This window comes from Chenopodium album, chromosome 24 (genome assembly GCF_948465745.1).
Source record: "Chenopodium album chromosome 24, dcCheAlbu1.1, whole genome shotgun sequence".
In the NCBI taxonomy this organism is placed as follows: Eukaryota; Viridiplantae; Streptophyta; class Magnoliopsida; order Caryophyllales; family Amaranthaceae; genus Chenopodium; species Chenopodium album.
The window spans coordinates 27,539,688-27,683,866 of NC_137857.1; the positions used below are offsets into that span (position 1 = coordinate 27,539,688).

General features: G+C 34.6%; 10 protein-coding genes and 1 pseudogene across 12 annotated transcripts; 6 read left to right on the plus strand and 5 right to left on the minus strand.

Moving 5' to 3' along the window:
* The first annotated feature begins 17,946 nt into the window (after nucleotides 1-17,946).
* On the plus strand, nucleotides 17,947-27,821 carry LOC145611525 (putative arabinosyltransferase ARAD1). Its single transcript, XM_081666866.1, has 8 exons — nucleotides 17,947-18,403; nucleotides 19,715-19,861; nucleotides 19,997-20,061; nucleotides 20,992-21,061; nucleotides 25,386-25,601; nucleotides 26,775-26,918; nucleotides 27,001-27,136; nucleotides 27,223-27,821. Exons 1-8 carry the CDS (start codon nucleotides 18,047-18,049, stop codon nucleotides 27,450-27,452), a joined length of 1,365 nt encoding a protein of 454 aa, XP_081522992.1. The 5' UTR covers nucleotides 17,947-18,046; the 3' UTR covers nucleotides 27,453-27,821.
* Nucleotides 27,822-28,595: 774 nt separating this feature from the next.
* LOC145611468 (vacuolar protein-sorting-associated protein 37 homolog 1-like) lies at nucleotides 28,596-35,618 on the minus strand. Its single transcript, XM_081666800.1, has 7 exons — nucleotides 35,355-35,618; nucleotides 34,110-34,334; nucleotides 31,071-31,158; nucleotides 30,475-30,514; nucleotides 30,342-30,388; nucleotides 30,116-30,236; nucleotides 28,596-28,994 (listed from the first exon to the last, which is right to left on the minus strand). The coding sequence occupies exons 1-7, from the start codon at nucleotides 35,366-35,368 to the stop codon at nucleotides 28,831-28,833; spliced, it is 699 nt and encodes a 232-aa protein (XP_081522926.1). The 5' UTR covers nucleotides 35,369-35,618; the 3' UTR covers nucleotides 28,596-28,830.
* A 7,857-nt stretch (nucleotides 35,619-43,475) lies between these two features.
* LOC145611427 (small ribosomal subunit protein uS4y) lies at nucleotides 43,476-45,555 on the plus strand. Its single transcript, XM_081666758.1, has 3 exons — nucleotides 43,476-43,633; nucleotides 44,236-44,617; nucleotides 45,146-45,555. Exons 1-3 carry the CDS (start codon nucleotides 43,606-43,608, stop codon nucleotides 45,327-45,329), a joined length of 594 nt encoding a protein of 197 aa, XP_081522884.1. The 5' UTR covers nucleotides 43,476-43,605; the 3' UTR covers nucleotides 45,330-45,555.
* Nucleotides 45,556-51,248: 5,693 nt separating this feature from the next.
* Nucleotides 51,249-55,306, minus strand: LOC145611773 (uncharacterized protein At2g34460, chloroplastic-like). Its single transcript, XM_081667143.1, has 5 exons — nucleotides 55,093-55,306; nucleotides 54,331-54,528; nucleotides 52,743-52,862; nucleotides 51,899-52,171; nucleotides 51,249-51,808 (listed from the first exon to the last, which is right to left on the minus strand). Exons 1-5 carry the CDS (start codon nucleotides 55,216-55,218, stop codon nucleotides 51,644-51,646), a joined length of 882 nt encoding a protein of 293 aa, XP_081523269.1. The 5' UTR covers nucleotides 55,219-55,306; the 3' UTR covers nucleotides 51,249-51,643.
* Nucleotides 55,307-56,546: 1,240 nt separating this feature from the next.
* LOC145611596 (DNA replication licensing factor MCM3 homolog 2-like) lies at nucleotides 56,547-63,951 on the minus strand. Its single transcript, XM_081666935.1, has 17 exons — nucleotides 63,795-63,951; nucleotides 63,572-63,687; nucleotides 63,103-63,311; nucleotides 62,125-62,255; nucleotides 61,800-62,038; nucleotides 61,459-61,695; nucleotides 61,170-61,324; nucleotides 60,883-61,091; nucleotides 60,625-60,790; nucleotides 60,349-60,548; nucleotides 60,161-60,220; nucleotides 59,985-60,077; nucleotides 58,662-58,873; nucleotides 57,534-57,605; nucleotides 57,287-57,428; nucleotides 57,056-57,164; nucleotides 56,547-56,872 (listed from the first exon to the last, which is right to left on the minus strand). Exons 1-16 carry the CDS (start codon nucleotides 63,858-63,860, stop codon nucleotides 57,105-57,107), a joined length of 2,367 nt encoding a protein of 788 aa, XP_081523061.1. The 5' UTR covers nucleotides 63,861-63,951; the 3' UTR covers nucleotides 56,547-56,872; nucleotides 57,056-57,104.
* A 9,485-nt stretch (nucleotides 63,952-73,436) lies between these two features.
* On the minus strand, nucleotides 73,437-79,799 carry LOC145610304 (3-oxoacyl-[acyl-carrier-protein] synthase I, chloroplastic-like). 3 transcript variants are annotated; one of them, XM_081665631.1, is made up of 8 exons: nucleotides 79,149-79,799; nucleotides 77,425-77,856; nucleotides 75,855-76,028; nucleotides 75,305-75,418; nucleotides 75,066-75,167; nucleotides 74,613-74,679; nucleotides 73,923-74,029; nucleotides 73,437-73,785 (listed from the first exon to the last, which is right to left on the minus strand). In XM_081665631.1, exons 1-7 carry the CDS (start codon nucleotides 79,623-79,625, stop codon nucleotides 73,962-73,964), a joined length of 1,434 nt encoding a protein of 477 aa, XP_081521757.1. In that variant the 5' UTR covers nucleotides 79,626-79,799; the 3' UTR covers nucleotides 73,437-73,785; nucleotides 73,923-73,961. The 3 variants fall into 3 exon arrangements, with proteins under 3 accessions (XP_081521757.1, XP_081521756.1, XP_081521755.1); XM_081665630.1 differs by having other exon boundaries at nucleotides 73,437-73,789; XM_081665629.1 differs by having other exon boundaries at nucleotides 73,437-74,029.
* Nucleotides 79,800-96,207: 16,408 nt separating this feature from the next.
* On the plus strand, nucleotides 96,208-101,584 carry LOC145612321 (uncharacterized). Its single transcript, XM_081667688.1, has 6 exons — nucleotides 96,208-96,336; nucleotides 96,446-96,622; nucleotides 99,159-99,216; nucleotides 99,317-99,361; nucleotides 100,938-101,018; nucleotides 101,197-101,584. The coding sequence occupies exons 1-6, from the start codon at nucleotides 96,269-96,271 to the stop codon at nucleotides 101,251-101,253; spliced, it is 486 nt and encodes a 161-aa protein (XP_081523814.1). The 5' UTR covers nucleotides 96,208-96,268; the 3' UTR covers nucleotides 101,254-101,584.
* A 937-nt stretch (nucleotides 101,585-102,521) lies between these two features.
* LOC145611553 (uncharacterized protein ycf23-like) lies at nucleotides 102,522-105,020 on the minus strand. Its single transcript, XM_081666896.1, has 9 exons — nucleotides 104,721-105,020; nucleotides 104,413-104,478; nucleotides 104,232-104,306; nucleotides 103,963-104,025; nucleotides 103,798-103,857; nucleotides 103,586-103,675; nucleotides 103,366-103,473; nucleotides 103,140-103,262; nucleotides 102,522-103,012 (listed from the first exon to the last, which is right to left on the minus strand). The coding sequence occupies exons 1-9, from the start codon at nucleotides 104,928-104,930 to the stop codon at nucleotides 102,878-102,880; spliced, it is 930 nt and encodes a 309-aa protein (XP_081523022.1). The 5' UTR covers nucleotides 104,931-105,020; the 3' UTR covers nucleotides 102,522-102,877.
* Nucleotides 105,021-111,492: 6,472 nt separating this feature from the next.
* LOC145610732 (cation/H(+) antiporter 15 pseudogene) lies at nucleotides 111,493-113,418 on the plus strand (annotated as a pseudogene).
* A 20,249-nt stretch (nucleotides 113,419-133,667) lies between these two features.
* On the plus strand, nucleotides 133,668-136,677 carry LOC145610733 (uncharacterized). The gene is made up of 6 exons (XM_081666034.1): nucleotides 133,668-133,920; nucleotides 134,023-135,125; nucleotides 135,216-135,420; nucleotides 135,520-135,794; nucleotides 135,984-136,456; nucleotides 136,518-136,677. Exons 1-6 carry the CDS (start codon nucleotides 133,668-133,670, stop codon nucleotides 136,675-136,677), a joined length of 2,469 nt encoding a protein of 822 aa, XP_081522160.1.
* Nucleotides 136,678-137,712: 1,035 nt separating this feature from the next.
* LOC145610734 (secreted RxLR effector protein 161-like) lies at nucleotides 137,713-138,432 on the plus strand. The gene is made up of 2 exons (XM_081666035.1): nucleotides 137,713-137,932; nucleotides 137,981-138,432. The coding sequence occupies exons 1-2, from the start codon at nucleotides 137,713-137,715 to the stop codon at nucleotides 138,430-138,432; spliced, it is 672 nt and encodes a 223-aa protein (XP_081522161.1).
* Nucleotides 138,433-144,179: the final 5,747 nt, after the last annotated feature.

Consider the following 144,179-nt stretch of genomic DNA (forward strand, 5'->3'; position numbering starts at 1 on the left):
GATGATGTGTACATTAGTGGAAGGATCTTGTGATAATTTATGGTCGTTTTCAAACTAGCTTACGTACAATATGTTCTCTTCAATTGAATTATTATATGTTGCTATGATTTCATTTGAAGTAAGTCTGATCTGATATGATATTTATGTATCTCTATCTAGCTAACTTCACCTAAGAAGTGATAAAATAGAAAAGTATATTATATATATAGGACCAAGTAGTTGTGTTGGCCTGGACCGGGTCGGTTTTTGGTTTAAAATGCTAATATTGGACTTTCCAAAGCATGCAATTCTAATTTTTGAAACTTCAAGACTAATATTTCTACTTATCCTAGGATAACTTTAAGGCTAGGCCATGCTAGTCATGACTCATGATTAAGTCGATCTATCTTATATGGAAGAATTTGACTATATGTTACTCTAATTTATTTGAAAATCATTATCGCATGCATGAGACTGCATCAGATACATATAAATTTGTATTTTCAAAAGGAAAATTTCACATTTGCTATCAGGGAAAGCACCCTACTTCACATTTATTACCCCTTTAATTTTTTATTTTATATTACTCCCACCCAAAACCCAACATTGTAGATATTGCTACCACTTAACGGAATCCGTTAGGATTCCTTTAAATGGAACAGATTCCGTTAAGTGGGACCCATTATTTCATTAAATAATAATTTAATTTATTAAAAAAAATAAAAATAAAAAATTTTGATAAAACTTTCTAGCCACCTCCCCCTCCCTGTCAGCCATCACCCCCCTCCATGTGTCGGCTTTCGTCCTTCGTGCCGAAGCCAAAACGGTCCCCCAACGCCGGCAAACTCCACCACCACCATTTCCCGAAGTCCACGCTGCTAGAAACCAGCCTGAAGGTGTGAATTCGAAACCCTAAAACCCATTTAGGGTGATTTCGAGGAGTAAGTTTAAGGTATTGGTTCTGGTTTTTGGGTGGGGGAAGGGGAGGGGAGATCGATTCAGGTTAGGGAAAGGGGAAATCGATCGTTTTCGGTTGGGGGAAAGGGGTCGATTTGGGGGAAAGGGAAACGGAAAGGGAGACGCCGATTATGGGGGAAGGGGATGAGGGATCGAGACGGGCATTGAGGGAAAGGAAAATTGGTTGTTTTCGGCTCGATTCAGGTTGGGGAAAGGGTAAACCGGTCGTTTCCGGCTTGATTCACGTTGGGGTGGTGTCGGGGCTGGTGTTTAAGGGTTGGGGGTGGTTATTTTGGGTGGGGGAAGGGATGGGAAAGCGAGGAGGGAGGGGTGGCAGTGAGGGTGGCAGTGGCAGTGAGGGGCAGCGAGGAGGGAGGGGTGACAGTGAGGGGCAACAAGGAGGAGGGTCGATCCCGGTGGGGGTGGGGGCAGCGAGGAGGGGATAAGGGAAGGTGGTGGGCTGTCACCGGCGGCAGCAAGGGGTAGGGAGGTTGCTGGGTTTTAAAAAAAATCATGGTGGGTCGAAGGTGGCAAACGGGGAGGCAGTGAGGGTATCCGAGGAGGGAGGGGTGGCAGTGAGGGTGGTTGATCTCACTAAGGAAATTGTAACCGAAAGTGTTAAGTGGTAAAATTAAAATTGTGTGATTTTGTGTGGTAGTAATATAAATTAAACAATTAAAGGAGTAGTAAATGTGAAGTTAGGTGGTTTTGCTGGTAGCAAATGTGAAATTTTCCTTTTAAAAAACATTGTCAAATCAAAAAGATGATCTAGCAGTCACCTTACAAATGTAGGCGGAAAAAAGGAATTCCGCCTCAAGAACCTTTCGTGATATTTGACTATATGACCTCTCATTCACAACGCTGAACTATTATGGTTAAGACCAAAGACTACTTGGTTCTATATGATGTTGTTATAGGCCAAACCAAACTTTGGACAAAGTAGTATGTATATCTCATGCATTAAGATACTACAATAATTGCTAAAATTATACTTCATTATTGTTTAAGTTTTGAAGGAAGCATATCCTTTTAAACTTAGTCACATCATCAAAAAAAAATTTAAATTTTAAGGAAAATAAATTAAAACTCTAAACGGCATCATAAATGCAATCTTCAGTTATGGAGGGGACTAGTGGAGAACCACTATATGAAATTTCGTAAGACCAAAGTAATGGGCTCACAAAATGTGCATTTTCTCTATAATCCATTGTATTGAAGATTGAAGAATAAATTACATGTCAAATGGTTTGACCAATCTTTCTACATTTACCTTTTTATGCTTAACTTTTAGGGATACATGTAGCCATGTAGGGCTATAAGAAACCATGACTTGGTGAGGAATAGGGCCATATATAACAAATCATGCTTTGTGGAGTTGGTGAGGAATCACCTTATGATTTTGAGGTCATAAGTTCGAATCCCACCAACTACATTTATTTGGCCGGTAGTAGCTAGGGGGATTTCCTTACTTTCCCCCTCTACTTTCAAGCGTTAACTAGTGAGAGAGATGATTGAATAGAGTCTTCCATCTTACCTTTATTAAAATAGGGATAAACAAGCCAAAACGAGCATATATGTAGTTGTATACCTTATTCATGTTCATATTCATATTTACTTAATTTAGTCGAGTCTGAGCTTTCACTCAATCTCAAAAATCTATTCAAGTTTTGCACTTTTAAGTTTAACATTTGAAAAAATATAATTAAAAGAAATAATAATAATTAAATCCTAATTATGAAGTCTAGCACGCATTTTATTTGACAAGAAATTTAAAATTATCAATTTTCATAATTGTGAATCAATAAACAATGTCACTTATTAAATGAGGGTTGTGCTTTTCTTATTAAAAAGACTTGTTTGTTAATATAAATATACGAGTGGTTCATGTTCAAGCTCATTCATCACCATTGAATAAGTTTCAAACTTTCAAATTTTGTTTAAGCTATGCTCTTTTGTATATTAAATAAAGGAAAATTTGACAATTATCACCTTCTGTTATGTTCATTTTAGCAATTACCACCTTCTAATTTTTTTTTTGAAAATTACCAGCTTCTATTTTCAAAAACATCAAAAGTTACCACCTTCTTGCCCCTCCACTACCACGTGACGTCATTTTGGGCTCATTCTTTCCCTTTCCTCCCTATTTTCCTCACATTTCTCATTCCTAACTCGATTCTCATCCCCCCCCCCCTTCACTTCTTTTCCCCCAAACAATCAAAAACACTTCAATTCACTCCTCCAAATCAAAATTGACGAACAATTATTGGTGGTTTGGGGGAAAAAAGTGAAAGGGGAGATGAGAATCCAAATAGGAATGAGAACTGTGAGGGAAATAGGGAGGAAAGAGAAAGAATGGGCCCAAAATGACGTCACGTGGTAGTTGGGGGGCAATAAGGTGGTAACTTTTGATGTTTTTTAAAATAGAAGGTGGTAATTTTCAAAAAAAAAAAATAGAATGTGGTAATTGCTAAAATGGACATAACATAAGGTGATAATTGTCAAAATTTCCTTAAATAAACAAATATAAACAAGTGGCTTGTTTACATACATAAGTTTATTTAAACCTAAAATAGCTACATGTTAAAAATAATAGTATTTAAAAATAAAATAATCTTCTCAAAAAAGGAAGGAAAGTAACGATCGACTATTCTTAATTCTATCCTAATCAAACTACTAGCTAGCTTGACAAGAAGTTTATATGATCCTCATTAATTCTAGGTGGCCCTATTATATTATATGCAGGCTAAGATGTAACATAAATTTATTTAATTACAATAATTACAAAATTATTAGATATGGATCGGATCGGACAACAGGAATTAATACGGAGGTTTTAAAATTAGTTCTTAATAATGCAATAATTTACAATATATGATATGAAAGGATTGTGTGATTTGCACAAATTAGTTGAAATTGCAATTCCTTTGACTAAATTTGCATTATTATCATATATATAAAATAGAAAAAACCAGACCAAAAACATACAATATTAAAAATAAAAAAAAAAATAAAAAAAAAAAAAAAACGCCTGAATTAGCCCAATTATATGATTATCAACAATAATGACACAATTGGCAAGGCAAAGACAACTACTGCATTTCTGTAATGAGACCATATAAGTTCACTTGAATTATCAGCTGTTCATCTTCAATGGCATATGAATCGTGTCACAAGTCACACGTTTAGAGACATGTCTATTACACACACATGCACACGCGCATGCTATATGGAAAATCACGAGTCTATCATATGTAGATACATTTAAATGTATGATAATGTATGATATAGATTATGTGAATGCTAGTTAAAGACTCCTTTTTCGGGTTTGCGCTCTCTTCTTTTGAGATTTACATGCAGTTTGTGCTCTATCTATCTTTATAACTTTCTAAGAAATATGTTGAATACCGGAAAAAGTTAAATGGAGCAATCTTTATGAGAAAGTGTGATAAAAAAAAAGAATGTAAATATCTAAAGATAAAGAGAGTGAGATATTAAAAAATTATAATTATAAAGGCATAGAGCACGTATATTATATTAAAAATATATTAAATATCTCTATAATATATTAATTAAGCACCATCCAACTCACATCACTAAGTATTGAAAGCGAGCTACACCTTTCATTATTGAAGGCATCTATAGTACGTATATGACTATATCCAAGTTGATTTATGCACCCTACGTTTACATAATCCACACTCAATATCTCGTGAAACTTTAAGGGTGTTAGGTTTGATAAGATAATTTCAACGTCTAAGCTTTATGTAATTGTAATACAAAACACTTTGTTCGTCTTTAATTTAGGTAAATAGCTCTATCCAAGAGTCTTGGTTGGTGAAATTTGATGTGTTACAATTAACTCGATATTTTGCCATGTGTCTTTTCCTATTGTATGATCCCTAATTAGGATCTTTTTTTTGGTTATAATTAGCCAATAACAAGTGATTATTCACATGTTACATAACCCAAAGTGTTGGTGAAAATTCAATGTAATGTTTTATATTGAGATCCTATCATAGGACTTCTACCGATTAGTGAAGCAAATTCTTGCATACATGTTAGTGCATCGGCAGAAGAAGACGTTTTATTGGATCAAAATCTCACACTAGTCAAGTCGAGAGAGAGAAGAGAGGAGAGAGAGAGTTGGTCAGTGGGGGTACTAAATAGAACTAGGTACATATATACGGCGTCACTAAAATAATATTCTATTTGTTCCTTAAAAATTGTCCTATTTGAAACACTGCACATAATTGTATCTTAAACTACGTATTAATCCTATCTATTATCCCATCCAAAAAAAAAAAAAAAATCTTTATATTTTTTCTACCATTTGAACAGAGTTCAAGAAGACTCTTATAATTAATAGTGAGTGGACATTTATACCCTTATCAATATTTGTTTACTTATTTGCCCTCATTAATAAAAACTACTTTTGTAAATTTTATTAATTCATATAAATAGTGTGCATATATTTATACCCTATGAATGTTGCCTACGCATGCGATGCGCGCGTGGGAGCTAGCTCTTGCAGAGAAGTTGCATTTGTAGGACTTTAGATACTTTAAGCGGAATTTCATGAATCATATTCATAAGTATCTAATAACCAAGACCATTGCATAACACATAAAGAACATATAATTGTACCTTTGAAGCGTGATTCCACGTGCGATCGAGCGAGAACAATGGGAGATACAGAATTCCAAGTGTGATTCCTCTACTTAGTCTACGGGCACAGATTAAACCTCCACTAATGCTAGTTAGTTGTGGCTGAACCCTTCAATCAACCTTCTATATATGGAGAAGAGAGACGTGAACTAACCACGAACCACCACGACGAACACCACAAGCCACCACGAGGGGGCCCCGGCCGTACGGACGTGAGGGGAGTGGGGAGAGTCGTGAGTGAGGAGAGAGAAAAGAGAGTTTAGGGTTTTTGGGAAAAATGGTTGCCTTGTTTCACAATTTACTGATTGTTAATTATTACTTATTTCAATCCAAAGCATAGACTTTATTTATAGATCACATCCCTAAATAAAAGTCCATGTCAAGCCTAAAATCCTAATCCTAATCCTAATCCTAATCAAACTACTCTAGCCCAACACTCTATATGGTATGTCATGATCTCATGAGGCCCATTAATGGGCCTCTTACTTGTTTAATTCAATACCCTTGTTCTGTGACCTTATAGGATCTATTCTATTGGGTTTTGAACTATTTGACTAGCCCAAAGTTCATTCATTGATCATATCTAGCAACAAACAATGACGACCCAAAAGAGCGAACTTATTATCTCCATAATAGTGATCCTTGATATATCTAGTTACTGCACTTATCGAAGACATAATTCCTTCAGTATTGACATGTGATTACACCATTGGTTTGGGTGGTAGTTTTAATATGCACTATTTGGTTTATGTGTCTATATGATGACTTTGTAGAAGGAATTGAAAGCCACCAAAATCTTTTATGACGATTATTTTTAAAACCCTCTAATTAATTTGCATCCCTTCATATCTTAAGGGGTAATTGTTAGTTTAGAACGAACTCTTTGATTTGCATGTTTTAATAGTACTTTGTGTAATAGTTCTAGCATGGTTTTCTTCAGATGAATTTTTTGTGAGTTTAGGTTAAACGGAGTAATAATATGTTGCAACTAAAAACTTTATAATGTAAGTTCTTTAATGTTCTTATCTATATCAAATACTAAAGCAATAACCAGTAAGTTATATTTTTCCTCTTTAATTCCTTCATTTTCTCTCTCATTATTGATACCAGTTTTGTTTGTTTGTTTTATTTTTTTTCTAACATTAATTTCCCTTGATTTTAGGCCAGATTTTAAAGTTTTTTATATATATTTCTTGATAACATCTGCTCAAATATCACTATTTAATATGAATCTCATTCACAATGTGCCATCAAACAATGTACTACCTCCGTTTCGTTTATATGCAACTTTGGTATATTAATTATTTGTGAGATATACAAAATTCAAAAGTTGCATATAATACGAATCAGAGGTAGTACATTTCAAAAGCTAATAATCCTTAACAATAACAATAGTTGCAGTAAAAGGACGAAATTGTAGATAAGAAGAGCAACCACGAAGGAGTAAAAACTAACCATCTTTTGTACATACTTCTTTTTTCTTTTAGAAACTAATAATAATAACATATAAAGTATAAAGCATAAGAGACTTTTTATTCAAAAAGAAAAAGCATTACAATTTTTTTGTTAAGGAAAAAAACTTTGAATTAATTAATGATATGTTTCATGAAAAAAAAAACATTAAATATATTAATGAGGGTAAACATATTGATGACGGTTAAAATGTAAATACACATATTCCATAAAATCTCTTATCTTACATCTGCAACAACATTAATATGTTGTCTCATGGTAGCCTGCTCCAGTCCCCTTTTTGTATATATCTTTGTACATGTTTTACAGTATAGTTGGTAGCACACTATTAAAAAAAAAAGAGTTATCTTATATTTTTTTATAAGGTAGAGATATAATTAATATTAATTGTAAGTATGTAATCACTAAATTATAGCATAATATCTGTTGGGGTTTGGTGAGTCCGACTCACCGCGGAAGAAAACCCGAGCCAAGACCACACTCGCAATAATTAAAACCATAAAGCATAATTAACTTAAACAAGATTAATAAAGAGATTATATCTTTAACGCGTGCTTCGCCCATCAAGAGGGGCTCTTACTTCGAAAGCTCAAGTCTTGCTCACACGAAGACCTCCAACGAAGTCTACCCACAACTCGAGCACCGACAACGGTCTATTGCCTTGGAGTTAGCAAGGCCCGACCTAAACCCGAGTAATTAATGTGTTCAAAGGTATTCACAATGGTGATGCCTTTTTCAACACTTACTCAAGTGCTTCTCCTAATACCCCAACTTGGGTATTTATAGGGAAAAACAAGAGTGAGAAAAGCTCTCCCATCACTGTGGGACAATTTAATTTTTCCATTTTATTTTAAATCTAAAATAAAATTAATAATCAAGCTACTAATAAATCAACAAGTGGCAAACTCACATGAGAGGGTAGGTGAGGACCATTTGGAGAAGGGGGGACCAAACTTGCTCCCCATCACTGCCTCTCCCAAAACCGGCAAACACATTCACCAACCCCCAATAAGTCCGCGCCATGTGGCAGCCCTACCCTTGGGCACCAAGGCACCCAAGGTGGGCTGTAAGCGCTGCTGCCCCATGCCTCAGCCCAGCAGGCCTCGCACCAAGAGTGCAGGTTGCTGCTAGCTCCCTCGGCCAGCAGGCCTTGCACTTGCGTGCGGGCTGCTGCTGCTAGCATGCCGCGCACCATGTGCGGGCTGCTAGCCGCAGCATGCTAGCACGCCACGCACTAGGTGCGGGTTTCTAGCCGCAGCTTGCTAGCAAGCCCCGTACTTGGTGTGGGCTTCTAGCTTAGCCATGCCCCTAGCACTCGGCTTTCCGATGCTAGGGGTATTATGTTGATTTATTAGTATTTTCTCATCTCGTCTTTTATTATTTTCGACTCGACTTTCGACGCTCGGTTTCGGCGCTCCAAGCTCGAATTTCCGACGTCTAAATATTAGTTACTCGGGCGACTCATTAATTACTGCCGAATTAATTCGTCGCTTTAGTTGGTTAGTTGCTTGGGTGTGACCTGAAGGGTTCAGTCAAGATTAAGCTGTAATATTAATTATACATTAATAATACTGATCGGAAGCGGCCTCCACCCAGGCATTCCGATCACTTGACCTCACTGAATAATTAGCTTTCTAATAATTCCGAACCCTCTATCGGAATAATACACTTGTTCGAAGGACACCATTCCTTTCAATATCAAGCAGAAAGAACTCCTCAATCATGGCTAATTATGACACGGATGCCGCTCTAATAAAATTATAAAGATATACTCGGTATATATATATTTGAAATATAAATTTTTAAGTAAATAGGATATACAATAAAATATTGTACCTCCATGGTAAAATTACCCTTAGATGAGCAAAAGTTACCCTAATATGAATAAAAGTTACCCTAAAATAAATAAAAGTTATGAAATATTTATACTTTATTGATAAAAGTTACTCAAAAAATTGTAAAAGTGACCTTAAATTTGATAAAAGTGACCCCCAATATATTGTAAATTACTATACACCTAATGTATACAAAAGTAACTCTATTTGAAAACTAAAAATCTAAATGAACACAACTAGAACTCAAGTGACAAAAAGATTTATGGAGTATCTTCTAACCATATAAAGTTACAAAGTTTTTAGTTTTGATATTCCATTGGCAATTTTTTGGCATTGGAATCTCTAAAAATACCAAAGTGAACAATTTTTGAGGAATGTAGTGAGCATCTAATACATTCTAATTAGGTATACCATTATACGGTTCAAGGAGTTTGCTTCCCTTTTTTTTCAAATAGAAAATTCCCCCTATATGTGAATTTTTTGGCTTGTGGTAGCACTTGTCCTTGCGTTTCCGTTTGTTCATACTAAGGTAATTTGATAATTACTCCTTATAATAAGACGATTAAGAGATATCATTCTAGCTTTAACGGTTCTAATAATAAGTAATGATTGATTGATTTGATATAGCACCATCCTTTACTCAAGGAACTCTTTTAATTCGAAAAATGATTATTAAGCGTTTAGGATATTTTAGAAAATAATACCGTTAAAATCACACAAATTTGATTATAACATCACAAGTTTTAAACTAACTCCACCAAAAAACATAAAAAATTAATTTCACCACCACTTAACTTTGCTAAATAATAATCCGTTAGTAGGCCCCACATTGTACATGTGTCAATTATTTATTAAAAAATAAAAATAAAAAACTCTAAAATCTTAACCCAGCCACCACCGGCGTTAGAGATGGAAATGGATCGGGTTCGGGGCGAGAGGATCATCACCCACCTCCATCCACTCCACTCGATTCATCCACCTACCACCCGCCAAAACATCCACCTGTATTCATCCATCCATCATCCACGAGTAAAACGGATGGTTCGGGTGATAATCGGTTGTACAATATGAGCATTTAAAATTAAAAAAAATAATTTGAGAAAAAGGGGGGAAATTGATGAAAATGGCGAGTAGTGCCAAAAATTTGCCATTTATCAATCCAAAGGAGCTTTGTTAATTATATTTTATTATTTAGGACATTAGCTTAGGAATTACAATATTCAATATACATGTATGTATGTATGTATGTATGTATGTATGTATGTATGTATGTATTTTGAAATAATTGATGGTGGGTCAGGTTAACGGATCGGGTGATGGGTGAAAATTGGCCACCCAACACTGATTCGTTACCCGCATCGTTAATCTGGAACCCGCCTATCATCCGTTTAAACCAAGTTTTTCACCCATCCAATAAGGTGGGTGGACGGGTGAGGGTGAGCGGGTGGTCCACTGGATAATTTCATCTCTGACCGGCGCCGATCCCACCGGGTCACCCCAACCTAGCCCCCACCGCCATCACCCAGTCCCAACCGACCACCCTCGACCGTCGAAACCAGCCCAATCGACCACCCTCAACCGTCGAAACCAGCCCAACCATACCCCAACTTCAACCCCAATTTGGTTTCTAGGTACGAGTTTGGGTTCAGGTGAGGTTGAGAGGAGTAGAGCGGTTTGTGGGTTTGGGTTGGGGGATTCAACATTTTGGCAACGGTGGTGGGGGTGATGTTGTTTCGTCTGGTTTGGGTTGGAGTTATGATGGTTCGGCGACGGTATGCGCTGGGTTTCGACTGGTTTAGGTTGGGGTTATAGTGATTCGACAACGGTTTTGATTTATCGACGATTTCGGCGGTTCAGGGGCTGGGTATGGGTAATGGGGGTGGGAACCGGGGCCGGTGGTAGGGGTGGCAGCTAGGTTAGCATTATATGGTTTTTCGAAATAGGCGACGAAATCAACCACGAAATTGCCGTGAGAGAAGAAAAGTTGATAGAGGCCGATTTTTAGTGCGGTTGTGGCGGTTTGGTGCGCGAGAGAAGAGAGGTTGATGGAGGGCGTTTGGGTGGCTAAAATTGGAGAGTGAAGGAGCAGGGGAGAAGATATGTTGATGGAGGGCGTCGGGGAAGTAATGACACCAAGGCAGGGGTGGTTGCCGCGCTCCGGGGGAAATGGGTTGGCTGGCAGTGGGCATTGGCAGATCTATGAAAGGGCCTGGGTGGCACCGATGCCCCCAAATTTGTATTTTTTTTTATATTTTTATTTAAGTAAATGTGTAAAGTTATAGGTTAAATACAATTTTAGTGCAAAAAATAACATCAAATTAGCTTTGTCATAGTGGTAATGCATTGAGTTTGGACTAAAAGTCTTAGGTTCAAGCCCTTATACAAGCATTTATTTATTTATTTATTTTATTAAGTGCCCCTCCACACTAAATATTCTATATCTGCCACTGGCCGTGGATAGCTATGGCTGTCGTGGGGCGGTTTTGTTTTGTTTGTTTGTTTTTTTTTTTTTTAATTTTTATTTTTTTTAAACCAATCCGGTTGCGACGTGTGTACAAGTAATCCCAAATCAGCAAGGTTACCTCTTCAACCAGTTTCAAGTCACTTGGGGGTGATAAAAAATTAATAGGGTACAAAGTTGAGAGTGATAGAGAATAAACTAAAGTTGGAATTAATATCAATCATCAATCAATAACATAATACTAAAACAGACACCAGGAATGACACGTGTCAATTCCTTTTTTTCTCTTCACCATTTTTCGCTAAATCTTTTTTGGGAAGTTTGTTTAATATAACTATCATAATATTATTTCAAATATTTTATACATATCTTTTATTACTCCGTTTTCCATAAATATTACTTTGTATGACAAATTTTTAATACATCATAATTTTTTTCATTCAATTGATTAAGAAAATTCTGACTTTTGCTACCTGTGAAACACATGCATTTCACTTTTGCAACCTGAGAAATTTTTTATTTTATTTTACTAACTATCAAATGCCTTTTTAAAAAATTATGCTACCACTTAACGTTTTTAGTTAATAATTCCGTTAGTGAGATCCAACCACTCTCATAACCACCTTCCGGTCACCACTCCCTTCTTAGTCACCCTAACTGCCTACCCGTCAGCCACAAAAAAAAAAACAAAAAAAAAACAAAATATTTTTTTTAAAAAAAAAAAAATCAGCCACCAAGCCCAGCCCCTCCCATAGTCCCGTTAGCCACCCAATCCCCTCCCCCTACCAGCAGCCCAGCAGTTAGGGATGGCAATTTAATCCGAGTTCGATTCGAATCTGATCCGATCCGAAGGAAAAAGTCCGATCCAAATCCGTTTAAAATTAGTCCGAATCCGAATCCGATAAAATAGATCTGAATCCGAATAGGAGGCGGATCGGACTTGGACCCTACGCAAAGTCCGATGGAGTCCAATCCGAGTCCGAATCCGAGAGTATGAGCATATGCTTTAAAACTCGGGACAATAATTGTTTGCTTGTTTTGTAGCAAAAATTTTGTTATGTAAGTTCATAATTTAAATATTTTATGTTTATACTTACTTGGTATGACAATACAAACAATAATAGGTATATGACAATACAAAAAAAAATAATAAAAAAAATATTCGGATCATTTCGGAGGTCCGTATAAACGGAGCGGATTCGGATCCGAAAATTACGAGTCGGATCGGATTCGGACTCGGATTCGGATCCGAGTCCAGGGTCCGTTTACTAAAAGGATCGGATTTGGATTTAGCTACATCCGACCCGAATCCGATCCGTTGCCATTCCTACCAGCAGCCGACCCCGGCGAACCTATCCTCCATAATATTATGTGTCTTCCCTGCTTATATTACTCCGTAATATTCATCATATTATGTGTTTTCCCCGCTTAGAGCATCAGCAATGGCAAGGATGCATCTCCTTTTAGCCATCCTTTTTTCTACTTTTATTAATCCTCTCCAATGCTGAAGTTTGTAACAAGATTCTCTCTTGGGAAGTACATTAGTATTTCCTTTCTGTGGAAAGGAAATGTTTCCTCGGCCTGTGTGCAAAAGAAAACAACAAAAAAATAAAAAAAAGGGGGGGGGGGGGGGGGGGAAAGTAGCCGTTGGTGGAAAATTGCCAAACCAACATTATTATCCAACGGTTAAATGCAACCAAGAACAAGTTGAAGTGTAACACTTGTCACGACAAGAGTGGTCATGTATTTTTGTGACTTAAATATTTATAACGGTTATAACTTGTTAACGGTAACTTATTTTAGAAAACCGAAAACACCAACGGTCATAAAATTTTTTTCTGTATAAAATGAGTATAATTTTCCCACATTTTCACACACTTTCACTTTTGGCATTTTTCCCCATTGTCGAAAACATCTAATATCACTCAAATAAATTTTTTTCCACAAATTTCACTTCCAATTTCAAATACCCTTCATATGGATCGTAATTATTAAAATTACGGGAATAATATGAATTTTCCAAATAATCCAAACTTTCAATACAATCAAAATAATCCTCCTTTTGACCCAAATTTATTGAGTAATCCGAATTTTCAAGCTGCTTTGCAATGGTTTAATAGTCAACGAAGACCAATAATAAATATCAATAATATTCCACAATGTCAACCTCATTTCCCTTTTCCTCAAAGTAGCTCGTCATCTCAACAATCTCTTGGTAATATGGCGGGTTTTCCCATTTCTGAACATTTCACTCAGAACATGGATCAATCACTGGGAGGTTTTGGTGGTAGCAATGCAACTCCAATAGAGGAGAGTGGTGATGAACATGTGGAACAATTAGTGGGGGCGCAACATCTAGAAGACATTAACGATGTTGATGTGGAAATTGTTTCTGAACAAAATGTCAACACCACCGGGCAAAGGAAAGCCCAATCATTGAGCATAGCTGAAGACAAAGCACTTGTATCGGCCTACATAAACGCGAGGGGGTGACGTAGTGAGAGGAACCAAGACAAAGAGAAGTGGGTTATAAGTTGACATCTATAACCGAGACGAACGTTCTAGAATGGAAAACCCCGATGAAATAAGGGTAAGAAACATTAAATCTATGCAAAATCGCTAGGATCATATAAATTCACATTGTAGTAAATGGGTAGATGCATATGGGTATCATTATCAAACCAAGGGTAGTGGTGAGTCCGAGCAAAATTTGGAGAAATTTGCTCACAAAGATTACTACGCAACTAACAACAAGATGTTTTGTTTATTGCACTGTTTTGAGGAGTTGAGAAAATATCCGAAATGGGATCCATCTTTGGCCAAAGATCAATCGACTATGTTACCCGGTGGCCAACAAACGTCAACCGAAAGTGGGGGTAGCGGTAAAAGATCACAACCTGATTCACCATCCGAGTTTGGAGGAAAAGGTAAAAGACCAGCTGGCATAAAACAAACAAAGATGAAAGGTAAAGCATCTACTACTTCAACTTCAAGTATAAATCTTGAAACGTTAAACACAAATTTTAACGAAGTTGGTGATAAGTTGAATGATTTGGGTGGACGACTTCTGGATCAGTTGAAGGAAATAAATGAAATTAAAAAAGCACAAGTTGAAGAAAAGAAAAGGCAAAAGAACGAGGCCATGAAGTTTAGAATGTTAGAAAGATTAATGCAGAAGCCCGTTCTTGATGAAGTTGAATTAGAAATGTATAAGAAACTTAGAGATGAATTCAGTAGTAGATTTTCGATTTGATTTAATTTACCTGATTGTACCGAGTAATCATGATTTGTTATTACGTTTAAGAGTTGTATGTTTTATTATTATTGTAACTTTGCAGAATTATTGTCAATGTACCTTTTTATTATGAATGTAATTTCTATGTATTAATATGAACTTTATGTTTACTAAATTGTGTTCAAGTCTGTTAATGTTACTTTATATTATTGTGATAATGTATAAGATTGCTACCCATGACATCCTTTGTTTTATGACCACATATCATTATCTGAAATATAATCTTCTGACTAACCTTATCGTTTTTTGTCTAGATAATGTATAAGATTGCTACCCATGACATTTCATCTAACCAAAATCTTATCTTCTGACATCCTTTGTTTTATGACCACATATCATCATCTAAAATCTAACTTCTGACTAACCTTATCGTTTTTTGTCTAGATAATGTATAAGATTGCTACCCATGACATTTCATCTAACCAAAATCTTATCTTCTGACATCCTTTGTTTTATGACCACATATCATCATCTGAAATCTAACTTCTGACTAACCTTATCGTTTTTTGTCTAGATAATGTATAAGATTGCTACCCATGACATTTCATCTAACCAAAATCTTATCTTCTGACATCCTTTGTTTTATGACCACATATCCTTGGGAGAAATCTTATCATCTGACTAACCTTATCCTATTTTTATTTATAAATTCATAATATTACTCCCAATAACATTACAACTCTCAATATCAACCTTATTTTCCCATTGGCATTTGTTAAAAAAAAAAAAAACCCCAAAACCTTCTATTTCAAATATTGTTTGGTAATAAACATAATATGAATTTCGATTCAAACTCTTCAAGTTCTTCTTCTTCGTCTTCAAGTTCAACTGATGATATCTATGATCAAATGGTCATGAATTTATCAACAAGAGTCATCGATTACAAGTAATGCAAAATGCAGTACTTGTAGCTGTAAACAATTCAGTACAACAAAATGAACATAAACGTCAAAGAAAACGAAGAATAACTGTGCCGAGAAATCGTGAAGCAGCTCACGACAATTTAGTTTCAGATTATTTTAGTAACCAACCAGTATACGATGAAACCACATTTCGAAGGAGGTTTCGTACGCGAAGACCCCTTTTCCTTCGCATTATCAACACATTAAGTGCAACTAACCGTTACTTCCAACAACACCCAGATGCTACCATGCGTCTTGGTACTTCACCCCTTCAGAAATGCACAGCAGCCATACGTATGTTAGCTTATGGTTGTTCTGGTGATCAAGTAGATGAGTATCTGAAGCTCGGTGAAAGCACTGCTAGAGAATGTCTTGCACAATTTGTCGACGGAGTAATTGCTCAATTTGCAACTGAGTACCTTCGCAAGCCAACATTGGAATATATCCAACGTCTCCTTAGAGAAGGGGAGGATAGAGGTTTTCCTGGCATGTTGGGCAGCATTGACTGCATGCATTGGGTCTGGAAAATTTGTCCTGTTGGATGGAAAGGAATGTATCAAGGAGAATCTAAAACGGCGACTGTTATTTTAGAAGCGATTGCTTCCAGAGATTTATGGATTTGGCACGCCTTCTTTGGGACGCCTGGATCCTGCAACGACATTAATGTACTTCAGCGTTCTCCGGTGTTTGATGATATAATAAATAATCGTGCTCCACAAGTTTTGTTCACTGTTAACGGAAATAATTACAACAACGGATATTATCTCACAGATGGGATTTATCCAAAATGGGCGACATTCATAGACGCTATTGCAGTCCCACGAACCTTAAAGGATAAATTGTTCACTACACGTCAAGAGAGTACTAGAAAGGATGTTGAGCGTGCATTTGGTGTGTTACAAGCTCGGTTTGCAATAATTAGGAAGCCTGCTTTGGCGTGGGGTGTAGAGTTGATGTTGAAAATCATGATGACTTGCATTATTATCCACAACATGATAGTTGAAGACGAGCGTGATACATATTTAAACTATAAAGATCCACTTGAATTCGCTCAAGAACAGCCTGAAAATATGCCAGGGTCGTCCTCAACCAGAAATGCAACAACATTTACCGGAACTCCTGGGCAGTATGATCCTGATAATTTTAGTAGATTGATAGCTTCAAGAGGGGAGATTCGCGATAGACAAGTTCATGAGGCATTAAAGAACGACTTAGTTGAGCATTTATGGGCAAGGTCAAGGAGTTCGGTTGAAAATTAGCATTTTAATAATTTTAAATTATGTGTGTTATTTTCGTTGCTTATTTTCATCCGTGTATTTCATATTTTTAATTTATGTCTTTTAATTCATGTATTTCGTATTTTACTAATCTTTTATATTAATGTGATAATGTATTAGTTGACGTATTTTTGTTCGATTAATAATAATAATAATAATAATAATAATAATAATAATAATAATAATAAACATATTTTACAAACTAAAATAATAATTAAGTGTGTAAATAGGAGAGAGAATATATGGTGGGGTATATGTAAATAGGAGAGAGTATATGGGAAAGGATACTCATTGATGTTGGAAATATTTAAGAAAGAGGATAAGTAAAAGGATAGAGATAGTGGGAAGTGATGTGAAAGAAAGAGAGTGTGATGTGTCAAGTGGAGGAAAGGAGAGAGAAATTGGGAAAGGATATAAGCATCCTTGCCATAAAACTTTTGTATACACCCGGTTTACACTAATATTACTGTACATCGAGCAGTATAAGGGTAACTTTTACCTAATTTTAGGGTAACTTTTTGCCTTTTTTGGGGTAACTTTAAACATAATACAATTTTTATATATATAGACAATAAGAAAAGTTTTATAATGGTAATTTAATTACATTCAATCACTAATAATTGACTTTTAGTCATTTAAAATGTGATTCTTTATTAATAATTTTTATTTGTATTGGATTACTTTTATGCATACTAGGGTAACTTTTATTTATTTCAGCGGTAACTTTTGATCAAATTAGTCTATCTTTATAGTGGATGTACAATAATTATTGTACACCCGATTTTTTTAAAAGTTTGTGTTGCTGATGCTCTTATATCCACTTTTGATTTTTCATTTTTTTTTATATATATTATCCTACCCCACTTTATTCCTAAATTAATAATCTTCTATTATTTCTCCTACAACTTCGTTTTCAAAGAAGTGGAGCAATTAATTAAATACGAAGGGAGTACCCATATTAAATTCCACACATTTCTTAAATACCAATTGCAAAATCGGATACAAATCACTAGTACCAATTCATGTCGGATTCTCGAATCGGGTCATACTCATAAGTCATAATTAACTTTCACACCTCTCTACTTAGGATTGGAATGGTGTACCACCTCGGCAAGATCTAATGAAGCACACTCTCACTTGGGGTGTTAACCAACTTTCACAGTGAAACTGAAACCCCTCTCAAAAAACAAAATTTCAATGAGATGGGAAGCTTAACAAGCAGCAAATCAAGGCCATTTCATCAACCAACACCCTGCACTCGCACCCACCAGATTGGTGCTTTAGCCCTTGTTGCAACCACCTTCTTCCTCACTCGTCTCTTCGATCAATCCTTCAACCCTGAGCTCCAATCCCCTGCTTCGCACCCCACCAAACCCACTTCCATCAACTTCAATCCTAACCGTCCATTCTCTTGGCCTGAAGTAGGATATGGGTCCCACCTTAATCTCAAGATCTATGTCTATGATGAGAATGAGATTGATGGGTTGAAGCTTTTGATGTATGGTCGTGATAGGAATATTTCTCCTGATGCGTGTGTTAAAGGCCAATGGGGCACTCAGGTTATTCTTCCCTTTTTTTTTTTTTTTTTGAAATAAAATTAATTAAATATTATTGTTGAATTTATGTTATTGCAAATGTATTAGTGGAATTGTTGATTTGAATTTTTGGTGTTTAAAATGGTGGGTAATTGTTGGTTTTGTGATTGGGTGTATATAGCGGTAATGGGAACGAATTTAAGTGTAATTTGACAAGAAATGTGGCATTGTTCCAATGCAATCTCACCCCGAAACTTGTGTTATGCTATTGGAAATGTTCATTGTCACCCAATGCCAAACCCAAGTGGTAATAGATGGAAATGAAAATTTGCGAAGAAGAAAGATTAATTGGGGGTGAAGTTATATTGTAATTGGAATGAATATTGATGCTAATGTATGCTCATTAGCACTATTTATTACCACTTACCAAACGAGAATTGTGTCGCGATGAAGATCATTCGAGTTGTATTAGTTTTTGGGAAAGTGTGGGGACTGTGGAAGTGAGTTATAATTTAATCAATGTAGAAAAATATGTTGGAAAAAATGTTTTCCTTGTAGAATTTTGCATAGTATATTGCCATTTTGAGTTTATTCCCTCAATTCAAAAAGGACGTTGAGTAAAAGATTGTGATTGATTTAGAATCTGAGGTTAGAAAATGTGTAGTTCTAACTCTTTGAACTGGCATGAACCGAAAAAACCTAAGAATGCATGCTCCTTTTTTGCCTTGAATGATGGTGATTATTATATGTCAGAAACTATATACCACTTGGAAACTACAGACAGTGCTATGTATTGTCACCAATGCAGAGATTAGGAGAAAAGTCTGTTTAATTTGAGTCATGTAAGCCTGTAAGGCTTGCAATAGCTCATTCGTTTCTGACTACATGATAATGTTAAAGATGTATCGAATACATCTCTAGTTCCTAGGATTTAATTAAGCGTTTAGTTTTTTTGTACAGGGATGTTCATGTAATTTAGATGAAATTTCGAGTATTTGAGTGTTGCATTCTATTTGAGTATCAATTGTAAGACACTTGTACAGTTGTACAAGATGATGGATGAAGAGTCAGACTAAAATAGCTCGTTAATGGTTTACAAGGGTTATTTTTATAGTATATGCTCCATAGTTTAATGTACAAAAGTCGATGTCACTTCTATAGATCCATCATCTCTCTTTACACAAAAACTGCTGCCTTGCTGCCCCGTATATGTTCCATAAATTGGCCAATGTCCAAACCTGTTCCAGCTTACCTTGCCATCTCCTGTTATAATATTGGCTTGTTATTTCCCATTATGTGATTCTGCTTGTCCTTATTTCTGCCTTCAAAATGTAGGTCAAAATACATAAGTTGTTTTTGAAGTCTAAATTCCGGACCATGAATAAAGAAGATGCAGATCTTTTTTTTGTTCCAGCTTATGCAAAATGTGTTCGGATGATGGGAGGTCTAAATGACAAGGAGATTAACAATACATATGTCAAGGCAAGAACCATTTTTTCCTGCCTCTTCACAGTGTTGCTTTCATTTTCTAATCTGTGTGTAAATACTGTTTTCTTATCTTTTTTAAAAAAATTATTCCTGATTGTATTTTCATTTAAGTTTGCAATTTGCTTATAGGTACTAAGTGAGATGCCATACTTCAGACTCTCTGGTGGCCGTAACCACATATTTGTCTTCCCAAGGTATGCTGTTGTTATTTAAAGGAATTTGTGTACTGAAAGGTGGTTTGTTTTGAAGACGGAAAGATTAAATACTTAACTATTTAATTATTTATGCATTTACATGCATACTCAAGTATGTATGGTCAATGTTAGAAACATTGTCATGTGGAACCCAGATAATATATTGATATTCTTTTAATTGACTTGACTTGCATTACACTAATGCATCTATATCATGAGCTTTTTATTTAGCCTCTCTGCAGTCTCTCTCCTAAGACCTAGCTCTTTTTTTTTTTTTTTTTTTTTTTTTTTTTTTTTTTTTTTTTTTTTTTTGACCTCAGGCTTTGTTGTTGCTCTTTTTGGATTCCAGTTAGAAACATTGTCATCTTCTAGAAACATGCTACAAAGCCTACAAGGTAGCCTGGTACATTGTCAAAAATGTGTGTGATTGGTAATATGCAGGAGGCTAATGACCTTGATTTTTACTTGTGTTAATTTTCATGGTATTTGAAGCTTCTGCTTCTCTTTTGTTTTGTAGAGTTGTAATTTGCTGTATCCATGAATGGCTAGACCCTTCCCTATGAGTGTAATAATATCTAGAGATAGTAGTGTGCTATAATGGCATTTGTTGCTTTGTTGGTTGACTCGGTCCATCTATCTACGTTGCTGTTTGAATAAGCTAATGACATAGCTTAATCTGGACCTGCATCCAAACAAGGTGTCCGAGCTTATTATCTAAGTATAGGAATGATATCATGTCTGTATATGGTGTTACTAGATGACGTGCAATGTTCACGAAGTTATTCATATCTGTGTTGCATCTTGTCATGTTGCAATGTTCACGAATTATTTGTTGCTTAATATACGATTTATGTATGTTGTGCTAGTAGAATTTTTCCCCTATTGCTAGTTTTACATTCTTTGTTTTAATTATACCTTTCCCATGTGCAGTGGTGCTGGTGCTCATTTGTTCAAGTCGTGGGCTACGTTTTTGAATCGCTCAATCATTCTTACTCCTGAGGTATCTTCATAAGTTTGGCCTGTAATTGATGTCTCGTAATTTTGGTTTGAAACTTATGTTGTGTATTGGAGTCTGGTTTCAAACTAATTAGTAAATCAAAGGCTGTTTTTTTTATAAAAAAAAAAGATCTATATAAGACTTGTTTTCTGTTCATTTTGGGAATGGAATGTGTACAGCCTGCACATTGCTCAGCTTTTCTTAAAGCACATTTAACGGTGAGAAAAATAAAAGTGTGAATCCTTTTTTTAAAAAATGTGCCCCTTTCCTTTTTTGCCCACCCTACCCTAGGCAGGAATCTACTTTCAAGAGGCATCAGAGGAATGATCTTAATGTTAATTTTGATGTTGAACTGAATTGTCTTAAGCTTTAAACCTTAAAGTCAGATGCATCTTAAGTACCAAAGAATATATATTATAACCAAATACTCATGCATCCAGATCAAAGTGCAAGGGAACCGAAATCTATGATGACCCCAGTTTTGAATATCAAGAAGTATTGGAGCTAGAAAACATATCAATCAATCAATCAAAGCCTTAATCCCATGAAGGGGTCGGCTACATGAACTAAATATGATTATTCCGTGTAATCATTGACAAAGTCCTCCTCCTCCATCCCTTACGATCCAATGCCTCATCCACATGCAATCCATATACTTCATATCCTTCCTAACTCCTTCTAACCAAGTCATTTTCGGTCTCCCTCTCCTTCATTTAACCCCTCCATGATCCCAATCTTCCACTCTTCGTACCAATGCACTCTCGGGCCTCCGTCTTACATGCCCAAACCAACGCAGACAATTTTCCCTTAATTTGTCCGCTGTGCCTGCCACACCTACCTTCTTGTGACCAAGTAAGAATGCAGATCCTTTAATTTGGAGACATCGAATAAGAATGCCAAAGCTAGATACATTACTAGTTTGTGTCTTTGTGATTCATTTACCTTCCAATGCAATAATGCTTGTTATTATAAACAATGTGTCATTGCTGGAAAAATCATGTTTACAATTGTATCTGCGCCCTCTTATTAAAGCAAATCAAATATAAAAAATATAGGATGTAAGAAAACAAAGATCTGTGGAGGAAATAAATTGTAGGTCCATCCCTATACCTCTAATTTCCAGGAAAAAGTACGTAGATATGCTATGCACACATATAGTGGCTATTTCTACTCAGTCATTTTCCTCATTCATTACGGACCTTCGTATTATCTGCATCTAGATTCTAGAACAACTTTGTGTATCTCTTTTTCTCCCTAGGAAGCATAGTGGATATGTCAAGTCCATCATTTACTGATCACCAAGAATTTTGTCTGATTTTAGTCCAGAACTCTTATTCCTTTTCTGTCAGGGGCCTCAGGGCTTGCATATAATCTACCAATGCCAACAATTTATCACAGAGAACCACCATAATAATTCATAGCAAAATGATGGTTATGAAACTAACCTCTATAAGAAGCCTAACAAACTGTTCCTCTATTGCCATTCTTATTCATACTTCATAGTCCTTGTAGCCTTTTTCCCTGAACTTTTAGTGTTTCCTGCAAGCAGCCAAGAAATGGAATTTTGTTCCCATTTGCTGGGGTTATCAATATTCGGATGCAGAGTAAAACTGTTAAGAGGACATTCTATATTGCTTACTTGACTCGCTCACATTTTCTTATCTTGCCTTTCTTCAATATATAGCGTTACTACTTACTAGCCTAATAACCTGAACTAGTGGAGGGTTAGTCTTTATTGAATTATTTAGGGGGTGTTTGGAATAGACTGGATGGAGTTAGAATCATTATAATGTTTGGTTGGGTATTTTTAAAAGTGGAATCTCATACCTTTGGCTTTCCAATTGCACCCCAATCCACTAGAATTCTGTGATAGATAATTAAAGCAGACACCCAAACAATGCAAACTTGCTAGGGAATTGATTAATTGCTTAATCAAACTTGATTTTCCGATATTAAAAGAAAGTGTATAATGGCATTTATGTTGTTTATGTGTATATATCCCTAATATTCTGGAAAATTATGACTCCTAACCTAATCAAACTCAAATAACAATAGTTCTAATGTAGTGATAGTGTTATGGTCACATATTATCTAAAGAAGTGTGGAAAAATCAGGGCCGGCTAAGGGCCTGTGCAACCAGACCCTTAGCACAGGGCCCCGAATCGTTAAGGGCCCATTTATACATGGAGCCCAACCCTAAGTGAAAAAAAAAAAAATTTGCCGCGGCTCAATCAAGCGTGAATTAATTTTCATCAGCCATTCTTCTTCCCGTTTTAATTACACCCACAAATCAAGCAAATTACCTCGTAAAATGTTTTTAGTTTGCTTAAAAAATCTAAAACCTTCCTTCTTTAGCCATTAATTTTCTTGTTTTACCCCAAATTCTTCATTTTTCCAAATAAACTTCTTGCCTTCCTCTATCAATCACAATAGTTGTGAGGAGGATTTTCTCAATACCTGAATTACTTCCCATGGAGGAATTAATTACTTCGTTTTCCACCAAATAAAACCCTTAATTTTCATATAACAAAGGCTAATGTGTATAGAATTTCAAATTTTCTAGGAGTTATTTAGCTATCATTGCCAATATGTGTGATTTTTAAAGTTGGAAACTAAGAAAATTATTGTAATGGCTTAATGGGTACTCCCATGAGTCGGTGAGTTGCGGCTATTGGAGTTGCGGTAAACTTTTATCAAGTTGTTTCCATCCTCTTTTCACTTTCAATTATTATCCTAATTGTTAAATATTAGTTTTTTGGGTGCATTGTTTGTTTAATTATTAAATATTAATGTAGTTTTATTTTTAATTATGGCTGCCAAATGATTATCCAGAGAAGGTGCAATATGTAGAATTGTTGATGAATTTGCTACAAAAATGGCTAGAATTTTTTTTTTTAATTTTGAAATTGTATTGGGATATCAGGATATGTACTGTTTAAAATGTTGTACTCCGTCAAAAAAAATGGTGTAATATGATTATTGAAATTATACCTAATAAATAAATTTTAATCCCCTCAAAAAAAAAAAAAAAAAAATTTAATGGGGCCTAATTTCTAAGTTTAGAACAGGGCCCCTAATATGGTTAAGACGGCCCTGGGAAAAATCTAGGCCAAAATAAATTTTAATCCTAAAGAGAATAGCTTGTACACAGCTTATTAATCAGGGTGAAAAAAAAAAAAAAAAACCCTTCATGTAAGAAAATCCTAAGCAACCCTTCATCTACTCTCTTTGAAACAATCCTGTCATCGTTCTCTAACCAAATCCTGAGCAAAAGAGGAATAAAATTACACTTATGCTAGTTGAACAAAGCTGAATGCTTGAAGCTTGCAGTAAGAGATAACCAATCAAAATGATGAGTTCCCATGCAGAGAACGTACTCAGCAGGCTCCATATAGCAACCTATCTGTATCTTAGAGTCTTTCCTCCTTTTACTTCACAACACATAGTACCACCCAGGATACAGTTGCAAATCCAGCAAAATGGCGCTAGATAGTTGCTGACTTGCTGCAAACAAAAGAGTTAACACAAATCAGAAACTGTAAGCAACCCAAAATGAAGTCTAGATGAGCCATGAAACTGCTCTTTGAACCTCATAAAACTTTTGCAAGAAGCTTAATGCAAATAAGGTTCTTGACTATGTTACTTTGAGTCTACAAATTGTGTTCTGTACCTGTTTTGCCTTGTTGGACAATCGACACTCCAACATGGGTATAGAATCCTTACTGACACTTTAATGCACACCCAGACACTTCAAGTATCTTAAACCACATAATTGTAGGAGAAAATGTTTAAATAGAAGGAAAAGAATAATATTAATGATATGTGCTCACAAACAGTTTAACAAGAATTGCGAGTCAATGCCTAAAATATGTGTATACTTCTTGTGTTCTAAATTAGTTGAACGTTTCTTTTATCACGTAATATATAAATATCTCTAATTTTCAATAAATAAAAACTATAAACAGTTGATATTTTGAAAATACACATTGAGAGGAATCTAACATCCTACCTGACTAATAATTTTTCTATCTATAAATCACAAAAGCTGTTCAAAATAGAGATTGCAAGTAGAGTCAAAAGTCTAAAAACTAATATGAAATCGGGGAAGTATGTATTTGTACATTAAAGTTCATGTGAAACAACCTTCTGAAAACAAAGATGTTCCATTTATGCCATATCCCTGTGTCTTATATACATGCCACACATGCAGATATGTACCAGCATCCGACAACCATACACATGTCTAAGTAACATAGGTTATCGATTTGCAAGTTTGCAACTGCACCATGTTATGTAAACATTTTTTTTTTTCATGATGGCTATCCAGGGTGATCGTACTGATAAACGAGATACAAGTGCCTTTAGCACATGGAAGGATATAATCATCCCTGGGAATGTTGATGATGGGATGACAAATGGAGCTTCTATAGTCCAGCCTTTGCCACTGTCAAAGAGAAAGTTCTTGGCGAACTTCTTAGGTAGGGCACAAGGGAAGACTGGCCGTCTTCAATTAATTGAGCTCGCAAAGAAGTTTCCTGATAAGGTATGTCTGTTTTGGCAGTTTGTGTTTATTTCTTGTGATGCGTGCTGTTTGTTTGCACCTGATACTTTATTCTTCTTGATAACCTTGGTGAAATCTTATACTTTCTATGCTCTTTGATTATTGCAACAATTGAGTTTCCATACTACTCACTCACTAGTCAATACCCTTTGACCTTACATTGTAATTTTTACATATACAATAGTCATGTAAAGTAACTACTACGTATATGTATTAATGTATACTTGCAAAAGATCATAATTTTAAGATAATTTTTACTTATAGATAATTGAATTTATTACTGGTTAAAGTTGTGTATTGGGATGCGTGAAACTCCAATTGTTTCGATAAATATGTATTGGGATATATTATTATCAGAATATGTGTATTTTGAAAAAGCTGTTGGCTTGCCTGTCTATAAAGTAAAAGTTACTGTTACATGATTAGAATGACATGCAGAAACATACTTTTATTGATATAAAGTCTCTTAGGTATTGAAAGATGGACATTGCATGATCTGCCCTTTTTTCTGTTCTCTAAATGAATTTTCTATTATGAGTCTCTTTTCTCCCTTGGCTTTAGTATTACTTGAAATTGGTTTTAAGGTTTCATTATTACTTGGTATTACTTTTAAGGTTTCAATATAACTTGGTATTGCTTTAACTTTCTATCTGTGAAAGAAGCTCTTTTGAACTTCTTTTCTAGGATTGTGTCTATTACTTCAATTGGGATTTGAGAGAATGATGTATAAATGTAGATTAAGATCCAAAGCTTTCTGCTTGGCTGATGTATAACATTTTATACTTATCTACACTAGGATTTGAATGTTGTATTTGCATCATTCAATTGAAACAATGGATTTGTTAAGACGAACAATACAAGTCAGTCCTATGGTAGCTATTTAAAATGTTCAAGCATTTTTCTGATTCCTACATGTGGTTCAGCAAGTTTTCTGTGATCAAAGATGCCCTTCCAATATGCACTAATCACTTATTATTCATTGACCATAGGAGTGACATTATTAATTGTAATCTGTACTTGCCTGACAGTTTATTCGCTTTAGTGCATTATTGATGATGGAACTTCATTGTTCAATTTTTACTGGTATATATCTTATTTGTGTAGGGTTCTAATATATTATAGCTACAAATTTATTTATATTTATTATATGTACAGTTGGAATCTCCAGAGTTGAAGCTGAGTGGGCCTAACAAACTAGGAAGGAAAGAGTACTTTGAACATCTCCGCAATGCAAAGTTTTGCCTAGCTCCCCGTGGAGAATCCTCATGGACCCTTCGCTTCTACGAGTCTTTTTTTGTGGTTTCTCTCTGCCCCTCTCCCTCTTTTTATGTTCCCACACTATGGATTTATGGAAACAATCTTGAATGATTTTGTTGAACAGGAGTGTGTGCCGGTGGTGCTGTCTGATCAAGTAGAGTTACCTTTCCAGAATGTCGTGGACTACACCCAAATATCAATCAAGTGGCCATCAACTCAAATAGGCCCTCAACTCCTGGAATATTTGGAATCAATTCCAGGTTAGAATTTGTTAGTCTGTTTAATTTTCCACTTGAGGTTTCCTTTACTGCAACATCCTTTGAACCTTGAAATCATACTGATGCAGATAAGGAGATTGAGAATATGATCTTTCGTGGTAGACAGGTGAGATGTTTATGGGCTTATGCTCCAGAATCACAGCCATGCTCTGCTATTAATGGTATTCTTTGGGAACTTCAACGAAAGGTCAGACAGTTTCACCAGTCAGCCGAAACATTCTGGTTGCACAACAGAACCATTGTAAATAGAGATTTTATACCATTTTCCCATTGGAAACCGCCCATGCTTTTGCCTTAACCTTACTGAATAGTGGAAAATTATAGGGTTCCATATTACTTTTTGCAGAATGAAAAGGATGCTGCTACGTATGTAATCTGATGTAATTTGTAGAATATGTAATGAAGGTGATATTGGTTAATATCTGAGTAGTGCTTGAAGTTTCGATGTGCAGACCGCAGAGGTGTGAGAAGTTACCATGCCTTAGGTTATACAGTTATAGCTATTCAATATGCTGCTGAGTATAGATTCTAATGTAAGTTTTAAAGGGTCACTGATAGTATTCTTGAATCTTGAGAAGAATGATTATAATAATTTACAGTATCACTGTAAAGTGTAAGCGTCGGAGTTACCATCACAAACATATATAGTATCATCACAATACTTGGTACTATTTGACACTATGAATGCCTCACAAGAGTTAACTTTCCTCGTCCTCTAGCTTATACATCTCTTCCACAATTATTTCTCCCTCAAAATAATACTATCTCCATTAATTTGTATTTGACATTTACACTTCTCACAAATGTGTTGAATGGGTGTAAGAAAAGTGATTAAAATAAGTGTAAAAATGTGGGTAGATATATAAGAATTTTTTTTTTTTTTTTTAAATGTAGTGGTTGAAAAGAATTAAGGTAGTAATTGGGATACACCAAAAAAATAAATAAAATAAAATAAAATAAAAAAAGAGTGAAGTGAACGTTTAAATAACTTTTTTTTTTTTAAGGGAGTATAAAGAATTTTAAGAAACAAACTAATGGAAAAAATGTTGAGAGCATTTAAGAACAAAAATGCCACAATTTCATCATTACATTGTTTTTTCAAAATCGACGGAAGAGGCAAAGTTCATGCATAATTTCAATCATTAATGTGTTCCAATACCATTTTTACCGACAAGTGTTAAAAGACTCTAGTTAGAGGCCAAGAATACTTCTAATTAAAAGGCCTTCCATTTCTGTAAACACAGAATTACAGGCCACTGCAAATGTCAAATTTGAGCCAAAGCCAGAACCAGTTAGATTTGAATAACTAGTTAGCACTCTAAGGCGCTTAGCTGTATTAATGCCTGTCAAATTGAATGCAAGTAGCGAAAATACTTTTCAAAGTTTAAAATGAAAAATGGCAAAATCCTAGCTCAAGGTAAAAGAAACAGACACTTGGAAGTAGAATAAAGAAAAAGATATTTTTTTTCCAAATCTAATGAAGCAGTGTCACTAACTATGTACTTCAGTTAACAGTATGCAAATTACCACTTACACTCTCCTCCCTGCTCAATTCAAGTAATACTTTTGAATATAACAAATATCCAAATTACAATCCATCAAAGCACTGATACCTGCTAACTACAGAATACACGAGGAAATTTCAAATGGGCTATGATTCTGAGAGCAAATTAGAGTCATCCAACTGAAGATGCTGTGGCCGCCAGATGGGTAAGTGCTCGACGGTGATATACGGAACGAAGTTTTTTGTATTTCTGGATAAATGCCCCCAGCTCAATCTCTTTATCAAGAAACTGGCGATGAAGGGCCTCAGATTCTTCATCTGCTTTGTTCACTGCCTCTGCCAAGATAAAGCATGGATTATTTAAATTAAAGCATTGAGAGATGGTTCTCAACTATTCCACTAATCAGCTATTCCTTTGTAAGTTTATCCTTACATGCTGAGTTTGTAATTTTACTATTTACCCAGATAGATTAGACTTATTCTTATATCCTATTTTTATAGTGGATATTTGGGTGCTCATGGTCTGTGGGGTTTTTTGCCTCAGTTTGAGAATTTTTCCAACGTTAAATTCTGTCTATTTATTATTTTCTTGCCATATTTCATCACCATTTATCTTTGATTCTGCTCACACTCACAACCATAACATTTCTTTATGCCAACTGTTACTATGGTTCACCAAATTTAATCCCAAGTTCACTTCTACATCACAAAAGGAAGGGGAGCTAGGACCTAGGAATAGCAAGCAAGAAAGGGAATATAAAACTTTCGCCAAGAAAACCTGAAGGAATAAATGAATCATCATCACCTCTGACATGTTTTACCAAACACAAACAAACTCTCGATTACCTAATGTGGAGGTATAATAAGTCGATACTCAAATTTATTCCCAATCTCAACCCCAAGGCAGGTATGTGCTGAGGGGGAAACTTGTACAGACCCAAGGATAATGTCATTAATCTTTCAAAGTTCATAATGAAATGCTAAAAGCCATTGGAGGAGAAAAGGAAAACGTCCAAATAGATATAACTCAACACAGCCATTTCAACACACCATTAAAAAACATAGACATAGCCAAAGTAGAATCCTGACACCTCACTTTCCACAGACACTAACACTTTGTTTGGATAGGAAGAAATGGAAGGAAAAGAAGAGAAGAGAAAATGGAGGGGGACAAATCTCTTGTTTGGGTAGAAGATTGGGGGAAGGAAGGGTAAGGAGAGGGAGGGATCCATTTCCCCCCTCTCTTTAATAAGCATAATCTCTCCAAAATTGGAGAGATTTGGAGGGAAAATAGAGCTCACCTCCCCCTCCCGTTCTAATCCCTTCCCTTCCTCCATTTTCCCTCCTCTTCTTTTCCTTCCTTCTTTGCTATCCAAATAAAGCGTAAATGGTATAGCTAATTTTCACAATGACTCCATAAGTGAGCTGGGACATTGGTCTACTATGCCAAAAATTACCTTTTAAGAGGTGCAGAAGTGATGCTGTAGAATAGCACTTCATAATACCCTCTTTTTGTCTCTCCAGATCATTTAACTTCTCCAGAGCATCAGCTAACTCACTTGTGCGAATGATCATGCACTGTAATAATATCAAAAACAAAGAATGGTTTGAAAATTTCTGCACATTATATGCATAAACTTCACAAGGACATTAACTTCTCCAACTAGCATCTGACAGCCTCACCTGATTTCTCAGTTCCACTATCTGTGGTTCCTTCTCCAAATTCTCTCCTAAAAACAAAAAAAGAATAATAATGTTATGAATAAGATGAGCAGAGAATAGCCACACAAAAAAAAAAAAAACAAAATAAACTTACTTGCAAGCTGCAGAGTTGCCTTTTGCAATTCATCTCTAACCTGAAAATTGAAAAAAGAAGTCAATAACAAGAAAGAAATATATCACTAGTCATGTACAGACCTTGTTCTAGGGAAGTAAGTAACATGGACATTCATAAACACCTTCACCCAAATTGGCAGCCTTCAATTTGAGAACAGTCTCTTACTTCTTACTGAGTACATTACAAAGCTATCTTATAATAAAATAAGTGTCATTTAGTGGCACATACACCTTATTGCTACCAAACACATGCTCAGACGTTCCATTATTTTTCATTTTTTCTTTCATTTCATACAAACTAGGTTCAATGCAACTTTTATTTGAAATGTCATCATGATCCAGAGCACTTTCCTTGTGTCATGACTCTAAAGAGTGGCAAAACAAAGTGTGGTATAGAGAGGTACATTGCCTTGCATTTATATATTAGAAATGGCAAACGTGAATTGTCTAAGCCTTGATCACAACAACAACAAGTGAAATTTTGTAGCAATGGTATATGTTATCTATTCACTATTTCAAACATCTGGTTCACATAATAATATGCAATCTACAACAAAAAAGTTCTAGATAACTCACATTGTTCTGAGTCTTTACTTGATCAAGAGAGTATAAGAATTGATTGTAGGCCTCCTTGTCATTCAAAAGCTTCCGTAACTCATCAACACTACATCATGACAGAGAAGAATTACGGTCAAGCCAAATGGATCATCAACTAATTTCATTTGACAGGGAGGCAGTTCAATATTACAACCACCATAAGAGTAATTTTAGGTCTTATTGTCATGTATCTTTAAACCTCAAATGAATTGAGCAGCATAACTAGACAAGATTTCCTCAAGCCCCCTATATACATAAAGAAATCAAATGTATTTCTAACTGTTCAAAGTTGCTTTCTTCTTCTTCTTCTTCTTCTTCTTCTTCTTAATGGGGAGGGGGGTGAGAGACTAGTCTAAGCAATTTTATGCTATACATACTGGTTACTTTAAGCATCTACACCTTTAGTTATCTAATACTCCCTCCGTTTTTAAATACTTGCTCCATTTCTCCATGCGCGGAGTTTTCGGAGAAATTGGAGAAAGTAATAAAATATGGAGGTAGTGGGGTATTTGAGAAAACAAAAAATTGTAAAAAGCAAAAGTAGTGGAAGAATAGGAGGAGAGAGAGTATTATGTTGGATCCACGTGTGAGAAATGAATTAAATATTGTAAAAGCTTTCCAAAAGAGGAAATGGAGCAAGTATTTAAAGGCCGAAAAAGGAAAGTGGAGCAAGTATTTAAAATCGGAGAGAGTAGAAATTAGAAAAAATGAAAAAAAAAAAAAAAAAAAAAGTAAAGGTGATGTTTTGAAAAAAAAAAAAAGAAAAAAAAAAAACAACCACATCTTACATACAACTTTTTTGTTCATATTTTAGCAGAAATAAAATAGTCAAAGTGGAGTGTGTAAAGTCAATATGATGCACATATTATGGGATGAAGGGAATAATAGATTTTTATAAATAGTATTTACAAGTGCAAAGTAGTTGTTTGGCTATCTTCTATTGTTATATTCAGTTTAACAAGATCATGTAATATTAGCATCATCCCACTTCATTTTCCCTTGTCCCACCTCTTATTCTCTCTCATGCATTCCCAGAACCTTGTGTGGTCAGCCACCCACCCAATGTTACATGGACTCAGGTACTTGTGTCCACGCATCCTATTAGGCTAAATTGAGAAGAAAAAAAAAAACCATAATTTTAGTCCAAAATGAAGTGTCGGAGTGTCCATACCCATGACGGGGTGTCAAAGATCTGACACGGGTACTCGAGGTAAAATGAAGAGTTCGAATAACATAGCACCCAGCCACCCACCCATAAAGGACCTACCACCACCTCCTCCACCACCCACCCTCCCCACCACCACAAAACAAAAAATTTATTGTTTTTCTAGAATCTACAGTCACCCAGTCCTAAAGATTATGTCTCCCGAAATGCACTTTTCTCAATCGATATCCTCACATACATTATTTGTGGTTTGAATTGCAGAAATATAACAGTTCCAGTTGAAGGAAACACTCTCTGGAAAGAATCTTTTTCCTCATATGTGACATGTGATTACGTGATCAAATCTTATTAACTTTGATCTCCAATGTTGATCACTATTATCATTACAGCATATTAAAAAAATATTATTGTAAATACTTTTGACAAGAATCTCGTAAAATTGAATTTGCATATATACTCCATACATTGTGAGTGAAATAAATTGTTAAAGTTGATAAAGTTTTACTTCAAAAGTAAAATGTGCCATATATTTAGGGATGACCCTTCCTAGTAAAGTGTTTTACTTGGATAATCCTATCCAATGGATTCAATCCCATAAGAAAATCCAGCACAGCAGTCTTGAGACATAACCATCCTTGGGCCAGCATTTTCAGATTGATAAACAACAAGGGCTGAGTGGCTTAAATAATTAAATGCGGTTTGAAATTCACATCAAGGGTAGTAAAATTCATTATTTGAACCTGGAAGATTTTATAGCAGATTAGCAATGCAAACAGTCATTTTAAAACAGTCATTTTAATCTTCAGAGGCAATTTAGCAAGCAACTTTCCTTATTGTAATAAGATTTTCAGTCTTAGAGAATTGAGGCAGCCAAAAGGAATTGTTTTTTGTTTTTTTTTTTTTTTTTTTTTTGGTGTTTAGAGAGCTGCAAGGGAGGGGGTGAGAATCGATCCCAGGAACTCCTAGAACCGGGAGGGAAGATCTAACCACTTGAGCTATCCTTCACTCTCAAAATGATTTATTTTTGCATTAATAATTACTCTTCAGAGGTAATTTTGCTCTGAATATTTGGTTTCACGATCCCAATTATAGTCATACAAAGGCAAATCTAAGGCTTTAAATCCTAAATGAAATTAAGGTTCACACAAAACTTGAGCCCAACCCACCGTCATGGCTGCTGCAAGATAGCCTAAATGCTTTCGTGTATCTAAATTTAGCAAGTTATATAAAGAATAAAGAGACTGCATGGTAAACAACTTCCTCAAAGTAATCAATAGCTTAATAATCAAGGATAAGATGATAATTTATAGACTTATCGATATCGTCACAACAAAAAGGACTATGGCCTTGTTCTTTTTTCCCGTAAGAAGTCTTAAAAAACATAAGCTTTGAAAAAAGCTACCAAATTCATTTTACAATTAAGCATAAATTCAAATTAGTTCCAGAGAATTTCAAGTACATGCAGACAAAAAAGGTTTACAGCAAGGAAAAAGAACAAAGCCTAATGCATATGTTCTTTAGAGCTTATTTTGCTGAATATGTCATTGCTAAAATGAACTTATATTTTTCCCTGGTTTGAAATTGAACCTATTATAGCTGAACTTCGCTCTTCCTTTTTTAAAAATTTATGTATTTTACTGTACTGAGTTTATTTTTAATGAACTATTTTTTGCTGAATTAAACTTACATTTGTTAGACATGCCTTAATTGGGGCAACAAACAATTGAATTTCTAAGTTGAATACACAAAGCCTAACTAGAAGTAGGACATAGGAGGAACAGGTAACTAAAACTTTCAGCAAGTTTTACATCAGAAGATACTGAATGAAACAATGAATACATTTTGAAGCTAACCTCTTGTCCCTGAGTGTAGAGATTACTCCAGCAGCTTCAGCAGGTGAAACATGCGGACTAGTTTCCGGCCTTTCAAATGGCTTTGGTTGACTGTAACTGCTAGATGAATTGCTACCAGGTGTTGAGGGGCGAGAAGAACTTGGGGAATCGATTACAGATGGAGGATACCATGACTGTGCCGGAGCCGGTTGTGGACGTGATTGTGATCCCTGATCTTGAGATCCCCTGTCAAGGCAAAAATAATGTACTAAGATTAGAAAGTAATATGAAAGAGTAGTCTGACACCTGTAAACCCGGGCATATTCACCACTGACATAGTGACATTACACACAGAAATACAAGCTTGAGACTCATAAGATATACTCAGTATAAATTCTTGTGATATAACAGATAATAACTAGTTATTCAGAATTTAAATAATTATGAATTCCATGTAATTGAACTATTGAAGTCTACTAACAAGCAGGAAAACAAAAGGTTCATATTATATAAAATAAGTATTAAATCATTATTTTGAGAAGAGAAACATCTCATGAAAGCAATATCTCCCCTTATTTTTCATCCACCATATCTACAATTAAGGAGAAGGGGTTGGCCAGTGGCCACTTAGAGAGCTCTTTAAATCGCGAATCAATACGCTAAACCTAGTATGTGATATTGTTCGAGTAAGGAAAAATTATACAAACCTAGTCTATGAAAGCAAACTTCTTTACCAGATTATCACTATAACTAATCTCTTGGCAGCCAACAAAAGAAGCAAACATCGATTTTATGGTTTACTATCACCATTTATTAGCTGAAAAGGGCCCTTTAATAACAACTCTTATATATTAATTCAAATTTTAACCTTTCATTGTTTCCCATTATGCAAACAGGAATTGCAAATAATTTATCATTCAATTCGCCTTTCCGAATTTGGGTGTAAACCCGTATCCATATACATTTATTTCAAAGGAAACAAATATAGATTGTCAATTCCATAATTTCTCACTAATTTTATGTTCAAAATCTGCCAGATAAACATACAAGTTGCTGTTCTACACCAAATCATAGCTCTTGAGCTGATAGTAACAAAGCATCGAAAATTACATATTCATAAAAGTTGACAATTTCATCAAATTGCAAATTACAAAGTCAAAAAATAATTGAATCACTAAAAACAAAGAACGCTCGAAAGATACTGGAAATAATTTCAGAAATAAAATCCAATGAGCAAATTAATTAACCGAAAGATATTAAACGCACCAGAATCTGAACATTGAGGATTGATTGGAATAAATTGAATGAAGATTCAGCGTAGCAAAACCCTAAAGTGATTGAAGTTGATTGATTGATCAAAGGAAGGAAGGAAGGAAATTGGTGTTTCGATTGAGAATTAAGAAATGATGAGAGAGAAAATATGGTGAAATTTGTGTAGTTGTGTTTTGTGTATGCGTGCTACAATCAAACACGCGCTTCTATTCCTGCCTAATGCCGATATTCTCAGCCCTTTTTTACTTGTTGGTTAAGCATTAGAGGTCTAGAGGATACTCCGTATTAACCCATTTAATAATCATGCTTTTTTTTTTTTCTTTTTTTTGACGGGAAAGCTATTTAAGCGTTCATAATTTTTTTTTTTTTTTTTTTTTTTGAGTTTTCAGTTTTTTTTTGTAAAACAAAAAAGCAATGTCCTCGTCAGGAAAAAAAAAAAAGAAATGTCAAAAATAATATAATTGTTATGAAATACGAAGTATATAGAGATTAGAGGATTAAGAGAAGAAGATAAGAGAAGTAGAATTACTACTTGTATATATTACTCTTGGTAATAATTTTGTGTGCATCATACAAGTGAACTTGCATGCATGGGTATTTATAATAGTGAAAACTACTGCTTCGTATTACATTGCGGGCTACAAACATAGAGGGTTGTACCAAGGTTGGCTACTATAATAAATGCTATGAAGAAATTTGGAGTGTGGACATTCACACCATACTTGATGATTAAGTTAATTAACTCTTAACACACCCCTTTGAATGTCCATACAAAATAGGGTATTTGTTGCCTCATTAAAACCTTTTTTTTTACACAAATCAAAGTTATTAAGTAATCAAGTTTGCACAGTCATTGCAAATCGCCTCTTGTAGTTCAAGAGGGTACTCTTCTAGCCAAATACGACAATCATCATAAGTGCAACTTAATTTGGCTAACTTATGAGCCACTAAATTTCCTAATCTCTTGACGAAAGAAAACGAAATCGATCTACGGTCACTTGTGAGTCTGCGAATATCCCTCAAACATAGCCAAACTCATTCGGGGGATTGGCTCCTTTCTTTAGCTGATGAAATAACTTGATATTATCCGTCTCGAACACAATGTCATTAAATAATCTAGCTTGTCTAGCAATTAGGATACTCTGTCTCATCGCAATAGCTTCCCCCACATCTAATTCAAATGAACCTGCAACACACGAACAATAGGCGAGCACAACATCTCTTATAACGCCACCAACACCAAGCTGCTGCTGCCCCCACAAAACTCGCATCAATGTTTAGCTTGTATGTACCAGCAATAGGGGCTATCCAGACTGAAGAAAGTTGCTATTTTGGGAGATTTACAGCAGCCTTCTCCATGGCAAAAGCATATTCCCTAACCAGCGGCGATTCCAGTATGGGTTCAGTGGGTTCACGCTAAACCCATACCGGAAAATAATAAAAACGAATAGGTTTTTTTAAAAAAAATAGAAAATAAAAAAAAAGGCATAAATATTAAACTCCGCGCATATATTCACTTATACATCCCGCGTTCTAATGGTGAAAGCCTTACGTTTTGGGACAACGGCTAGGGTTTCGAAACCTAACACCTTTATTTCCTTTCTTTTTTTTTTTGGTTTTTACATATCCCCAATTCCCAATTTTACAGAAATAAAACATCGAAGAACCCTTACTTCTTCCTTACTTCCTCTCCCCTCACTCTCATTCAAGGACCGGCGCCGCTCTCAGATCGACATTGGCCGTACTCCACCAACGGCCGACCGGTGTTCGTCTGCTTGCCTTCAGCCTTTTCTGAGTTCTCTCTCTTCGACAGATCGAAACTTCAGTCTTCAGGTTTAGTTTCTAGTTAATCTTTTTTTTTTGTAAATTGTTAATTGAAATTGTGATTTCATTCATTTGTGAATATGTGGTGAATGTAATGTAAAATGTAGATTGTTAAATTGTTAATTGAACATGTATTGGTAGTGCACATAATCAAGCCAAAGAGAGATATGATTTTTTCATAAAGCCTAAAACATCTATTATTGAGTCTTTGAGTACCCTCTTAACATAGCTTGCTGAAAATAATGGTGATGTTGAGAGGGTTGTGTTAGGAAATGCACCAGGGAATAACAAAATGATTTCCTATAGTATTCAAAAAGAACTTATCAATTCTTGTGCCAAAGAAACTACTAGACTTATTATGGAGGAGCTTGATGATAACTTATTTGGGATATTAGCTGATGAGTCTTGTGATGTTGCGCAAAAAGAACAAATGGTCATTTGCTTGCGGTATGTTAATAAATCTGGTAGAGTATGTGAGAGGTTTCTTGGTATTGTGCATGTATTGTGCACACCCAAATTTTATTTTGAACTATGATATTTGATATCCCTGGATTTGTTTGGAGAGTCCGAACCCATAACAAGCAAATCTTGGAATCGCCATTGTCCCCAACCAAGCTAATAGCCTTATGAATAAGCTTAGCATCAGGTTTTCTTTTCTTATCAAAGACCTACCTATTTCGTCTAAGCCATACTCCTCATGCAAGGCACCAGAAAACATCCCACCACTCGGATTTCTAAATTTTTTCCTTCATGTTAGTGCACCAAGTTCTGAAATTACTCACCTCCACCAGCTATGTATCAAGTCTAAGGACAGAAAATCTCCAAATTGAGCTCACTGATGGACAATCCATTAACATATGAAGCGTGGTTTCCTCCTCTTCACCACACATAGGGCAAAGCTTATCAACATTCATCCCTCTCGCAGCAAGGACAATCCTCACAGGAAGACTTTCCCTCACAGACCTCCACGCAAAATGCTTTAACCTTAGGGTGGAATTTGTGACTGCCTGATGGATTTCCAATTAAAATCACGCTCGCCAGATGAAACAGATGCTCTCTCTCGTTCCTCCTCCTCATTAAAACCTTGCTAGGCAAAACCCTTTGGGATAAAATCTATAGCTAAGGGAAAAGAGTACAACAATATTTTATTATATGTCTTAGTGTATTGCCTCATTAAAAACCTTGTCAGGAAAATTCCATTGGGATAAAAGCCTGATCGAAGGGAAAAAAAAGTGCAATACATATAATGCTCCCCCTGATTTTAACGTAGTTCATGAAGACGACGCATCCCAATCTTGTGGACCAACCTCTCAATACTCTTCGAAGGTAGGGACTTTGTAAACAAGTCTGCAAGAGTATCACATTATTGGATCTGTTGGAAATTTATCTTCCCCTCCTTTTGCAAATCATGTGTAAAGAACAATTTTAGGGATTGATGTTTAATCTTGTAACCTTTGATGTATCCTTCGGTTACTTGTGCGCTGCACGCAGTATTCTCTTCGTAAATGATGGTTGGATTTTCAGTTACTCCTTTCATCCCACATTCTTCATTCTTGGATATTGCCAATCATTGACCTTAGCAATACACACTCACGTCCTGCTTCATAAAGGGCAATCAACTCAGCATGATTTGATGATGTCGCAGTCAAGCTAAGGTTTGTTTTGTTGACTTCAATGAAATTGCATATACACCATAGGTGAACATACATCCAGTTTGTGACTTGGCATTTTGTGGGTCTGATAGATATCCAGCATCTGCATATCCAATGAGGGTGGTATCTTGCCTTGATTGATAAAATAAATCAAGATCTTTTGTTCCTCGTAGATATTGTAGTAAGTGTCTTACTCCTTTCTAGTATCTATTCGCTGGTGCGTTAGGCTAACAAATTCACAGAAAAAGCTATGTCGGGTCTAGTATTATTCACTACTACAAAAATAGACAAAGAGACCCGTTAAAATATGCATGACAGACCGCCTTTCAACGGGTCTCTATCTCAGGGGTCTCTTTGATAAAGAGACCCCCTCTCATTGGGGGTCTGTTTATGCAGACAAAAAGACCCGTTGTCAGCGATAACGGGTCTGTTATCTAAGTGATAAAATTGATAATTAATGAAAGAAAGAGAGCCGTTGTTTGAGATATGGGGTCTGTTTAGTTGTATGAAACAAACCTGTCAAGTTAGCTAACGGGTCTCTTTGCTCTTTTTTTTTTTATAAAAAAAATAATAAATAAATTTTTTTTGCGGTTTGCATTTGAATTATTTTTTTTAATGCGCTATATAAATTGCAAAATTGATGAGCTAAATTATATAGTGGAGTTTGTAATTTGTATACTTAATTTGTACATAATCAATAACACGAATAGCAATGAACTAAATTAAAATTGATGAGATGAAAAAAAATATAAAAAAAATCAACCAACGTAAAATCCTAGCAAAAAAGATGTATTGAATTTATTGAAATTTAAATTTACAATTACATCAAAAATTTGGCAGAATTGATGAGCTAAATTAAGACTTGAGTACCCCATTTGCTTTGTGTGTTGTGATGCCATAAAGTAGGTAGATCTGAAAAAAACAATCACAATTAAAATAATGAATTGTTATAATAGAAATCCACGAAACAGATTGGATTTCTATCATTCTCAATTTCATAAATCTTAAGTAAACATAGAATATATGCTACTTTCTGCTCACATTTCCATAGTTTCACATGATAATCCAATCACAATTAATATTAATTGAAACAAATCACAGTAAAATCTGAATCACTTGTACATTTTCATGAATAAACTAGTTTTCAACAACAAAATAATTGAACTAATTTAATAAACAGAGGAAAAAATAAACACTTTACCTGAAACGAACTTCAAAAATGAGATTAACAACAACCACCCAGACAACTCCCACAATCTGATGTCCTAATCGAAGCTTAAATAAACAAAGCTAGAAAATGAGATTAACAACACATTTGAAGCTTAAATATAAAATTTAATTGGAAAACACGATCAACATGAATACTGCACCTCAAACTAAATAACCTTTCGCTATTATCTTCGTCATTACCTTGGAGCACCTTAAACACCGGTATTAAGGAGAAGGAAGAAGCGGCGACCGTCAGCGTTAAGGAGGTTGCATCAATGCTTTTTTCACTGGGAGAAAAATAAGATGAGAGGAAAATGAAAGAGAAAGAGATAGCGGCGTATGGTGGGTGATGGAAAATGAGGGGTAAAAAGAGAAAAAATAGGGTTTTGCTATCAGCCCAAAGAAAAAGTTGGTTTAAGTGGTGGGCCCTTACACACATAAGAGACCTGTTAAGGTAAATCACGGGTCTCTTATTTTTTACCCTCCATCTTTCCAAAATTGTAGGTGGGCCCTTTGACACATATAAGACCCGTTATCCTAATATTAGATCTTTTATATTAAAGAGACCCGTTGTATTAACCAACAGGTCTTTTATTATAGGTCCTTTTGCCCATTTTTGTAGTAGTGATTAGCTAGATACATTAGATCCCCAATTGCACTTAGATATGGTACTTCAGGACAAAGGACTTCCTCATTTTCTTCTCGAGGTCTAAATGGATCATATTTCATATTCAAAGACTGAACAATCATTGGGGTGTTTATTGGAGTCTCTTTGTCCATGAAAAAACGTTTTAACACTCTTTCAGTGTAGTTAGACTGATGGACAAAAATACCATTATTAAGTGCTCAATTTGCAATCCAAGACAAAATTTGGTTTGTCCAAGGTCTTTCAACTCAAATTCTTTCATCAAGTATTTTGCAGTTCTTTCAAATTCATTTGGAGTTCCAATGATATTCAAGTCATCAACATAAACAACAATAATAGCAAATCCTGATTGTGATGACACAAGGACTGATTTGATTATTTATATTCTTAAACCCTTCTTTCATAAGGTATTCACTAAGACGGTTATACCACATCCTTCCAGGCTGTTTCAATCCATAAGGTGACCTTTTTTATTTTATGGAAAGCAAATGTCTAGGCTTGTGGTTTTCTGGTAATTTTAGTCCATCAGGGACTTTCATATAAATGTCTATATCGAGTGGCTCATATAAATATGCGGTTACTACATCCATTAATCACATTTTTAGTCCTTTTGAGACTGTCAAGCTTACCAAAAATCTTAACGTAGTTGCATCAACTACGGGAGAATATGTCTCCTTATAATCAATCCCTGTAATTTGAGAAAAACCTAAGGCTACAAGTCTTGCCTTGTATCTAACAATTTCTTTTTTTTTTTTCATTTCGTTTTCTCACAAATACCCATTTGTATTTGTAGATGTTGTTTGAAATGCGCCTACGTTAAGCATGTGTGAATATGCTTGGAACTCATAGGAAGTGGGAATTGATATTACGATTAGGGACAAGGAAAGTAGGGAGCCGCCAACAAGTTTTTAAGAAACTTGTAAACCGTTCACGGATCAAAAAAGGCAACCACGATTAAGGGGCAACGATAGACAACAGCGATTGACCCGTGAAGGTTAAACTCGATTCATAATCCATGAGATTACTAATTCCATATGGTTCGGAACCACGAAAGGAGGATCAGGGATGATGGTACAAAGTGATTCATGGAGTCACATTCGCCAGTATTGACCTCTACTCGATTCTCATAGTGAAAAACATTCCTGTGATCTCAAAGACATACAAACAAAATATTCAATTCGCTCCAAACTATTATAATGCTAAATTGGTTGAATATTAATGCAACATATTATATTAAAATATTGTGATCACTTGATTAAATAACAAGATTAAAGAAACCTAAACCGGTTGCCCAAATTATCTTAATAGGCGTGATTTTCAATTACATATTCCCTTTAACAGGCAATATGGTGATCATAATAACAATAGAATAAACATTAAAATTGGAAGCAATAATCCAACAATATAAAAATCGTTAGAAAAATAATAGAATTTAAAAGGAACATAATTCCTTACTTTGATTTTGTTTGTGTTGCAACTATGAAAATGATAAACACGTTAGTAACTTCAAGGAAAATTAATAAAACAAATAATATAATTAAATTAAATAGAGTTGATTTGTGGCCAAACCCTTTCACGCCGTGGTTTAAGGACAAAACCTCGGGTAAAGTACGGACTCATTGGAGTGCTTAAAAAAAGTATTGTGGAAGAATAGGGTAGACTAGTGTTTAGGCTAGAGCATAGAAGAGAGAATTATTTGATGCCTCAAATTGCAGAAATGAGGCTCATATTTATAGAGAAAATGAGTAGGGGATCACACGGAACCCTAGAATAGATAAAAACCCTAATTGGGTGCGGACACGGCATGTCTGTCGTAACACAATAATGGTTAACGTGACACGGTACATAATACCGTGCCGCGGTGCGCAGTTTTATTCTAAATAAGTCTGAACTAATAAAGCGTGTGAGGTGCAGTACGCAGAGAGCACGCAGAATTGTACCGTGTCATGGTATGTGTACTGTGACACGACAAAGAACACTGCGGCGCGACATTGTCCACCGTGGCGTGGCACGTGGCGCCGTATCACGGTGTACAACTTTTCCAAAATTGCTTCCAAATTCACTTTTAACCTAATAAAGCTCGGTATATTTAAGTGCCGGTTTCATAATTTTGGACTATTTAGGTTTAATATTCATTAATCGAGCTCAACTAATAAATATGAAATAAATTAAAAAGGGTTTGGGCCAAAATACAAATTAAACTATGCTTTGGCTAAACATTAGGATTGATCCGTTAACTTTTTTGTGAGCTGAGTTTGATAAAAATGGATTTTAAGCACTCCCGGGATTAAATACTCAACCCGACCAATAACGGTGGTGAAATGTTGTTCATCATCGGGTTTGGTTTTGGGTAGACATTTTTAGGTGTCTACTGAAGCCCCCACTTTGACTGAGTTTGTAAAAACTTCAGTTTCAAAAACAATAGTCAAAGTAGTCGATAGGGACGGAGAATGATTTAAGATGTTTTGCGATCCTAAATCACTCTTTATATGTCGATACCTGCACAAAAATGTTAGTTCCACTGATAAAAGTGTAAAGAGATAGAATGTGTATTTGACACCAAACCCACTTAAACCGATTCCAAATCCCAACCTATCACGTACAAACAGGTTTCGATTCCGATTCCGAACTCGAACCGGGTCCCCATAATTCTTGCTCACACACAAATCACAACCTCTCAGTCCACTCGATCTTAAACCAGCAGAAATGTGTTATGGACCCCCAAATTCTAAAAACCCAAGAAAAACAGCCCAATAAGAACTAGGGTTTTTGTTGAGAGACCACACGTATATATTCTTAGGTTACAAACCCTTCTCCTCTTCTCACTTCCGTTTTCTCTCTCCTCCATTTCTGCATTTGGCGACTCCGCTCGTTTCTTCACCACTTACCTTCTGCTCGCCGCCGGTGAGCCGCCATGGTCCACGTCGTCTACTACCGCAACTGTAATTTCTCCTCTCTTCTCCCTTTTTACTTTTTTTCGATTCTTCTTGTTGTTTGTTTTTTTTTTTTCTTCATTTTATCTGGTTTTTTCGATCAATTTGGTTTGCATTTTGTCTGTTTATCTCGGATTAGTTAATATTAACATTAGAAATCAACTGGGTTTTTTTTTGTTTGATCAGTTTTTTCCATTTTATTTGGTTAATTTCGATCTATGTGTTGGGCATTATCTCTGTTTTTTTAGGATTAGTTAATTTTAAGATTAGAAATCATCTGGGAAGTTTTTAATTGATTGTTTGAGAAACTGGGTTTGTGATTTTGAATTTGGAATCGTTAATTTGTCATAAAGTTTGTACATTTTACTTAATATGGATAAGGAATTTTAGGGTTTATCATGTTAGGGTAATGATCTGTTTCTGTATATGAAATGCTGCAAATTGGTAGCAGTTTTTTTTTGGTTTGTTCAGCTAATTAGGTTAGAAACAGTGGTGGATTTTGTTAAATTATCAAAATTTATGCTTATTTTGCGATATTAGGGAGAAATTTAGTATATTTTGGTTGAATTGGATGATTTTAGTATTGATTTTGTGAATTGGATGGTGTATAGATGGGAAGACATTTAAGAAGCCCCGTCGTCCTTATGAGAAGGAGCGATTGGACGCTGAGTTGAAGCTTGTCGGAGAGTACGGGCTTCGTAACAAGAGAGAGCTCTGGAGGGTTCAATATGTTTTGAGCCGTATCCGTAATGCCGCTAGGCATCTTCTTACTCTGGATGAGAAGAACCCTCGCCGTATCTTTGAGGGAGAAGCTCTTTTGAGGAGGATGAACAGGTACGGGCTATTGGATGAAGGACAGAACAAGCTCGATTACGTGTTGGCTCTTACCGTTGAGAACTTCTTGGAGAGGCGTCTTCAGACCCTTGTCTTCAAGTCTGGTATGGCCAAGTCTATTCACCATGCTAGGGTGCTCATCAGGCAGAGGCATATTAGGTATCATATTTCAATCCCTTATGTTTCAAATGCAATTATTGATTATTAATTGCTTTCGGATGTGCATTGCGTGATGTTTTCAATTGCTTATTATTGATGATGTTCAGTGGTAGATACTTTCTTAATTATCAATCATTTTATACTAGATTCTCACTTGAGGACTTCCAAAGATTTAGATTTATTTGAACCCAGTCATTTTTCGACTGATTCTTGTGTGAGCCAACATCTAGCTGATCTAGGGTGTCTAACTTGCTGTATCTATAACAGTTAGCTGGCTTATTGTGCAAGTGTTTTCTCCGAGTGCCTTTAATGTGATTAATAACCAATCACATTGTTGCCTCTTTCATTGAAGATTTTATTGGTGGACTACTCTTGTGGGAGAGGATCCCTAGTTCCGTACCTTGTAGCTTCAGTGATGTGCAATTACCTTATGATTTGAATCTTTGTTATATAAATTGTCATTACAATGAGGTTGTTGTTGGCTTGATAAAGTTGGTTTCTGATCTGTATGTGATCTTTTGATTTCAGGGTTGGTAGACAAGTGGTGAATGTTCCCTCTTTCATGGTGAGGGTTGACTCTCAGAAGCACATTGACTTCTCTCTCACTAGTCCCTTCGGAGGAGGCCGTCCAGGAAGAGTGAAGCGAAAGAACCAGAAGGCAGCAGCAAAGAAGGCTGCTGGTGGTGATGGTGACGAGGAAGATGAAGAGTGAGCTATACCCGGTTCTTTGTAGTTTGTAGGCTTGAGATCCTTTAATAGCACCTCTAAATATGGCTCTTTCCCCCAGGAGATCCACCAATTTTCTTGTTGCAATTGACTGATTTTGTTCCTTTACAACTTAAAATATTTGGAGTGCATGTTTTTGTTATGTGTTAAAACTATTAGAATATGACAATATGTTTATTGTGTTCTTATGGATCCAATAGATCAGTTTTGCTCTTAATGCTTGGCTTATTTTTCTTCTGCCTATCACAACGATACTGCTTGCCCAAACTTGTTGAATTCATCTTGTTTAGACGAGCCGATACTTTAATTTTTTTTGTTTATGGTGATGGATATCTTAAGCTGTTCTGATTCAAGCAAATGCTGGATGCAAATTAATCATTCTGTTCTGCCATTTGGGTTTATGGTTGTACGGGCATGTGATTCTGGTGGTGAAAACCTGATGAAATTTGATATAAAAAAATAATGATGAATAGATAATTTTGTGCTTGGACTCAAATCAAAGACAATTTGTAACATCTATAAAATGAAAACCAATTACCTTAGTGGCAATCTGTTCTCGAGCTACAGTAGAGTACTAAAGTCTACAGCTTTCAATGCCTTTTGTGTATTTGATTTTGCATTTGTGTTTGTGATCTCAGCTGTTTTATTCTTCCTAGTGGAGTCTGCAATCACTTCAATCCTTTCATACACTTTCTCCTTACTCCACATTATTGCTTGAAACCTTGCTGTAGCTTCATTCTGTATTGCAGTTCCTGCTGTGTCCCTTTTTCTTCAAAAAACCTGTAAAGGGCAATAATGCCACCCAGGCCATTGCTGCGGTACCATTTTCCGGCCTTGGGTGATCCATCCATCTGCCCTGTTAGTTTGACTACTATTTTCTTCTCAAAGGGGGCACATACAGGATTGGATTCGATCTTTTTAAAATTTTGCAACGATGTAATTTTTGTTTTTGTCTTGCTGGTTGCTAAGGCCGGCCGATCATGCCTTCCATCTCTATGTTTCTCGAGTGCAGCCTTGTGAACAATGCCAAACCTTTATTCGAAGTAACATAATTTCCATATAAAAATGTTTTCATTATTGTTTGTACTCCCATGCTTTCATAGGAATTTCTTGAATCAACCTCCTGTAATGCTGTTAGTGCTGCGTAGCAACTTTTAACTGTGAACTCTCCTGAATTTGTGTGTTTCTGGTATTGAAAATCCACATCTCCCAGATTAGGAGGTTCCAGATTTAAAATTTCGTACCATCCTTGAAATCTGCCATGAAATTGTGTTCTAGTCGAAAGATAGTAAGTTCCTCATATTCCATTGTGATGCCCTCTGTAAACTAATTTCATCCTTAAGTACGAAACTTTCGCCATTGACACATTTATCAGATAAATTTTTTTATCTTGTCCAGATTTTCCCGTAGAACCTTTTTACCCTAGTTAATACTTCTTCCTCCCCTTGAACACAACTCAATGGTGTATTCCTTGTGATCAGATTCTTGGAGTTGAGCATTTTTGCCACCGAAGTTGGCGGTTTTAATCTAATTCTGTTTGATTGTTTACATTTTAAGAATCATTGTTAGCTTGTATGTTTCGTAGTCCTAAATCTCCCTGCCTTTTGGCAGGCGTAGTATCTCTTGTTTCACCCAATGGATCCCTTTTGCAAGCCTTGGGCTGCCCACCAAAACCGATCATTAAACTACTGTTCTCAATCAAAATGGTTGCTGGTTGCTTGACCACTGCAAGTATGTGAGTTACAGGCTAACTTAAATCGAATCGAGGAGTGTAAATTTCTTGTCCTGATTTAAAAAATTTACCTGCCATGAAATTGAAGTTTGCAATCTTTCTCCTGGCTAAGTTGATTGGTAGTCCCAAGTACTTGCTAACATTTTTTTGTACTCTCCAATTTGAGCATACCTTTAAGGGCCTATTCTGATTTACTGAACTGAATATTTTATGAAGGGAGGTTATTAGGAACTGAACTGAACTGAAAATAAGCTGAAGAGAAGAGGCCCTAAATCTCTCAATATTATTGTGAGATGTGTTGGGGCTGAATTTGATCCTGATTTCTCTAGAATTATAATTTGTTCGGAAATACAACCAAAGTTTTATGATCACTTCTTTAAGTCCTGAAATTAATATTCTGTGACTTTGATGAAGAACATAGCATCATCCACAAATAAGAGATGTGAGATGCACGAACTCCATCATGTGATGTGAATCCCTATTTTTTGCTTGTGAAATCTACCTAGAAGGAAAGGGGTCACCTTGTCGACTTCCTTTCAAGTTTCAAGGGATTAGTAGTTCAATAATTTTCCATTGTTTAACATTTAAAAGATGTTGTGGTCACCATTTGCATGATCAGAATTTAGTCTTGAGGAAACCATATTTCCCAGGCATTAGAAAATTCCACTTTATACGGTCATATTCCTTACCCATATCAATCTTCACAGGCCCGATGTTGTTCCTACCAAATTTCTTTCCACTTAGAAAATAAATCAGTTCTGAGCAATGAGGTAAGTCAGGTAACTACTTTGTGTCACTTAGCAGACAACTTGTATTTAAAACACTTTGGTACTAGGAAATGATATTGTTGAAATTAGGTGTAAATAGGTTACTAATTCTGAAAGAATCAAGTTAATTGAAAAACATTACTAATTGTGCTTGAGGACAGTCCTCTGTGACTAGGCTAAAAAGACGCCTCTTTTACCCGTTCCATAAGCTTTAAACTCTGAGGATTGTTTAGCAGCAGAGCGGTCCTAAAGCGTTCTTAAAATCTATTTAACTATTCTCTATTTACATTTTTTTTTCTTGTATAGTTAGTGGCAATCAAAAAATCGGTAATACATTTAAGATTGGTAATCGTTTAATCGAGAAACTGTTCAGATCCTTTTGGATTCAATCGAGTTAGGTTGAGATTTACGCTAACTGACAAAAGAGTGTTCTTCTTCCTATGCTTCAATGCCATAAGGATTAAAGTGGATCCGCATCAGCTAAGAATGTGAAACATACCTTCTTACCCCAAAAAAAAATAAAAAAAAAATAAATAAAAGATTGGAACAAAACTAGCATGCCGTGGCACCAATTTTGTTCATAAGAGCAACGAAAACCGAGTGGACAAACACTCCACAATTCGATTAATCATATTAGCCTCTATTTATTTATTTATTTTTTTTTTTTTGAGGGGAAGCGAAGGAATCATATTAGCCCTTATAATATGTATACATTAAAAAAAGCAATAAAATACATTATAAATTTAAAGTTACCTTTAAATAAATTAATGTTACCATAAAAATTGTTAAAGTCACCCTCATATTGACCGTTTTTCAATAAAATTAATAAAAGTTTGCCTTATACAAGACTTATTTCTTACCAGCAACTTTTTGGTGCAGCAAGCCACACCGTGTCGCAGGGCTTACCCGAGTTATTTTTTTAGAGGTTACCCGAGTTATTCAGTTAGGGGTTACTCAAGCTACTCGGTCATGGATTACTTGAGGGGTTCGGACATGAGTTACTCAAGTACTCAAGGGGTTCACTCGGTCAATGGTTACTTGAGGTGTTACTCGGTCAGGGGTTACTCGGTCATGAGTTACTCGGGTTACTCGAGTTACTTGGTCAGAGGTTATTTAAGGAGTTCGGTCAAGAGTTACTCGAGTAATTCGGTCAGGGGTTACTTAAGGAGTTCAATGAAGGGTTACTCGGTCAAGGGTTATTTGAGGGGTTACTTAGTCAGGGGTTATTTAGTCAGGGTTAACTCAAATAACCCCTGATCGAGTAACTTGAATAACCCTGGCAACTCGAGTAACCCCTGACTGAGAAACTCAATTAACCTCGGTAACTCGAGTAGCCCCTGACCGAGTAACTCAAGTAACCCCTACCGCATGGTACACCAAGCCTTTACAAAAAATTGTGTTCATCAATACTATATACTAAAAGCAAATAAAACATGACACTTGTCAAAATAGGGTTAAATAATTTCCCACCAATTTTTGTATTTATATTTTTGCCAAAATTATCTTAGCAATTTTTTAATTCAGTATAATTTTATTTCCTACTTTACTTATATATTCTTTCCTTTCTAAATTCAGTAAAACATTTTTTAAAAAATATATTAACCTTTGTCATACTTTTTATAAAGAGAAAAAAATTATTAAAAAATTATTGAAATACAAATTTTTGTTACTCCGTGCATTGCACGGGACCATACACTAATTATATTATAAAATCCTCCCTATGATCCCTGACTTATAGTTTTTTCTAAAATTTTTGTGTAATGTCTAGTATTGTAGTAATTATTATGAAACAGAGCAAACACCATAATCAACTTCATCTCCTGTATCATCGGAAATAGACCCCTACCATGATAATTTTTATTTTAATTTAGAATATGAAGGTAAAATTTAAGCATATACTAGTATAAATAAATTAATGCTAAACAAATTTTCTATTTAATAAAAGCTCACTGCCAACTCATGAAATTAAACCAGTACCACTATAATGCTTGCAATGTGCAACAGGTCAGTCAATGAGGATTTCAAAAAGGAAGCAAGTAGAGAAACACAGATATAACTAGTAATATCACTCTGTGAATAGGTACTTATTCTTAATATAATATATTTTCTCGGCCATACTTTATACATATTCTTTTCGTCTTCAATTGTTTGCCTGTAAGCACATTTAATTTGTTAATTTAATTGAGTGAAATTTATAAAAGAAAAAAATAGTTTAGTTAAATTTATTTTATGTGAGAGTAAAATTGTATTACCCGTGATAAGAAAACATATACTTCATTCGTTTTCCTAAGTCTTATTTATTGTAGTTACGCAAACTAAGAAAAAGCAGAAAAAGGGAACCATATATGTGGGTAATTTTAGAACATGGATTTTACTCTAAACATAATTGGGTCTCACAAAGTCAATAAAAAAAATGACGACCTTTAATTGGGTCTCACCATACTTTATACATAATTGGGATTCGATATGGATAAAAAAAATGAATAAAAGGTTGTCCTAATAGGAATAGTAAAAGTGAGTAGAATTTAGAAAAATAAAAAGTTAGTAACACTTAGAAAAACAAAGGAAGTATGAAACAATCTTTTAAGGACGACCTTAAATGAAATATGACTATACGAGGCAAACAATAAGAGACAGAAGGATAATGATGCTTACAAAAATAACAAAAACTGACAAACATCTATACCTGTAATGGCTGTAAAGAAGAGATACCTAATCATTGGCATAACATGAGCTCTGTAACCACTACTACAACCTGTTACAAAAAAATACTAGGAATCAATAATAATCTTTAACATAATCATACATAAGATAACCCACCACCCTATTAATGATTCTGTTTGTTGTTAATTATACACATTAATTCATAATTAGTTGGCGAATAATTTTGTTTACAGCAATGTTTATACTATAAATACTACCCATCTAAACCTATCCTTTTCATTCCACAGTCCACAATCAAGCAGAACAAAAAAACAGCTCAATTTTTCTCTTTGAAATTGTGCTTCAACACATTCTTTTTTCAAAGAAGAAATGGAAGCTTGCAAGCTCACCTCCTTCATTGTGGCTATGATCATGGTTTGCTCTATGTTCGCCACCTTTGGCGCGGCTCAAGATGCTGCCACCGCACCAACTCCTTCGCCGCAGAGTGCTGGTGTGTCTCTCCAAGCTCCAGCCTTGGTTGCTGTTATGGCTTCCTTAGCAGCTTGGATCTTCTAAAAATGACAAACGTCTACGTATCATTTTTTTAGTTCTTGAGTTTTCAGTGTATGTTATTGAATGTTTTGTGTAAGATTCTTTCCTCTAAACTTCAATATTCTTCTTTGATTATTCAATAATAATTTGGTTCAATTTGTTTACATGCTCCTTTCCTTGTTCTGGGTTAATTTTAGCTATAAAAATTGAATTATGAGCACAAAAAATGCTAGAACTTCAATATTAATGGTTGGACTACATAGCACATAATTACAACCTTCTCCCAACCCCCGAAACATAAGGGGTTCCCGAAATATATTACATCTTGTAAACGATTGTAGGAGATTATTTAGGCGAAAACAAAACACATTGCACAGTGGCTAATCAAAATCAAGATCCCGACTAATAGAAGTAGCTGACCACACTCAGAACAGATGAGTTGCGCAACTCGGCTGATTATTGTCAGCTAACGTATATAGCAGGGTGATTGTCTGATCGAGGAAATTCACACTACATATATATAATCAATAAAAAAAATTGAAAAATGGCAAACTTTTGTACACTTTATCAAGTATGACAAACCATGCTCAAGAAAATGCAACAAAATCACCGTTGCTTGATAGCACCAAATAATTCTTCAAACGACCGTTTAGGAGCATCTGGACTAGCAATTATCTCTACTACTTTGTAAGAAGCCTCGGGATGACTCAATGCTTCAACAGCAACTTCAGCTACCTGATCCCTTGATATGCTGCCTCCAGAAAGAGTATCCTATCACAGTACAAAAATAAAAACACGTAAGTTCCTGGCAATTGCACAAATGTACAGTAGAAGGCAGAAATAACGAAATAAGGCAGTCACCTCTGGCTCCATGATTATGTTTCCAGAGGGAGGATCATTTTTCAATCCACCAGGCCGTACAATTGTGTAGTTTATCCCAGATTTCCGGATGTAATTCTCAGCCTGTAGCTTTGCGACTAATACAAGTCCAAATACATTAAGAAAGATGTAGGCTGGATTAAGCAACTGCCCCATTGCAGCACCATTGACTAAGATGGAACTAATAAGAATAAATCTCTTGACACCACGCTTGCGACATGCTTCAACAAGATTGAGAGTTCCGTAATAATCCACCTGCATTGGATGATGTGATTAAATAGACCAATTACATCATAGCACAAACATGCTACAAAGGGATGTGTATGATCACAGAGATGCAAAAGTGTCTCTGTTATGAAATAAAAGGTGGTGGCTAAGAGGAAGAAACGGAACGGAAAGACTGGTCAACTCATAACCATATATTGAACACAAATATAGAGCAAGTCATTACTCCATAGTCCTTATCTATTCTAATGATCAAACACACCAATAAAATTATATCAGTAAACATCATATTGCATTTTCTAGAAGTCGCAATAACAGCAACAGGCTGCACTTATTGGCTTATTGCTGTCAATTGTCAAGCAAACACTTACACTTGAAAGAGCGTCATATTATACAACTGTTCTACATGGAGCACATGGTGTTTATTTAACAAATTTAATTATGTGAAAATTAAGCACACACTCGCTATTTTCCAACTTTACAATTCATATAGCTCTTAAATAACAAAGGTAACACTTTGCACCAAAAGAAAAAATAGAAGGATAACACTTTATTTGCACTACTTAATAACAGTAGAAGCTACATAAGAAGATTTTCTTACCTTCCATGGAGCCAACGGATCCCATGAGCGTTGGAATCCAGTTGCACATATTAAAGCCTCTGAGTCATCACTTATGGCTTCAGCTAGCTTGTCTGAACCCTCAGTAACATCTGCTTTAATCTGCAAACAAATAATAGACCAAAAATTTAAAAAGATGATCCAACTAATATTGCTCCAAATTAAAAATTTATACCTCCATTCTGGAATATATGTATTTCACTCTGTTCAAAAATGTCCCGACCACATAGATTGTTGTAACAGCTATGTTACTTGTACTCTTTTTATTTTATTTTTTATTGAAAGAATGTTACTTGTACTCTAGTCATACTTGAGTACGTGTAAAAGTGTCAAATTCAGCTAATTAACAAAAATTTCATGAATTTTTGTCCTACATAAAGTGGCAAGTATCTATAAGTACATCCTAGTGTTGGTTTTAACACAGATGCTTAAGGTGAAACGATGACCCAAGTTTTACATTACTAATAACAGCTGGTTAGCAGTGATAGGGAGGTTGAAAAGTAGAGTTATGTTGGCTATACGGGGGTCGATGCACTTCCTTTCATGCTCATATTGCAAGAAACTGCCTCTACACTCTTAGAGTATAGATTCACAAAGTCTGTTTGTTGTCTTGGATACTCTTGCTGTGGCTGTATATGTAATTTGGTGGTGCAGGAACCTTGCCTACTGGGAAAATATAAGTTTCTAGTGGACCTTAGAATTTTTTGGTGCAAAGAGTGGGCCTTAGTGTGAAAATGATAAAAGATGCCGAGTTGACCAAAATCAACCTACACCATCATGCCTAAGAAGACTTCTTCAGTTGATAGTTTATTAGGATTGGTTTGCAAAGGTTATTTACATGAATTTTAAAGCTCTATTGGATGATGCCTGCTGTAGTAGGTATTTGTAAGTTGGCTTTGCTGCTGTCTTGGCTTTGGCACCCTGTTGGCTAGAACTGTTATGTAATAGTACCATGGTCAGCATTCTAAAGGAAAATGGCTATTGGCTCACTGTAAGTCAAGCGCCTTTTACTTTGCTAAAGATACGTCCCTCCTTTGGGTAAAGACAACTCATTTTCATCAAAAAAAATTAAGCAAAACATAGGGTTCAATTGATATAGGTAACTTGCACTCCGAATTAATCCAATCTTCGTCTCCTAAAATACTCCTTACTAAAATCACAGCATGGGAAAATCAACTTTCATTTTGGGATGTAGGGAAATTTAATCATCACAGCTACATCTTTCCAATTGAATGCAACTACTAAAAATCTCTTAATTCATGAACTAAATGGTCTAAATCACCATGTTCATGCCATTGCCAATAAATAGGTTTACTATTTTTATCCTAAAGATTTGATATAGGACTTCTCTTACAAAATTACACGTATATTCTTTCCCATTACCGATTCCAAACAGGCAGTAAGACCACAACATCACATGTACCCTTAAATACTTTACAGCATGAAGCCATCAAATTCACTAGCTATCAACCACTTAATCATTGAATAACACAAATATTATAAGTTTCTCAACACCACATACAAAAATTTCATTTCTTACTAAAGTTATTATGTAGTATTGTATACTCACAATTTCAAGGGCAGAATTAGTTGAAAAGGTGGTTTTCGCCTTCTCAATGTCACGAACTCCAGCCTTAACAGAGTAGCCCTTAGCCAACAATTGCTCCACAATTCTTTTCCCAGTGCTTCCAGTAGCTCCCGCTACAAATATCTTCTTTTGGGTACTCCTTCCTGCTTCTCCAACCTCCTTTATTTCACTATCTTCCATCTAAAACAGAACACACAACACAAAATTTGTCAAATTCAGTTCATTATGTCAATTCAATAGGAATTTAAGCAACTGGATTTTCCTGAAATTTGACTTATAGTACATTTCATGATGCTATTAAGCATAATGTCAAACAATCAATTGATTTACATTTTTATCAATATGATAAGAATTTAAGCAAATGGGGTTTCTGAAACTTAAATTTTGAGCTGAACTCTTGAAGAAAATAAGCATAATGTCAAATAATTAATTCATAGTATCACTAAATAGAAATAATTGCATCTGGGTTCTTCAGAAATTTGAATTATAGTACATTTCATGATGCAATTAAGCATAATGTCAAATAATTAATTGATTTTTACATTATATCAACATGATAAACTTTTTTTTTTTTTTTTTTTTTTTGAAACAACATGATAAGAATTTAAGCAAATGGGTGTCTCTGAAACTTAAAATTTGAGCTGAATTCTTGAAGAACATAAGCATAATGTCAAATAATTAATTGATAATATCAGTAAATTAGGAATAATAGCATCTGGGTATTTCTAGAAATTGAAAAATTACCTTGGTAGCTTTGACAGAAAATGAAATTGGGTGGATTTTGTAGAGTGGGATATTTGGGGTGATGGATTTGGAGAGCGAAATAGAAAGGGGGTGAAAGATACAAGTTTTAGAGAGGAAGATGGCCATGGAATTTGGGGTGCTACGCAATCCACCAGCCACTAGTTAAGCTTCATTGCACCCTTTCATCTCCTCATGTATTGCCGTTTTGCCACGTACCAGGGCAGTCTAGCATTCAAGCTAGGCTTATTCTTTCCGATAGTTAGACACGGGTGCACAAATCATTGTGCACTTAGAAGATAAACATTCCTCCGTTTTTAAATACTTCCTCCGTTAATGGTTATTTGCAACAAAGGAATATTTTATATCTCACAAATAATACCCTTTTGTTGCAAATAACCATTAACGGAGGAAGTACTTGCTTTACTTTTTTTTTTCTGGCCATTTTTAAATACTTGCTTCATTTTCTTATTTGAAAAGCTTTTATAATATTTAATTAATTTCTCTCACCTAGTGAACCCAACATATATTCTCTCTCTTCCAATTTTCTCCACTACTTTTACTTTATACAATTTTTTATCCTTCCACTCACCCCACTACCATCATATTTTATTAATTTCTCCAATTTATCCTAAAACTCCGCGCATGGAGAAATGGAGCAAGTATTTAAAAACGGATTCTCAAAATATAGAAAATTTTGTGTAGAACCACTTCAAAGATACACTGTTTTGTGAATATTCAATTTTTTTGTTTTTTTTTATTTTGTTTAGAACTATTATAAGATGGAAAAAGTTTACCCAACACCTTCCATAAACGATTTTCGTCCAATTGAGTCGTTTTTAGGACCCATTTTTACGATTTTCATTCAATTCTCTGAATTTGGACCCTTGGGCCTCCAAATCCTTTTTATTCATTTCTACGGAACATTTTTCAACAAGTAAATTGACAAAAAATATTAATAAGTAGAAGTGGGGCCTACTAACGATATTTGTTAATAGCTGGAAAACAACAAAGTTACTGTTTGAAAACTATATGTACTTTGCGGGTTACACTGTGAAAAGTGCTATATGGAGGGGCACAATGTTGAATGGTGAAATTAAGAGGTTCACTGTATTAAAAAAATCCAAAAAAAAAAAAAAATAATAATTTTGCCCCTATCCAAAATTCATTCTTCTAGCACCATTGCACCAATTGACTTTCTTCAGAAGAAAGCACTGTAGACTCATTATTCGATTAACAATGGTTGTTATCAAAATTGCCAGGTTAACAGAGAATAGCAAGCAAATTAGTTAAGATTTAAGAGCATAAAAGCATGTTTTTGTTGTCCCATTTATGGAGAAAATTAACTTTCATTTCTTGTACTAGTCAGAAGTTTGATAATCTATTGCAAGACAAAAATGACTTCTCTAATTTAAGAGATAAATCAATATGTTTTTTGGAATTACTTTGAATGATTTGCAAATGGTTATTGTAAGTCTGCCTCGCCTAAGAATTAGCTCATCTGCACTGACATGTAAGCAGCATAATAACAGTAGAGGCATCTAATCAACAAATCTAATTAGCTTAAGCTTAAGGCAAGGTATAAACCATTTACAATAAAAACAATCTGAACGCTATCTAGAAGCACCAAGCTGCATCCAATTTCATAAAAATTATACTATACAGCATGGTGAAACTACAAAGTTTCGGTTTACATCAACCTGCCTCATCATGTCATACATAAAATAATGCAAACTTGGTACTTTTTGTTACATCAAATAAGCTGCTTGAATGATTCAATCTCCTGCAATTCACAACACAAACTATCAGCTGAATTTCAACCTACATAGTAGTTTCACAAATCTAAACCACACGGAATTCACAGGGCCTTTCATTGTGCATTTACCACTGATAAAGAACTATTGTATGTATTATTCAATTATTCATCTATCACACTGAAAAAGGGACTCGTAAAATAGTCAATTACCGTCATTCTTTTTTAATTGAAAGCATGGATGCTTTCCTGATAGAAAATTCTACATCATGCGCACTGTCATGTCAGCCATAATCATCAGTCTGTTATCCGTTTGTAATCTCTGCAGGCACACATTAAAACTCGATCATTACTTCATCAAATGGCAATGCCACATATGCTGAAGACTAAGCCATACTTAATGAAATTAGAGAAATATGTTTAATGTCTCTTGTGAACAACTACCTCTAAAAGAAACATTATCTCTGCCCTTGAGTAGCTAGTAGCTGCCTCTGCATTGATTACCCGGTCAATATCTGCAATAGTTATCACATCCAAATAGTTTGCTCGCATGTGCTGACCAAAAATGGAATTAAATGCTTCCACCCTGTAGTTTCACAAGGCAAAAGGTAAAGACAGTGAGCAATCCAAATCAAGGAATGCATTAAGTATTAGGTGAAGAGAGCATATGAAAAGTGTAGAGCAGGAATACCTCTCAGGAGATATGTTGATTGCTGACTGGTCTGCTGGTGGCTCATCAACTTCCATAGCTTCGGTTGCATCACTGAAGTGAAGTGAGGAAAGAAGATTATCAGTTAACAGATAAAGTAAATGGTGTAGACTACCATTCATCCAAAACATTTACAGCTTGCTTGACAATTTAAGCTCATAATATTTGTTCATACACAAGTTAAGATGGACAAGGCAGGAGAAAATTGGATTAGTATTGAGTAAGCTAGAAATTCTGCACTTGTGTGGCAAAATTTAACGCAGATGTATGCAACGTTACCTAGTTATCTTGTGTGGCAAAACCTGATCATATTCACGTAAAGACAACATACATACCATCAACACTAACAAAATTTAATGCCTCTAAAGAACTCGTGTGGCACCAGCTGGAGAGGATCTGGATGTTGTAATTTAATGCAGATGTATGCAACGTTACCTAGTTATCTCTTCAACATTAGTGGTTGTTCGCTTGTTATCAATTGACCCTTGACCGCACTTAATGATTATTTTCTACTTCGTGATATATAATCCATAAACTGAGTCATTCTAATTTAGTCCAATATTATCCAAACAACAAAGTAGCAATTTTACTTCAAGGGGATCGATAAAGAGTCCCTAAAAGGATAAAACTATTATAAGCATTGGAAGAACAGGACACCAGCTAAAGAAAGGGGAAAAAAAAAATATATCCTTCTTACACTCTTGACTTCTTGAGTCCACTGTCATCAGCTCATCACTCACTAATCAACCGCAAAATGGTAAAATGATATAAAGAGAGCGTATACGATGACAAAAGAATTACACAATCACCAAGTTATTGCATTGTTTTTTTGTAGTACATAGCCACTAAAGAAGCTCACATGCATAATTCCAAAAACTGTTTGACTTGTCAAGAGTCCATACATACAGACCCCTAGATTGCTATTAATTTCATTAGTTAAGGTAATGCCAGTGATATTTGTTAATTGGGCTTGCTTCTTTGACTATATTCTCAAAATCTATCGAGTGAAAACATTTACTGCAACAAGTATTAAATATTATCTTTTCAATCATTGAGATGTTCACGAGAGATGTGAGACACATAGTAAGAACAAGGATGCTCGTTACGTACCCTTCTGTGGCAGCTTCATCCCCTTGGCCAGACCTATCATTGCGACGGTTACGCTGAACTCGTTCATTGTTGTTAGCATCACGATCAGCTTGGCGCTTCCTTTCCATTTCTCTCTCCCTTCCTTGCTCACGTTCATCCATCTCGGTCAATTCTTTATGATATATGGCAAAGTTAAGAACTTTAAGAGCAGCTTCAACATCAGATTTCAAAACCTGTAAATCAACTATTGTTAACTTTGTGTCCCATCATAATAAACACATAATAAAGAACCTTAACAAGTGACATGGTATAATAGACAAGTATTATTTATAAATAAAAAATAAAAAACCTACTAGGATAGTAGGATGAACAACAAGAATAGTGTGTTTCCAGAAGTTGGAACTCCAAGAATTGTAGAACTTGTGTAATAATCAAAAGTCATTCAACCACCTTTAGCAACCTTATCCACAATTCCACACTATACCAAGCTAAGCTTGGCCTAGTGGAAAGGAGAGTACCTTACAACCTTGAGATTGGAGGTTCAATCTCCACTAGGGGCAATTTGGTGAAGGAATTCCTTTACCTTTCCACTCACTCCCCAAGTTGTCTAACCTGCTAACTCAGGTCAAATTGCCCTGACAGGACTTTTCTTCTTACCTATCCAAATAATTTTATTTAGGCTCGAGGATTTTCTTACAAAAATAGGGGCAGAAGGGACAATAAAATGGCTAATGACAATCGATTCAAATTCACTTGGTCATCAGCTTTTGGATTCCATTAAACCAATTAATGATTATTCCAATTGATATGGCTCTACTTCATATAATTGGGCAAGCTTTGACTCCTTGAAAATGTATATTAAGCACTCACATACTATCATTCAGTTAACTCTCACTACAGTACCTTTGACCTTAATCTACTCATTTGCAATAATAGTAGGGTCTGATCTGAACTGAATTTTGTGGTCTGACCTGGGTCTGGTCTGATTTCTTTGTCTGATTTGTTAGGTTTCCTTTAAAATCTTGTCTAGTCTTGACTAATTTTCTGATCTGATATTTGCTTTGATTGACTTATTGAATTTTCTGATCAAGTCTGGTACTCTGATCTAATTTGATTTTATCAAGAATAAGTAATAAATATAAGGTGAAGAGAACAAAGCCTAACAATGATAAGAATGAGAACCAACAAGATGCAAACAGGAATATCGGACTATGCCATGAAGGAGTCAGGATTATATAACTGAGCGACAGCAGCAGGAAGAATCCCAAACCCCTAAGTGACTTCTGATTTATGAAACAAATAAAGAACAAACACCAACATTATTAGCATGTGAACTCTAATTACCGTTCTGCTCAATTTCAGCTTAGCATGTGCAGTAGAAAGTCGTATAATTGTTTCCAGTGTTCTGGCAGTGATAGGCAGAGTTCCACCCCCACCCTACAAAAAAAAGTGTGTTTTTCACTCATCAGTTAAATCATGTACATGGAAATTAATTTCCAAACAGTAGCTTGGAAATTTACCTTAGAATTTGAGTTAGCATTTCTAAGCTCTGCATATGCAGTTGCGATATTTTCAGATGCCTGCAAACAAGGACTACAAGAATCAGCAAGAAAATCTAAATCTTCAATTTCTATTTTATGAAACTATGTTCAATACATAGACATTAGTTAGTAAAACAAAGGAGTATAGTATGTTGAAGTTCGGCTACCTCGTCACTCAGCTCCGGCTGGACTCTGTGCTTTGCATAATGAATGTATTTCTTAAGAAAATTGATTGTTAAAGTCTCTTGCTTCCTCCCCCTCTGAGCCTTCTTTCCATGCAGCATTCTATTAAACTTGACAAAGACAGATGAGCCAGCATCTACCTCTTCTTCTCCCCCATATTGTGAACCATCAAGTGTCCCATCTCCTACATACATAGACAGTTAGGTATATATTCCATAAACAGAGTTTATGAGAAGTACTCCACATAAAAGGGTAGCTACCTCCATCCAGTTGGGAGCGGTAACGATGCATACGCAAGACATGCTCAGAAATATAACCATCTATCTCGGGATCCATTTGGTCCAACACAATAAATAGCAGATCGAAACGAGAAAGTAAAGAGTCTGGCAGTCCAATATTCTTTGTGGGAGTCAATGATCGATCATACTGCAGCACAAAATAACAATTTTGAAATCAGGACATAAAACAAAGGGTACATGCAAAAGCATGCGTATAAAATAACACGCAGCTTAACTTACAGTTCCATAGATAGGATTTGCAGCAGCCACAACACTGCATCGAGCATTTAGAGATGCATGGATACCAGCCTTTGCAATGGTCACTGTCTGCTGTTCCATAACTTCATGTATAGCAACACGATCTAGGTCATTCATCTTGTCAAACTCATCAATGCATATGACACCACGATCAGCAAGAACCATGGCTCCAGCTTCTAGCCTTCTTTCTCCTGTTCACACCAAACACTTGTTGATTGAGCAGTCAGATAAATTAGAGAAAATGACTAGAGCATCTCAAGAGGTATAACCTGTTTCCTGGTCAGAAGTCACAGCTGCTGTCAGACCAACACCTGAGGAGCCCCGACCAGTTGTTGAAATGGCCAATGGTGCAATATTCATGATTGCTCTTAGCAGTTGGGACTTGGCAACAGAAGGATCACCAACCATCATCATGTTTATGTCACTGGTAAAAAAGGATTATTAGTTAACACTCATTCTAGTGAAATACAAGTATAAAAAATGACCACTGTAATGCTGATGAGAAAAAAGAAAGATGTGAAGCAGAAAGTTTAGATGTAGGACTTGTAAGTAACTAACCCTCTTAAGTGAGTTCCATTCTTCAAATTCTTCTCAGTCCCACCAAGCATTAGTAAAATAACTGCCTTCTTAATCCACGCGTGTCCATAAATAGATGGTGCAAGGGAATTGCCAAGTAGATCAAATATATCTTGTCTATCAGCTATCTTCTTAATGTTCTTCAAGTCTTCAGTGGAATAGATAGGTGCATTTGCCTCCTTATTCAGCAGGGTCACATTATTAGCTATGAGAATTGTCCTATGATAACAATGATCGTGTCAATTGCTAATTAATGTATAAATAGTCTGGCCCAAAGTAAAAGAAAAACAGTTTCAGCACCATAATATTGTGAGTGGCCAAACCTGAAAACTCCATTCACACTACCCTTATTTTTTCCAGGTAGAGCTTTGTAGACCCCAACTATTGCAACACGGTCTCCAGGTTTGCATGCATCAACAAGGTCATCCTCAACTATGACATCTATAGTTCTTGGAAGCTGTCCGGGGGCAGATTTTTCAGGCACTTCTTGCATTGATAAAGTTTGATGATCTTTGTACTTACACAATCCATATTCAGTCACCAGTAGGTTTCCATTCTCATCCTATAAATGTGTTTACATTCATAAGAAAAAACATACATGCTTATTATGTTAAAGAAGAGTATTAGATGACGAAAATTGAGCATTACCCGGGTAGGATAGACAGAACCGGTAGGCAAGCCTGTAGAAGATGTAATATCTCGATACTCTCTGGAAGTGAATTTGCTAGTTGAGGGGCAGAAATGAACACTTTTTACAACCTTAGGTCTCACAAGAGAACCTGAAAGAAGGAAAAATTTAATTAGTAACATTCTATGAAATGTGCGAATTTCTACCAAAATAAACAAATTAAAAAGACATGCGTGAATTAAAGCTTGAATTGACAGCAGTTATCAATTACTTTTATTTCAAATTCTTCCAACAGAGCATATAGAATGGCACAGGAGTTTGGAGAAACACCTCAGTCCCTGTTTTAAGTTGGCTAAATTGCACAAACACTTAACAATTTCATTCTAATAAACGAAGTGACGAACTTATTGTCATAACAGGTTTCGAATTTCAGGGAACATCAACAAGCCTCACTCATCCTGATCCAAAGACTCTAGAGGAAACAAATGATCTTTAATAATTGTACAAATCTCAAAAGCGAAAAACCAAGTTCAACCATTCCCACTGCCAAATACTGCTTGACAAAATGAGACAAAATCCATCTTTTATTATAATAATGCTATTTTTCATTCTTTAATCAACTACCCATTTTCAAAACTTCTTCATTTGACTACACAGGCAAGTTCTTCCTCACTCTTATGGTTACAATCCACATAATACCCAAATGCCAACTACTCACCCCTAACCTCCCTCTACACCATCAATAATGCCACTATGAGGTTCCAAAAGATATGAGGCATGGAAAGGACCCAATACAAAGAAATCCCCGGAATTATGAACAAAACTTCAAGCTCATATCGGTCACAGTTATAGAACACGAATCGAATTCAAACCAAAAACATCATATTTAAACCAAAACAAAACACAAATTTCAACACAAACTGACAATCAAACAGCACAACTGAACACTATACTACCAAATAATCAAGACAAAGCTAAAAGAGGGAAAGAAAAATTACATTTGGTAACGATTCCCTCGACACAAACCATAGAACCAATGAACTGAGACAGAAGATCTCTAGGAGTAACCCTTCTAGAAACAAATGGGCCATCAAATCCAACTACAACTTGCTCGCCTTCCTTCAAAAACTTAGGATCAATACTCCGTGTAACTTCCGTCACCGCATCACAGAACGGTTGAATGTACTCAGTAGGATTCCTCAACAACCTAACAACCAACAAAACCCAAAACCCTAATCTTAAAAACAATTCAATCTTTTTCCAAATCAAGCAAATTCAATCAAAAGGGGTTGAAACATTTGCAGAAATAAGATAAATCACCCTGCGAGCTAAGTCAGAATTGTAGTCATCCAACAAAACCCAAAAACCCTAATTTTAAAAAAAAATCAATTTTTATTTTTTTCAAAATAAGGAAATTCAAATTCAATCAAAAGGGGTTAAATATTTGCAGAAATAAGATGAATCAACCTGCGAGCTAAGTCAGAATTGTAGTCATGAAGGTCAGAGAGGTTGACAATTACGCGGCGGCGCTGCTTGTTCATAATCATTTTCCGGATGGTATCCATGTAGATTCCATGACCCACCTGCTCAAATCAAGAACAAAAGAGAAAAAGATGAAGATTAGGATAAAAAAAAACGAGCATAGAAATTGAGGAAAGTGGAAATGAGGATTGATGAAATTAGGGTTTACGTCGTGATCTAAGAAGTCGAGAAAGGTGCGCTTGTGAGCAGCAAATGTTTCTTCACTGATGTCCATTGAAGGTGCAACAATGGCGGATGGGAGGAGAGAGAAAGAAGAGAGAGGAGAGAGAAAGAGGGAGTTTTGGAAATGGTGGTCGACGGAGGAAAGGCGGGGTTTTCAGATGAGGGAGTAGGGGTTTTGGCGGGAAAATGTGATGTTGCCTTTCTTAATTTGGCGGGAACAAGTGTGATGTTGTGTGTGTTTTTTTATTTTTTCCAAGTATGAAAGGTACTGATATTGCCAAGGTAAAAAAGTTACTTCCAAGATAAATTATCTACCAGATGCCCGTATTTTATTGAATTAAATTATTTGATCTATTTAAATTCTCGAATATTACGGGCATCAAAAAAAATCTACCAGATGCCAGTAATATTCGAGAATTTAAATAGATCAAATAATTTAATTCAATAAAATACTTTATAATATTTTGTTGCCTATTTTGTTGTCAATAACAACTAAATCACTTGAGGATGGGTAGGGGTGAAAGTAATTTGGATTAAAACCGAACCAAACCGAAAACTGAACTAAGTTAGTAGTTCGGTTTGGATTATTTTTTCAATTCGAATTATGGTCAAAGCTAATCACACAGGTCCAATTGAATTTTAGCCCGCCTCACTTCCCTTTTATATATATAAACTAAGAAAACCCTAATTTTCCCTTAAGACATTATTTCATATTTTCATCAGCCTCCTGCCTAATCATCTAACTAGATTTTTAACATGTATTAGTTTATATTCGCTCTTCTTATATTGTTATTGATAAAGAAAGAATTATTTAATTCATCCATTAAAGTGGTAAATTAAGATATTTTTAGATATAATAACAATTATAATTTGAAGAAGCATTTGGAAAGGAAAAAAAACATAGTGACATTGTGTCAATTAATATTTGCCTTTAGTAAAAGTTTATGATACTGTCATCTTTCCCTTTCTTATACTCACATTTTCTTTCTATCTTCTCACCTTACAATTTAAACCATCAACCCTTATACCCCCGTCTTTTTTCGTCTGCAACTTAGATCGAAAGTCATAACCACCGCCACAAGGGCCCACAACCGTTGCAATGTTGCCGACATCAACAACCTTAAGATGGTCAGTATGCGAATAATTGAAATCGAGGGCAAAGTGCTTGGTCAAAGTTGTAATTTTTAATTATTTATTTGTGTTAAAATTTTAATTTAATCTACTGATTATGTATTTTATTTTTCTGGGTAATGTTGAGGTTGTCTGATCTAAGATTTATCTGAATATTCATGGCTGCTTGATGTAATTTGCATGCAAAGATTAATTTTTTTGAGATTACTGCAGACACCTAAAAATGTCTCCCCAAAACCAAACCCGATGATGAATAACCTTTAACCGTCATTATTGGTCGGGTTGAGTATGTAATCTTTAGAGTGCTTAAATCCAAGTTCCATTCAATACATTTCATAAACCAACTCAATTCATAGCCCATTTTCCCAAACCATAACTTATTTTCCCCTTTTCGTGGTTGCCTTTTATGATCCGTGAACGGTTTACAAGTTCCTTAAAAACTTGTTGGCGGCTCCCTACTAATCGTTGTCCCTATCGTATATGTCAATTCCCTCTTCATATGAGTGCCAAGCATATTCACCACATGCTTTACGTAGGCGCACTTCAAACGACGCCTACAATTTGGCGACTCCACTGGGGAGGATTCTTGATTGAGATGATTGGATGAGACTTAAAAGATTCTTGAACTGTATTCCTGCGATTTAATTGGCATTGTTACATATGCATATGCATTTAAACTTACCTATTTTGCCACAATATTACGTGTTCTATGTATGTGGAAGCCCAGGGGATTTAAGCTCTATTAACCTAAAAACGCTCATGGCAATAAGGGTTCATCCTAGTTTTTAAATCCACCCAAACCTTGGAGTCGAGTTCGATTTGATCACGAACTCACGGAGCCGCCCGTTGGCATACACCCTCAAGGGAGGCTGTTTTGCTAACGCGTCCAAACTCTTAACCATGGTACCCTTTGACACCCAAATAAGCTTGACCATAGTGGAACATAGATCTTGACTTAGGTTGCGAAATTCATTGCATCATTCGTGACAATGTGCTTAGGTATGCATATTTTTTATTTTTTTTTTCTTATCTAACCCTCCTTTTTTATTAGAGTTGAATCATAATTGTTTTTTTTTTTTTTAAATGAGTCAACCCGAATTTTTCTTTTCGTATCCTGCACAAGAGTCAACTTGTTTTGGTCATAACCAGAGTTCTAGAAAGAGTTACGTGTCGTGCCACCTATGGATATGTAGCCCCAAGTTTTATCTTTCATTTGGCGTTAGTTTCGTCCCAATCAGAGTCACATATCAAAAGTTATAATTGATGTACTATAGCCTTTCCAGTTTAGGTGTCTTTTTAGTGCGCAACCTTTTATTTTTATTTTTTCTTTTCGTGTCAAGCTAGTCTTAGCCAAGTCCTTTAATCCGTGTCAACTCGTATATCATAGGATTATAGACTTTTATTTTTATTGATTTATTTATTTATACCCATGAGTCCTAACTCTTCTAGAATTCCACTCGTCTTCCTAGTTTCTTGTGATTATTGTGCTAACCTTTGTCTTTGGTTATGGTTGATCTTATTTATGACTAACGATTGTCAATGGACCGTTTTCACCTTGTAAATAGCATAAACATTAAAATTGGACAAAATTAATCAAGTTAGTTTGTCTTTTAGTCTTTCGTGCTATTTGGTCCTTTATTTTTCACAACGTCGTCATGTCTAGCCATTCGATCATACCACGAGTCATAATAAACTCACCTAATCACACATGTTGAGTCGTTGCACACACTTTGTCTTCAAGTAATGCGCTATATTGTTTATGATCGTATACTAGGACCATGCATGCGCTGTTTTCCGTCGTAATAGGAATGAGTGGAGTATTTCCCATTGGTTTTCAAAATTCTTTCATACACTCTTCCTTTCCAATCCGAGTATTGAGTCAATGCATTAACTGAGTTCATTTTGTTCCATAGAACTCGAGTTCAAGAATCACAAGGCAAGAGTTGGAAGAATAAGGGGAACGTCATTCCTTCCTTCTTTTCTTCCAATCAAAGCATCGACAATAACAAACTTCTTGACCCTCTTGGCGGTAACAAGTAATTCATAAGCAACCATGAAGACGAAGCACAAGACAAGTTTCCATACAAGATCTCATGCTTTTTTCTTCTTTCGTTTCAACCATTTTCCCCTAATAAGTCTAGCATAGGTTTTCCTTATCCTTATGTCTATATGCCATGTTCCATCAATGAACATTTCTTTCCTTTGCATTCGATCATGTCATTTGCAAAAAATAAAAAATAAAAAATTTGTCGAACTTAACACATGGTACACCAATGATTTGAGGCACCTTTCCAACCTTGTCATTCCCCATTACCATTCAAGCACACATTCCATTTCTTCGTCAACCACTTTGATCCTTGTCTAACGTTTGGCCTTCATTTCTTCAACCCACATTCATTCGACCCTGGGATTGGAAGATGTGTAATTTGTGTAACATTCAAAAAGCAAGTAAAAAAAAAACCAGCAAAGCAACAATAAAATAATGTCTAAGGGCAAGTGTTCCAATGTCTTTGATATGAACACGTCTCAAATTGCATCTCTCATCGAGTGCTTGGTACCGTGCCTGAGAAACATGAATGCTAAGTGAGTGATAGACCGCATGATCCGGGATTGCCTACATTGATTCAAAAATTTTTTTAAAAAAAACAAAGCAAAAAAAGTGAAAAATAAAACTTGTTAATTCAAAATTTTCAAATACACAATTGCATATCTTGGGGGTTTTTCTCGGGTCTTGAGCCTTTTACCGCTTTCTTCCTTAAACTATCAGCTTAACCACATTACAACCCTTGAAAAACTTCTTTGAGGTGTACATACACTTGTGCAAAGTTCGATTAGAGCTACGTTCGGCTTGATTCCTAACGGATACGTAGGCAACCTCTCATCGAGGTGCAGCCACATTCATATGCATGATTGAGTCAAAGAATATCCAATGCTTATCCCTACCTATTTAGAGCTAGACTTTGGGGCTTGAACCCACATCACTTAGCTTACCCAGCCTAAAGAGTCACCATCTCGACTCTTCTCAGATCACATTTCTTTTCATCACCATAACCCTTGCAACCAGCCTTAGTATCTGTAGGCGTTGTTTGAAGTGCGCCTACATTAAAGCATGGTGTGAATATGCTTGGCACTCATAGGAAGTGGGAATTGACATTACGATTAGGGACAACGATTAGGGACAAATAAAGTAGGGAGCCGCCAACAAGTTTTTAAGGAACTTGTAAACCGTTCACGGATCATTATAAGGCAACCACGAAAAGGGACAGCGATAGGCAACAACGATTGACCCGTGAAGGTTACACCCCATTCATAATCCATGAGATTACTAACTCCATATGGTTCGGAACCACGAAAGGAGGATCGGGGATGATGGTACGAAGTGAGTCATGGAGTCACATTCGCCCGTATTGGCCTCTACTCGATTCTTATTATGAAAAGTATTCTTGCGAACTCAAAGGCATGCAAACAAAGATTCAATTCGCTCCAAACTATTATTATGCTAAATTGGTTTAATATTAATGCAACATATTATTCTAAAATATTGGTGATCACTTCGATTTAATAATAAGATTAAAGGAACCTAAACCGGCTGTCCAAATTATCTTATTAGTCGTGATTTTCAATTACATATTCCCTTTAACATGCAATATGGTGATCATAAATAATAATAGAATAAACATTAATATTGGAAGCAATTCAACAATAATAGCGTTAGTCAAATCAAAATAATAATAAACCCTAATCATTAAAGATCTTTTCAAGCCCATCCAAATATCCAAAAATTGGACCCATATTATGGACCAAAATAACCTGGTCTAAAAGTTTTATAAAAGGACACGAAATGAATGGTTTTAATAGACACGAAATGAATTATTTTGGGTTTAAAAGAGGAAAATAAGTTATGGTTTGGGGAAATGGGCTAGAAATTGGGTTGGTTTATGAAATGTATTGGGATTGGATATGGATTTAAGCACTCCAAAGATTACATACTCAACCCAACCAACAATGACGGTGAAAGGTTGTTCATCATCGGGTTTGGTTTTGGGGAGACATTTTTAGGTGTCTGCAGGCGCCGTTGAAGAAGTCAATGCATCCGGTAACCGCTGAGATGGCAATGTTGGAGGAGAAAGAACACTCAATAATCATGTTGTCTCTAGCAGACGATGTTATCACCAAGGTCGCGGAGGAGGAAACTGCATTGGGTATGTGGTTGAAGTTGGAGAGTCTATACATGACAAAGTCTTTAACCAACAAGTTGCTATTGTCTGCGAATGTCTGAAAGTACATCCCTTAGAAAACACTTAGATCAATTGAATTTTATTCTGTTATAATTGCGTAATATTGATGTTAAGGTTGAGGATGAGGATGCTGCCTTAATTCTGTTAGTGTCTTTGCTAGTGTCATATGAGAATTTTGTGCAGTCTTGTATTATTGGTAAAGAGACAGTGTCACTAAAGGAGGTTAGATTTGCTCTCCATGCTAAAGAGTTGCGCCATAAGGCATCTGGTACAGGTACAGATGATCAAGCTGCTAGATTAGTAGAATTCGGGTGGAAAATCCTGAAAATTGTATTATAGGGGTCCTAAACCTAGTGATGTCTATAAAAACTGTAAGGAGAAGGGGCATTGGAACTCTAAATGTCCCAAGAAGATGAGACAACAGGAAAATTATGAGTATGCAGATATTGCATATGGAGACACCCGTTTAGAAGAGGATTATGTCCTGATTGTTGATGAACATGCGCATCACTCTGATGTGTGGGTTCTAGATTCGGGAGCATCTTATCATATGTGTTCACGGAGGGAGTGGTTTATGAACTACAAGCAAGTTGATGGAGGTGTTATTATGGCTAACAACGAAGTCTGCATAACGGTTGGTATAGGGTCCATCAGAGTTCGGACACATGATGGTAAATTATGCATGTTGAACAATGTCAGGCATGTTCCACAAGTCACGAAGAATCTGATTTCACTTAGTCTTTGAGACAGAAAAGGGTTTAGTTTCAAAGGTGAAGGTGGAGGATTGTATGTCAACAAAGGTTCAAAAGTTAGTTCTGAAAGGTGTTAAACGGGAGGCATTGTATGTGTCACAATGGTCTACATTATCTGGTTCTGAGTCTAGTATTGTCACATCATCTATTTGTGGTAGTGGTAGTGTTGAGAAACAGGTGGAGCATAGAGTTACTATAGGTAGGGGTGGTGGTCCACATCCGGGTAAGATCAGTCAACACTCATAATCCGAGTTTAAATGAAGCACCACAGTCTTCGCCGTTGAAATTGGGTCAGCCTAGTTTGGCTCTTGGTAGATATGTAAGCTTTGGGAACTCTCCCCTAAAGAAAGGTCGGGAAAAAGGTGGATTTTGCACTATCTGTTGGAGAGGTGGATATATCTGAGCCGTCCGAGGGAGCTGTTGCTTGTGCTAGGGAGAAGCATTGGCAAGCCTATTATTTGAATCTGGTTTTGTTGAGTAAGTCCCAAGGTTGCTTGGACTTACAGATTATTCAAAGCAATTAGTAGCCCTTAGGGGCTAATCTGTTCCTGACGGGGCAAATCTGGTGTGGTGCGCGACGGAGCAAATCTAGTGCCTAGCTGAGGCAAATTTGAGCAAGGAGAGTTTGTTTCTAGTTATCTGTATTTTGTTATATCCGTCTATTTTCTGGTACATCTTGCGTCTTGTTCGATGCATCTAGTACATTAGTTTTATTGTGAGGGGATTCAAGTCAAGGTGGAGATTGTTTAAAATATGCCTTGGATTGAAAGCTAGGAAGATAAACGTTGAAAACTAGGAAATTAGGGCAAGACATGTCCATGCCTTAGGGAGGCACGGACATGCCTCAACGAAGAAGTATTGAAGAGTAACTAGGCACGTCCGTGCCTTAGCGACCTTCACAGGTGTTCGACCAGGCATGTCTAGGCCATCAGGTGGCACGTCCGTGCCTACACGGAGTTCCGATGAGGCTCAGCAGGTTTTCAGATCTGGTTTGTTTTGGACGTGAGGCACGTCCCTCGACAGTTTTGGCCGATTTTGGATACTTTGTTCGTAGGCTTTATTCCTTAAATAAAGTCAATATTTTCAAGAGTATGGGTTATTATAAATACCCCTAGGTTATTTCCTAGCCGTGACAATCATTAGTTGAGTGATTATTCAGAAGTCAGAGAGTCTTTTGTGTATTTCTCATTTGTGAGATCTGAGAGAGATAACAATAGAAATCTAAGAGACAATCAATTTGTTTTCTATGATAAGTCTCAAATTTGTATAATTGACATTGTCAAAACTAGAAAAATTAAAGAAATAAAAATAAAATTAAAACATCAAAAAATTACCTTAAATAAAACGCAGGTTGGCAAGAGGAGGAATCACTGTATCAATAATTCACAAAGCAATACGATTGATTTGACCACATGAGTTATGTATTTAATTCCCAATTAATTTTTTGTTTAATTATGTATGAGTTATATATACGAATTGAAGTGTAACGTTCCGATAAGAATAATCTTGGGAAAAAAAAAAAAAAACTGCTCATTGCCAATATTATAGTAGAAAAATCGTTTGAGTTTGGTTGAGAATAATTTTTTTCCATTGAGAATTTTTGAACGGAGAAATAGACAATACAATTTTCCATGGAATTGTATTGATGTAATTATTTCCATTATGTTAATACTAATTTAAATTGATGGAAGAATATAGAAAGTTGTAGAATTTAATTTTGTAACTTGAATTAAGAGAGTAAAAAAGCGTGGGGATTGAAAAATGTTAATATGCTGAACATAGGAAGTTAACAACAAGGCTTTTGCTAATAGTATATTTTTTTTTAAATAAAAATTATAAAAATAGGGAAAAAATGGGCCCTCCGAAATTTGGGGGCCCTGTGCAAAGGGGCTCTTTGCACTCCCCCTTCTATGCCCCTGACTTATGCGCATCTTTGTGAAAAGATTGATGGGCGACTCATAGGTTGGAAGACTAAGTATTTGTCACTTGTAGGTCGCATAACCATCACTAAATCGAATGTGTGGCGAGGTATTACAAAGAATGCTCCTCCTTTGAAGTCGAGAGTAGCTATTGGGAATGGAAAGAAAACCTTGTTTTGGGATCATTGTTGGGTGATGGATGAACCCCTTCGAAGTCATGGTGAGGCTGCTATCCCTAACTCTATTGATAGAGCCACTGTAGAGGAGATGTGGACTGTTGGGGATGGATGGCGCTGGGATTTGTTCGCTCATCTTTTACCCGCCCAATGTTTGAAACAAATTGCTTCACATAATTTAATAGCAGACCTTAAAGCAAGTGATTTGTGCTACTGGAAAGGCCCAAACAAAGGCAAATTCTCGATTAAATATGCCATGAAAGTTATGCGAGATGATGATCAAGCCTCGACTGATCGTAGATGGGGGACATCAAGGAATGGATTAGCGGGAACCTTGAAGCACAGGGGTTAATCTTTGCAGAAAAGTGGCCTACTTGTTTTGCCATCACCTTATGGTGGATTTAGAAATGGAGAAACAACTCCATGTTTGGAAGAAGTGATGAAATCCCCATTGATACAGGGGCTTTCCTTCGTTCTCAAGTGGAAGAAACTTGAAAGATATTCCTTTGGGAGCTGCTGGGAACTCACTGATTGGAGGTAATAAGTTCAAAGCTAAAGAAGAAGTCTTTATCAAATGGTTAGCTCCCCCAAATTTCTAGTTGGCCCTTAACACTGATGGTGCGGCTAAGGGGACCCCTGGTCCAGTTGGTGGTGGAGGAGTAATTCGTGACTGCACTGGTCGCTTTGTGAAAGGGTTTGGAGCTAATTTTGGAGTGTGCATTGCTTACAGGGCCGAGGTGCTTGCCTTGGAAATTGGCATCAAGATGGCTATGCAATTAGGACCGAAGAAGATCATGATCAAGATGGCTAATAAAGCTTGTGTCGAAGCTATTCTGAGCGATGATCAGAGAGGAGGAGAATGCTATTATATTCTGAAATCTTGTGGCAACCTTATAAAGTCTTTAGGTAGTATTGTTAACCTAGTGCATTGTTTTAGGGAAGTTAATAAAGTAGCTGATAAATAAGCAAATATGTGTGTTCCTCTTGAAGAAAGAGTAATTTATTTCGAAGAGCCTCTGATCGAAATAAAAAGTCTTCATTGGGAGGATACCATAGGTAAGGCTTTGCCACAACTTATCATGTAATCGCTTTTATTTTTCTAATAAACAGGCTTGGCCCCAAAAAATAATTTCTTTGGACCTCAAATTATTTTTCATTATCCCTCAAAAAAAATATTGTTCATTGATTAATTTGGGCAAGTAATTCGAATTAAAAATTATAATTTCTAGAAATTGGGTGTAAAAGCATGCCAAAATGTCGTGCAAATGATTTTAGCTTAAAAAGGTATCTAGGAGGGGTGTATAATTGTAAGTAGAGGTTGCATTTAGCAATCATGTGTTTTTGCAAAATACCCATTGATTAATGTCATTTTTTTACACGTCATTTAAACTTGATTATAATCATGAAAAAGGTTGTTTTCGTGATTCTTTAATAATATTATGTAGTCATTTCTCACAAAAATATTTTGTGACAAATTTCCTTTATTCTAACAAGGCAATCGAATTGCTTAGAATCCCAAGAAATGACAAGGTACATATCAAGGAGTAAACTAAACCTCACAATCAAAAGATCCACCTCAATGCACAATTTGACATCTAAAAATTTTAAAAAATTATCTAACCTATCAAGGAATAACACTCGTAAACATGCAACCAAATGGTTCACTACAGAGGGGGCAACCTGTTATAACAAGACCACACTCTTCTGCAGGCCACAAATCCTCCGCTAACGTATGGACCGAAGAAGCTGCTGAATACTTCACTAGCTTAAAGAGAAAATAGACGGAAAAAGTGAAGAAAATTTAGTTCTCTATGCTACACTTTACTCAATATTATTTAATGGGTAAAGAAGAATGAGAAGAATACAATCGTTTAAAACTCGAAAATTACAAAGCGTACATTGAAGTCGATGATTGAAAAGCCTCATTATGTAGACACTCAAGGCTTAAATGCGGAGAATACCACAACTGAATTGTGACCCCCGAATCCAAACGAATTTGAAATAGCTGCAAAATCATGATACGGGTTCATTAGCATAAAAAAAAATTCCTTATTTCTGTCTGACAATAGTAGTTAGACTTACAATGTATGTAACTTAGTATTAAAAAAAATAAAGGGCTTTACAGGATGTTATTATAATTATGTCATTATAATTAAGTTTCAAACTATACCCTCCTTAATTGATCATCAGCATATCTTACTAAACAGAAAAAGGTTGCAGGGCGGATTCTAGATTGTTGTTGAATGTGTTGATGTACATGGAGGGAATTAAATGTATATTGGATGAATGAGAGAAACAAATAATCAATGACTTATTGTAGCCTATGCCTCCAAATGACAGGTATTTTATCTTGGATAAGTGCTGGGAAAGATAAACATAATGCAGTAATGCAGTATATCGGAAACCTAATCCATAGGCACCAGTAAAAAAATCACCTCACTTTGCATTTCAATTGGCAGGAATTACATAAGTATAATTGCAAAATCATATTCAAACATGTTAGGCTTCATGGGAAGGAACAACGTGACCACTTTCCCTAGACGAAAGGAATATAAGACAATGAAAAGAAAAATGGCTGAAAATCTTACCAACATTCACTTCGTGCTGTTGCTTTTCATTTGGAACTGTATTAAATTCAACTGATGGTTCTGGATTCTGCATTAAAATGAATAGTGTAGTTAAGCTTCAGAACAACAAATATGGGGATGAGAAAGGCAATAAGGAAATTAAGTATGAATCTGAATGGAACCGAATAGATGCATAAAAAGAGACTAATCTGTCAACAAAACATTTCAAAATTCCTTTCTGATTTGACTGATTGTATTTACAGATTCTGGAGTCTCTTTAGTATGGCATAAAATAAAAAATAAAAAGTCCTTGCTCAGACTTACGCTCAACTAATAAATAATGGCAAGAACCTGAGTAGGGCATAAATCACATTTGCTTTTTAAGAAAGGTCTTTCATAATGTTGCTAGTTGCTACTACTTATTACCGACTATAATTTCAGGCTTTCCATGACAAAGAAAGATTCACAACTTACAAATTGATTTATGGTTGGATGTAGCCACCCTGTTGTACAAGCCTTTACAGTGGCAATAGCTTCCATACCCCCAGCAGCACCAAGACAATGCCCTATCATAGACTGCAGAGCATATACACATATAAAGGGATGAGGATCTTACTATTATACATGAGAAAGCAGAAGCATAAAAAATTCACGTTTTAATCTTAAATTAATGTAATTATAAGCAAATGAATAAAAACACAAGACAGTCATACCTTAGTTGCATTCATCTTGATCTCAGATGTGTTTTTGAACACTTTCTTTACGGCATTCACCTCAGCTAAGTCACCAACAATTGTGGAGGTAGCATGAGCATTTATGTAATTGACCTGAAGATGTTCAATGATAAAACATGTATCAAATTTTGCACAGTTTAACTTCTTAAATTTCATTAATTATCATGTCAACACTCATATTCTAAGTACTTTCTCCATCTGCAGAAGTCTCACAGTACAAATTACATCAAGTGTATCAACATCTTATCCATATGGCTTGACAACGAAAGAGCCATTACACAAAACCCATTTCATCCTTGCAGAAAGATATGAGTGTCATATCACTTAAGCCTTCAAAACATTTTTTACTAAAAGATAGGAATAGTAAAATACAACTACACATGAAATGTACTCCACTAGATGACTTTAAATCTGACAGAAACTAATTGTAGCTCAAAGAGATTTGAATTTAGTACTCTTGTCATACAAGAAGATGCTAACACCATAAAAAATAAAAGCTACCATTATGATCATATATAAGAAAGCTTACCTCTTCAGGTGAAACACCTGCATCTTCCAGGCTCCTCTCTATGCATGAAGAAACACCAAGTCCATCAGCTCTTGGATCAGTCATGTGATAAGCATCACAATTGACTGCACCTCCCAAATACTCAGCAATAATCGGTGCACCTCTTTTCATTGCATGCTCTAAGCTCTCCATTACCTAAATGTTTAAATTATGATTTATATCATTAGGGAAAAATGTGCTGTCTTACACATGCAAGTACAAAAGTGAAAGAAGACGAATAATGATATCAAGTTTTTTTTTTTTTTTTTTTTTTTTTTTTGAAAGAAAAGTTTTTTGTTATATACTTCCTCCGTTTCTTTTTACTTGCAACACAGCCTTGTGGCACGTGTTTTGAGGTTGGGTTTATGTAATGTAAACGGATAAATTATTCATTATAATTTTTACAAATGGTACTTAACCCTATTCTAATCTTCGTGTAAAAATTATATTGATAAAATCGCTCGTTTATCCTCACTAATCATCTCCTAAAACTGCGTGCCTTAAATGTGTGTTGCAAGTAAAAGAAAACGGAGGAAGTAATATTTAAATAAAAAAGCAAAAATCTATGTTCAAAACACTATAGGTAGTACATCACCTAAAGATAACAAATGATATTAAGCTAAGTTCTTCGAGTAAAGATTACTGAGGGAATTTTTCACACTTTCACTTAAGGAGGTTTGCTTTGTACGGAGTACTTATAAAGGAACTCCAAAAAGTGAAGGACCTTTCTTCAAGTCAATTAGCTAGACCATGATTGTTATTGCCTTATTGGATCAAGCAAAGATTGAGGAATATAATATTTATCAATTCAAAAATAGAAATGAACTTAAGTAATCAATGTCTGGCTCCATCTGTTTCCAAATAAATGTAGAGGTAAAAGCGGCAATATGTTTAACAGAAAAAGAAGATAATAAAGAATATAAGTTTTCATTAGCCAAAATTTTGAATCTGACATGAAATATATAGCAACATTACTCTGCAAGAGCATGGAACTAAATAAGAGCTGGAAGACAAAATTTAAGTTGTATTTTATGAGAAATTTTAAAATAACAGATAATCTAAAAATTTTAACATCTTACATGAGCCACCTGACTAAAAATGTATACCAGTATACTAATGTCTAAATCATAGAGAGCAAAAATGCTTTGCTATTTTTAAGCAACATTATTAAGGGCTGCCTATTATAGAAAACAACAAAGCAACATATAATTTCAAAATTCAGTAAAAAAAAAGGACCTACAGTTATTAGATTTCAAAATACCCAATATTACCTAAAAGTTTTTTAAGTATACTGCTTTTGACTTTTGCAATATTCAAACAGAGGATACTACTTGTTTGTGATCCTACTCCAGAAAGGAAACACCATAAATACCCAGACTTGAAACACTTTCCACTACCAAAGTTTTCTTACAAACATGAACATTCAAATGAGAGATTTTTAAAAGATTCTAATTTTCACTTAAATTCACATGCTTTAGCCTACCAGATCATCAATGACTAATGCACATATAGTTTTAGAAATTAACAGCCAAAAGAGAAGACCAAATCTTACCAGAACACCAGATCCTTCACCCATTACAAAGCCATCCCTGGCTTGGTCCCATGGCCTTGAAGCTGTCTGAGGATCATCATTTCTCTGTGACAAAGCTCTACAAGCAACAAAACCTCCCAAACCAATAGGAAGAATTGCAGCTTCAGTTCCACCAGCAATCATCAGGTCAGCTTCTCCACGACGGATATGATTGGCAGCAGCATAAAAGCAATAATTTGAGGTGGCACAGGCAGTGGAGATTGAATAATTAGGACCCATCAAACCGAGATCAATGGCAAGCAATGCGGAAGCCATGTTAGTTATGGCATAAGGAATAAAAAATGGAGTTATTCTCTTGTGACCTTTCTCAATTAAAGCTTGAACACCATCAGAAAACACTGTGAGCCCACCCATCCCAGTTCCCACAAGCACACCTGCTCTTACTTTGTCAATCTGCAAGCATATATCAGCAGTGATTAATCATAACAAAAAAAAAAAAAAAAAAAAAAAAAAAAAAAAAGGTATCCCTATATACATGGTAATGATACGCACATAATACAAAAAAATTAAAGATAAACTGGAGGAATCCAGCCATGACTCATAAAGTTGCAAACTTCAACCAAATCTTAAGCAAAGAGCTTGTTAAAACACAAATATTTTATATTTAACCATTGTACAATGTATAGGGAAAACCTTTGGAAACATACAAATTAGAGCCAGATTTGGAAGTTTCAATCCTGAGCCCAAAACACAAACATGATTGAGCACAAATAAATCAACAGACTTTTAGATTGGGTTAAATGCTTAGACCATATTTTATGTGACGTTTAAATTTTAGAATTAAGTGAAATTACTAAGTTTTCCCAGATTTTTTTATCATTAATACTCCGTATAAATAAGTTTGCTTGTTTGATGCACTAAGAATCGAGGATGCCCTAAATATTTGAACTTTTTTACAATATCCAGCATACCATTACTTGATATAACTTTCTACATATACTTGGTTTGGCCTACTTAAAAGTTTTATAAACATAATGCAGGTGCGGATTTGCATCATATTCCTAATGTTTTTGCTCTACTAAAGATATTTCACAAATGGTAGTTGAAGATTATAACAGACTAAAGATTGATCAAACGTGTAAATTGAACCTTAGTCATGTGATGAGAAAGCATTTAAAAAATATATGACCAATTCTACAAGATCAATCAACAATCTCATATAATATGACTGTTTTAATACTTTTAAATGCCACAAAAGTAGGTGTAGCAAATAAATAGGGAATTTCTGCTACAACTACATTGATCAAGAAACCCTTTTTTTACCAACAACTACATTCTACTACAATTTAATGACAACTTCCCAATCAATGAAAGAAATTACCAGAATCCCTACAAATTGACCCATCAATATTAAGAGTGTGAGAGTTTTATACTTCATATCAAACTAATAAAATAATCCCAAAGACAATTTCGTAAGACAGTCCATTTTCCTCATACTATCAATAACAGTAGACACTCCGTCATTTCATCAAACACTTGGTCTGCATAAAACCATCTAACCGAAAACGACATAATCACAAACTATTCAATCCAAACTAAGAAAACAATACAATTCCCACATCCAAATTACATCCAATCACACAATCAAACAATACCCATTAATCAGAATTCAAAAATCACCCACTAAAATCACAAATTCTGAAAAACCCAATTAAAAAATCATCAAAAAAGGAATAAAATTAAACCTTGGAGAGTCTATCACCAGCAAGATCAGCAGATTCAAGAGCTCGTTTTCCAGCAACAATGCAGTACCTCAAACAATCATCAAGACGCCGGTCATTCTTCCCATCAATATACCCTTGAGCAGAGAAATCCCGGATCTGCCCGGCGAAGCGAGTCGGGAATTTCGACGCATCAAAACGATCAATTGGACCAATCCCACTAACCCCATCAAGCAGCTTCTGGTAGAAAACATCAGGGTCATTCCCAAACACAGAAACAAGACCCATTCCAGTAATCACAACCCGTTTCTTAGGATCCGTTTCGCGTTTCGGAGCAACAGCAACCTGGGAAGAAGCCCTAGGAGTGAAACTAACCCTATTAGAGGACTTACATTTTGAAGTGCGAGAGACGGAGAATAGTGAATTGGGGTTTCGACGAATCGAATCGAGCGGCGAAGGGCGGAGAGTAGGGGAAGGAGAAGGAGTAAGAAGAGCCTGCATTGTTGTAATCAGGGAGTTTCAGAGGGAGAAAAATGGAGGATGAGAAGAGGTTGAAGAAGGCGGAGAAGTAGAGAAGGAAGAAGATGACGATATGGTCGAGGAGAAAGAGAGGAGAGAAGAGATGATCACTTGTTGCAGTTGAGCTGTGTGACCAGCTAAAATTGAATTTGGGTTGAAGTGGAAAAAATAGGTATGAATTTATAGGATTTTAAGTAAACAAATTCTTCTTTAAAAAAAAAAATTAAATACTTCGTAATAAATAAATAATTAAAAAAAAAAAAAAGAAAAGAAAAAGGGAACAAATAATAATCCGAGTATTGCGATTTATAAGTTCACAACTAACATAAATGAACAACCTTTTTGGTGAGACTAGAAATGTTGTTCTATGATTGGTGTTTAATTGTTTATAGACAACTAGTTAAATTTCCATGCGATGCACAGATTATATTAAGGGCCGGTTCCCATTTACTTAATTTCAGTTCAGTTCATCTTCGATCTGTTTAGTTCAATTCAGCTTATCTCCAATCGATTTAGTTCAGTTCAGCTCAGCTTAGTAAATGTGAACATGCCCTAAATCATATAGTGAAATACAACATTAATTTCTGTGCAGTAGACGCATGGTTGTTTAATACGAGTAATTATAATACGACAAAATTATAAAACGACATAAAAAAATAAAGACTTGATAGCAATTATTAGAAAGTATGAAGTATATAAATAAGAACAAATACATATATAGTTGTGATGAACAATTTTTTTTTTTTTTTTTTGAGGAATGTGATGAACAATTTAATATTTTAGAAAGTTCAGTTTAGATGTTATGTGAAGCAAATCTCATTATTTAAGTACAATGATCCTTCATTATAGTAAGAATTTTTTTTTTTTCGGGAAGCAAATACTTTTGGAGGGAAAATACTCCATACAATGTTGTCAAGTGTCATTTTAAATTCGCCTTTAGTATAATGTAATCAATTAACTATTACTAAAACAGAAGTTGCTGACATTATCATTGCCCACGTGTCGCTTTAATAAAAATTTTCCCGCCTAAATGCAATGATGATGTCATCTTTTTTTTTTCTTTTTTTTTTCGGGAAAGCTGTCATATTTAACATTTTTGAAATTTAAATATTGGAAGCTTCTGCATTACAACTAAAATCTATCAATTTATCGTAGGAAATTGAAATAATATTAAATAGCAAACTAATAAATGACCTCCGACATTGACTATGAATTAGAAAATGTTGAACCGATACTATATCATAATTTTGATTAAAATTAAAAAATTTAAAAATACAAAATATACGTAATTCTTATTTATATTCATGTATAATAGTGATTTATTTTTAAAATACAAATTAAAATAGGCTTTATATAAACCATGCATCGTACGGGTTTTAACCTAGTAGATAGATATATTTAAGATCTGTGATTGAATTCCGTGCCCAATACAAAATACTCCATACTCTATAAATACTTAATTATATTGGCAAAAGCTAACAAACGTTCGGGAGCGTTATAAGATAGCAGAAAGTAGAAAAATTAGATTAAAATGAACATTAATTACATCGATTGACGCGTGATTTTGCGATTTCCCAAATTAATACCACTTTAGGAAATATTTTCAATGCTTATCTAACGCCTCGGGGCGTTCGTTAGCAAGATTTTATTATATTTTCTACACTTTTCATTATACTAGGAAGAATATTGAATTTGCCAATATCAACTTAGACAGAAAAGAAGACACGGCTAAAAAAAGAGTGTCATATGTTTTTAGAAGAACAATTAGAACTCCAGAAAATGCAACATGAATTAATCACTATGGAGATGTCACAACCATACCAAGCTGATTTTATCTGACGATCAAAAGTAAAGAAGTCTAATATGACTTAACAAACCTGTTTAGCATCATCCCCAAACTTCTCCTTGCCAACATCCATACCAACCAAGCTAATGCATTCTATTATATTGCTCGAAGCATTCGATTAGATTTGTTTGCTGCATTAACAAAGATAGCCTTCAAGTAAGGCATGACAACATCATAATTTTCTGCTCCTGCAAATTTCATCATAAGATTAAAAAATTGGTTAAAAAATTATGATTTTAGTGGTTACAAAATTGGTATGTGTATGATTTTAGTGGTAAACTTATGATTTTTGATATAAGATTGTATCAAGTAGAAACTTGTTAGCCACTAAGACATGACTATGGCCTTGTTTGGCAATTGGCTGTTGGCTGTTGGCTGCTGGCTGTTTAACTTGGCTTGTTTGACTGGCTGTTAGTATTGGCTGTTTGTAGTGGCTGTTTGACTATTTATTGTATGTAAACATGTTTGGTAAAATCAGCTGTTAGATATTGGCTGTAACTATGCAAAACAACCTTAAAGGGCATTATTATGTATTCTTATACATTTATTATCAGTATTATTAATTATTAATTACTAATACAAAATATTAACTACTAATTTATAATTACTTATTATTAATTATAAACTACTAGTTATTAAGTACTAATTACTAATTATTAAGCACTTAATATTAATTACATATTACTAACAATTGTTAATTACTAGTTATTAATAATTAAGTACTAATAATTACTAATTACGGAGTACTAACTATTAATTTTTAAGTACTTATAACTACTAATTTACTAATTATTAATAATAATTATTAATTATTAATTACTAATAATAGATTATTAATTACTAATTATAAATTATTAATTACTAATTTTTTATTACTAATTACTAATTATAAATTATTAATTAATAAGTATTGATTATGAATTACTAATTATAAATTATTAACTATTGATTATTGATTATTAATTACTATTTATAAATTATTAATTACTAATTATTAATTATTAATTACTAATTACTAATTATTAATTATTAATAATTAATTATTAATTACTGATTATTAATTATTAATTATAGATTAATAATTATTAATTATTAATTACTGATTATTAATTATCAATTACTAATTACAAATTAATTATTAATTATTAATTAATTACCAATTATTAATTACTAATTATTGATTGATAATTATTAATTATTAATTATTAATTACTAATTATTGATTGATAATTATTGATTGATAATTATTAATTACTAATTATTAATTATTAATTATTAATTATTAATTATTAATTATTAATTATTAATTATTAATTATTAATTATTAATTATTAATTATTAATTATTAATTATTAATTATTAATTATTAATTATTAATTATTAATTATTAATTATTAATTATTAATTATTAATTATTAATTATTAATTATTAATTATTAATTATTAATTATTAATTATTAATTATTAATTATTAATTATTAATTATTAATTATTAATTATTAATTATTAATTATTAATTATTAATTATTAATTATTAATTATTAATTATTAATTATTAATTATTAATTATTAATTATTAATTATTAATTATTAATTATTAATTATTAATTATTAATTATTAATTATTAATTATTAATTATTAATTATTAATTATTAATTATTAATTATTAATTATTAATTATTAATTATTAATTATTAATTATTAATTATTAATTATTAATTATTAATTATTAATTATTAATTATTAATTATTAATTATTAATTATTAATTATTAATTATTAATTATTAATTATTAATTATTAATTATTAATTATTAATTATTAATTATTAATTATTAATTATTAATTATTAATTATTAATTATTAATTATTAATTATTAATTATTAATTATTAATTATTAATTATTAATTAAGGATAAAAAGTAATTAATAATTAAGGATAAAAAGTAATTTGTTTAATAAAAAGCCAAAAGCCAAAACCAAAAAGCTAGTAACACTAGCTTTTTGTTTTTGGCGGAAAAGCCGGCTTTTTCACCTAGCTGAAAAGCCATTTACCAAACAAGTATTTTGGCTGTTTGACCAAAAGAAAAAGCCAAAAGCCAAAAGCCAACCAAAAAGCCAACTAAAAGCCAATTACCAAACAAGGCCTATAACTAAGACTAACAGGCACTCCATGTCCCCCCCCCCCCTTTTTTTGTTGTATTTTTTTAGTGCTAAGAACTTCTTCTAATACGAGGAAAAGAAAAAGGATGAGTTTACTATGAGAGAAATCATTCTGTTGATCTGGGCAATGATGAAATTGAATTGATGGATGAAAAGACCAATCAAGTCATGGTATGAGTATACTTATATATTTTGCAAAGATTGAAAAACATATGATAGTTAATGTTTTGAAATATTATATATAGATTGTTTATTTGTTTGTGTGATTGAGTTGGAGGATGAGAATAATTGGCTGATGTATGATTAACGTGATATGACATAATGTGAATTCAAACAGGTTTATTTTGAAGTCATACCCTACTAAAGGGAATTGTTCAATTTACAAAGGAGACTGCCGAAATTTTACTAATAATTGCACTAAAACATATCTTATTGCAGGGAGAATATATGGAAAAACTTGAGGAATGTAAGAACAAAGGAATTGAGATAACCCTGACAAAGTCTACTTGGAGGTTGTAGGTGGGCAAAAGAAAGGAAAAGTCTACGGTTTAGGAAATGCTTCACAAATGTACTAAAAGAGCAGTCCTACTTCTCACACTACTCCATCATCTTCCACTGCTTCTATAATTTCTGAGAGCTGAAGAATTATAAAAGATGGTGCAAGAAAACCATAACAAGGTAGAAGAAATCCAAAATATAGCAACAGAAAGCTTAAAATATGTTAAGGAAACAATTAGTCATTGGTTTTGAATATTGTTTTTTAATACATTGATACAAAATTGATGATATTTTGGATATTTGGATGAAATTAAAATTTTGGTTATTTGAATTTATGTGTGGGTATCGTACCTCTATGGTCTCCAAATATCGATAGTTAGTCGCAAAAATTTAGCGACTGCAAATTTTGTTTTAGAGACTGATGGGTTAGTTGTAAAATAATTAGTCTCAATAGTCGCAAAAAAAAAATAGTTTTTGTAGTCGCAAAAGTTTGGTCTCGTAAGTAGTTGCTAATCCGTCGCGAAAAAAATTACTCAGTAGTCGCAAATCCGTCGCAATATAATTAGTCTGTAGTCGCAAAGGTTTGGTCTCGTAGTCGCAAAAGTTTGGTATTGTAGTCGCTAATCCGTTGCAAAAGTAGTCTTAAAACATTGGTCTCCGTAGTTGCTAATCCGTCGCAAATATTTTACGACTGATAATGATTTAGTTGCTAAAATTTGAAATGTAGTCGCTAAATGGCAGTTGCAAAGGCGTAGCAAAGCCGTCGCTAAATTTGCGACTGTTCAAAAATTAGTCGCAAAAATGGATTTGCGACGAGGTCTTTGGCAACTACCCAAAGTAGTTGCAAATCCGTCACAAATCCATTTCAGCGACGGATTTGCGACTACTTTGACCGTCGCTAATTACCCTTTTTCTTGTAGTGACAAAAACAAATATTAACTAAAATTAGCGAAAATCAAACAAAAACCAAACATGAAAATTCGAAAAAAAAAAAAAGAACCAAATTTTCCAGAAAAATCAACATACCTTTACAAATATTTTATCCTCTTTGGATTTAAATGGTCAAAATTGAATATGAAAACTCCAGATCTGGGAGTTTTCATGGTCGAATTTGACCATGAACACCAAAATTTGTTTGATCGTTGCCCAGACCCTTGAACCAAAATCCGGAAAGGAAAAAGAAAGAGTGAGGGAGAGAGGAGAAGTGAAGTAGACAGCGGTAAATTGGATAAGCCAAGCACCGGTGAAGTAATCGAATGTGGCTACAACGACGTTCAGCAGGACCGGCTAAGGGCTTGTGCAAACAGACCCTTAGCACAGGGCCCCGCGAATTAGAGGGTCCAAAACATTCAGAGCCCATTGCTACTAAAAATAAAAATAAAATAAAAAATCTGTCAACTCTCTTCATGCATCAACAAAAGCAATTCAACCATTTCAAGAATCATTTACTCCATTAATGCTAATAAAATTTGTAAAGTTTCCTTATTCCATTCATATTTAATATCTCATTAACTTGATTTCCTAAATTTTCATTAAAATCTTTCATCTTCTCTCTACTAATTAGTTAGTATCTGGTTAAAAATATGAGTAACGACTTAATTTCGGCAAAACAATTCTTAGTTATTGCTACACTTTTCTTTCTTTAACGAAAGAATCAGAATTTTTTTCTCTTTTTTTTTAAATTTTTTTTTTTATAAATGTTGGTGTTAACTGCTACAGAGTATAAAGGTTGGTGTTAAATTCTTTGAAGGTAACTAATTAAAAAAGAGAAGACAAAATTATCCTTTTTTTTTTACAAGAAAATTATCATAATTCTACAAGCACTCAACCATAATTGGAATTACATGTCGCAACAGTAAATCATTAAGGATTGGTTTCAGAAAATTTGCTCAATCAATAAAATGATTGATTAGCGAATAGTTGGCGTCTAATCAGATTGATTATATATTGACATATTGTGTTAATGGTTTAAATATTTTTTAGGAAATTTTGACTTTTACCATAAAATAGGGCAGCTAACGCGCGCGATGCGCGCGTCATAGCTAGCCATATCTTGAAGGTTTTTTTGGTTTGGCTTTTAAATCACAAAATTAGTTGAATTAACAATAAGAGAAATTTTTCCTAAAAAAACCAATAAGAGAAAATATGTAATCAACTATATTTAGGTAGTATAAATGTTCAAGACAACTAACATTTATGAAAGCATAAAAGTACATAAATATTTTAGAGGGTATAGTTGTCTAAATAATATTCATTAAAATAACATCTACATATTAATGAGGGTATGTATGTAAATACACATTTTGAAGGATATAATTGGCATTACACTATTCATAAGAGTTGTTTCTACTTTTTATTAGGTAGGGATTATCGTTTTTGTTAAAACTGGATTTAAAACCTGTGCAGATCTTTATTCTATGAGAGAGTTTGCGATGTACAACTATCATTTATGTACACAACCTTATTGGAGAAAATAGAATTCTTCAATGTTATTGGAAAATATCAAGATCTCTAATTGAATTCCTTAGTCATTACGTAATGAAACGTACATACTACTATTCGTATGTTTCTATTAGAAATATAAAAAACTGTATTAATGTTCCCTATAGATTTTATGATGTTATTGGTCAAGAATATCAATACAATTCAAGCATTTATCTTGTATTTTAATATTATCTCTCTATACTATTTACTTACTAACAACATTTTTAAAAATATTATTACTTCTCCTATGATATCCCTTACTTTTATTTTTAGTAAACTATTAACTTTTACTACAACATCAAACACCCCTAGTTATATCAAAATAGGTTAAGTTATCTAAAGCTATGTGTCGGACATACTGTAAGACTTTACCAAAAAAATAAATAAATAAAGATAAACATTGTCAACAATTTTTTTCTTTTCCTTTTTTTTTTTTGATATTTTGAAATATACATTGTGAGTTATTCAATAATATTATGCATAATAATATTTGTATTGTGTACATTAGTGAGAAATCAAAGCAATTATATAAACAATGGAATAAATCATAGTGATGCAATTATATAAGAATAGATGGAGTAAGGGTTTATGTTGGGTATTAAATACTTAGATTGGGTGCAATAAATTTTTTCTTGTTTGGTTTAAGGATTTTATTTGTATTAATGTATGTTGAAAAATATTTAACTAGTTGGTTGAAATTGAGAAAATTAGTCTAATTATGTAGATGAGAGGATGAAATAAGCTATGAAAATCATTTCAATTGTGTAGGATGATATAATTTTTGTAAGGGCGAAAACTGCTATTCTGAGTAACTATTTTACTCTGGTTTTTAAGAAAATAACAATTGAGAAATGTCTTGATTTGCATGTCATGGGTTAAGTAGCTAGGGTTAATCAAAATGTTATAGGTTAGTCAAATGCTAATAAAGGTTTAATAGGGTGAGTGAAAAGAGAATAAGGAAAAAGGAAAAAAATATTTCGGTGAAATAGTGGCTAGTGTCATTAATGACTCGGGTCACACTCGGTTGAATAGTTAATTGTGTATTAGCTACTAGTCAATCTAGGGGTACTGATGCACCCAATCTATATTTCAGGGTGTTGAAACTAATTTTGCCTTATTTATATGACGTATGAAGTATAGTAAAATCAAAGTAATACAATTATTTGAGAGTGGATGGAGCAATGAGATCAATGTTAGATATTAAAGACTTAAGCTCTGATACAATTTTTTTTCTTGTTTTGTTTATGGGCTTTAATTATTAAAGTTAAAAATTTATAAATTATTGGTATTGCTCCTAATACTTGTCATGTGAAATTTTATCAGATAAGTAAATCCTTAAAATAATATTTTTTGTACATTTTTTTTTCCAAACAAATTATAAATTATGAGTTTAAAGATAAAATGGATTACTTCAACCTTATTGTCCTTTTTTTTTAGAACTTTAACCATTAATGGTTATTCTGCAAAATACTATAGTCGTTCGTTGCTAATGTATGATACTTAAGTGGTGCTTAGCTGGCATATAAAATGTTGAATAAGATATAGTATATACAATCGTTAAGCTAACAACAACCATAATCAATAACATTAATTTTGTAATAATGTATCAATTAAATTAAATTAAATTAGAAACTAGGTTGATGTTTCAAAAAAAAAAAAAAAAAAAAAGAAACTAGGTTGAAACAAAGAGTATACATTTCAGCACGTGACATACAACACAATATTATAATACATCTTACTATAATATTTTACACAACTTGATGCATCTATCACCTAGTTTAATTTGACATGCACGTTTCATATATTACCATCAATGAACATCATAGAATGACATTGTTATAGAATTCAACATTTATCACATGCGGGCTCTATTGCTTGCGTACATGCATGTAGATTCATATCGTTCACGTCTCCATAATACAATATCATTGAATTGAATCGATTTTACTCCAAATGTCATAGATAGAAATTATAGAAAATAGCATGTCATATCCTTCTTCCTGCATACATGCACATGCATGAAGTTTTAGAATTCACACTTGATTTGCGACCGTAGTTGAAGCAAATACAGCTAATCACCTAGCTACTTATCCCCCAACACACATATATATCCTAATCCCTTTAATTCCCTAAGCTAAAGAAAGTACACAAGCAAGCGAGAAACTGTAACATCCCCAAATCTCCCTCTGCGGAAATACTAGTATAATTATACCGTAGAGATAGACTTAGGCGTATTACCGCCGCGTGATTACGCAAGCTACTCAAACTTACTAAATAAATCAATACTTTGCAGCGGAAAATTCAATATTCTTCTTTATTAACAATATACTAAAATAGTAACCAATATCATGAGTACTCATAATTAAATACAAAGAGCAATATTTCCTAATCTAGGTGAAACCATTCCCGGAACTCCAAATGCTCAACATTGACTCCACCTGAAACTGCTTACCATTACGGTAAACAGGGCGAACCAAAACAAAATAAGAAGTAAGGGTTAGCAAAATATGCTAAGTACGATAAGTGCAAGATAATTGAACTCAATTGATTTGCAAACATGCTTTTGCAATCAATTCCAATAATTATTCCAATAATTCCAAACTCATGATTCAAAACCAATTTCAATAGCCAAAATTAATATTCAATAAAACCAATTCCAATTATTTTAATATCAATTCCTCTCCCAAGTGTGCACACCCCCAAGCTAGTCTCCTTATGTTACAAGGCTATTCTTGAGGAAAGACCCGGTCATACAAAGTCCAAGGCCTTATCAAAAACCAAATCCTTATAGTGGGATTACCACCATGCTTATAAATTATTAATAAGAATAATAATTCAATGATTCAATAAATCCTCTTTTAAATCCAATAATTCTAATATAATTCAAACTCCTTTTAATAACTCCACATACTTTCAAAATCAAAACCTTTTAAATAAATACTTGAAAATAAAATCTCATATTAAAAACTTTTCAAAATTAATAACTCTTCCTTGAAAAAAAAAACCTTTTATTTAAATTCAACAACCTTTTAAAATCCAATCCTTTATTTAAACATGATAAGTAATTCAAACCATTCTAAACATGATTTAAAAAATCAATCATTCGAAATACTTTTATCAATACCTCCAAACATAATTTATTTCAAAATCATAATCCAAATCAATTTAATTCAATCATTAATCAAATCATATAAAACATGTTTTTCAAACCAATCGCTTTCAAAGACATCTAGCCACCTAACGTACCTTGATCCTTGTTTAGCAAAATCACCCAAAAGGAACCACAAGAATCTTGATCAAATACACCCTACAAATAAATATAACCTTAATCAATATAAGGTTAACAAATAATCAAGATAATTAAATTAAAAACCTCCCAACTATATGTACATGAACCTATAAACATCATTAAAATATGATTTTATATAACTAAAACTACTCATAATAATTTTATAAATCCCCCATAATAATAATAATAATAACAATTGAATAAGAGAAGAGAAGAAGAATAGATAAGAAACCTAGGAAAAGAGAAGAATTAGATTTGCGTTGGAAAGAATAAGCAGAACTTATAGAGGTTGTAACTCCTTTGATATAACTCCGAATCGGGTGTTCTTGAGCCTAACCTCAAGGATTTTTTGAGAGGAACAATCTTCTGTGAAACGTTAATACCCCAAAAACTGACCAGAAGTGCCCGAAAAGTGGCTTCAAAGATAAACGGGATGATTTGTGTAAAATTGAGGAGAAGAAAAGAAGAGAATTAGTGTGAAGAATGTGAGAGATATGTAGGGGTAATTATAGGCTAGCTCATGCAAGAATTATGGCAAGATAATGTGGGAAGAATTATGGCAAGTAGGGTTTATGGGATTACTTGGAGAAGTGAATAAAAGAATTACGGAAGGTTTTGATATTGAGGTGATTGTGTATATTTAAATATGGAAGGTATGTATGTCATGAAAAATAATAAGGAAATTGGAATTACTTGGGAAATAATTAAGAAGAAAAGGAAAAAGAATATGATGATCAAATATTAAAAAGATGGAGATATAGAATTAAGGGAAATAAGAGATTTTGGGAGATAATTAAAAATACAATTTTACCAAAATAAATTCTCCTAAAATAATTAGAGAGGGCCAAAAATATTGAGTTTTCCATTGTTCAAATTTTCGGATTTCTCTAGGATTATTTAGGTGCTCGGTTTTTAAGGAATAAAATAATTGTATAAATAATATAGAATAAATAATTAAATGCCAATTATTTATCAATAAATAACCTAAAAAAAATCAAATTTTCCATACATGGAAAATCCGAAATCCCTAGCTCATTATTGGGAATTTTCGGCCATAATAATTAATTAATAGGACATTGTGTCAAAAACTACATATTAAAAGCCATTTTTTGCGAGAAACTACCTAATAAAAAAATTGTTGTAAGAAACTACATATTAAAATGAAAATGTTGTAACAGATTACTCTTCACCGGATTTTCACCCGTTAACTAATTTCTCCGACGTTTACCATCCACGTGCCAGTCACGTGACATTTTAAGACCTTTTTTATGCCCTGCCAGCAGTGCTACCTTCCTCACCACCTCCCCACCACCACAACACCCCCAACCCACCTCAAAACACCCCCAAATCCACCCTCTCTCATCCCCAAAAGCAACACAAGCCCTAACTCCTTTGCAATTCCTCACCGCACGGCGCACCACCACACTCCCCTCTATTCCTCCGGACGCGACCTAATAGCACTGGCACACAACTCTTCCTCACCATACCTCGCTCGCTGCTCATATCTCTCGAATCACCTTAATACCCATAGCCACCAACAAATTAAACCGCAGCCAAGTCGCCATTCCAACGACGTTATACCCAACAACAATAAAGCAACAACGAAGCAACCCACGACATTAATTCAACTCTCAAAATTAGCCCAAATTAAGAACCCAAAACACATTATTTTGTCAAACAGAAGTAGGGGAAGGGGACAATGACGCAAGCTATGGAAGCAACTAAGCAAGGGAGGGATAAATTGATGGATATAAAGATTAAATGTTGATGTTAGGCACCAAATTAGGGAAAAAAAGGTGAGAATTTGGTTGATTCAGAATCATGTGACCGGCGGAGGGTGGTCAACGCCGGAGAAATTAGTCAATGATAGAAATCTGGCGAAAGAAATTTTATTACAACATTTTTTATTTTAATTGTTAGTTTTTCACAACATTTTTATTTTAATAGGTAGTGTCATACAACATTTTTTTATTAGGTAATTTCTCACAAAAAAATGCTTTTAATAGGTAGCTTCTGACAAAATGTCCTAATTAATAAAACATTATTTTGCTTTAACTAAAATATCCAATATATGTAAATAATCCGGTTTTTAAAATAAGATAAATGGATAATAAATCTTACCCAAACTAATGATTAGTTTTAAAAAATACTTTTGGCGCCAAAATTCAAATATTATTTTGGCTCCAAATAACAAATTTACTAAACTACCATTTTTAAAATAATTCATAATTAATTAATTAGGAAAATACGTATGAAAGTACGGGGTATTACCGAAACAACCTATCCTTTTAGGGGTTAACCATCCCCTTTATCTATAATTCTTTAAATTTTTTTTCTTTGAGTTTTCTTTAAATTAGATGACGGAGTCACTAAAAGCTTACTCTAATTTCTCCATTGAAGAGCCTTATGAGATATATCTTCCACTGAAAGTATACTCCAATTTCTCATCTGAAGCTGCTTATAAGCTTTTTCCATATTAGGTTAATTAAGGGTGGGCATGACCCATGGGAGGAGAGGAGAGAAACGTTACATGTGAGGGTAATGCAAGTTATTACCAACTACCCCACACTGTTAGTTGACTGTGCATTGTGAATTAATTACACAAAATACTTTGGAAAAGTTTCCCAAAAAAATCTAACCATTGCCTCATCCGCCCAAAATAATCTCAACTTTCGATTATTTTTTAACAATCCTACCTTTATACTCAATTTGCTCAAAGTGGTCCCTAGTGACCGGTTACTTGTTAAATAGGTATTTTTTTGGTTTAAAGTACACGTGTCACTGTATAATTTGTCTAAATTTTAAATTAAAAAATATTGAATTAAAAAAAATCCGACAGCCACCCACTCCTCAAGCCCCTGCCACCGCAATAAGCGTCGAATAGAATCCACCCACAGTGAGATTGAAGCTTACGACACGTCGCCTGATCGTCGTCGCTACTGTCGGTGGTTCCGGGCGGCCGAAATCAGGGCAAGGGAAGGTAAGGGAGGTTGAAATCAGGGCGGGGGAAGGGGAGGAGGCCGGAATCGAGACGGGGGAATGACAGAGGTGTTGGAATCGGGACGACGCTTTCCGAAATCGAGGGCGGAGGGTGGTTATTGCTCGCTGGTACTTCCCGAAATGCTGCCTGGGTTTTCGGGGGAACGTCTAGGGTATTTGTGGTTCAGGGGAGGGGGCCAAGTGGCGCCAGCGTTAGGTTGAGGGACTGGGTGGCCGGAGCCGCGGGGACGGGTAGTCAGGCGGCAAGGATGGTGGTTTTTGCCGGTGGGGTAGTTTTGTTAAATAATTAAATAATTTATTTTTATTTTTTTTGTAAAAAAACTTTTTTAAAATATTAATCTTATTTTATTTTTATTTTTTGACCAATAACAGGTGGACACGTACTGATGTGTCTATTTTATATAGTATTTTACCCCCATCCCTTGGTCATAATTGGTAGTGTTTTAGGCTCTTTAGAGCCACTTTTATTACTAATTGGTGTTTTCTAGTGTTTTCGTAGTTTTGGTTTAGTTTTGTAGGGAATTGCACTTTTGGAGCATTTACCCGGAATTTTATGGAGCGACCACGAGCATTAGAGGAGCACGACCACTCTTCATAGCCCAAGGCCGGTTGGATTCATCAAACCGGTGATTACGGGCTCGACTTATGAGATACCGAGGCTTTTGGACCGAGTATTCAAGACCCGAAGAGGAAATCCGAATTGGGCCGAAGGATCGGAGCCCAATCGAGTAGTCCAAGTTGCCCAAAGATCGTGGCTCGACCAAAGAGGCTCCGTCCGAAGGCGCGCCCGACTGGGCGGGGCGGAACATATACGCATCATCCTTCACCCGATCTCGCGCCCGGCCGGGCGCGAGAGACGTGTTATTGAAGAAAAGGCGCGCCCGACCGGCAGTGTGGCGCCCGACCGGGCGCGTGTCCCTGAAGAAGTTTTAGGCTTCGTTTAGTTTGTTTTAGTTTAGGATTATCCTGCTTAATATAAATACGTTTTTGTTAAGCAAGTTTAGTACTTCTTTTACCTCTTCTCTTAGATTTTCTCTTTCTACTTAGTTATTTTTCTCTCTCTTAATTTCTCTCTACAACTTTACTCTTGTTCTTGATTCAACTCATTATTTCCGTAACTTTGGTAACGATTTCTTCATTATTAATTTCAGTAATTTTATTTCTTTATTTCATCATGACTTATGTGATTGCTTTGTTTAGTTTAGACTTAATTATGTGTGAGTAGATTTCTTTCTAAGGTTATGGGGATCCAATGAATAATATGAAGGGGTAATTTATTATTGTTGATTGTGAATGCTTAATTAATTTCCTATTGATTAATTTAATGCTATGCAATTAGAGTTGGCCTGGTTTAATTGTATGAGTTTAGCCATATTGATTCGAGATTCGAGAGATGAGAATTGATGTTTAGGCTTAGTTTCAATAGGCGGACTAATTTATAAATGGTTAGATCGAGATTCAAGAGATGAGATTTAATACCGGTAAATTAACTCTGTGATTGTAATACGTAGCGAAAGCCCTTTATGATCTGATTAATTAATGCATTGATGATTGATTGTTATGTTTTACCCTAGAATATTGTTTATTGGTGAACCTATGCCCTAGGTCTTTTACTATTTGATTTCTCCTACGTTTATTTCTCCCTACTTATATTCTTCGTAGTATAGTTCCTTTAACAACAAATTGGTTACTTGATAATTTAGATTACTCTTAATTAATTAGGAATAAATTGACTTCTTTCCCTGTGGTTCGACCCTTCTTCCCTATCTGCATAGTTAGAGGACTTAGGAATTATTTTTGATTAGGTGATTACGACTTTAGCCTGTCACATACCTAACCGGTTGAGACCATTTTGAGCAGATTGACATCAAAGCTCATATTATTAAAAAATAATCGAAAGGTGCGACTATTTTGGGCGGATGAGGCAAAAGTCGAATTATTCTGGGTAATTTTTTCAAATACTTTTCACTATATAAAACGCAAAATTGCCCTCAACACTCTGAAGTATGGTTTGGGTGCACCCAGCACCCTATACTTTGCGTAGTAGCCAAAACACCACAAAACTAATGGCTTGGGTGCAAAACGCACCTTTAATGAGTCAACTTGCCACCATTTTCGCCGGAGCCGATGAATTAAACTTTTATTTTTCGATTTGCGTGTCGGAAAATGTCCCGTAAAGGTTTCGGGGGTCATTTTGAAACCTGGGGATCCAAATTATGCTCGAAACAAGCAAAAAAATAGGATTAGTTTGTGGTGTTTTGGCTATTACGCAAAGTATAGGGTACTGGGTGCACCCAAGCCCCATACTTCAGAGTGTTGAGGCTAATTTTTGCCTATAAAAAATGAGGACTTTACCCCTATACCATTTATCAAGATAATTTAGCTAGTCCAACTCTTGTATTTCTTTATTAAATATTAATAAAACAAATCATGTTGACATCATTGATAGATACCGGACACATGTCTAACTTCTTTTTTTTTTTTCCGCCTAAACTATTTTTGACGTCACTTTTTTTTTTTCTTTCCCAATTTTATTCCTCCTTAGTTCCAAGACTAAAATAAAAACTTCTTTAAAAAAATTAATGAGATTATGAATACACATTTTTCAAATAATGAATAATGACCATTATTTTTAACAAATAATAGCTATTTGAGAAAAAAAAAATTGTGAAAAAGAAATTCTTGTGCTGATTTATAATGTCCTTTAAGACTTTTTTCAAAAAAAAAAAAATGTGTCCTTGGAACCATTCTAGTTGAATTTTATGCTCCCTTCGTTTTTAAATACTTGTTTCACTTTTCATTTTCGGCCGTTTTTAAATACTTGCTCCATTTCCTTATTTGAAGAGATTTTGACAATATTTGCTTTGACTCGCTTTTGTGGTTTATAGATACCATAAAACATATTCATGTGGGATCTTGTTTGAATCGTTTCAATGTATATTTTATTAATATCCACTTTTGTATAATTTTACAATGTTGATAATTATAGATATTAATCGTTAAAAATATGCGTTGACAAGCGTGACAATAGGAAGGTGTCAACTAAAAAAAACAGAGTAAGGAATTTATTAATTTCATATTTTCTCTCCTCCAATTCTCTCCATTGCTTTTGCTTCTTCACATTTTATTATTTTATCTAATTTCTCCTATAATTTTGCGCATGAATAGACAACAATTATTCTGCACTCAGAAAAATAATTTGACGATTGTACCCCCCCCCCCCCCCCCCCCCCCCAAAAAAAAAAAAAAAAAAAAAAAAAAAAGAAACGACGGGTATGAATTTGCTCATTTCTCATACTTTGCACAAGCAGTACCCTCGTAAAATTGAAGCAAAGGAAAAATCAAATGGCAAAGAGAGCTTCAAAGTCTACTACATCAATCAATGGTGAAACAACTAATACAACGCCAAACAGGTATTTCTCCTTCACTTAATAGTCCCCTTAGTCTTAGCTGCTTAACAATGCTCCATTAAGCAATTATTATACTTCATGTTAATGGGTTTTCTAATTTTTTGTTTTTTAGAAAAATTACATTGAGGATAAAATCATCACAAAATTCCTTGAGAAAATCGAGGGATGAAGAAGAAGGTGAGAAAGAAGCAAGACCCAATTCATCAAAGAGGTCAAAATCGTCTTTAAAGAAGAAAAAAATTGATCCCAATAAGCCCAAGAAGCCACCTACTGCATTCTTCTTCTTCTTGTAAATTCCTATCCTTTTTTCTGTTAATTTCTTTTCATTCTACTTGTGTTTATTATATGACGTTTGTAACTCTGTTTAATTTTTTTGGGGTGATTTTAAGTTGTGTATGAGCGGTTTAGTATAAAGGCTTATGAGTAAAATTAGGCCAGATTGTGGTAAAATTGACTTTTATATGAAATTTGGTAATTAATTAAGGAATTTTACCATGCCCATGTAGTTTGTTTATGAACTCTAATGTGCTAATTATTGTATTTTAGACGGTAAATTGGTAAGTAACATAACGTAGTGTAAGGCCTGTAAGTTATGTTACTTGGACTCAGATACGCATGTATGACACGAGTACGTGTCCAAACATCCAACTCGGCTATTAAAAAATTCTATGATTCTGAACTTAACGTGATGTGTCCCAGTGTCATACCCATGTCCGAGTATCGAGTATCTGAATCGGCCACACGGGTACGTGAGGTGAAATGAAGAGTGCCAGTACCATAGAGTATAAGTAGAAAATTGAAAATTTAATAGTGCTACTGTCGCAATGGTTGAGTAATAGTTTGTATTTGTTGTCTAATTGGTTTTTGAAAAAAACTTGCATACTATACAATGAATTTAAATATGAGTAATTTTGTTGTATATAATGCACTATTCGCCTATTGTATACAAGACCTACAAGTTGCTTTTTTTATGCTTAGGTTTGTGTACTATACTCTTAGTTAATGGCAATATCTCAATGTACTTTGTTAAAGGTAATGATGTTGCCTCTTACAAGTAGTTGATTGAGTTAAGTAAGCTTCAAGCTCTTGGTTGATGCGTTCGTTTTGGTATGGTTAAATGCTTACATCGACGGTATGGTGTGTCATTGAGCTTTCTCAGTAACCAACTGAGATGTGGATGATGTGATAATGGACAGCAATGTACTAATCTTGTATATGAATTAATCATATTCAGGCATAAATCTGAACACTCTAATGGTAGATAATGTAGTGTGGTGAAGCACTAGCCTATAGATTTTGTAGGTTCATGCTGAACTTGTAAATGAGATTTTGCTTAGTGTAATTGAGTTTAGATCACAGCTTTTGTAGGATACTCTGGACCTTGAAAATGAGAATTTGATTATGTGCTAAAAGGGATTTTGGATTCCAAGTGCGTGTGAACAATATTTCAAGTAACAACATCATATGATGATTTTTGTGAGTATCAAAATGTTAAATATTACCCACAAAACCAACCCTAATAGTGAGGAAGTAAGAAAGAATAGGAAGGAAATTGGTTTTATGGGCTATGCAGAGTGTATGAAACTCATAATAATGCCAAATGGTATAACCAAGTTAATAATAGGACAGTGATTTTCAAAGGTTTTTTGTGGGCTATATATGAAGTAGGTTGTTTGTAAAATATATATATTACATCAAAAGTAGTTTCCTGCAGTTCTACTAGTTATAGGATTTATAATCCCATTGATAGGCTGAGCACGTATTTGTGTTCATTTTTGAAGGAGTCAACAAGTTATTCTTTTTTGGCTTTTGGATTTATAATAGGCGAATCAAAATGGCTCATCAAATCTCTGACATTTCTTTTTTCATAAGGAGAAGCCAATGGTTGTTGGCTTGTTGCTTATTGGATTAAGGGGATTTATAGAATTGACCCTCATCCCACAAGGATGGAGCACCTTAGAGACATTGGGTAATGTTCTTATTGATATGTAAGGACTAGGGAGAGCCTATGGCTGATATGATACCTGTCCTTGGTCTTTCAACAAGTCACTTAAGTATAGCAAATAATATATTGTGTGCAACCACTAGGTAATGACAAAAGAGCAATAACTGATACAAAACTGTTGAAACACAGAATAAGGCGATTAAAAGAAAAAAAATGAATTCATAGAAGCTTGAACTTCTTACTGCAAATGATAAAGTTGCATTAGTTAAAACAGAAAGTTTCATGTATTAATAAGCAAACAGAAAAAAAAAAACTACTAGTGCCTGCCTATACTACTGCCACATTTGCCAGCACCTTCGAACAACAGATACCAACAAGCTCCAATTTTACTATATTCAACATCACTTACATTTTTGAGCATATGAAAATGCATGAAAAAGGTTTGGCCTTATATTATGGCTTACACTAGATAAGTGCATAAGTCAGAAGAATCTTTTGCTCAGAATGTCAAAATTAGGCCCTGTTTGGCAACACGTAGTTGTAGCCTGTAGGGATACCCGTTAGTTGTGGATCTGACGTAGTAGATGTTGGTTGTGTTATCGTGAGCTATTAACAAGTTGTTAGCTGCGAAAGTAGATGATTAAAGTATGAGTGTTTTCGGGGTTATGATTAACATGTTATCGGGTTGGACAGATTACCGGCCTATAGAGCGAATGTGATGGCTTGGTCATGTGGATGTCTGACACTATCATTCACTTATTCAGAGATTATTTACCTACTATCATATTTGAAGCCTTTTTGAGTTGAATAGTTATGTGTTTTGAAAAAGTGCTAAATTAATTTGAAACTCTATACTTACTTTGGTACTCTATCCTTTAAGGGAAGACTTCAGAAGAGGATACCAGGAAGAGAATCCAGAGGTTAAATCTATGCGTGATGTATGTAGCTGATATATTTCATATTTTCTATTTTCTCTTTTCAGTTCTAAAATGCTTTTACTTGTGAATTTGTGTCACATTAATATGCTTCTGATTACAGATTGGAAAAGCTTGTGGAGAGAAATGGAAGATTATGACTTATGAGGTAACTCAACATTTCAAGTTTGAATCTTCAGCAAAATTTTTGCACTGCATTTTAAATTTAGAGTGTCTAGTGCATGTAGCTCATTTCTGACATACTTAAATGAAATATGACTTTAAGTACGATGCAGTTTACTGAATGAGCTTGAAGGTTATTATTGTTGGTGAGTTATTGCTTAAGTTAGGGTCTGGTGAGGTTTATTCAAGGGTGACCACTTACCACATTGACTGGTTGTGATGTCCATCTTTCCATTTAATTTCAAAAAAATGTCTTATGAAATTGTCATATTCCAGTGTCTTCATTTCTAATAGGAATATGATCTCTTGGAATATTTTGTTCTGTGATATTTCTGTTTGCGTAATCAGCACTGTATTGCTTGTCCTTTTGATTTTTGAACTGCACTTTTGCCAGTATGCCAGTGATGATCATGACCTTGATACCATAGATGGGTTTTTGAGGTGCTGAAAAGGGAGGAAATAGAGTAACAAATAAATAACATGAAAAGGCTATCTCCATGTCCTGCGATTTTCTACTCTGTGTAATGTGTATGCATATCTTTTTCCTTCCATTTGCAATGCTATGATCATAGCATTTTTATCAATATTTATATACTTTTACTATCACTTTTAATCATAAGTATCCAGCTATAGCTGGTTAAGGACCTTAGGGTTAATAGAGTAACAAATAAATCTTTCCATAAGTCACCAAATTCAGGATCTATATCGTAAAACAAATGTTGTGGAGGGTCACTTCCTCAAATTTGATGTTGTCACAGATTCTTGCATTATGTATTTTTGGCTAGCATCTTGATTTTGTCAGCTTCCATGTGTGATGCTTTCAGCCTTTGTCAAATTGGAAATAGGGCCAATAAGATCTTACAGAACCAATGCCTAAACAGAGCTAAGTAGTGGCCATCTCAAGGAGATGCTTAGAGAGTTTGTTTTTTCACTGTTACTAGAAGTTTGGGATATGGAGTTGTATGTAGAGAGTGAGTCAGAAAACATAAACTTCTGATGGACTTCTGTTCTGTTCTGGCTCTTACTCTCCAACAGTGTAGAAACTTGATCTACTGTCTCAACCCCACAACTCAGCCCACAAGTGGGTTTGAGGAGAGGGTGAAATGAAGCAAATGTCTTATATGTTCGGTCTGTATTGGCAGTTATTGGTCATGTTTGTAAAATTGTACTTCCTTTGTTCCTTTTTAAGACCCTATATCTCCAAGGCAAAAGTTTTTTGAAGAGTAGTTCTACAAAGTTGAGTATGATATAATGTAGTGGGAATAGTTGTATCGTTTTTTGGGGAAGTGATAGAGGGATTCTGATTGTTAAAGAAAAAAAAAGAAGTTAGTAACCCAAAATGAGAAATTGGTCTTTATATGGGATGAGTTTTTACTTTTTAGAGATATGGGGTCTTTGTTTAGGGACGTAGATGATATTTTTCTTAAATGACTTGCTGATAATAGGATGAAATTGGGTGATTGAATTATTGCTTTTCAGTACTCCTTACTGTGATCTATCATTTTATCCTTGCTTCTTTACCATAAATGCATGACAATGTGTTGGTTCTTTGGTTTAATCAGGAAAAAGTGAAGTACTACGATATAGCAACTGAAAAACGAGCTAAGTTTGACAGGGCAATGGCAGAATACATCAAAAGAAAGGTATACTACTACTAATCTACTATACTTCTTTTTTTTCCTTTTTTTCTTTGTTTTTTTTTTCTTTGAAGAAGCTATACTTTCTCATATACAACTATTTCTGTTTCTGTCCTGCTTACTTTTAAGTATATGTAAATTTGGATTTCGTTGTGCCTTAAAATAGCATTGGATTTTCTTGCAGGAGAGTGGTGAGGGTGCAGAATCTGAGAATTCAGAATCAGAGTTCGATCTTGAATAACCAAACGTTGAAGTGAAAAGTCAGATGATAGGTGCAGGAGAAGTAAATTGGTGCCAAATATGTCAGAAAGCTAGGAAGAATTATTGTACATCGACTTGTAAGCGGTTAGTGAAGATCTGTCTAGATATGTATATGATTTTTGTGCAGATTATTATTTCGTATTAATCAGAACAAATAGTGTGATGTGGTTATGTAGTAGGGACATGTATGATAAGTAAAAAGCTCATTGGGTGACCAATACACCCTTGCTTATTCATGTCTTGAACCATGTTTTATGGTTTGATGATCAAGATTCGAATATTAAATTTTGTTCTGAAGGCATATAGTCTGAATCTTATGAGGATTTGCTTCTTTTATGTCTATAAGATCAGTCTGCCAGATTTTGGATTCTGGCCATTCTGGGTCTAAATTTAGCCGTATTTGTTGCGAATGTCTTCAAAGATGCTACTTCATTTGAGAATTATGCGCCATATATGACTTTGTGGTAGATTCTTATCAATTCCTGCAACTTTTTGTACCTATATTATACTCCATATTTAACATACAAAGTGATATGCATTAAAAGCACATGTTAAGATAATGTAGGAAGGATTTATTCATATTATGATGTTTCGGTATTTAATTAATGGGCAAGGAGAGTTTTGGATTCTACTGCCGATTGTAGCATCTCTTTTTTTAGGCTTGTTTTGTTGTGTTTTGTTTTGTTTTGTTACAATAATCAATAATGTAGTAGAGTTTCTGTTTTGAAAGCTGTATAATTTAGTGATAAGGGCCTTTACCGTACAAATGGCTATAAGGAGACAAACAAAAAGGAACGGAGGTTATATTGTTATAGATATGAGATATCGGAAAATATATGTTAGTTGTTTTGTATCTATAATTTATTAATTATATTTTAGTTGTTTTAGTGAAAAGAGAGAAGAGAAGAGTAATTTTGAGGATGTAAAACAAAAGGCTAGCAAGACTTACTTTTCAAATCGGTGAAAAGGGAATTTTTAACCAACCAAATAGCCCATTGCCAAACACTTGTTTTAGTTGTTTAACCATGTTAAAAAGCCGATGGTTAATAGAAAAGCTTGCTAAAAGAGTAAAAGCTACTTTGCATTTACCAAACACCTTTGTCGAATCTTTTGTACTCTATATAAGGATATAAAACCTAGGTCATGCAAATGCTATCTTAATTATAATGTGATACTCTCTTTGTCTAAGGACCCAAATTAGTTGTCATATTATCTTGTATTTCGTGATTATCATATGTAAAAATATGATTCTACCAAAAGAGACCCTTTAGCTCAATAATAAAAGTTGCGGAGATTTGATGTTAAACCAACATTATTGAAAGAAAAGTAACAACTTTTTCCGTACATCCTAGACAGAGAAAACTGTGTTATCACTAAAGATTGATATCCAATTATCCATACTCTATTTTATAACCTGGTAACCTTGATATGTGTATGACATAGCTGTCTCATTCCTTACGCAGTTGCTCCTAGTAGTGAAAAATATATTCAGATTCTGGCACTTTAGAGCTTGAACTGTGGTAAAGGTAATGACTGATTTTGCTAGGCTAATCTGAAACCCGAAACTTTGTGTCTCTCAATGATGATATACTAGGCAATGCTAATCACAGCCACTTTAGAGTTTTCTCTTGCTCCAGATTCGCTTGCTTCTGAGTTGAGGCCAGTGCATCAGCAAGACTTCGAACTTCAGCTATCATTGCCACCACATCATTAAGCTTGTTAACAGCTGAGCCAACACCCTGTTTTTTTAAGAGAAACAAATAATTAATAATGTGAAAAATTTTCTGTCTCCCACTGATAATTTAGTCTGAAGAACACTGTCAAAAGAGTGAAGATTTCTGACGAAATGGAGTAAGGTTGACTTACGACACCAGCAGCCCCTGCTGTTATGGCCATTGGAGCTGTAACAGCGCTTAAGCCAGAAGAACACATGACAGGAATTGTAACTGCTCGGGATATTGAATACGCAGCTGCTAACGTTGGTGTTGCCTGAAATTATGACAGTTTAAGCCACCAGCATTTTAGTTTTCATGATGCATATCTGTTGGTCGTTCATTTTGTTGCCTAAAAGTTTATAATGATGGGATTCTACCTTCTCAATCAAACCCAAAACCCCGGGTTTTGAAGGTGTTGAACATTTCCCCCCTTCTGTTTGGATAACATCAGCACCTTCGAGCTGCAGGAGCTCTGCTAGCCTGGCCTGTATGATCGATCATCAACAGCAGAAGCAACGGACATATTTGAAGTATAACGATTGAAATAAAGGCTATATTTATTTCTCATAAACACACAAAATAATTTTATTTATTTACCTGCTCAGGGAGGCTTAGGGTGTGCGGCACAGTGACTGATAAGGTCACATTTGGGAGGATTTGTTTAGTTTCCTTTGTCAACTTCAAAATCTGCATAATAATATGTAATTAGAGTCGCAACAAAAGTTTCGAAACTAAAAGGAAGAAGGAAGTTAGACAGAAATGTCAAAATTCTGTTTATGATTTCTGATTCAGAACAATGTAGCCAGTACCTCTTCAGGAGAGAAAATCCTGCCCATCTCATAAAATGAGTCGTAATTTCCGATTTCCACCTGCAACAACCATCAAGCAATGTTTGTGTAATTGCATTTTCAATTTTTTGTTTTTGTTTGTGTAATGGAAAGAATAGGCTGGGAGATTTTGCATAGATAACAGACCATTGTTGCGCCGGCTTCAACAGCAGCTAGGAATGCTGAGGGATCTACAGAAGAAACACAAACCTGCAAAGATGTAGCTACTAGTTTGTTAATAAGAGCTTCAAGAGCTGAGGTTTTGACAATTTTTCCATTAGCAGGCGATTGATTGATAGTAGTCTAGGATGGGTGACCTCCTAGGAAGTCCTCACATTGGTTCATGTAGCCAACCCCACTTATGGGATTAAAGCGTTCAAGCAGAAGAAGAAGAAGAAGAGTAGGCGATTGATTACCGGAAGGGATGTTAAGCTGACAGCAAGTTTCACCAACTCGACGTCGCAGGCAATATCAACATGAGTTGCTCCTCCCTGTATGTGTGTATTAGTATCAAACCTTAGCAACAAGCTTGTTCACTGTATTTGCTCACTTAACTTGGCTAATCGAGACGATTTTGTTTAGTGTTTATCCTATTACCTTATCTGCAGCAGTCACAACAGAAGCTACATTGTTCCTGTCCAAATTCTGCAAACCAGAGATAATCTACAAAGGAAAAAAAAAAGTGTTTTAATTTGATAATTTTGTCACAAATGCTTGTTTTGTCCGAAATTAGTTGTCACATTATACGAACCTGCCATAATTAAAAATAGCTATATAACAACATTCAATCAAAAACCATTACTATTGTAAAAAAGATGACTAGTTTTCCAAGTATGAGAATATAGCAGTATTCCATTATAGCACTTGGCATATATGACAATTAATTCGGAACAAAGAGAATATACCTTGAGAGCTCTATTGTGGTGAAAATCCTTCAAAACAGCTTCTTTGGTAGATGAGAGAAGTGCTGTAGTAGTAGTAGTACGAGTACGAGTACGAGTAAAAGAGATTTGAGGTTTAGAATTACGAGCAGTGTAAAGAGGATTGTGAGTAGGTTTCAAAAGGAGGTGGTGTTGAGAAGGAGAAGAAAGACCCATTTGAAGAGACATTGCCATATTCTTTGGTTTCAGTTTAGCGGAAAGAGAAGTGGTGAAGATAGATAGAAGAGGTCTAAGAGATAAGAAATATGTTTTGGCTGTTTTCTATTCCTTAAAACTTCTCTACTAATAGTAATAATGTAATATCTTAGCTTGGGTTGATATTTTGCATCAAATATTGGGCTTATCGGAAATTCCTAAAATGTAAATAACACTTTTTGTAGTAGAACGTAACCTTCTCAAAGATCCTAGCAACTACAAACTTTAAACAAAAATAATTGTACATTGTATATAAATAACACTTTCTAGGGTTTAAATCCTCTGTTCCATTATTTATGTTTCATTTGTGTTCCACTTAATATTATTGGTTCTAATAATTACAAGGTCCCACTTCTCAAATTTTAAAAGGCAAATAAATATTTTAAGAACCAATCATATTTAGTGGAACACCAGTGGGACACAAAATGACCTTCTCAAAGATCCTAGCAACTACAAACTTTAAACAAAAATAATTGTGCATAGTATTATCAAAACGATTTGACAGTTCGGTTTGAAATAATTATCGATTCGATTCGGTTTTGGTTTATTTTTGAGCGGTTTAAATTTGGTTCAGGTCGTAAACAATTGGGGTAGTAAACGATTCGGTGCAAACGGGTTGCGGTTTGTTAATGGTTCGGTGTAAACGGATTTTTTTCCCGGTTCAAACAGTTTCGAGTTGAAAACGATTTTGGGTTAGAAACGGTTCGGTTCTATTTTTTACTATTCGATCTATAGAGAGAGTTCGGTTCTTATACGGTTTAACATTATTTGGATCGGATCGGTTCAGTTTTGGGTCTATTAACTACATAAGATTTGTGCGGTTTTCGAGTTTCTTTAATTTAAAAAAAAATCCTCTTTTTCAAGCTAGAAATTTTTGAGTTTCTTTTTCAATTTATAAATTGTTAATAATATGGATTTTTTCACATTTGCTACCACCTAAAACACCTCACTTCAGATTTGCTACCGTTTTAAAAAAAATTTTAACTTTGCTACCACCCTAAATAGAGTTTGTTAGAAATTACTACCCCATGCCTTACACCGTTACAATTTCCGTCAATGGGGCCGAACCACCGTCCAGCCACCCCACTACCACCCCTTCCCCTCCCCACTGCCTGCGGCCGATGCCCAAAACAACGGCCGACGCCGGCGACCCCACCTCCCTTTCCCCCACCCACGAAGCTAACCACCCCCCTCCTTTTCCCCCACCACAAAGCCAACCCCCACTCCCTTTCCCCCACCCACCGAAGCCAACCACTACCAAATTCAGCCCCCTCCCCGTTACATCATGCAACCACCAATTCGCACCTACCCGCAACACCAGCTCCGCCACCAATTTTGCAGTCCCTCCTCAATTCGCAGCCACCATTTCGCAGAAGCTTGCAACACCACCACAGCCACTTAATTCGCAAACCCCTAATTCACAAACCCTAAACCACCAAATTTGCAAACCCTTAATTCACAAACCCTTAATTCATTTGGGTGGCTTCAGGTTTAGGGTTAGGGGTGATTTCGGGTTTAGGGTTCGATTCCGGTGGGGTAATGGGGAGGGGGCTGATTTCGGTGGGGGACGGCTTCGTGGGTGGTAGGGTTGGCTTCGTGGGGAAGGATAGGGAGGGGGGTTGGCTTAGTGGGTGGGAAAAGGGAGGGGGTGAGGTCGCTGCCAGCCAAATCTTTTGGCGCCGGTCGCCGGCAGGGGGGAGGGTGGCAGACCGGCAGTTGAGGGGATGGGGGTCGGTGGCATTGGGGTGGCTGGGTTTTTTTTCTTTTTTTTTAAACTTTTTTTTTATTTTTTAATTTTTTTTTTTATAATAAACTTAAGAAACTTAACGGAAATCCTAACGGATTCCGTTGAGTGGTAGTGATATCTAACAAACTCTAATTTAGGCGGTAGCAAAGTAAAAATATAATTTAAAACGGCAGCAAATCTAAAGCTAGGTGTTTTAGGTTGTAGCAAATGTGAAAAAATCCTAATAATATTCTTTATTACAATAATTTTTGTATTGACTTTAATTTGTTTTTGAAAAAACAAAGGATGCAATAATCTCATTCTATAAATTTCGAGAATTACAATAGTACATCATAAGAATTTCATTAGGCTAGCTTTGGTCTAATATAATTCCGTGAAAAATAAGAAGCACTTTGATTATGTCGTTTAAAGAGAAGCCGAAGATTATTTTTGCTTAGTCCATATTTACATAAAAAAAGGTAGTGAAAACAATAATGTACAATGTAGTAAACATGTGTGCATAATTAGATTTCATATAAAATTCCTTATAACGTGGTTTTAATCTTCTCTTTATAGTAAGCGGTTTGTAAACGGTTCGATTTTTAAGCAGTCCAGTTCATAAACGGTTCGGTTTATCTCGGTTCAAATAGTTTCGGGTTGGTAACGGTTTCGGGTTAAAAACAATTCGGTTCTTTTCAGTTCGGTTATATTTTGGTACGGTAGAGAACTGTTTCGGTTAGCTAACGGGTTCGGTTCTTATACGGTTTAACATTATTCAGATCAGTTTGGTATCAGGTTTAATAAAATACGGTACGGGTTGGTTTCGGTTTCGGAAAATTGATTTGTAATCGGTTCGATTCTCATTTAGGTCAGTTGGTTCGAGTAATTAGACGGGTTTGGTTTGAAATTTGATAATTGCTGATTATGCGAAAACAATCTTACTTTCTGGCATTAACCACCCACTCTAGTCACGTGACCTTTGATTTCCACCCTTTGTTGTTCTAATTCTCTACTAATTTCTAGAGCTATCAATTTGGGTATTCAAGTCGGGTTTGGATCAGGTCAAATCAAAGTCTCAGGTCAAATCAGGATCAAGTTATGTCGGGTAAATCTAGCATCACATCAGATTCAGGTTCGAGTCGGGTCAATTTTTGGTTTAGGTTACTCCGGGTCGTTCACCCTTTCGGGTATAGGTCGGGTTCGATTCGAGTCAAATTCAGATCAGGTCAATTTTATGTCCGGATTGTGTTAAATCGGGTTTGGGTGGGTTAATAGATTGTGCATTTGGGTTTGGGTTAGAGTTGGGTCAGATGATTTTTAGTCGGATAATCTTAAAGTTGGATCATTCTTGGTTTTGATTCAAGTTCAATTCGAATAAATATTAATGTGGTAAAGTATTAAATCTATATAATTACACCATGCATAATTTGATCAAACATCATCAATATTTTATTAAACCAACATACGAATTAATAGAGAACAAAAGGTATATAAGCTGAACAAATTATACCAATATGTTGTTTAGGATTGATGGTTTACAAAATTGTACCAGTATATAAGCTGAACAAAAGGTATATAAAATTTTATTAAACCTTCCCTTGGGTCAATAACATGTTGTGCTGTGTTATAACCGTTTTTAAGTTCTATTTGGGTCGGGTACTAGTTCGGATTCGGATTGTTGTCGGGTCGGATTAAATCAGTTGACGGTTCCTATCAGGTTGGGTGCAGGTTCGGGTTCAGGTCATAAAGTATTGGATCAAATGGGCTGTCAGTTGACATCAGGTTGGGTACAGGTTGGGTTACAGGTTACTAGATTCACACCATTGTTCGGGTACAAGTCATGTTCTATTCATTGCCGGTTTAGGTCGGGTTCTCAAATCGCGTCAATTTTTGACACCTCTATTAATTTCCCATACAACAAATTTTCAATTAAAGAATGAGTTAAATTTTTATCTTTGCTAACTCATTGCACATATTGATAATTATTTTTTCATTAAAGTATATATCAAACCTCAATCTTAAAATTACCAAAAACATATATATATTTTTTTCTTGCTTCACTCTACCTGCTTCCCAAATTCACATGTTCTATTCATCTTATACTCTATGGTCCTCCCATCAATTCTTAGTTGGATAAATAAAATTTTAAACATACCAACATTGCATAACAAAACTTATAGGTAAATTAGTAAGGTGGGTAATAATAAATAAATACAACTAATGACTAATTGAAGAATAGTAAGGGGGTGTTGGTATCCTATTTTGTAGGCAAAGGAAGGACCCTTAGTAGGCATTTGGATAAATTGATGTCATTGAACAATTAGCTCCGTAAGTATCTTAACCAACTATTGAAATATGCACTTGGCCGAAGGACACATTTTCTTCACTCCCTTTTTTTGACAAGAAGAGAAAGGATTTCATTAATGAAAGATTTTATTTCTATTAACATTATTCATAGTTTTCAATGCGCATGTTCGATACATGTTATAACTCGTTTATTTAAGCTCATATTGTAAAACTGCACGGTAAATTATTTAATCAATAGATTTTAAAAAAAATAGGACTACAAAAAGAATGACATGGTTATTGTTAAACAATACAAAATTGGTGTAAATTGATATCTGTGAATTGATAATCTCATTTATAAGAAATAGGTAACATGTATTTATTAGTATAAATAAACATCAAATTATTATAGCTCATTATAATAACCTATTAATCTATTATGTATATGTTTTTCCTAAATATAGTGTATAAAGGTGAACATTGTTATGCATTAAGTTTTAGTACTTTTTTTGGTGCATATTAAGTTTTAGTACTTCATATACATGTAAACAAGTTCTTATTATTAGAGTATTAACGCGTTGATGATACTAATTATGGCGCATTCATAATAATGCTAAAAGTATAATCACCTTTCAACTTTCTCGATTAAAAAAATAACAAATAAATTTTTCCATAACAACTAATCACATCCCTACCTCCCTTAGCATAAGAATAATTAAGATTTTTTTGAACAATTTTAGGTTAATTTTTTCAATCTCCTATGATTATTTGTGTTTGATCTTCATATATTCAATCTTCCTCCTATTATGTGTCCTTAGATTTGGGAAAATGAGTCATAATTACACCCATCAAACCCATAAATCTAACGAAATATGTTATGCCGATATAATAAATCATGACCAACTTTGGGGATTAAATGTTTATCCTTTGAAGGATCCGGTTCCACATCTCGTACTACAGATGGCTGTAGCCATTGGCATCAATCATGGCCTCCTTCTCATTTGTCAACGTTTTGGTCAACCTCGGATTGTATCTTATATTTTGGTATGAATTATTTTCATCAATTTTGTTGTTGATGGTACTTTTCTATGAATTGGCTTTCTTTTTTCTCTTTTAAAAAAGCAAATAATTTGGAAATTCCATATTACATTAACATATATTGTGTAAGTTATCTTATCTTATACAAGTAGTAACAAATGAATCAAATAGATTCCAATAATATTTTGTAAAACATTAGTCTTTATAGCTCTCCATTCAAATTAAAAAAATTCTTTATATATTTTAGCTACTTTTTAAAAAGTATGAATAACTCTAATGAATTTTTTTTTAACAAATATGCCCTCTAAAATGTTTATTTACTTAATTATCCTCATTAAATTTGATTAACTATTTTTTTTTTTAAAAAAAAAAAAAAAACTCTTAAGAATAGTGTGCAGACATTTATACCTCTAAAGAAAAATCTGTTTACATATTTTATTTCCTACATTAATGCTACTAACAATTAAAGTTGTGATGTATGTAAGGCCAAATCGAAAGAGCTTTCCGAATATTGCTAGTTATGGCTCGCACATTTTGCGTTTTAGCCACCCTAGTTACCAACAAATTAAAAAAAAAATTCTAAAAAAGTACATTTTATTTGTCAATTAGTGAAGTTATAATTATTCTTTTTACATTTAAGTCCTCAATATTCTTCATAATTATGTATACAAGGGAATTTTTTATAAGGTAAAAATTACCTTAAAAAATAGTGAAGGTTTAAATATTGATAAATGTTTTGTAAGACATAAGACTAGTGTTATTTCTTTTTTTTGAAAATTCAAATACTGGTGTTGTAGTGGTTAGTAGCTAGATGAATTTTTACTATACTTCATATTTCATTTGTTTTAAAACTAATTGCACTTTTTTCAGCATGTCTAGTGCAGTAGTGCTTAATGGTAATTATAATCCATAATCTTGTTGTGACAGACATCCTTGATACTCAGTCCATCTATTTTGAATCTAGTCCATTATCAGCTCAAAGAATTAATATTACCATCAAAATCATTCACCATTCTCAAGGCGCTAGCAAATTTGGGGCTTCTTTATGCAACATTTATCAAAGCTCTACAAGTCTATCCAACTCCTATTTCTCATTGTAGAACCAAGATGTTATACCTCTCTTTCTTAGTAGTCTTCTTTCCTTTTGTGTTTGGATGTGCCTTGTATATATTGCTAATCAAGGAAGGTAACACATCTTACATTGTTGGGATCGTAAGCATATATTGGGGGACTACTATAACCGCGACAGGATTCACAAGTTTGGCTCCTATCTTAACCAACTTTAAGCTATTGTGCACACGCTTGGGACAAGAAGCATTATTTGTAGGCTTATTGAATAACTCCTGCACTTGGGTTCTCATTAATATTACTACAGCTTTCTCAGCTTCTCCCAATGATCGTAATAGTATTAATATAGTATACACATGTTACATCTTATTCCTTATGGTACTCTACACGGTGTTTTGTTGTACGGCTATCAAACCCGCGATTATGAAGATTACGGCTAATGTACCAGAGGGTGAAAACTATAGCAATTTTGTGGTGCATATGATTTTGTTTCTGGTCTTGGCTTGTGGGCTTCTAACTGACTATCTTGGTTGTCATTTCATCTTCGGCGCATATGTATTGGGGAGGATTATTCCGCCGGGAAATCTAGCTAAAACATTGATAGAAAAGATGGAAGATTGTGTTGATGGTATTTTGATGCCTCTATATTTTGTGGTGTTAGGAATAGGGGTGGATATCTTCGTAATCTTGGTAAATTCCAAGTATGTTTTGGTTATAATAGTTGCAGTTGCAACTAAAGTGATATGCACTCTTCTAATTGGATTAATCTGCAATGTACCACTTGTTGACGGGTTTCCGTTAGGGATTCTCCTAAGTTCTAAGGGGTTCTTTCCATTAGTCCTCCTTAATATTGGACGTCAACGAAAGGTAAATAACTTAAGATGTACATCCTCCGGGTTTTTTTTTTACTTGCAACAGTTTGACTTTTACATTATTGCATATTTTACTTTGACTAGCTTTAATTTGGTGATTTATTTATACAATATATAGGGTTAACTCGAAAGTGTAATTACTTACTAAACAATAAATTTGCACTTACAGATTTTATCTGGTGACTCGTATACCTTGCTCTTCGTCACAATATTTTTGTCAACAATTTTGGTGGAACCTATAATGAAAATCATTTGCAAGCGCATAGGGAAAACTTCTCAATTGTATGATCAAAGAAGTTTACAAGGAGCAAATTTTTCAGAAAAGCTTAAGTTAGTCACTTGTATCCATAGCACAAGGAATGTCCGCAGCATCATAAACCTCTTAGAGATTTCAAACATTACAGTCCAACACCCTGCATCAGTTCATGTAACCCATCTTATTGAACTTTTAGGTCATGCCCCCGCGATGCTTGTTGAACATGAATCTCAAGGGTCTTTCTTTTGGAACCTTGGTTCCAAGTTTTTCTGTGATCGAGGAAGGGCTGAGTCAGACCAAATAATCAAGGAATTCAATGAATACATAGATCAACATGATAATTCTACATCATCTTTAAAAGTTTATACTGTTGTTTCTCCTATTAATACAATGCATGAGGATATATGTAGTCTTGCCAAGGATAAGCATGCATCCCTCATAATCCTTCCATTTCATAAACAACAAGGGGTGGATGGAAAGTTAGAAGATACTAATATAGAATTTGGAGGTGTGATCCAAAATGTGTTAGATGTGGCTCCGTGTTCTGTTGCTTTGCTCGTGGATCGTGGACTAAGAGTGAATTCCATGTCTTCCTCTTCCGAAATATATAGTGATGATGGACAAGGTTGTGAACACATTCAAATTGCAATGATCTACATAGGTGGTTGTGATGATCGCGAAGCCTTGACATATGCTTGGAGGATGGCAGGGCATTCCTCTGTTAACCTAACAGTGATTCGATTTCTAGAAGGTGAAAAGTTAACTTCTGTTGATCAACCTATAGACTATTTAAATCTTGGTGATAGTGATGTTGAGGTTGAAAACCTTACTATATCAGCACGAAAGTCAAGGGAGATCCAAGTTGATGATGAATTTCTAATGGATTTTCAAGAACAAACTAGTTATGACAGATCGATATGCTACATCGAAAAATTTATTAACTGTCCAGGAGAAATTGTTACTTCATTGAGGGAAATGGGTCATGATTTTGATTTGTATATGGTCGGAAAAGGTCAATCAAGGTTATCTTTTCCAACAATAGGTTTAGTTAAGTGGAGTGAGTTTAAAGAGTTGGGAGCAATAGGAGACATTTTGATAACATCTGAATTCACCTCTACTGCATCAGTGCTTGTCATGCAGCAATATTCGAGTAAATTAAGTCAGAAAAATTTTGTAGTTAAGTCTAGTGAAGAAGAAAAAGTGACTATTATTAGTTCTTAGAAATAACAATGATTTGTTTTGTTAGATCATATATTTGAATATGTGTAACTGTATTTGCTATATTCATTATCAAGTTGTGTGAGATGTTCCTTGTACTCTTAAGTCTGATGATGGTAAAGGTGGTGGTGGAGGTTGCGGAGTTGTGACTTGTAAGAAGGTATGACTAGGGGCATTAGTGTCTTTTTTTTCATTAACCATATCAGCTTCATTGAAGATAATTTGTGTGATTAGATCTTAATTTAGGTCATTTTGTTTTTTAAAAAAAAATATTTCATTGTAGCAATTGTTAGTGTCATCATTGAAAATTCTACTAATTTATGTTACACAAAGTACCTTAAGTCTTTTTAGAGTGATAATATTGTCAACATAAGTATACAATATCCTAATCACATTTGATATGATCATATTTTGTGATACTAATATATTTTTTACCAATGCTTATTACTGTTTTTTATAATTCAACATTAACTTTTATATGTCAGCCACCATGGGGTTACTTAGTGTTATAAGGGTTATTGTTAGTATTATTAGCGGTTACTCAATCAATATAATAAAGGGTTACGTTGTCAGTGTTATAAATATTACTCTACTCTTTAACACGCGACCATACCCAATGAAAATGTGCTAATAATTCAAAGACTATATTCACTATCCTTCCACACCCCCTCAGAAACAGAAATATATCCTCCTTGAAATTCTTTACTTTACGTTAATCATCTCTTTTTCATTTTTTAAGTTAATTTTTTCAACAGCCTAACTTTTTCTTTATATTTGATGGGAATTGATGCTACTTGGAATTTTCTTCTAGAATAGAAAAGATATGAAACAAAAAGATTTTATTTTATTTAAAAAAAAAATAGCCAACGAAATTTGGAATCTTTTTTGACAGCCTAGACCCAGATGTACTGTAACTGTCTTAATTTTCTAGAATTTGTCAAAGATAAAGTTTGCTCCTTTTATTCTTTTCTTTTAACGGTCTCTCAACTCCTCCCTAACGTTAATTTTTAATTACTCAAGGTATTCTGATAATGACATTACTCCAAATATTCAACATTCTTAATTATTCAATCAACTTATACAAATTTGCTTACGGATCTCTTGCTTAACCTTACACGTTCTTCTTCGCTGTAATTTCGACTAAATTGTGCGTTCAAATAAAACTCGATTTATGATCATTAATTTAAGCTAATAACGTGACAATTTGAAAACTTTTCCAACAGTCAAATGATTTTGCTGCTAACTTGTGAGTTGTGACCGCACAGCAATTCTGTTCAAATAAACTCGTTTCATGATCGTTAATTTAAACTAGTAACGTGACAATTTGAAAACTATACCCAATAATCTTGTGAGCTGTGACCGCACACCATTTCTGTGACTTCCTGTAAAAAGAAGTGCGCTCAAATGTAAGGGTGTCAGTTTGGATAATCGGATCGGGTCTTATATGATTGGGTAAATTTTTAAAGTTGAGTTTTACTAAATTATTATGCCCACACGAGTCCAAATATGAATCGGATATTTTTCGGATTGGTTTCGGATCGGGTCGGGTCAGGTGTGCTTTTGACCCCTCTACTCAAATGTGTTCGCCTGCTCGCTCTATGATAATGATTAATTTGAACTAATGTGACAATTACAAAAATTACACAGTTGAGTGATTTTGCTGCTAACCAAAAAATCTGAGTATTACGTATTAAAAGTTAAAACTAATGAAAATACAAAATTATATGTGAAACAAACAAGTATAAAGCATGAAAACCATTGATATAAAAAATAAATTACAACTTACAAGTTACAGATTGCAAAAGAACTAAAATTTCTGAAGCTAAAAAATTATACACAAAAAAAAAATTACAACTAAGAAAAATCAAACTAACTTGCTAGAATTTATAAATCTTACAATTCACAGAAAAAATAATTTAGAGAGAGGAAACTCAATTGAATTGTCAATTTTCCGAAATCCGACGTCGAAAATCGATGAAATTCCCCTGACTATTGATCGAATGAACGAGTTACTTACAGAAAATAAGTTAACTAATTGGTCAAAAATGGCAACCGCAACAGAGGAAGAAGAAACAGAGGCTAGAAACGAGGAAAATGGCCTCAAAAACAGAGACAATTTTGAAGAGAAAATCATGGAAAAAGGAGAATTTCATAGTACCAAGTCTCTTCCAACGGAATTTGAGGTTTTTTGAGCTTAGTACTCTCCATCTCCATGCTTCTTTGCTCATTAATCTTTTCATGAACCAGTTTTTCTTTGTTGTTGTGTTCGGCATCGGTATCGGCATCGTTGCCATTGATGAAGTTTGAAGGTTTTAGAGAGAGAAAGTAGGGTTTAGAGAGAAGGGGGAGTAACGGGTGGAAATTGGAGATGGTGGTTTAAGTGTACTTATGGAGGTTGAAGGAGGGTAGGAGTTGAGATTTTAGGGTTTTATTAGGGGTAGATTTGTCTTTTCTGAGGGGGTACAATAACTGAAGTTCACGCGAACTAGTGCGGGTCTCAACTGGGAGGGAAAGGGAAGGGAGTGGAGAACAAACGTGGGATGTTGCGGTTTGACGTTGACCTAACATTTTTTTTTTTTTTGACGGGTTACTTTTTTTTTTTTTTTTTTGGTAAAAAAAAAAAAAAAAAGACTTGTATCCTTGTTTAACTAATGTGTGGTTGGTGCACCTGGAAAGAATATTAGGTATATTTAAAAGAATATAGGCGAAAAAAAGAACATTATACATATTTCTAAAGAACGTGCATAGTAGGTTCTTTAAGTTTGATTATTATGTTCTTTAAGTTTGAACTATATGTTCTTTACACTATACAATATGTTCTTTAATGTATGTACATTTTAAAAAAAAAAAAAAAAAAATTCACCTGAGTAACCAAGAAAAAGAACATGTTCTTTATTGTATTATCATGTTCTTTTTGTAAAAACCTTATGTTCTTTGGCTAGAGGTGATCAAAATTAGATCGGCTAGAGGTGATCAAAATTAGATCGGCCCAGTCTGATTTTGGACGGGTTTTGGGCCGAATTTTTTCAACACACCCCCCCCCCCCCAAATTGGGTCGCACCCGGCCCGTAAATTTAATTTATAGGGCGGGTTTGGGAATGTGCTTTTATGTATTTTAGTTGACTTTTTTACTTGACCCGAAAAGCCCGCACGGTCGGACCAAGTTTAGGCACAAAAATTTTGGCCCAAAAATTGGCCCGACCTGATAAGTGAGCTGATTATTTAACCTTGACTCGGCCTGCCCAATGATCACCTCTATCTTTGTCAAACACAAACATGTTCTTTTTTTTAATCAAATATAATGTTCTTTTTCAAACACGTTCAACTACCCGAATAACCATGAAAAATAACATGTTCTTTTTGTAAAGACTGTATGTTCTTTGTAATGTCATGTTCTTGTCAAACACAAACATGTTCTTTTGTCAAATACAAGTATGTTCTTTTTCAAACACTAGAATGTTCTTTTTTTTTGCCCATGTTCTTTAAAATATGTCTAATGTTCTTTTCGGGTGCACCCGGGTACACTATACTATTTTCATTGTTTAACTAGTTCTATTAAATTTAAATACTCATAATATTTTAGTTTAGTTAAAACTAGGTTAATACCCGTGCGATGCACGGTTTATATAAAACTATTTTGAATTTGTACATTTTAATAATAATGAATCACTATTATACATAAATATAAATAAGCATTACGTACATTTTGTCACTTAAAATCTTTTATTTTTATCAAAACTATGATATAATATATGTTCAACGTCATCTAACTCATAGTTTAATGTAGGAGATCATAAAAAAAATATTAAAAAAAAATGACATCATCATTGCATTTAGGCGGAAATTTTTATTAAGAGAACGACACGTGGGCAGTGATGATGTCATCATCTTCTGTTTTAGTAATAGTTAATAGATAAGTCTATTTAGCAAAAATTTGTAACTTTACATAAGTTTATATATATTAACTTTGACTACAGTCAAAGATCGATAATTCTATATGGACGCATATGCCATACTCCCTCCGTGTTTTTTCAAGTGATACACTTTCCATTTCCGGCCGTGTTTTTTTAAGTGATACACTTCCTTTTGTGGCAAAAAAATACATTAAAATATTATATCTCTCTCCTCTCATGGTCCCCACCCAAACCCAATACTACTTTTTTATTACTTATCTTTCCTCTCACATTCATTACTTTTCAATAAACTCTTAACCCTACTATCTTTCTTTTACAAATTTTTAATACTCCACTACTCCACTTACCTCTTATTTTATTTAAGTCAATTAAATTGCCTAAAACTATGTGTCGGTCAAAGTGCATTACTTAAAAAAACACGGAGGGAGTACATTAATTTAGAACAAACAATTTCTGAAAAAAAAATTAGAACAAACAAAGGAAGTTCAAAGTACTGCGCAAAATTGTACAAGGAAGTCAAGTAAACGAGGCAGTGTTAGTAGAACAAGCTAAGGTAATAAGTTAGCAACTCAAGCATGAAGTAGTACTGTAGTAGTCATGTTTCTCATGTACCTAGTTTTTCCACAGGAGTGTTAGTAGAGAGTCTATAGAGACTAGTACCTAAACCTAGATCCATTGCTTTAAAGAGAAAGTATTCGCCTAACAAAACTCCACATGAGAATTTGCCTAATTTGAACAATTAGTAAGAGTAAGATAAGACGAGACTTTATTATTTTTAAGCATTTATGAAGTTTGGTCTTAAATCTGAAGTGGAGTCTTGAAAATTCAAGACTCAATTTACACTCAATAAGGTTTTTTTTTTTTTTTTTTTTTTTTTTTTTTAAAAAAAAAAAAAACTTTAATAATTTAATTTATATGTAAAAAAAATGAGTCTGAGCGATTGAAGAGATAAATTTTATCGAGTCTTAAGGAGTCTTAACATAATTATAGATTAGAAAAAAATTAAATTTAATAAAATAAAAAATTGTTGTGGCAATGGAGTAAAGTCTTAAGATGAGACTGCTCTAAGATGAGACTGCGCTAATCAATATTAATAGTAATTTGTTCAAGATCATATGATATTGTTGTTAATTAGTGTAGAATGATATCATATTAACTAAATTATAAAGTCTAAATTTTCATAATTAGATATTGGGTACCCAATAACCGATCTAAAAATACGAGTATGCAAAGTTCGGAATCCAAAATTATTGGTTCGGTTCATTATTGGTTATCGGTTATCAAAACCAATAGTGTTAATGGTTTGAGTACCGAACCCATACTCACCCCTAATTTCTTAAACAATATATTAGGCAAATAAAAGTACTTCAATACATATATTTTTTTTCATTACATTAACTTTTCAGAATTTTACTAATAGAATTATAAAAGAGAGATTATTGGTCAAAATAGTGCAGAAACAATTATACCATTAAACCTTAAAACTTAATTAGGGATTGTTCTCTTCAGCTTAATTTCAATTTAGTTTAGTTCTGTACAGTTTCAATTAGTTCAGTTCAAATCAAATCAGCTCCTAATTTCCTTCTCTCATAAACAATTCATTTCAGTTTAGTTTAGTTCAGTTCAGTTTAGCTCCAATCTTTAACATTTTAATATCACAACATATTTTTTTACCCTTACAAATTCTATTTACCTCTACCACGTGGACCGATCAAAATTCTATTTACCTCTATCACAACATACTCAAATTGTTCTCAGTCATATATGATGTGGGTAAAATTACCTCTACCACGTGGACCAATCAACAATCAGCAAATGGTTCAATAAAAGGTTAATCCATAGTTTTAAAGTAGACAAAGTGTCTCGTATAAATCTCTAACTTCTCTCTACATTTCAAGATTTCGGTGACTACCATGATCATTGGATGTGAATATATTGTTGATAAGATATTCAATATTTTGCAGGCAATCTACAAGCGAGAGTGCAACGTTGCTACTCATACGTAGTTTAATCTTCCTAGGGTTCTCAAAAAACCCTGAAATAAACATAATTCGTTAAAGAAACTTTAATAGAAGGTTCTCAATAAAATATTCATAAAATAATTATGTAAAATATCATTTTTAGAAGAATTGTCAATGTGTAATTTAATAATTTTACAAAATGCAATTTCTTACCATTTTTTGTTAATAAAGTAATATACATTTTAAAAAGTATGCAGTTTAAATGAGATAGAGGGAATATAATTTTCTATTTTGAGTTCTATGTGGTTCAATTCAACTTGCTCGATCATTATAATTATTAAATTACGCCCCGTCCTCCTTTATTTTTTTTTTTAATTTTTTTATTACTTTATTTCCAATCCAATATCCCGTCAAATCAACAAATGCAAATATCGATTTTTTTTTATTGTTGTACATTATTAGTGTCACTAATTGTGGCTTTGTCCAAAGTAAAAATGTAATTCAATTAGCAGGTTACCTTTGTTGAGTTGGTGTTTCTAGAACAAATCATAATTTTGATTATAATCACTAATTAAATTTGTGGTTTATGTAGTTGAAATCTATTAATTCAATCATGACCCACTAAGGGCCTGCTCTTTTCAGCTTAATTTCAGTCCAGTTCAGTTCAGTTCAGCTCCAATCTGATCAGCTCCTAATTTCCTTCTCTCATAAACAATTCAGTTCAGCTCCAATCAGTGTTGTTCAATTCAGTTAAGTTTAGTTTAGTTCAGTTCAAATCAACTCAATTCAGTTCAGTTTAGTTTAGTTTTAGTTTAGTTCAGTTCAGTAAACTAAATTCAGTAAATAAGAACAGGTCCTAATTCATCAATTAGTTATTTTACAATGTAAAAAGAGATTAGTTTATTTTGCTTAAGTGGGCGGTAGATTAAAATTTTATTTAAAAAAACCTAATTATAGAACTTTGATATCTTTAGACTTTTTTTTTTTTTTTTTTTTAAATTTTTTTTTTTATACTTCCTCCGTTTTCTTTTATTTGCAACACATCTTTTAGGCATGCAGTTTTAGGAGATAATTAGTGAGGGTAAACGAGCAATTTTATTAATATAATTTTTACACGAAGATTATAACAGGGTTAAGTATCATTTGTAAAAATTATAATGAATAATTTATCCGTTTACATTACATAAACCCGACCTCAAAACACGCAACAAGGCTGTGTTGCAAGTAAAAAGAAACGTAGGAAGTATTAAAATCACTGTTTATTTTTTTAAAGATGTTTGTCTTATCTAAAATAATACTGTAGTACTTTTTTTTATTCACAAAAATACTTTAGTACTTGGTATTTTATTTTTTTTGACAATTTAGGGCCTGTTCATATTTACTGAACTGAGCTGAACTGAACTGATTGGAGCTAAACTGAACTGATTGGAACTGAACTGAACTGAATTGAGCTGAAATTAATATTTTATGTGAGAGGGAAATTAAGAGCTGAACTGAACTGAACTGATTGGAACTCAACTGAGCTGAACTGATTGGAGCTGAACTGAACTGAACTGAAATTAAATAAATGTGAACAGGCCCCAAGTACTTGATATTAATTGAAACATTTTTTTAAAAAAATATACATAGACAATATAAATGAAAGAGTCAATGGCCCACAATTAGGCATGATTTGAAGCACCGGAACATAAATGATTGTCAAAAGACTTGTGGAGTGTATTGAATAAATTTCTTTTTCGGCCTGCCGTTCGTTAAAAAATAACTCGGAGTTTACGTTGTTTTTTCTTTTTTGACAAGAATCCGCAGACTTGGGAGGAGACTCGGTGTCTTTTTTGCCTTGACTTGAATTTGTCAATAAAATACAACGTCACTTATGATTGTAACTGTCCAATAGTATTATTTTGTATTTACAGCGAAAATATAAGTTTATTTTGTCTAGCAAATGCAAAAATTGAATATAAACTAATAACTACTCCGTATTTGTCAAATATATATTCACAAATGCTGATATAATTTCTTTCAAAAAAAAAAAAAAACAAATGCTGATATAATTACGAAAACGTTATGCTGATCGAATATTTTTGTTGATTTATTTATGAATTTGTTACTTAATAAACGAAATTTTATTTGTTAAGGTGATAAACTAACACTTCTTTTAGTCCACGTATATATTTATAGATTACATTCTCCGTGTGTTTAATAAGTGTTACACTTACCAAATGTAGTTATATTTAAATAAATTTTACATATTTTTCTGGTAAAAAGCTACATTTTAATAAAAAATATATCTATCTTCTTTCATGGTTCTCACCAAAATCTAGTACCATTTTTTTTTTTTATTATTATTCTCTCCTCTCACATACATAACTTTTTAAAAACTATTGACTCCACTATTTTTTTGAAAAAATTTTAATACTCCAATTACCGGTCAATTAAATTGTCTAAAACTATATATCGGTCAAAGTATAATACTTATTAAAACATGGAGGGAGTTCCAAAAAACTAAGTGTTGAGCCCATGAACAACCCACATGTGAGCATTCTTCTTGTCCCACACTAAAGGGGGAGTGTAGTGGTTATGAAATCCCGCATTGAAAGAATTCAAGAGTTACCACCACAATATAAGGCTAAGGGGCTACTCCCCTCATAGCATATGGTTTTGGGATGGAACCTCCTTGGTATTGTAAAGTGGACAATATCCATAGAATATTCTCATCCTAGGTTTAGGATATATTTTGTATAAGATTATCTTTGATATCTGTACATATCTTATAGTTACCTAATATGATTAGGTTTCTCATTGTAACCCTATAAATATTGATCAATGGAAATCACTCTAATCAAGGAGTTTATATTATCTGACATGGTATCAGAGCTTAGGCTAGTTCTTGGGATTGTTTAGATCTAAAATTTTCTCTTCCCCTGCCGGTGGGTTAGAAAATTAAACCCGTTAGAAAATTAAACCCACCGGCGGGATTCACAAACAATTACACAAAACACGTTGTTTTTTTTGCTTCCGCGATTTAATTATAGAGTATGATGGTTGACCATCACCGGCAACCCCCTTTTGTGCTCCAACTTTCCACCACACACAGGAACTTTATGATCTACCCACATGTGAGCATTCTTCTTGTCCCACACTAAAGGGGGAGTGTAGTGGTTATGAAATCCCGCATTGAAAGAATTCAAGAGTTACCACCACAATATAAGGCTAAGGGGCTACTCCCCTCATTGCCATATGATTTTGAGGTGGAACCTCCTTGATCTTGTAAAGTGGTGGACTTGCGCTCTCCCGTAACGGGTGCGGCCCAGACCCGTATTTAACACTAAGGTCAAAGTTATAAATCTTGATCTAAATATTTACCATAAGACAAATAATTAAGGATAGAGGGAATATAACCAACAAGGTTAGACAAAAGTAGTAAAACTTTACAAATAATCCTACTACTTTCTCCATCATCGGTCAAACTCTAAAAACTTTGTTTATGTTCTAGTTGTATCCCTCGGTCTGATCAATACATATACTTCATCCGTTTATCTTTTATTATACCATAAGGAATTTTACACTACTCACTTATTGTTCTTTGACCATTTTTTGTGATTTATCTATTAGGAAAAACATAGTCATGTGAGATCTAAATAGATTCGTCTCGAAATCTACTTTTCAAACATCAATTTTTTTTTTTTTTTAATAATTTTTACAAAAGTATAATTAAAGATATTAATAGGCAAAGTAATGCATTAGCAAACGTGAAACCCCTTATGGTGCAATAAAAAAAGAACGGAAAATGTATATTTAATTTTGTTTTGATTATTTATTTCATATATGCTCCAACTTAATTTCTTTTTAAGAATACATTTAATTCCGTCTTTTTTTTTTTTTATAGGAAGAAGAATATTATCATTAATAAATAGTCATACGATACGACATCTACAATAATAATAATAAAGATTTGTAAACCACTGATCTAGAGAAAATAATATAACTTTTGCAATCAAAATCATAACTATTTTGCATATTGGGCATAGCTTACACTCCACCGCTTCAAACTTAATGCAAACAATGATTTTCGTCTTTTCGATGCCTTTGCCTCTTTCCAAATGGAGAGCATCGTAATCTGTGCCGATAATTTGATCGTAGAGTTGATGACAAACCCTAAACCCATAAGAATCCAAATCCCTTTCTCATTTTTCAAATAAGAAAAACCTAGCTATAATAAAAACAAGTTCATGTATCACATGACACTCACACAATTAATACTTCTACAAGAATTTATTCCCTTCGCTCCATTATAATTGACACACAATTAACTTAATATTACTTTTTCCGACTTTCACTATCATACTATTAATCTTTTATTAATAAATAATAAAACTTGATTTTCCAACAGTATACATTAAAATAAATCCAACAACTTATTTATATTTTATTTTATACTTCGTATAATAGAACAGAAGATGGTAAAATTATGGAAAAAAAAAGTTAATCATGTTCAATTATCATGGATTGGAGGAAGTAGTTGATAAAAGTGACTAGACCTGGTTATTGGGCGGGTCGGTTGCGGGTTAGGGTCAAAGAGGGTCACATTTTATAGGGTCAATATAGGGCCGGCCCAATGCGAGTCGCGGGTCGATAATGGGCGGGCCTACAAAATATCAATTAAAATAAATATTGGACAAAGCCATTATTAAATACATATGAATACAAATTAATCTATATAATTATTTTTACATTATGTATTTTCTTAAGCAACTAAATTGGAAAAACATGTTGGCCCTATATTGACCCTACCCAATAAGGACCCTGTCCATTAATAGCCCTGTCCATTAAAAGCCCTATAAGCTTGGCCCTGACCCTGTTATCATTGGGCTACCCTGTCCAATAACCAGCTCTAAAAGTGACCAAGTTACAAGCAATCTTAATTATATATGTCATATAAAACAAAAACAATAGCATATTAGTGCCTTGTTATTTGGAAACTCTTTAATCCCGAATAGGCCGAGGTACAAGTTATACTCTAACAAATGGATAATTTCATCTCATATAGGCCGATGAACAAGTTGTGCACTGCCGTAGAAAATGAGTGTTATTATTGGGGTTTTATGTCAAAAGACGAATATAATGAAATTTGAAATTCCAGCTTATATTGAGAGATTATGACTTGGGAAAGCTATGTGTTGTATCATTGTATCAATGATGGGAATATTTGAAGTAGCCGTTGTGCTAAAGCTACACTTCCATCATCCCGAGTACAACATGATCAATGTCCTTAAGGTACCGTTGATACTCAAATATTACCTTGGCCATTTGATAAGGCATAAGCTAATGAACGTCGGGGAGAGAGGGGGCTAGCTAAAAGTAGAAAGATTAAATTAAAATTAACACTAATCACACCGATCGACGCGTGATTTTGTCATGATTTTTCAAATTAATATCATTTTAGGTAATATTTTAAATGTTTATCTAATGCCCCGGGGGCGTTCGTTAGCAAGAATAAATGCAAGATCATTTTCTTAGAAAACATAGCCTAAATTTATACATTTTTTTTTAATTTTTATTTTTAAAAACATGTAATTTTCTTAGAAAACAGAGTCTAAATTTGTACATTTTTTATATAAAAAAAAAGCCACATGAATTTTTAGATAAGTGGAGAAAGCATGTAACTTTTTAACATTGGATTATTTATTTCTTTGTACTATAAAGTAAGGGTGAAAGTTCGGTTCGCGGTTTGGAGTATATGTCAAACCGTATTAGTTCGCTTTGGGATTTTTCAAACAGAATTCAAATAGTATCATAATATGGATCGAGTTTTCAAAAAATATTTTAGGCCTAGCGTTTTGGGCTAGATATTTTTTACCATTTTTAAAAAATATTATTTTATTCCCCTTACATTCATTACTTTTCAATAAACTGTTAAACCCCATTGTCATCTTTTACAAATTTTTAATACTCCAACTATCCCACTTACCTCTTAATTTATTTAAGCCAAATGGGTCTAGTTGTACTTAGCAAGCTCTACAATGAGAGAATTTGTCATTAAAAAAAAAATATAATAATATTTGCTGCATATAGTGTGTAGCAAGTCTAGCAACTAATTTTAGTAAATGTCGCACATAATATAAAACGAAGACAATATTACGTGATTAGTTTTTTTTCCCTCTCACATCCATTTCTTTTCAGTTTTCAGTAAACTATTAACCCCACTTTTTTTGTTTAATAATTTATTAATACTCCCAGTTATCTCATTAAAAAATTTATATATATCTAGATGCAAGGTGCACTTAAGCTTATAAAAAAAACCAAAAAATTGAAAATATGAAATGAGAAAAAAAAAAACTATAATTGAGTGCACCTGACCTACCTCTATATGCATTTAGGTATATATACATGGTGTTTATTATCCTTATAATTTAAGTTAATTAAATTGTTTAAAAATATGTGTCCTTAAAATATAACGCTAATAAAAAATGAATGAAGTATTATTTTGATCCATAATCAGTCAGCCAACCACATAGCCACTAAATTATTTAAAGCAAAATCGTGTAAATTTTGTGTGAAACCTAGTTGTTTTGGAATCTACTTTTTCACCGTGTTCCTACCTTCTTATAAAAGTAATCAATGAGTAAGTAATGGAATCTAGTATAGTCTTATGAAATAATGGAATACTATGAGTTTATGATCGTTCATTTGGTTCCAAACCTAAAAGCTTACAGAATATTATCTTTTTCCTTTTTATCTTTTATATTCCTCTCATTGCTGCTGGCTGCTACTAAGAAGTACCACCTGGCTTTTGTACTTGAATTCCGAAAATGCTTCCCTGTTTCACCTTTTATGATGATGAGAAAATCCAAGTTCATCATCTGTGATAAACTTAGGGTCTGTTGTTTTGATTGACTGAACTGAGTTAAACTGAACTGAACTTAACTGAACTTATTGAAGTTGTACTGAACTTATTGGAACTGAACTGAACTGAATATTTTATGAAAGATGGAAATTAAGATAAGAACTGAACTAAATTGAAATTATAGAAGCTGAATTGAACTGAACTGAACTGAAAATTAAACTGAAGAGAACAAACCTTTATTTGTTTATTATAGAGCTAACAGTGAAAATCCACTACATAAAGTAAGGGCTTATCCTGTAGTTTTACCTAGTGATAGATGAAAAATGTTTACCACAGATATTAATTGGGACGATCTCTTTTAAAATCTCCAAATATTGTATGTCAATTTTAAACAATATCTTCTTTAGTTACACTAGATACTTGTGTCGGGTCATGTTTATGTTACGTCTCATGTTTGTTTCATGTTGTTCACAATATCTATTAAAACTTTATAAAATATAAGATAATTTCATACTTTGACCAGTGTAATTTAATCCGGCAATTGTTCATAGTTTTATCAATCTATCTCAAACAATTGAACACGTGGCAGTAGCACGTCAGTAATTCTCTTGTATTCTATTAAAGGTGTTTACAAGTTTAAAGAGAGAATTATTAGAGTGTTACAAGTTCGTGCTCAAAATCTGTAGGAGAACAAATTAGTTATTTCAGATGCAAGTTTGTTATGGCATAGGTGTCTCGGGCATCCGTCAATGCAACTTGTGAGTTCTCTTTCGGGAGTTTCTAGTAGTAGTAATTATAGAGTAACTCTGGTTGTTCTTTTGATTATGACATTTGATTTATGGGGAAGCAACCCCGAAACTCTTTTCCGTTAAGTATGAATAAAGCATCTGAGATTTTTGATTTAATTCATTTTGATATTTGGGGTCCGAATAAGATTGTTTCTAGTTGTGATGCTCGTTATTTCCTAACCATAACTGATGATTTTTCTCCTGCTACTTGGTTGTTTTTTATGACTGGTAAATATCAGGCTTCTCAGTTGGTCCATGAGTTTTGTGCTATGGCTAAGACTCAATTTGGCCGAAAAGTGAAGGTTGTTCGAAGTGATAATGGACATGAGTTTCTTAGTTTGGGGTCGTTCTTTGGGAAGAAAGGCATATTGCATCAGACGTCGTGTGTTGACACGTCTCAGTAAAATGATGGTAGAGTTGAACGTAAATATCGTCACATTTTAAATGTGGCTCGTGCTCTTCGTGTCCAGGCAAAGTTTCCCAAATATTTATTGGGTGAGTGTGTTATGACTGTTGTTCATCTTAATAAGTAACAGGACTCCGTATCTCAAGTCTCTTCCCGATGAGGGAAGAGTGTTGTGGGAAGCATTTTTTCAATCCCCCCCCCCCCGGGTATGGGAGGATAACGAAGGGAGAGAATTTTTGATGCAAGATGGGAGTGCGGAGGTGGCAGTCCACTCCGTAGCCTAGTCGCGGAACCAAGAGCCTAGCCGCAGGCCGGCTGCGCAGCTCTTTGCCCAGCCAGACCTTGCACGCACCCTAACACCCGATAGCAACAGTGCCACTCCCTCACCACAAGTTCTAGTATCCACAGGGCAGCCGAACACCCACCCATCCCCTGCGAGATGCAACAGCACCCAGGCAATCCGTGCCACAACAAGGCCGTGCTAGGCAATCTGCACATATAATAGGTCCTACAGGGCACTCCGAGCCACCCCTTGCTGCTGGGCAGTCCATATTAGAGCACACAAATGCTCGACAGCCTACGTTAATTGATGATGTTGGTTTGCGTTCGTTGGATGCGCGACCTAGTACTAAGATTGAGCAACGTGTTGTTGACGTAACAATCTTTTTTGGCTCGTTAGACTTGAAGGGGAGTTCGACGAAATGTTTGGGTCATGGTCATCGTGAAAAATGACCTCCTTCTTGGCACCGTCATTATGTCACTAATACCGTCATCACTGAAAATATAGACCCCGCTACATCAATTGTCGTCCCTCTTCAATCTCATTCTCCAGGTAAAACCTTTCTCTATAGCTTGTCATGTTGAATTTAATCGTTTTTCTATGAGACATAGATGTTTTCTAGCGACGATAACTAAGGGAAAGGAATCGTCTTCTTTCAAAGATGCGGTTAAAAACGTCGATTGGCGTAAGGCGATGCAAGATGAGATTGATGCTCTAGAGCGTAATGGCACATGGACCGTTGAGGATCTTCCTCCTAGTAAGAGGGAAATTAATAGTGGTTGGGTGTAAAAAATCAAGTACACCGATAAGTCAAAGGTGGGACGTCTCAAGGATCGTTTGGTTGTTCATGGTAATCGACAGGTTGCAGGTGTTGATTATAATGAGACGTTTGTACCTATTGCAAAGATAGGTACGGTATGTCTTTTACTGGCTGATTGTGTCTACCAAAAAACCAAACCTAGTGATGAATATCTTTCATGTCATTGATTATTGAATAAGGTGAAATGTGAAAGTGTCTTGTGATTCCTCTGTTTTGATAAAAATACTTCTTTTTGTTTTCGAAAATCTTCATTTTCGTACACTTTTTATGAAAAAATTCAAGTCTAGTTTAGTTTATTCCATGATATGGGTCCAATAATAGTGTAGTTGGATGGGGCTTAAAAAAACATTTCCAACAATATATTATAAGCCCAATTCTGATAAATTATGAGGAAGTTATGGCTAAAATACTACACTGAGCCTAAACCGGATTTTACCTACGACCCAATGATTATGAGGAGGGTCCAAAGGTTTAATCCCATTCCTAAACTAATTAGGATTAATTAGAAGCTTCTATAAGTTTATAAAAGATCTTAATTATCCTTTTTTGAAAAGATAAGATTAAAGTATTTGAAATTGAATAAAAACTTTCCTTTTTTAAATCCTAACTATATTCGAATTTAAAGATGTTCAAAGACAGTCAGATATTATTTTCGTGCCTCATAATTTTTATCTGATCGCGGGTTGAGTAGGTCGTTGGTCTACTACCCTAATCAAATTAAGTAATTATAAACCTAAACTACCCTAATACAAGTATAGGGATAAGTATAGGGTCAAACCACAAAGACTTAGTGTACTAATCTGTGCTAACTAGACTACTAGGTAGGATTGTGAGGTAAAGAGAGATTCAACTAAACATTACTAAGAGCAAATAACTAAAACTAGGGAAAGTGGAATCCAATTACATCAATGCATTTAACAACATCATACAATTAGATGAAAATGACATCAATTAGGAACGATGAATACATTTAACTTACTCTCGCGCAATTAAGCATGTTAATTATCATACTAAACTAATTCACTCTCGTGCAACTAGACTAGCAAAGGTATGGAAGAAATTAGGGCTCTCAAACAACTCACTTTCGCACAATTGATTGAAAGCACAATTAAGGACATTGAATGAATTAGCTAGAAAGATTACAATCCATAGAAGCATCATCCATACACAATAATCAAGAATCAATTGCATACTAATCACAATCAACCATTCAATTCATCAACATAATCTTCATCCAATTCCCTAGAATCAAACCTAAGCTAACATAATGAACAAAAACATAGAAAACAAGGTAAAACAAGGATAAAAGCAAGATCAAACAAACAAGTTAATTAATCTACTCACAAACAACAAACAATAAGCAAAAACTAAGAATTAAACAAAGCAATAAAGATGGGAGAAAGTTAGAAAATGCTCATTGAATAAATGAGAAGAAGTTTCACAAAGTTGCTTCTTCAACCTCTCAAAAACTCCATGGAAATCCAATCTTTCTCTCTCTAAAAACTACTCCTAAACTAGAGAGAGAAAATCCTAATCTAACCCAAAGAGAGAGAAAATAAGAGAGACTAAAGTAATCAAGGGGGAATAATTGTTAAGAGAGTATTAACCCAAAAATCCAAAATGGGTATTTACATAAAAAGTTGAAAAAATAAGAAAAGAAAAAGAAAAGAAAAGGAAATAAAAAAGAAAGAATTAAAATTTAAAGAAAATAGAAAGGAAAATAAAAACCAAAAACCCCCCAAATATCCCATCAAACCCACGAATCCATCATACCCCCTGCATAGAGGAGCGACCGATTTGAATCTTAGAGCGCCCGCTCTGAAGGGTCATCGATTTGAGGCTCAATCAAAGTTTTGTGGCTGCAATTCGTGGGTCTGCCGGCTGGCGGAGATGGTGCGCAGTGGCTGGGAGCAGTGTCGCTGCTGGGAGTTGCGTGGGAGTTGGCTGCAATTTGTGGGCCTGTTGCGGTGGTGATGTATGGTGACAATTGTGGAAGGAAACAGGGCTGGTGGTTTTGGCGGCTGACGGTGGTTGCGTGGTTGTGATTGGAGGTGGTTTGGTGGTGTATCAGTTGTTGGATATGCGTGGTTGCTGCTGTAATTGTTGTTGTTGTTGTGGAAAGCATGGGTGTGCAATGGTGTTTGCGTGAGGAAGCAGGGGAAGGTGGTGATGGTGTGGTGTAGGGTAATCAAGGGTGTGGTGTATTATAAGCTGGCAGTAGGGGTTGTTGAGATGTGCTTGCAATGGCTTGAACTCAAGACTCCATTTACGACTCAAAACTTGAGACACCTGTATTGAACCTCGATAACTACCTACACACATAGACAAGAGGAGAGTCGGGAATAAAATAAAACAAAAGAAAATAATAAAATAAAATGGATTAAAAACAAACTCGAAAATAAAAGAAAATAAAATAAAAAGAAGGAAGTGGGAAAAAAAAACTAAAACTACAAAAATAAACTAAAAACTAATAAAAATGCAAAAATACTCAAAATAAAGATCAAATAAGGAAAATAAGAAAAAGAGAGAAATAAAGCCTAAAACTAGGAAAAATATTAGAAACAAAACCGAAAAATAAGCATAAAAATACCCTAAAGTGACAAAAAAGTCACTTATCATTATCCAAATCTTATATGTTTGAATATATCCTGAAATTATCTTTCCAATGATACATTAACTTCGAGCTATAACGAAAAAGATATGAAAGAAATACGAAACTCTATCCAAAATTGACACCTTCCCACTATCCCGGCTATATCTTTTTATATACAAAAATTTTTAATATGATTCTGATTGGTTTGGAAATTAGACTTCAAGAGCTTTCCGACGACATATTATATGCCTTATTTGGACTTCTAGATCAAATGGTATGATAAAAACAAAATCTGCAAAAACTGTTGTCCATCGAGTTTTATTCCGATTCAAATTCGAATTCTTTTCTTATTCTTCAACCCTTTTTTTCCTTATAAATAGAGGTCATATCTCCATTTATTCAATCATCAACAAGCTTGATCATCAACAATCATCTATGTTCTCTTTAAGCTAAATCTTATTCATCCTCTCTATTCTTTTTCTAAGCCTATCCTTTTTCAAAATATATTATACCGCATTCACAAGACTTAGACACACCTAGCCAAGCTCGAAGTTGCATTCGCCCTTGATGTGAAAGGTTGATAATTTCTGAGGGTTTGGTCCCAAATTCCTATTTTAATAATTAAAATTAATTATTTAATTTAATATTTTATTGAAGTTTACTAACGAGTGTGTGGTATTTTGTCATTAGAAAGAGGTACGTACGAGGCATCAATGTAAGGAATTAGCTTACTTCCTATTCCTTAGAAAGCATTCTTAGAATTTACTAATTCCTAGTATCATGTTAGGATGTTTTTATTGCTTTCTAGTATAATGTTTAGGTTGCTTCCTATTCTTTCTTCTATCATGCTAGTATCATGTTAGGGATAAAGCTTTGATCTTTAATGTTTAGTGACATGCTAGGATTTGTTATTAATCAGGTCAGTATCATGCCTAGGATCTTGCTAATATTATTAAGCTTTAATGAGATTATGATGATGATGATGATGATGATGATTGTTGTGTCAATATTATTATGTTGCTTGATATATATTATTGTTATTGCTTGATAACGCCTTTTTTGCAGGATTAAAGGGAATTTGTACTTGAAATCACGCCTAATAAGCTAAGATAATTAATAATTTGGTTTAGGCTAATATGATTTTAAATCAAGTTGTTGCCCTTGATGTTTTGATGATAACACAAGTCAAACAAGGAAACTAATGAATTTTGTGAGTCTTGCAGTTTGTATATAAGTCACAGGATTCACTTGAAGCTAAGGGAAACAAAGAGCTAAAAGTCCAAGGGATCAGCTGAAGAGTTCCTGAAGAGGAACTGGAGCTTCGGAGCAGAAGCTAAGGAAAGAAGACTCGGAGAAGAGACTTCTAAGAGAAGCATAAAGTCTGAAGTATTTTTCTATTTTAGATTTTATATAAGTGAAAATTAATTAGGATTAATGCTAAGTGGAATGCATTTGAAAAAGATAATTATTGACTTGCTAAAAAATAGGAGAAGTTGTTTGAGATAATCTTTTACTGATTTTATCTTTTAAACGCTAAGTTATTTTCTGAAAATATATCTTTGCAAAACTAATTTCCTAAACTTGCGCTACTGGTTGTTTGATTCAGTCTTCCCCACTAACAAAGATACTGCTTCCTTAAGAAATAAACGTGCCCTGGTTTTTAGGACACGATTAAGAACTTTGGAAGTGGTATTGAGTAGTGGAGAGGATATGAAACAGAAGTGGTGCAAGTGGTGGAGATTATGGCGTTTTCTCCAAGCAACATTCTTCTATAAATATCGAAGTCATTTTCAGAATAACTTCACCCTTGCTCAAATACTTTTATCCATCTTTTTGTTTAAAGAGTCAAGAGTCGCATTCCATTAATTAAGTGTTTTTCTTAATTACTTTCACTAGAGTTTGTCATTGAGTTGTAATTTGGGAATTGGGAGTTTGAGTGAACTCTTAGAGAAGTTTGTTGAGAAAGAGAGAGAAGAGAATAGAGAAGAGAAGAGTAGCAAGTAGTGGGACTTGCTGTTGGGAACTTCAAGTTCATAGAGGAACTTGAAGATTGATTATTTAGCTTGTAATAGGTTGTTTGCCCTGTTATAGTGGAGAATCTTTCCTAAAATCCCAAGTGGTCGTGGTTTTTCCTCTTGTTAGGGCCAAGAGGTTTTCCACGTAAAATCTCTCTGTGTTCACTTTAAGTTCCTATAGCTTAATAGTTTTCAATTCCGCAAAAATTAGCTCAATTCTCTTAAATTACAATTCACCCCCCCTCTTGTAGTATTCTTCTAAAGTAACAATTGGTATCAGAGCCTAATCCTCTCGAAATCAGGACACCCTGAAGAGGAGAATCTTGGCAAGATGAATACTCATGAAAAGCTAGAAGAAGGGTACTCTACGCAAAGACCTCCTATGTTCAATGGGAAATTCTATACCTATTGGAAAAACAGAATGGAGATCTTCATCAAAGCAGAGAATTACCAAGTCTGGAGAGTTATTGAAGTAGGAGACTTCGAGGTAACTAAAACCAACGCTAAAAATGAGGTAATTCCTAAACCTATGTCTGAATATGAGAAAGAAGACTTTGATAAAATGGAAATCAATGCAATGGCTGTAAAATTGCTTCACTGTGGACTTGGACCACATGAACACAATCGTGTTATGGGGTGCAAGAACGCAAAGGAAATTTTGGATCTTCTTCAAGTAACTAATGAAGGAACTAATGAAGTGAAACGTTCTAAAATCGATTTACTCATGTCTAAGTATGAACGTTTTGAGATGCAACCCAAAGAATCTATCCAAGAAATGCTTACTAGATTCACTAACATTATTAATGAACTAGTTTCTCTTGGTAGAAAAATTCCTACTGATGAGCAGGTTAGAAAAGTGTTGAGAAGTCTTCCTCAAGACGAGCGTTGGAGAGCGAAGGTGACAGCCCTACAGGAAACAAAGGACTTCACAACGTTCAACATTGAACAACTTGCTGGTTCCCTCATGACACATGAGCTCCATCTAGGAACCAGTAACAGTGAAGGAATCAAGAAGAAAGGGCTGGCTCTGAAAGCTGATCAGGAGGAATCTGAAGTAAACGAAGAAGAAGCAGCTATGCTAGTCAGGAGATTCAAGAGAATGTTCAACAGGAATGGAAGGAGCTCCAGGAATTTTCAAAAGAAATCTTCTAACTCCAAACCAGACTATGGATGTCACAAGTGTGGATCAACTGACCACTTCATCAGAGACTGTCCTCAATGGGATATTGAGAAAGGAAAAGGGAAGTTCAAAGAACAAGGAAAAGAGAAATACAAGACTCCTTTCTCAAAAACCGATGTCAAGAAAGCTATGATTGCTGCTTGGGGAGACTCTGAATGTGAGGAAGATGAAGATCAACCCGAAGAGGAAACTACCAACCTCTGCTTGATGGTAAAATCGGATGACATGCGAGCATACCTCAAGGAACTTGAAAAGGAGGTAAGTGAAAGTAACTTTGATAATGCAAAACTTAAATCCTTGTCCAAAGATGCTTTGATTGACCTTATTGTTGAAATGGAAATAAATCTAAGTGATGAGTGCATGCAAAGGAAAGAATGTCAAAAGGTTCTTCAAATCTGGAAAGATCATAGTACCTGGCTGGAAACAGCAAGGAATGATATCCAAACCAGATTTAGAGAATTACATGACAAATATCTCTTAATGTCTGAAATGCTTGAAAATGATAAGAAGGAAAATGTCATGTTAAATGTCGAGCTTTCACAGTACAAACTTGTTAATGCTGATATTAATTCTAGTAGTTCCTCTAATGATTCCATGATGAAATTCAATGCTGATTTTGAAAAACTCAAGCTAGATCTTGAGAATTTAAAAACTGACAAAGATAAACTGGAAAGAGAACTACAAGGTAGAAAGAATAGAAGCATTGATCCAAATGCTACTCCAAAATGGATTAAGGATGCTCAAGTCAAGAGAACTGAGGGACTTAGGTATGAGTCCAAACGGAAAGGAAAACAGAAAAAATATGTAGACCTTCCAAGTAGCAAAGTGTGTACTTTTTGTGGAAAGACAGGACACTTACATCCTGACTGTAGAAAGAAAATGGAACATGATAAAAGAAATGTTAAGCAGGTATGGGTAAAGAAAACTGATATTGCGTCAACATCAAAGGAACCCAAGGATCTCGGGATTCCTGAAACTAACGCCTAAGTTTTCTTGCAGGTCCTAGTGAGGGGGAACAACCTATGGTACCTCGATAGTGGTTGTTCAAAGCATATGACTGGAGACAAATCAAAATTTCTTTCACTAGAGACCTATCCAGGGGGAACTGTGACTTTCGGAGATAACAAGAAAGGAGAAATCATTGCTAAAGGCAAGATTGGAAAGTCATCCTCCCATGCAATTGAAAATGTGTTCCTAGTCGAGGGTTTGATGCACAATCTACTCAGCATATCACAATTTTGTGATAAAGGAAATTCGGTAAGCTTTACTTTTGATGAATGTCATATCTTTAATAACAGTTCAGGTAAGGTTATTCTAAAAGGAACGAGAAGAGGAAACACCTATGTGGTTGACCTTGACTCAATCTCAAAGAGTAGCCTCACATGCTTGAGTGTTATTGAAGATGACTCTCTACTTTGGCACAAACGCTTTGGACATGCTAGCTATGCTTTAATTGAGAAACTCAGGTCAAAGGACTTGGTTGTAGGATTACCCTCTATCAAGTTCTTGAATGATAAAATCTGTGATGCCTGTGTAAAAGGAAAGCATGTCCGAAGTTCCTTTAGATCTAAAAGAATGGTCAGTACCACTAAGCCATTAGAATTAATTCATATGGATTTGTGTGGTCCCATGAGAGTCCAAAGTAGAAGTGGCAAGAAATATGTGTTAGTTATAGTTGATGATTACTCTAGATTTACTTGGGTGATTTTTCTAACAAGTAAAGATGAGACTTTTGATGAATTTATAGCATTTGCCAAACATGTGCAGAAAACAAGTGGATTCTCTATAATCCATCTAAGATCTGACCATGGTACAGAGTTCGAAAATTCAAAGTTTAATGAGTTTTGCAGGGAACAAGGGATGAATCATAATTTCTCTGCCCCTAGGACTCCTCAACAGAATGGAGTGGTTGAAAGAAAGAATCGAACGCTGGAAGATATGGCAAGAACAATGTTGATAGCAAGCTCCCTGCCAAGGAACTTCTGGGTTGAAGCTGTCAACACCGCATGCTACATAATCAATAGAGTAACCATCAGAGCCATAACTAACAAGACTCCTCATGAATTATTCAAAGGGAGGAAGCCAAATATCTCTCATCTCAGGCCTTTTGGATGCAAGTGTTTTGTACACAACAATGGGAAGTGGAACTTGGGAAAGTTCGATGAGAGAAGTGAAGAGGCTATATTCCTTGGCTATGCCTCAAACAACAAAGCTTACAGAGTTTATAACAAGAACTCCTTGTGTGTTGAAGAAAGCATTCATATCATATTTGATGAAACTAACTCTCTTATGAATGTGCAGGAACATGAAAATGATGATTTTGAAATTGGATTGGTCAGGAACAGGGATGAAGATGAAGAAATCCACAAGCAAACCAGAGAAGAGCAAAGAAGATCCAAATGAAGGAACTGCTGAAGATCCTCAGGAAGAAAATCAAGAAGCCCAAACTGATGAAGGGTAGAATAATGAAGAACAGATTCTTGAAGGACATGAAGCAGAAGAAGAAGATGGAAATGTAAATCAAGAAACTCCTCAAATCGGAGTTCCAGCAAGAGAATTCCATCCTAAACCCTTCAAATATCAAGGATCTCATCCCACTGATTTGATAATCAGTGATATAGGCAGAGGAACTCAGACCAGATCACAAATGAGAAACTTCTGTGCATTCAATGCATTTCTCTCCATTATGGAACCTCGAAATCATCAAGAAGCCTTAGAAGATGCTGATTGGATTGTAGCAATGCAGGAGGAACTAAACGAGTTTGAAAGGAACAAAGTCTGGCATCTTGAAGTCAAGCCCAAAGAGAAGAAAGTGATTGGTCTCAAATGGGTATTCAGGAACAAGCTAGATGAGTATGGAACTATCGTGAGGAACAAAGCCCGTTTGGTTGTTAAAGGCTACAATTAACAGGAAGGTATTGATTTTGAAGAAACCTTTGCTCTTGTAGCTAGGTTAGAAGCTATTAGAATTCTAATTGCTTTTGCTTCTTACATGGGTTTCAAACTTTACCAAATGGATGTGAAATGTGCTTTTCTGAATGGTTACTTGATGGAGGATGTATATGTAGAACAACCTCCCGGTTTTGAAAATCCAAAATTTCCAAATCATGTGTTTAAGCTTGACAAAGCCCTTTATGGTCTGAAGCAAGCTCCAAGAGCTTGGAATGAGAGGCTCTCCAAGTTCCTTTTGCAAAATGATTTTAAACGAGGAAAAGTTGATAAAACTTTGCTTTTGAAATCAAAAGGAACTGATCTTTTAGTTGTACAAATATATGTGGATGATATTACTTTTGGTGCAACTCACGATGTCTTGTGCAAGTACTTCACTGATCTTATGAGTGGTGAATTTGAAATGAGCATGATGGGAGAATTGAACTTCTTCCTTGGTCTACAAATCAAGCAGACAGAGAAAGGAATCTCAATTCATTAACAAAAGTATATCAAGGAACTCCTGAAAAGGTACAACCTTGATCAAACAAAAACAAATCACACACCCATGGGAACAGGCACAAGATTGGATGATGATCCATCAGGAACTAGTGTGGATCAAAAGATGTACAGAGGTATTATAGGTTCCTTACTATATCTAACTGCTAGTAGACCTGACATAGCTTTCAGTGTTGGACTATGTGCAAGGTTTCAATCGAATCCTAAGGAATCTCACCTCACTGCTGTAAAAAGGATACTGAGATATTTGAAAGGAACTGACGAGTTATGTATCTTTTATCCTAGAAGTGATTCTTTTGAGCTGAAAGGTTTTGCAGATGCAGACTATGCAGGAGACTTAGTCAATCAAAAAAGTACATCAGGTATGGTCCAATTCCTAGGGCCATGCTTAGTCTCATGGGGTTTTAAGAAACAGAACACTGTAGCTTTATCTACCGCTGAAGCAGAATATGTAGCTGCTGCTGCTTGCTGCTCTCAAGTGTTGTGGATAAAACAACAACTCAGAGATTTTGGTATGAAATTCGATTGCATTCCCATTTTCTGTGATAACACAAGTGCAGTCTGTATCTCTAAAGATCCAGTACATCACTCTCGTGTTAAGCATATACATATTAGACATCACTTCTTAAAGGATAATGCTGAGAAAGGCTTAATTAAATTAGAATTTTGTGAAACAACTAATCAAATTGCTGATATCTTGACTAAGCCTTTAAACAGAGAAAGACATGAGATGATGAGGATGGAGCTTGGAATGATTAAGTTGTGTTAAGGAAAAAGCCTTGATGTTCCCTCAGGTAAAATCTCCAAGCTGATGTACATTTTATCTCACACAAATTTGATATGTTTTATTACATAGATATGGCAGATGAATTAAGCATGTATGTTCAAAGTTGTGCATAAAAGTATGATATTTCTTGAAATCCTTGACTGATGGCATGAGCTATGTTGACTTGTTCCGTGCATTAATTTGTATATTCACAAGTTTATCCTTTCAACAAATTTAATCGTTTTGATAATTTCCTTTAATTTTTTTATCTTTATTTATCAAACACGGCTTATCTGATGAATTCAATTAATATTCATCCTCTTCTGTTGAAATAATCCCTTTACATGCAAAATACATTTCATCTTCTAGAGTTATCTTTTATTTACCCAAGGCTATAAATGCAAGTGGCGTATCATCATAATTCATCTCACCTAACCTATATCCTGAAGCGACACCTCACAATTACTCTAGTATAAAGGTGATGGAAGACTTAGAAATATTTACACCGCTTAAATCAGTCATACCTCTCCCTTTCAAAGAACCTCACTCATATTCACCCATGGACATCTCACCAAGAGACCAAACCCTAACCCTAGAAAAATCTTCTGCTGTCAAAATCCAAGAAATTACCACAGATAAAACCTCAGAAACTCTTCACCAACTTCTTCTTGAATATTCTCCGTCACCAGAAACTACAAAAATGGAAGAGGAACCAAGTGAGCAACCTAAAGAAGAAGAGATCGAAGAATTGGGGGTTTCCTATAAGCACAAGACAGCAGCGATCAAGCGTCTTGAGGATAATGCAAATCACTTCATATCAGGTCTAAGCTTGAACCTACCTTGGTGTAAAGCTAGTAAGTTCAATGAATTTCTTGAGTTAATTGAATTTCAAAATTGGACTTTTCTGTTAAGTGAATGCTTTAATAAGCCTTTGTATGCTGATGCTTTGAAAGATTTTCATGGGTCTTTTTCGTGTGATAAAGGAAAAATAACATGCACTGTGTTAGGGAAGTCTATTTCGTTTGATTCTGAGTATTTAGGGGAGTTGTTTGAAGTTCCGAATGCTGGGTATGAGTTGTATTTTAAAGGATCTGTGCAGAAACCTCTTCCTAACATATCAATTAAGTCGAATGTTGAGCATTTCCATGGAAACCCTAAAACCACCTATGTCAATCACAATAATTTCTCCCCTCTCCAAAAATTGCTGTTTGAAATGGTACACAATGACATTGTTCCCAGAACCCAGAAAAGAGATTCAGCCAACAAGCTTGACTGTATTTTCATGTACTGTCTCGAACACAAAATCCCCATAAATTTTCCTTCAATCATGATCCAGCACCTAGCCCATTGCGTACCTAGAAATTGGAAAATTGGGTATGGTAACCTCCTCACCACTGTATTTGAAAGCTTCAAAATATACCTCACTGACTGTGAACCCCTGTACCTACAGAACAACCAGTACATTCAAAGAACTTTTCTTGAAAATAGGGGTCTGCATGTGGTGTATGGGTGTTTAGCAGTACTGCCTGCAGTTTCTGAAGGAGAAGAAGAGGCAAAAATTGAGGGGGAAGTGGAGGTTGAGGAAAGTAAACAAAGGGGAGGAGAAAAGAAAAAGAGAGAGAGAGAGAAGGGTCAAAAATCTGGTGTGCAGGAAGAAGAGGGCTTGGAAACAGGACTTTGTGAAAGAACCAGCAGTTCCTACTCCTACAGAGTCACCCAAATCAGAACCTAAGGGAGCTGGGTTTCCTGAGATAAATGAAGCTGTCACTCTTGAACTTCAAGAGATTAAGAAGATACTGAAGGATGTTGTCTCAGAAGTGAAGACAAATTATGAGAAGGTGGAGACTTTGGAAAGAGCTGTTGCAAGCTGTGCTGGTGATGCCAAGTCACTACTTCTCCAGGTTTCCCAAGCCAGAGATGAAGCAATCAAGCAGGTTGTGGAGAAGATTGCTCTCAAGCTTGATGACCTGACTGCTGAAGAAGTCTGATCCTGTTCTCTGCCCCTCCAGCCTATTATGATGATAATGCTACTGTGTTTCTTTTGATATGCTTGAACAATTTCTTTTTATTTTGGGTCTGTAACTTAAAACAAGGATTATGTTTTTTTTTTTGAACTTGTGGATTTGATGCACTTTTGGCCGATGTTTTCATTGGTCTTGGATGATGGTTTATCTATATATTTTGTGCATATACTTTGCTTTGAATTGCTTATATGATCTCTGCCTTATCATTAGACCATGTTATGGTGCTGTGTTGAGATAATTTGCTATATACATTATGGTTTTGATAATGCCAAAAGGGGGAAAGTATACAGGCAAACTACTTACACACTTATCATCCATCTCTGCTTCAAAGTTTTGTGTCACTCTAGATCTCAGTAAGGTATAAACCTTGTCTTCTTTTAAGTTTTTTTCTTTTAGGAAATTTACAGTAGTTTATTTTATCTCTTGGTTTATTTTTGCTCTAATATGTTTGCCTTGTTTGTCATCATCAAAAAGGGGGAATATTGTTGCCCTTGATGTTTTGATGATAACACAAGTCAAACAAGGAAACTGATGAATTTTGTGAGTCTTGCAGTGTGTATATAAGTCACAGGATTCACCTGAAGCTAAGGGAAACAAAGAGCTAAAAGTCCAAGGGATCAGCTGAAGAGTTCCTGAAGAGGAACTGGAGCTTCGGAGCAGAAGCTAAGGAAAGAAGACTCGGAGAAGAGACTTCTAAGAGAAGCATAAAGTCTGAAGTATTTTTCTATTTTAGATTTTATGTAAGTGAAAATTAATTAGGATTAATGCTAAGTGGAATGCATTTGAAAAAGATAATTATTGACTTGCTAAAAAATAGGAGAAGTTGTTTGAGATAATCTTTTACTGATTTTATCTTTTAAACGCTAAGTTATTTTCTGAAAATATATCTTTGCAAAACTAATTTCCTAAACTTGCGCTACTGGTTGTTTGATTCAGTCTTCCCCACTAACAAAGATACTGCTTCCTTAAGAAATAAACGTGCCCTGGTTTTTAGGACACGATTAAGAACTTTGGAAGTGGTATTGAGTAGTGGAGAGGATATGAAACAGAGGTGGTGCAAGTGGTGGAGATTATGGCGTTTTCTCCAAGCAACATTCTTCTATAAATATCGAAGTCATTTTCAGAATAACTTCACCTTTGCTAAAATATTTTTATCCATCTTTTTGTTTAAAGAGTCAAGAGTCGCATTCCACTAAGTGTTTTTCTTAATTACTTTCACTAGAGTTTGTCATTGAGTTGTAATTTGGGAATTGGGAGTTTGAGTGAACTCTTAGAGAAGTTTGTTGAGAAAGAGAGAGAAGAGAATAGAGAAGAGAAGAGTAGCAAGTAGTGGGACTTGCTGCTAGGAACTTCAAGTTCATAGAGGAACTTGAAGATTGATTCTTTAGCTTGTAATAGGTTGTTTGCCCTGTTATAGTGGAGAATCTTTCCTAAAATCCCAAGTGGTTGTGGTTTTTCCTCTTGTTAGGGCCAAGAGGTTTTCCACGTAAAATCTCTCTGTGTTCACTTTAAGTTCCTATAGCTTAATAGTTTTCAATTCCGCAAAAATTAGCTCAATTCTCTTAAACTACAATTCACCCCCCCTCTTGTAGTATTCTTCTAAAGTAACACAAGTGATCACCAATAATAGATTTATTTGTGCATTAACATCAACCAACATAGATTAAATAGGTTTTAGGGTTAATCTAATTATTGCATACATGTTAGTAGAGGCCTATTTTAGGGCGGGTTCAATCTCTTTTAGGTTAGATTGGTACCTTCATCCCCGAATATGCAGTCATGGTTACAGACCACTATGGAGTTAGCGATCTCTAGGATCGTGAAGGGGTGTAACCTTCACCCTGTGAACGGTTTACAAGATCCTAGAACTTGTTGGCGACTCTTTTTCTCTAGCTTATTTCCCTTTGGATGCCACCATGCTTACGTGTATGATCATAGTGGGATTCAAGTTTGGGATACTTGAAATATTCACTATAGTTTTTGGCGACTCCACTGGGGAGGAATTCTATTTTAATTCCTAAAATTTATTTTGGCAATAATTTAGAATGATTGGATGAAACTCAAAACATTCTAAGTATTCATGTGCGTAATTTTGATTAACATTGTGGCATAAGCATAAAAAGGTCCGCATTGGATATACCATCCGTAATGCGTAAAAAACATAGGATTTTTACATGCAGGAAATTTGGGAAATATCTTTCACAACATGAATTGAAAAAACACTGCGAAAAACTGGAAAATACTAAGAATAGAAAGCTGCTGAGGCATGTAGGAACTAGCGCTGAGAAAACAGAGCCCATCGTAGTGCGATGGCCCCTGTTGTCTTGCACTAAATTCTTCTAATACCGAGCCAGAAATCTACCTTCTTGCTTTGACCAGTTCCAGTTTTCTTTGCTCGATTCTACTTCCTGATTGAGTTTTTCCCACTAATCTGAACCCATATGTGTTCTACATAGGGATATAACCCTCTAGGAATTCACGCTCCATCTACCTAATCGAACGCTCATTGCAACGACGGGTACATCCGAGTTTGTGAATTCACCAAACCCTGGAAGCAAGTTTAACTTGCGGGGTCCCATCCATATGCGAACCCTTCCAAAGGTAAGGCTTCCGCGTGATGCATCAAACTCATAACCATGGACCCTCTTTGACTACCACAATCCTTGAACTTTAGAGAACTAGAGCCATGGTTAGGTTGCAAACTCATTGCATCATATGATATTGTGACTATTTGACTACTTGTGCATTACTTGGTTGTGCATAATAACAGATGATTAAACTAACTGTTTGGTTTGACTTGTGATTATAAATATGCTTTAATAAATTAACCAATGACTATAAGACTTTGCTTAATTAATTAATTAATTTGAGCCAATAAATATCCCTTAAATCAAGTCATAGTTCCTTTAAGTCAACCCGGATTTTTATTCCCGTATGCTACACAAGCGTCAAATTATTTTGGTCATAGCCGAAATTCTATAAAGAATTACGAGTTGTACAACCTATGGATCTGTATCCCCGAGTTTTATCTTTCATTCGGCGTTGATTTCGTCCAGTTTGGAGTCAAAGATAAAAAGTTATGACTAAAATATTACAGCCTGTCCGGTTTAGTGTATATACATGAGGTCTTAACTTAGTCTTTGTTCGAGTCTAGTCACATAGTCTCGTCACATGGGCATGACACAAGTCTTAATATGTCACTTACACTCACTAGTCTTAGCACACACTTCGTGTATATGTTACCATGACCATGTCTTAGGTTTATGCATGAGTCGATTTTTCCGTCATTTGAGTTGGGGGTCCATTCTATTCCTAATTCTTCCATATTTCTCTATTTACATTATCTTTGCACTCACTACATGCTTTCTCCATGCATATCATTCTCCTCATTCTTCCATGATTTCTTCCCATCCATGCATGTTGAATTGAGTTTGGGTCAAACGATTAACAACAAGTATCTATAACTTCCCTTTTCGCAGCACTTGGTTAAGGAGAGAAGGACGTTTAATCAAAGACAACACTTTAATCCAAGTTCTACTTTTTGATAAACTGATTCGACAAAAGAGAAAAGTTAAGAAGAAAATGGTGTCTTAGGAAGAATTTAATGAATTAAGGCATGCAAAACTGGCTAGTCTAACTGAGATGATGAAGATTATCGCTCTTTAAGTCAACGACCCTGTGAAACAACAACGGGATGAGAGAATGGAGGAAAGCTTGATCAAACTC

Coding starts and splice junctions, on each gene's coding strand:
- LOC145611525 (XM_081666866.1), top strand. CDS start 18,047: ATGGGAAGCTTAACAAGCAGCAAATCAAGGCCATTTCATCAACCAACA. Junction 21,062..25,385: donor CAATCATTCTTACTCCTGAG/GTATCTTCATAA, acceptor ATGGCTATCCAG/GGTGATCGTACTGATAAACG. Junction 27,137..27,222: donor ATATTTGGAATCAATTCCAG/GTTAGAATTTGT, acceptor ATACTGATGCAG/ATAAGGAGATTGAGAATATG.
- LOC145611468 (XM_081666800.1), bottom strand. Junction 30,389..30,474: donor GGCAACTCTGCAGCTTGCAA/GTAAGTTTATTT, acceptor TTTTGTTTTTAG/GAGAGAATTTGGAGAAGGAA. Junction 30,237..30,341: donor TAGTGGAACTGAGAAATCAG/GTGAGGCTGTCA, acceptor ATATTATTACAG/TGCATGATCATTCGCACAAG.
- LOC145611427 (XM_081666758.1), top strand. CDS start 43,606: ATGGTCCACGTCGTCTACTACCGCAACT. Junction 43,634..44,235: donor CGTCGTCTACTACCGCAACT/GTAATTTCTCCT, acceptor GATGGTGTATAG/ATGGGAAGACATTTAAGAAG. Junction 44,618..45,145: donor ATCAGGCAGAGGCATATTAG/GTATCATATTTC, acceptor TTTTGATTTCAG/GGTTGGTAGACAAGTGGTGA.
- LOC145611773 (XM_081667143.1), bottom strand. CDS start 55,218: ATGGCCATCTTCCTCTCTAAAACTTGTATCTTTCACCCCCTTTCTATT. Junction 52,863..54,330: donor CTAATTCTGCCCTTGAAATT/GTGAGTATACAA, acceptor ATTTGTTTGCAG/ATTAAAGCAGATGTTACTGA. Junction 51,809..51,898: donor ACATAATCATGGAGCCAGAG/GTGACTGCCTTA, acceptor GTACTGTGATAG/GATACTCTTTCTGGAGGCAG.
- LOC145611596 (XM_081666935.1), bottom strand. CDS start 63,860: ATGGACATCAGTGAAGAAACATTTGCTGCTCACAAGCGCACCTTTCTC. Junction 63,312..63,571: donor AATTCTGACTTAGCTCGCAG/GTTGATTCATCT, acceptor GTTGGTTGTTAG/GTTGTTGAGGAATCCTACTG. Junction 57,429..57,533: donor ATCAACATATCTCCTGAGAG/GTATTCCTGCTC, acceptor GTGAAACTACAG/GGTGGAAGCATTTAATTCCA.
- LOC145610304 (XM_081665631.1), bottom strand. CDS start 79,625: ATGCAGGCTCTTCTTACTCCTTCTCCTTCCCCTACTCTCCGCCCTTCG. Junction 75,419..75,854: donor CAGGTGTTTCACCTGAAGAG/GTAAGCTTTCTT, acceptor GAACATCTTCAG/GTCAATTACATAAATGCTCA. Junction 75,168..75,304: donor TCAAGATGAATGCAACTAAG/GTATGACTGTCT, acceptor TATGCTCTGCAG/TCTATGATAGGGCATTGTCT.
- LOC145612321 (XM_081667688.1), top strand. CDS start 96,269: ATGGCAAAGAGAGCTTCAAAGTCTACTACATCAATCAATGGTGAAACA. Junction 96,337..96,445: donor ACTAATACAACGCCAAACAG/GTATTTCTCCTT, acceptor TTTGTTTTTTAG/AAAAATTACATTGAGGATAA. Junction 99,362..100,937: donor GGAAGATTATGACTTATGAG/GTAACTCAACAT, acceptor TGGTTTAATCAG/GAAAAAGTGAAGTACTACGA.
- LOC145611553 (XM_081666896.1), bottom strand. CDS start 104,930: ATGGCAATGTCTCTTCAAATGGGTCTTTCTTCTCCTTCTCAACACCAC. Junction 103,263..103,365: donor TTTTGGGTTTGATTGAGAAG/GTAGAATCCCAT, acceptor TCATAATTTCAG/GCAACACCAACGTTAGCAGC. Junction 103,013..103,139: donor CAGCAGGGGCTGCTGGTGTC/GTAAGTCAACCT, acceptor TTAAAAAAACAG/GGTGTTGGCTCAGCTGTTAA.
- LOC145610733 (XM_081666034.1), top strand. CDS start 133,668: ATGGGGTGCAAGAACGCAAAGGAAATTTTGGATCTTCTTCAAGTAACT. Junction 135,126..135,215: donor ATAAAAGAAATGTTAAGCAG/GTATGGGTAAAG, acceptor GTTTTCTTGCAG/GTCCTAGTGAGGGGGAACAA. Junction 135,421..135,519: donor AAATGTGTTCCTAGTCGAGG/GTTTGATGCACA, acceptor ATAACAGTTCAG/GTAAGGTTATTCTAAAAGGA.
- LOC145610734 (XM_081666035.1), top strand. CDS start 137,713: ATGGGAACAGGCACAAGATTGGATGATGATCCATCAGGAACTAGTGTG. Junction 137,933..137,980: donor GAAAGGAACTGACGAGTTAT/GTATCTTTTATC, acceptor AAGGTTTTGCAG/ATGCAGACTATGCAGGAGAC.